We start from the raw sequence: 110,520 nt of genomic DNA on the forward strand, positions 1-110,520 counted from the left end.
GACAGAAGCTCTAACTGTTGATAATTTTAAAAATATTTTTATGCAATGTATCAAATGCAGTTTCTTGCTGTCTCCCTATACCGTGCTGAAACATACAATATCCAGTTTGTCGACAAAGCTTGTATATTTAACGCTATTGGTGATGATTTAATCGGAGTCACGACTGAAAGTCATATGTTGGCAAGCTGAATGCTAGACAATTCAACCATAGACAGTAGTACTGTCATACTGTATATGATTCAACATGCTGCAGGGAGTAGAAAACAAAAATATTGTTAAAATTATTAAAGTACATACAGCTATCGCCCTGCTACTGCCTAAAGGCAGTGTCACCGTCACTGCATAGGAGCAGTGACAGTGACAGAGATAGCTCTGACTCTGATGTGGACCTATGAAGCTCATGACAGTGAAACATACACAAGATCGGGCCGAACAGCAATATTTTGAAGACCAGGAGACTTGACAACTATCAATAAACAACGGCCAAAAGGGGAGTATATGTATCACTGTTCACAAAATAGTGTTGACTATGGTACACAAAAAGAGTGCATCTCCTTGAACGTAATAGTACGTACAGTCTACTTCTATTCCTGTATGGCTACCCGTATTTGTCATTTTACAATGAATACATTTTCCATAGAGTGGCTGAGTGCGACAAAGATATGAATGATCTGCAGGTATGTTAAACTGCAACATTTCATTGTGTATCAATATCATTGTTTTTTTTGTAGTAAATTTTCTTAAAATCATGTTGAATTACCTTAAACTTATTCACACAGCATGAGTATTAATATTCAGCAATAATTAATTAGACATTTCGATGTATATGAAATGCAACTGACAGCAATATAAATGTACATAACATCACGGTCCGTGATAGGAGGGACCGTGATAACACATGTGTAAATTGTGATGATGGCCGAACTTCATACTGAATATTTGAACATAATAAGATATAAAACAAAAGATTAGAGTTAATACAAAAAGCCAAAATACTGAAAAGTATCAAAATTTTATGTTTGTAATATTGTTTGCTTGGGGCTGTATGATCAGAAAAAGCGTGTTGCTATTGTTACAACTTTGCATCAGGGATTTTCGAAGTCTGGTATATTAGAATAATCAAAATATTAAAGAAAAAAGATGGGGTCATCATGCTCGATTTCCTACTGATGTCCGATGAAAAGTCACTGTTTTTCACGAAAATCACTTACAATCAATTTATAAAACCAAAATGATTGAATCATTTCAAGTTCATGCAGTGCATGAAAGGTTGTATACATTCTCATCATACAATAACAAAAAAGTAAATTTTGAACAGTATAAACGGTTCGAATTTAAGTGAAAAAATGAGTGACTAAATGGAATTATTATTTTTCACCAAATTTGCCATTATTGCACCCAAAATTTCAGAGAATAAGTTTTATTTGATGGAAAACCATGCACCTTCCAGTATTGCAAATTTTCAAGTGCAAACTTTTATAAGTAGCATCGGGGTCATACATGTCTTGTACTTTTTGTGAAAAACTTTAATTTCAGAAGACGACAAAATTGAAAAATCGTAAATGTTAATTGTTTGTGCTATTTTAATGATGATGTCGTGGCGAGTAAACACAAGCCTTGAGTATAGACTTAGCTAGATGTTCGTATACCTCAACAACATTTAGTATTGAGCCGCAAGTTAATGTGACTTCGTTATAAACGCATGTGGAAGTTTGACATGTATATAAAGCGAGTGTTTGTCAATGTCACTGTACCACCTTGAGGGCAATGTTCAGGAAGTAAGTCTATTGTTATGTAGTCGCAACGACAACGATATATAATTCGTATTGGAAATAACAACGACATAATAATTCGATATTATGCAATGCGAACAACATGAGAAGTTCTTAGTTCCCTGGATGGTATAAACTTTCATCGATGAAATTTTACAAATCTGCATGAAAAACACCAGAACCATAAATAAGATGAAACACTTGCAAGAACAAGAAGTGACGTACGACATAATTTACAACGTCATTTCATCAGGCAGAAAATATATTAGTAGCGCAACATAACATCTACATAAACAATCAGAGACATCGGTCAAAATTCTAGAAAATAATCCTGAAAAATACGCTATAGTTTGGCTAATATAGATACAAAAATGACGGTATTTTGTCCGCTGAAATACTAATGGCGTACAAAGGTTTATTAGCATGTGCCGCTCTAAAGGTAGCCCTGCTTACGATGTGTGTTCCCGGCGTTACACGGCCTCCCACCACATACGCCGGGAACACACAGCATCGTACGCAGGGCTACCCTAAAGAGTACGTCCCGAAAACATATGGTCGATTTTTCATCAGAAAGAAATGGGTCGATATCATAGGAAATGTCCTAAAGCTTAACGAACACCTTCTCATGCAGTATATTCATGGCAATATTCTCAGAATTCCCAACAATGGGTCATAAATGTGTGCCTCGAAAGTGAAAGACTTAAACTTTTGCTTAAACTTTACAAAATGAAACTTTCAACCATTCTCTTACCAAATCAACAATAAAAATCGAGGGTCACTGTGCAAAGTTTTGATCTAGAGAAACAAATAACCTAATATTTTGCGATATTTGAAATTCAAAATGGTCGCCATCCCTGTATTAATTCTATAGGGAACAATAAAAATTTGGAATTTAATTTTCGAAAAACTAAATCTGTGAAAATTGTTCTTTCTTCAAAAGCTTTCAAATGAACACCTCAAATGGTAGGTCAGAAAAGAAAAGAATTGTAGAAATTTGAGAGTCCGACTGTCCCCGAGACCCATTCAACCTTAAGGTTATCAACTTTAATAGGCGGTACACCTAGCCCTACGAGTATGGCGAGAGTGTCCGGCTCGTAGGGCTAGCGGTACACCCAATCAATGACATCCCTTCCCTCGGGGAGCATATACTGATTGTTCTGTTCTGAACTGTTGTTCGTCGTTAGTATTAGTGTTTACATTTTCGTAATTTACTTTTCAGCGATCAGGAATGGTATCGGATGCAAAGAGATTGCCGTCAAGAATAAAATCGCAAAAAACAACATTCCTCATGAAACTTCTTGCAAATTGCAAATTGTGAAATAGAAAGTGATCACCGGAAACGTTGGAGGCGCTGTTCATGGGAATTTTCTCGCCACTTTCGCTGATGCTGTTCATATTATGCTATTTACATTCCCATTCATTTCGCATCTATCATATACACCGAAGAGAGACATCCAGCAGAAAACAGCCGTGCACTCACAACTGATGTCAATGGAAAAGGACGTCAGGTAAAACAACAGAAGGTAAAATAACAGCATTCAACATCGTTTCCTTCTAAATATTTTCTTTCGCTGGACAGTTTGTCCGTCTGACGTTACACTGTGGATTGTTTCCGTGGTTGGTTACGGCTTATGGATGACGTTATAGTGACAAACACAGTCGGTATTGTTGCCGGTGTTTCGATCTGTTTAAAGCTGCTAGCTTTCTACTAAAGAATCTAGCGCTCTCGATTAACTCACGTTTTCGATGCGATCAGTCTTTAAAAAATACAGCCCACGCCATGGATGGACAGAACGTACCCTGTTGTCTGTCAAAATGTGAAATATTTTTATCATGGTAATTCCGTAATTTCTTCGCTTTTCGTTTCCACGTTCACTTTTTACCGTCCTATCACAGTATCACATGCAGTGCCGTGAACAGAGAGTGCGTCAATTCGTCTCAAGAGTCTAGACGACGCTATCAACCTCAGAGCATACCTCCATGCTCAGAGCTTGCCATATATGCATGTCACAGATACTGAGATAGTGATAGTGGGATGCTTCTCTGCACCGTCACAATACTGTCATTATATCGTTCATTGTGTAAATCCATATTTCTTTTCATCATAGAACCCTTGTTTTATTCGACAGTGATCGCTCAGTTAGCCCTGCTTCGATTTTTTTCGTTGGCTAGTATTATTACCAACTGTTTGATCCATCTTGTCGTAGTCTGTGAATGTCGCATAAATAGGCTGCTAGGATCGGAGTGTACTCCCAGGCTACCGACTGTACGCGTGACTCAAACGATAAAAAGAACTGAGATGTTTCTTTCCTTAACGTTTACGCAATGATGTTCCTGTCATTTTCAATAGATCTCGATTTTTCAAAAGACATCGTTCTCAGCTCAACACTTGTGGCGAAGTGCATGAACAAACTATCTAATTTACCTACCTACACTACTGTCATCGATATCGTTACCTCTCCTTGTATGATTTGTCTCAACTATCTATCCTGTGACAGTGTGTGGCTCGGAGAGTGTTTTTAATGTGTGTGACTGTGGGTTACATTATCAAGGCTATGTTGCAGAACAGTTCCTTGTCAATTTATGGTAGATTAGTTTGCTTGTGCCAGCTGTACTGCTCCTACTGTTATTACCTTGATAATGCCTCGATATGCTGAATGAAGTTTCGGTTACTCTGTTCTTTCTTTGCTGCAGGTGAGAGCTCTTTCAAGTCACCATTTAATATAAATAACAATTCCGCCCGAGACACGTCTGGTTGAGCGAGCATGGAAACACTACACTCTGCGCTAATGTGATTTGGCTGCCGTGCTTCTACCGGGGAAAATTGTGAAACAATGCTTTGTTGCTATAGGGATGCAAACAGTCTCGTCGTCACTTGAATGGAGTGTGCCTTTCAATTGGAATTAATCAGTTTCTCAGAAGTTTCAAGAACCACGACGCATTCCCGCGAAATTCTCTGATCCACAATGCTCCACGTACGGCGTTTGAGACATCGGAAGAGATTATCCGAGACCCGGATTTTGAGTTTAGTGGCTGTGATGGGAATGGGCTGGCTTTCTATTCTCTACTCCACATCACAAGTTGAAAGCAATATGGATAACTTGATTGACATCAGTGATGACCATGGCTTGCACCATGGCGATCATAACTATTGGAGTGCCAAGTCAAGACACTTACTTCAAGCTTCAAATTCAAACTCTACAGAAAACTTCTCAAGCACTGCGACACCTCTAGTTTCAACAACAAAGAGCAAGCAGTATCCCCCGGACATATTTTCACTGGAAGATCGCAAAAAAGGAGCTGTTGTACTTCACTGTATTGGACTTATTTACATGTTTGTTGCTTTGGCAATCGTCTGTGATGAATTCTTCGTGCCATCGCTAGGCGTCATCACGGACAAGCTGCTCATTTCGGATGATGTTGCCGGGGCAACTTTCATGGCTGCCGGCGGCAGCGCTCCCGAACTCTTCACCAGCATCATCGGCGTGTTTATCGCAAACAGCAATGTTGGCATCAGTACGATCGTCGGCTCGGCTGTTTTTAACATTCTCTTCGTCATCGGCATGTGCGCAGTCTTCAGTCACGGCGTGCTGCACCTGACGTGGTGGCCACTTTTCAGGGATGTTTTATTCTACAGCGTTAGTCTCATCGTTTTAATTCTGTGCTTTCGGGACTCAAACATCGAATGGTTCGAGTCGTTGAGTCTTCTGTCCGTGTACGCGCTCTATGTAATTTTCATGAAGTTTAATGCAACAATTGAAAGATTTGTGAAACAGACAATTTCCAGAAATAAAGTCAGTAAGGTGAAGAGTCAAGATGAACTCAGAACACGGGCTGAGGTAAGTCAAACACCATCTTCAGTGGAGCCATAAGAAAAGCATTACAAAGAAATCTGTCAGACTTTGCTTTTTTTGATCGAATTGGTATTGTACCAGCTTATCTCAGATCATAGAGTCCTGTCGTTTATTTATATTCCACATATGTCCAGCCTTGAGAGCCTTGAATTCATTCTGTTCTGAAGAGAGAAAGTGTGCCAGCAACATGTGGTTACCAAATTATGCAGGAATATTTGATGCAAGGCCAGGGAGAATTAAAACAATTATTCCATTGAATCCCTACTCTTTCGATTATGTTTTCCTTAAATTATGCAAAATCAGCTTCAAATGCCTTATATTCCTCAAATCAATGGGCATGTTCAAGCCATTAATTTCAGTCAATACTGAATTAATTTTTTTAAACGCCGTTTACAATGTATGATAATATATTTAAAGTCTCTTCCAGCAAGTCGGTACATTGTTTGAAAAATTTGATCCGTCTAGAAAATAATCTCCCCTCCTGCATCAGTTTTCCTGGCAAGAATTCAATGAACACTCATTATTTTGTTTTCTCTGGCCTGAAGTAATGCGATTTGTGACTGCTGCAGTGTGATGAAAATGTGTTGTGAAGGTGAAAGTGACAGAATTAATGTGTACATCTTCAAGATTTGAAACAAACATCAGTCACCAGTTGGAGCATACAGTACCACATTGAAGTTATCAGTTGTCAAGTAACTGGAAAGACACTGCACTGATTGCCATGGTGTGGAAATGTTGGATGTACTGTGTCATATCACAGGCAATAAAACATCTGACTAGATCTACAGAGTCCTTTCCTGTCACTTCAGTTGACTTCAGAATCGTCCACCACGATCTCAAATTCCTGTATCTCGCAAGTGTGTATGTGTGATGAGCATGCATGTCTGAAAGATGGGCCTGCTTCTCCATTCCTTGATGTATGCTGAGTGTCCATTAGTCTCTAGTGTAAAACTCATCATTTGAAATTAGTGATTGAATGGTAGCTCTCGCTTTCAAGTGTGTCTGGCAAGATTGTTCCTATTAGCCTAAATCTGTAGTATTGCCGATTGCAAGTCATGGTTGGCAATATGCGGAAAACAAGATATTGGTTGGCAATATGTGGGAAACAAGATACAGTCTCGTGCGATGGAGAAATTATTTTCATGAATAGTGCAGCTTTTATAATACACCACATATGGTATTGTACATTCCCAAAGAGCTAATATAAAGTAGCATCAGAAAATATGTCAATATTGAAAAGAGAAATTATACAAAAAGAGAAGTATAATGTAGATGTTCAAAAAGTGTCGCGACAGGTAGTTGTGTGGAGTGTACTTCTTGTCATTTCACTGTCATTAGCTTGGAGTGTGACAGTAAAATATTGTGTTAATTTACCAGGTATTCATTTTCATATTTGGGTTCTTGTCGTGCATGTAACATGGAAAACTACGTCTGACATATGGTCTGAGCCGCCCATTGGGCAGGAGTCAGATTATAACATGTGGTTAAAAAAATGGCATCATGGAAGAACACATCGGGGCACTTAAAAGAAAAACCAAGCAGATTATGTCTTTATATGTACGCAAGCCTTGATATATTTTTATGTTTCAAACCAAATGTCAAATGTCAATCTGCTGTTATAGATTCGGTAATCAAATTCATGAACGGCAGGTCTTGTTAACCTGAGGACAATTTTATCATCCACTTGATTTGAGGTCGGAGAAGCAGGGAAGAAACCGATTTTCTACTGAAATTTGATAAAACTTTCCCTATACAGGAATGACTATTTATATGATGTAATGAGTCCAGTTTATGGTAATCTGAGTTGTTGGGCATTGCTTTTTTAGGAGTAAGATATATTTACTGAAAATAGTTCTGTTTGGGCAGGACTGCTTGCACACATCCCTCTCATATACCTTGACTCTTGTACCATGATAAATGTGGATTTTGAATATAGCTTGAAAATTCAGCAGACTTCTTTCACACACAATGATCTTCATACTTAAACTGCATGTGTTAGATTTATATTCAAGGGCTGTGGACTTTTCCATGCCTTAGAGTCAAATGTCTTATCTTGGCGAAGTCAAGAGATCAGTTATAGTTGATAAGGAAATTGCATTGGTTTATCTTCATTGGTGTTGTAAAGTCTCATCCAAAAAAACAGTTTTGTTACAAATACAATTACCCTTTATTCCAGCATGCGCTGTTTGCCATTTCTTTTGTAATTATCATTACATTCTGTGCCTGTTAAGGTAATATAGTAGTGATGAAAAATAAGTTCAAATGCAGGTGTGCAATACAAAAGCCATCCAGGGTGACAGATATGTGAAGAATTATGAAATTCAATACATATTGATTTACATTGGGATACGATCCAACATGGCTGGGGAAAGTGGGGGGGGGGGGGGGGGGGGGGTGTTGCTTGTCCTGGCAGCAGATTGTACCCAAATTCCAAATTAATTTATTCAGATTTGGTAGAAAGACTATGTAACTGTGATGTATTGTACTGAGTGTGTGAATAAATTGTTTGTTCTATCATCCAGTACGTCCATCCATTGAATGGCCTTTTTCAGCCAAGATTCATAACTGAACACGCACTCAATGAGATCTCTCGCAAAACATTGATAAAAAATGACTGGATAAATTTCTTTCTATACTTATATAAGTACCCAGCATGAAGCTAACATGCATTTCAGTTTTTATGTAATTGTCCCATTTCATGTTGCTATTATTAATTAGCTATTATGTTTCATTACAACAATCATCTACCAGCCATTTTCAAAGTTGATACAAGTTAACATTGAACAATACTAGTGACAATCATATGCACATCAGTTCAGTGTCATAATATGATCCAATGTGTCCATTTAATTGCAATTCAAATGTCTGTGTAAACCTGCAATTCAAACATCCCTAGACTGATTTATTTGATAGGCAACTTTGATATTTGCAGTCACACTGACAAGTGTGGACTGGTGTTGTCAGCAAAGACGTGTGACATTTGTAGATTGTAAGTTTAATTTTGTTGGTTCATGGTATTTTTAGATGGTGTCAGAGGTTCATGTTTTGTGGCAAAGCGAAAGGACGGTGAAGAAAGATGGGTTTCTGTAAAAAAAATTCCCCAAAAATCATGTCCAAAAACAAACCTCAGAAAAAGAACAAAGGGGTTCATGTATTTACATTTTGAATATAATAATGCACTAGCATTATAAGTCTAGGGAGTGTGCAATCAAATGGCATTCCCTCAAAAGGAGGCCAATTTTTTGGATGTCAAGAAAGAGAAGATTCAATTCTTGCAGCAATATACTCAGCTTTGATGGTACAATATCTTACAAACAGTGAAGTTTTTTCAGGACTGTGGCTGGTCTTACTGGCAGTTTATAGGAATTTTATGTTCTATAAAACATTCCAAAGTACAAGGCATTGATCGCAAATTTCGATGTCGAGAGCATGGCATCACCGTGTTGCCAAGCAACCCATAGGAGTTTTTTACTGTTTTCTAAGGATCCACTCCATAATATAGCCATGGATGCCATAAACCAGCCGCTCTCAAAAGTTTAGAACTGCTATTGCGTGTTAAAGCACTCCGAGAAAATTTTTTTTTCCAGTTTTTGTGTATTTTTGAAAAACAGTAATGTGTAATTTGATGGTAGTTTCAGATTCAGATATTACAACAGTCAGGAGTAACTTTACAAAACTGTGAGGACGTTTGGTTTGATTTGTGGTCTGTATATTGGCAAGCAAATATAAAGAACTGTTACAGCTACCAGCAAATTTTTTCTATATACAAAAGATTTGTTGATTTATCATGGACTGGGTAATAAAATATTGTATTGACTTTCAATATAAAAAATCATCGTAAGTACACATGTATTACACGATATAATTCTAAAATTTCATTTTAATTTTAATAATTTAACATTTTTTGTTCTTGATAATGTTTTTTATTTGATCACTGAATATCGATGAAAGAAGCGCAGCTTTTCAATAACATCCCATTAGGCCAGTGCAATAAGAAACCAATGGAATTGAATGTACTTTGAAACCATTTCACCGAACGAGCCCTGGCACCATTATTACAATCAGTCTCAAAGAACAATAACTGACAAGATGGTCCTTGAGTCTGATGTATCAGTGCCCTTCCACAAAGACATGGCAACATCTGGCTAATATCTGGTATAAGCAAGCTGAAGTAACAACCCCTTTGTTTCTGGTTGGTGGCCAGGACCTGTATACTGCTTAATAGGGGTGACAGGGTTAACGATCGGCATTTTGTCGAGGGACATTAACCATAATGCGAATAATTCTTGTGACATTTTGTGATGTGTTTGCCCAAAGTAGCAATGGAAAGCTATTGTATTTGCTGAACTTTGATTAAATAGCGCAGTGTTTGAACATCGAATCAATATGATTTATATATGCACACAACGTTCATCAATATTCTGTCAAAATTCGTTTTAAATCCTGACCTAAATTCAACAGCGAACAATATCATGTAATGCATTATATATTACAAGGGTTTAGTAAATGCTTATAAAGTTGAATGGTGAGAGTTTCAACCCACGGTTAGAGAGTGAAATGGATGGCAAAATGTCTGTGAAAGAAAGGTGAATAAAAAACAATGGATTTCTTCATCTCAGCCTCAATGAAGTCATTAGTGTTGTTTCAAAACCAGCCGGTGAAGAGATTACAGTTATCAAAGCATGCATATAAATGTGAATCCTACTAAAAAAAGTGGTTAGCATATGGTGTAAAAAGAGATTTTACGGCCTTTGTTTCAGCCACCGCACCATTTCATATTAAAGCGGAAGGTTTTTTATTCATTTCTTCAACGGTGGATGTTCATCGGAACAACATTGAATAAACTGATTTTATTCATGAAAAGTGAACTTGCACAGTATTGAGCAATTCCCTGGTTGACGCAAATGATGGAATGCCCCCCGTGTTTGCTGGAGGAGACTAGCTCACATACCATTAATGGGCATCTAATTGCCTGTCATTAGGGATCTAATCAGTGCATCAGAACCACATACACACACAAATACCGTACCCAAGCAACCACATAAAAAAAAAAATCAAAACTGATAGCGCGGCTTTATAGCGGAATTCTAATGAATGAATGAATGATGACAAGTCTACCGTAGCTGTATACTACTGGAAGGAATTGTGAAAAAATCAGTTGAAATCAGTGGGCCGGGATAGGTAGTAGCTTACTTTTTGATATTTGTTAAATATTGACAAACAGAGTGTGGGTCTTGTGATGGTGCACATTGCAAATATACTTTGTTTTATAGTGTTAGACACTACATTTGAAATATGTGCACGCTATTGCTTTGCATGCATCATTTGAAATGTGTTCCGATGCTGTAAACCCTGCATAAATTGTTTTGTCTAGCTGTCATGAATAGGTAATTAATAGGTTGGTTGTTATTTCCATAATGAATTGTTACATAATTTCCTTTGTTGAGCATCTAATAATTGTTTTGGTGATGTTTGTGAAACTGCATTTATGTATTGATATCGGTGTTTTTGCTGAAGTGCGAGAATTAAAGATAGGTATAAATATTATAATATGGAAACTCAGGTACCATTTTTTATGTCCTATAATAGAGCTACACCAGTTGGTAAAACAGGGGGACCCAGGTAACATGACTGGAGAACCCTGGTAACATTTACTGGATAATGACCTTAATAACTGAAACACTCAGACATTAAACAACAGCAACAAAGTATTGATTGAAAACTCAATTATCAGGTCTCAAAATATTTTGCTAACTGTTGTTGTGGAATCATTTAATAGACAAGGCCACACAAAACCTTTTTATCTCCCTATTTAAAAATAGACTGGCTGTAATAAAATAACAAAGGAAGTCTGAGTGTGTTGATGTGTACTTTTAGCTTTTCCGAGTATCAATCAAATGAAACTTGTTCGTGAAAACTTGAATGTTTGGCTGTTCACCCGAATTAGATGCGCATCTCAGTGGAATTCCCGTGTCAGTTTCACGAAGGTAACGAGATCAAAAGTAAAATCATCTTCCGATATCCCAGAGGGATTACAGTGGGACTATAGCCCATTTGTGAGTCAGGAATACTGCCTTAGAACTGTGACATGGCAACAGAGAGATGCGGAGGACCTTTGTTCCGTGTTTTCTTTTCTGTGTAGCATGCAGCTGCCCCCTCCCCTCCTCCAGGTGATGAAGATTCTCACGATTTTGAAGAAAGCCTGAAAGAGGAATTCATAGATCGATGACGCATGCAACCATTGTAAGCTACCATCAGAAATGTATACAAGGCTGTCTTATGAATAAACAAATAATCCAAAGGTGTACAGTTTTGTTGTTTACTCTGGGGATTTCTGTACATCACATAAATTTGGATCAGATGTGAAAAAAATTTTCAGTAAAGCCTCTGTATATGCCAGCAAGATTATCTTTTTCTTCGACATGTTGTCCTCAGAGTAGAATGACATACAGCAGAGACAAATTTTTCAGTATTTTGGCGTCTCTGAATACTTCATGTTTTTTTAGTGTCTGTATAAGTGTTGCCACAAATTTATCGTACAACACTTTGTTAGCTTCTGTTTACAGGATTCTAAATTCTTTCATTTCCGACAGTATATACTCCTTTTTGTTCAAAATAATATGATATTAGGACCAGGCTTACTGTAAGTGTGGGCGTATGTGATTAATAAGATTAATTCTTCTGAATTTCAGAGCACAAGTGATAGCTAGCTTTTACTTCTAATCAGTCTGCGTGCCAGTGCTGTGCCATGATAGATAATTTGGGGTAAAATCATGTTACTTGCAGTAAAATAGTCCGAAATAGCCAAAAATGGTCGAAAACAGTTGAAGAGGTAGAACAAGTCAAAAGATGGAGCCAGGGCTATGAATTGCTGATTTGTTCCACATTCCTATCAATAAAAACAGAAAAAAATCAACGGTATTAAAATAATTAGTGTGCCATTTATTTCCATGAAAATGAAAACTAATCCCTGTTTTGACAAATGATCCTAGTTTTTCTCATAACAGAATTGAAAAAAAAAATATCAGCCAGTTTTTATGATCTTTTATATGTACAGTGGGCATTTCAAATCACAACCATCCATTGCTGAAATATCTATCAGTCTAGGATTGGGATTTCTATAAAGATTGGGTTTTCATATTTGAGACTATGTACATAGTAATCTTATATTGGGGAGTTTAAGACTGCACGTATGAAAAGTGAAGATAAAAATGAGTTGTATTATAAAGCATGGAATGATTTACGGCTATTGTACCCTGGCAAGTCAGTTCGTCTGATTCAGCTATTAGATCGTATCCCTCAGTTGCCGCTGCCAGTCTTTGGTGCATTATTCTTACTTTGGCTTTTTTTCATTTTGTTATCTTCTCCTTCAATAATGACGTCTTCATGAATGCCTTGGATTTCCACTGAAGAAATTACCCCGATTGTTCAAATCTTGATTGTGAGAACACCATTGTAAGCCAAGGATGCATGTATAGACAACTTGGCCTTCCCCCGAGAACTAGTCATCGCTAGGACATTATTATATTAATTTCACTCTCACACATTTTGTCCAATCTGTAGAGAACGGATCAAAAGACCTTCTTTGTAATTCTATTCATGATGCTGGTGTGCAAGGGTACTGAAACTGACAAAGCGAAAGTCAAAGTGAGCATCAGCCACAAGAATTTGCAGATTTTAATTTTTAAAAACCTCTCTCTGGAACATCCATTGAAATTCTTCCCAGGTTATTCCATTTGGAGAAGACACATTTTAATACTGCCTTGCATACCGGGGGTATATTAAATTTCAAATCTTTTACAAAAAATTTTTCTGATGTTCAAAATCAAATTGATATAGCTTTCACAGAAAATACGTTGTCAGTCTCATGGCTGATGAATTTATTCACCTCTATTTTTGATGGACTATTTAGTTTCAAGACAGGTGTCAGAGAGAACATGTCAATTTTTTTAATGTTTTAGATTTTTAAGATTTAGCATGCGACCTTTCCATAACTCTGCACTTTCTTCAGTTTCCAATCATGTGACTATTTTTAACAAACTGGAAAGCTGCAAATTTTTTTCTGCAACTTCCCCCCGCAAATGTTAATGTAGTTCTTTTCATTTTTTGACCATAACCCCCCCCCCCAAGTCCCTATGGTGAGTCCCTCGGGAAGGAGTAGCTGAAACTCATTCTATTGATAGGAAGTAATTGATTCACTGTTGTAATCTGGATACACGTACACATGAATCAGTCAATGCAATATTTCATAATTTGCATCGTGGAAAAGTGTTCATTTTTCACAATTTGCCATCGGCAATCTTGAAATGATTCATGTGGCAATTACAATTGTGATCATCTTTTTTGTTTCTAGAACGTGAAGGGGATGCATCTCAACGTCTGATCAATATTATGTTTTTGAAAGACTATAAACACCCCAATTTGCTTTGAAAGTGAAAGAAAAATGTCCTCACCAGATAATTGTTATTATTTTCTGCAGAACATGCCAGTCTCGTTTGCTAGTGGGTCAATACAATACCAGCGTCTGATTTGACTGCACACAGTATAAACTGGATGTCAGGGGAAAAAATCTAAAGCCCCCATCATTATTTGCAATTTACTTGGTGCACAATGCAGCAAATTTATGGCCTAAAAAATGCCATTATGTTTTTTTTCTGTTAGAATGATTAATCTCCATCAAAACCCAGACTCCCTTTGTTGTTGCGTCAACAAACAATATATGTAAATTTATTGCTTGTAGGTTTGCAAGGGTATTAAAATTTCCTTACTTGAATTTCTTGGAATTACCTATGTTTTCATGCAGATTGTTATATTGAACAGTGTTAATATTTGAAAATTTCTCAGAAGCAAGGAAATCTTCCAATCTACCAAAGGTATTGTTTAATGGCTTACAGTTTTTGCAGCCCAGTTGCCTAGACTTAGGAACAAGTTCAAGGTCATACCAGTTTTAATACTCATGTGTAGCTCACCAGGGTTAATGATGTAGTTATTTGAAATTTTATAGTTTCAAAAATATTGACATAAATTTATTTTAATGAATTCTTTTTTGACAATACATAAAATTCAGCCTCATACTGTGATGATGTGGTATTTTTTCTCAGTTTCATGCCATTCAAACAGCAAAAATGTTTTCAGTAATCTACAGTAAGCATATCAACAGTTGCTGCGTTCCATACCACTCATCTGTGAAGGAGTTGCTGCGCTCCGTTTCATGGAATCGTGGAAAAACTACTCTTCCTTTCTGATGGAGAAACAGGAAAAGCCGGCTGTTAAAGGAGCACTTCCATAAATGGCTGAGAATTCAACGTGATATTGTTACAAAACACCACAGGTTTTGTCAGCAGAATGAGCCTTCCCGGAGAACATACGGAAGGTACACCCTTTCACGCCTACATCTAGATAAACAGAAGCCATATTATGTAGATAGGTACTGAATATGAATAAAGAGAGAACAAAAATTCAAATCGAAGAAATTGGCCGTGCTATCTTTGTTGAATCATTGCACCGAAAATGAAGAATGATTAATTGATCAGTCAATTGATTATCATTTTGTAGTAGAATTTACTCTGTATCTGTGTAACTGCGGACAATCAATTTAATACAAAAATCGTTTTCTTTGAAAACAGGGGATAAATTTTCAGGGACATATGAAGGTTAAGAGTGAAATAAAAAAAACGCAGCTGTATACAGCGTGGAGTATTGGCCACAAGATGAAAGCGTAGCAGGGGTTTTATGACAAATGGCAATATGCACGTAGTATGTTTTCTTTACGAATTAAGTTGTTTCTTGTCATGGCGATGGACGTCAGACAGGAATGCAAATCGTTATCAGAATGACTGGTATGTTACGTGCAGTATGGCAGGTACACACTAGCTGCCGTCATGGTTTTGATTTTCCAAGAGAAATTTAAAAAACCACTATAAAATGAAAAATTTCAATAGGAGGGAGGTTTTATAAACTTCATTTATTGTAATATCGTACACATCAAGAAGTAACTGAGTGTAAGTAATTTCATCCCTGTAAGCTTAGGACAGTCTGGGGATTTTGAAATCAACAAGTGGATGCAATATCAGCCAGCTGTGTGGGTGGAAAGATGAAAACTACATACCTGGGGAGATTTACAGTAAAATGAATGACATTGTGTGGATTTTATTACTGTAATACAGAATATCTTTGTGTTTGTTGATTAAACTACGGGACTCAGTACATAATCATTTCATGGATGCTCTGAAGAAAATATTTGTGCTCTCGCAGGAGCAGATAGTGACTTTAAAAATAACAAGTTTGTTATCAACGTTTCCTCCACGATTAAGGACTTGACTTTTCTCCAAGGTGTAAGATCAACATGAATTAATCATTTCAGCGATCAGTTCCTGTTGTTGTTTTCTGTGAAAGTTGGATTTCTAATACACACATCCTGTAACAGGTGCTTGGCGTACACACAAAACAAGGATTCCTTTGTTAAGTCAGGCTACAATGAACGTTCCAAGTGCCTGTGATCCCGTAGTGTCCACTGTGCTGTTATCTGTACAAGCACTTGCACTGATATAAGCAAGCTTGGAGGAAGAAAGTACAATATGTTGGATGTCTATTGTAAGCATACGTACATGTGAACTTGTGAAAAATAAGTGGGCATTTAGCCTGTTGGTTTTGAAAACAAATTTGTTGGTTGTAGATTTTCGTCAGTGGACAACATATATACCATTGATTCAAAAAAGTGTTCAGAAACGTTTGTATGTTTTTGTCAGAATTTGAATGTATTTTAGAAAGGATTACATGTACAGGCTTAGCCATACCAATTTTTTTTAGGTTGCAATATTTCTGCTATGCTTCATTAGCACTTTTATGATGAGCAGCGAGAAGTAATCATGGCGTTTCCTTACAAAATTATGAATTATGATGGCTTAAATATCACTCTATCTGAAGAAGTTTCATGTTAAGGTGTCTGAAAAACTTGATATGGATAAGATATTTTCACAAACATACAATTTGGTGTAATATACTATGTGGTAGCTATTGGAATGTCACCAGTTTTCATTGATTATGTTTTCCTATTTCAAAACGGACTGTAGAATTATTTCAGTAATTTTCACATCAGCAGTCCACTTAAAAGTTGAGAGGTGTCAGTGTAACCTGGATAATTGTTGAAGTAGCACTTGCGGGGCACCTATGGTGTCTCTGAGTAGTCTCAGCCAATTACTCACATTCTTCTTCCATGATTGCGGTTTTGTCCCATGTTGTTAGCTTAACTGTGATTGGATTGTTTGCAGAGGAATGATTGTGGTATAGGGATTACAAGGTAATTGAAAATGAATGAAATCAGATAAAAATCTCATGTAGAGATTAGCTCCATCTCCTACTTTGTTTGCTACTGTAACAGTTCTTCTGGTGCTATCACTTGTCTGTATCTGACCACCGGCCATGTCACCATGTGTCCAGGGGAGGGACTTCGATCTGACCACTTACAGTTGAAGATCATGTTTGAATCGTGCCTGCATTGGCACAGCCAATCAGATTTTACTTTTAACATGTCTGTACAGCACAGGTGCTATACACAATTTGTAAGATGCTTTCTGATTGGTTGTTTTTTTTTCTGACTGAAGAGCAGGATTTGAACACAATATTCTGCAGTTGTTTGTCAGAGATTACACAGCAGCAGACAAATGCTAGACAAAACAGTGAAGAATGGTGCAGACTGAGCTATTTAATCCCCAAATCGGATTTCATTCAGATAGAGTCATGCTGATACTGGCCAATTTATTTCAGCAAAGGGGTTCACAGTTTCTTGTCTGTAGTATCCATTTCCATCTTTTGTTGATATAACTGCTCATGAATGTAGAGTGGAGATTTTCAAAATTGACAGTGCTATCTTTCCATTTTACCTGAAATTAAAGAGGTATGTGGAATTAAATCACTTCTCAATAATTGAACATCTACCATCTCTAGCCTTTTCTGGTAAATAACGATGAAAATCAGACATGATGTATTGCTCACAGAGATGTATATTGGATGTACCTATGTATGTGTTTCAACTTTATTAGTGTCATCCTTGTTGAATGAAAATATTATTGAGTCTAGTTTTAACAGCCAGGATTTTGATATCACAATTATAATCTACCTTCTATTGCTATTCTCTTACTTGTCTCTAAGATAGAGAGTTTGGTTGGTGCTGACTAAAGACTGCACTGATTCATTCAAACCTGGCATATCCGGATATCTTTAATTCCTCCAGTTCTGGCCAGAAGTAGGGAATCCATGACCCGTGAAATAAACCAAACAACAATTTCAACGCAGTATCTCTGAAACTTATCATCGCAAATGGTCCTGTTAATTAACTGTAAATTCAGTCGTAAATTACTTTTTTTGTAAGTTCCGATACAGAAGCGCGATGTGCTAATCTCTAGATTAGAGGTGTTAATTTAACTTCTTTATAAATGCATGAAGTTGATAAAAAATGTATCAAAACAACATGAAGTTGATGAATACAAGTTGATATGGAGTCATCTGATGATTTCCATGGGGAAATTTTTTAAATCCAAGTACAAGCTAATTACTATAATTATTTTCTTTCCATGTTAATTGCATGTGTTCATTCTCTTCCCATCTCCTATTTGCTCTGATCTCAGAACAATTAATATTATATCACATTAATTCTGTATTTTCATTTATATGTCCAATGCAACATCACATCACTACTGTTGCAGTGTTGTAGTGAAAATTTTTTATTTGATTTTTTGACAATCGAATGGCAACATGATTTAATGCGTTCAATTTGAGATTCAGTTTTATCTCCACCATTGATACATTTACGTCAAGATCGCCTTCCATTAAATTTTCATCGCCGCCAACTCAAAAATTAGGACAAGCAGCTTAGCAACCAATTCATTATTATTTTCCGCATGGTATTGCATTGTGTGTGTGTAACGTATGCATCGCCAAGCATGAACTTTTCAGTTATCCACAAATTAGGGATGAAATTTACCTGAATTAGAGTGAAGAACCGGGTGGAAAGACGGCAATGCCAGAAAGCAGATGCAGTATAAGCTTTGTGTACACTGTAGCAGTCGAGGGTAATATACATTAGGCTCGTGTGTGTTCCACAACGCTTTTTGTCGCAAATTGAGTCTCTTTCAACATGACTGCCTGTCATTGGTGACCTCTGACCCCAGCCAACTTCTGTGATTTGTGTGTTCACCCTATCGCATTCAGCATCTCAAGTTTCTGTTGCCATGACAATGTGTCACTAGTCATCACGCAAACACCTCGGGGGACAGCATTTTAATTTTTATGTTTCATATACAGGTAATTGTCTTGTTTTCTTATTAATTGAGTTGGGTAACATAAATATTTGAATGGAAAGTTTTCTGTTCAAAAGAGCTGGAGAAACAATCATAGTAAAAATTGTATACTGCTATTGAAATATTTGTCGACAGGTGACAATTTTGTAAATTAATTCTTTGAAAGACATGTGACATTGCTTTTGAATGCATGTGTTTGTACTAGCTTACTGTAGATGTATTGAGTCCTATAGATGTGTTACTAAGTATAGCATTTCGTGCACTAGTGTACCCTCTAACTCACCAACTCTTTGGGTCGATTTCAATATTTCTGGAAACTTCTCCACATCCAGATCAGCCCTAGACTAGTGTATGTAATATGTGAACGTTTCCCAGTCCAAAGTCTACTGTGTTGAGTCAAAGGTGTGTCAGTTTTACCTCAAAGGACACATTCAGCATGTATGACACAATATTGGCTGCACGCAACATGCATGACAGAAATTTTTAAAAATCCCAAATTATCATACAAATTGTTGTCTCTTTTGTTTGTGCCCATGTCAGTTCCTACTGATTCAGTGTAACCAGCACCCTGATTGACATGTCATTTCTAATGTTCTCATCAGAATGCTCAGGTTATTGCAAAATACCATTTGTCAACCTTGTATGCAAGTTCTCAAAAGTTCTGCCATCATTTAAGACACCTTTTTAGCATATAACCAAGTGGACATGCTGAAATGCAATGCAAACAAACAAGGAGAGCGCTCTTTAGTATTTTACAATTGGCAAGTACTAGCAGAAATGAAGGCTATTAATTTTAGCTTGTCAAGTTATGAAAATTTTCTCAATAGATTAACAAATTTCATTCATCAGTAAAAAAAATGGTACTTTCCAAAGAATTGTCTACAAAGTTTTTGTCTTTTGATAACAAGGTCTATAAAAATTGACAAATTTTCACGTTATAAGATTGTGTATATTTTCATACAACATAAATGTCATCAATTTGATGTTTTTACACTTTAATCTTAGCGTTTTAAAATCATGAGGAATTTTATCGTTGTATGGTGCACATGAGAATTTATTTAGTTTCCTCACCAACCATACGCTAGTCAAATAAGCTACAATTTTTTGCATTCTTGAACTATTATATGAGATGTACCAGTATATCTATCATTTCAAACCCTAAAAAATTTGTGCATGATTTAAGTTTGTGGATTTCCTGTGTTCTTTGATCTGATATTTCGCTGCTTTATTTTTCAATCAGTAAAAGCAGACAATATCGATGATTTACGGTAGGTACCACGTGCCTTGAAAGTGAAAGAAAACTTTTGCGCAAACTTTCCTCAACAAAATTTTCAACCATTCTTTCACCAAATCAAGAATAAAAATCAGGGTCCACTGTGCAAAGTTTGTAATTAGACTCAGAAGCAAATTACCTAACATTTACTGTTTGAAATTCAAAATACTTTATTGGGAAAAATAACATTTTCAATTTTTGAAAAGTGAAGATGGTGAAAATATTTCATACTCCAAGAGCTTTAAAATGAGCCTCACAAATGGTAGTACGGAAAAGAATTGTAAAAATTTGAAAGTCGGAATATCTGTCCCCAAGGAGCATATGGTACCTTAAAGTGTGTCCTGCTGTACTGTGTGAAGTGATGAGATTCTAGAGTTTCTGAAGATACTCTTTGTTCATATTGCTGAATAGAAAGCCATAAAAAGTGTCATTCACCACCGGAAGCACTGAGACCATTTCCATTGTATTTTAATGCATATGGCAATAAATTATTATTATTATTATTATTATTTTATTATCATCACCGGAAGCACTGAGACCATACATGTTACAGTACAAAATGTAAAGATGTTAACCTGATTGCTGTTCTAATTAAATTAAGAAATTTTTGTCTTTGGGAATCGTAGTCATTATGTCTATGAAGTTAAGGTGTATTTCTACGAAAGTCGTCTTTTCCTGGAGATTTATAAATTACTTATTTCTACACACCAAGTCATGTGACCTGTTTTATAACAGATTGTATCATTTCCATCATACAGACAAATCAGACATAGAGATATAGAGACATATCAACTCATTTGTTGGGAAAATGCATATTGCATGGCAGAGCAAGATGTTGAAAGCAGATCAGATAAGTGTTTTAAAGTGGTATGTTTTCATTTCATCATGTTGTCATGGAGATCATGCTCGTTCATGACATAATAATCTAAATGGGTGATTTTTAGGATCTTAGCACCTACGTGTATTCAAATGAGTTAAGTCTGTGTTTGCTTGTGTTCCAGGATAATGTATAGACATATGTATGTGTGTAGGTGTGTGTATACACCTGTCTTTGTATATGTGTCTCCATGGTAACATTGATGCCGTAATTCACAGCTTAGCATTGTATTGGGCAAGTAATGTGATAGAAACACATGATAAGCAATTATATGGTGAATATGATACTGTTCCTTATCTGCTATACGTTGTGGTTTTATTATTTTTGCAAGCTTTACAAACGATCAAATAACTGGATAGAAACTTTCAATGTCAACACTGAAATATCATTCAATGAAATAGGTGCTTGTGTTATAATCATGCAAGATTGTAATTACCTGCCAGATTTCGAAATGTTGTTGAGTTACCAAAGAATTATTAGTTTTAGTTCCAATTTTCATTTAGCAAATGCATAGTCAGCTAAAATGTAACGTAAATAAGCAAAACTGTTTAGACAGGCGTCCTATAAGATGCTGGGCAAATTTGAACATCGTCCTCGTTTTGGCATATCCTGCATCCAGGGTTGCACACTGGTGTATCTGTTACAGACCTCGATTAATTTCAGCCGGTGTGGTAGTGTGCCATTCCTCATAAAACATCTATTTCTTTTAGTTGCCGCATGAACTGATACAGTTAGAGGATGACAATGGGATTTCTCATTGATTATGGCATTGGCTGATGAAAACATCAGTCGCTTGAAATTACAACTCGCTGAGTTATGGTCGCTGATCACTCCCAAGTGTCATGTGGGCTCCTTTGATTGCTGTGGTTACCATGGCAATGCGAGTCTGGGATGAATTTCTGCAGGAGCCTTTCCATCATGTGTTCTTTCCAAGTTGAAGGAGACATAAAGGGAAACAACGGTTGAAATGATCGATAAAAATGATGACATACAGGTTCATTGTGTGTACCTGTTGCCTAGCTTCAAACTTGGAGACACACAAAACTGTTGAGGCATCAGACAAGACTTTTCTGATAATGAATGTAAATTCCAAGCAATGGTATAGACACGTCTTCTATCATGATAGCTGCTCAGGCATAAATTTCTCTCAAATTTGTACATTGTCTAGTCCATCTGAATTTGATATGCGGATGGATTGGCCCATGCTTATGCATGTATAAATTTAATGAAAATCCATGTTGATTGATTTGTAGTTGAAAAATGTAGACAGATCAAAAATGTGGTAAGAAATAAATTTATGTACATATGAAAATTGTGTAAAATCCTGCAAAGAATCTATAGAAATTTGCCACCACAAATTTCAACACCCATAACCACCAGAAATGTTAATTTACATGCTTTTATAGGATTAGAATTAACACCAGCCAATTCTCACTTTAATGCTAATTGCTCAGCCTCAAATACATTCCTGTATCGCGGTCCTTACTGAAATGAAGGCCAGATAATGATTCAGCATTTCAGGTAAAAAAGAATTTGCCGCGAATATATAATATGTTCTATGCAAATTTTTTGAGCACTAATAAGAATTATTGAACATACATATGTCAATATAGTCTTCCAGACATATGTTCATTTTCTAAAATACAGTGGTTTAAGTACATATTATTTGTACATTCACTCAGTAGGATTGTGAGGAATTTAAAGCTGTTCATGAAGATGTGCATGAATTGGCCCAAAGTACCATTGATTCTTAGCTTTTTTGGTAGCCATAATAACAGTGACCAAGAGGACAGTAACCCGTAATTCTTGATTTAACTGAATGCTTTATCGTCGACATCTGTCATCAGTGCTGTATAGCTTTCACCAAATTTATTCAAAGTGAATAATAAGAAGTATTAAAATTTGTGAGGGTTTGTAAGATTACCTTTTGTTTGCACAGTCGTCTCTCCTGTCTGAGATTAGTTGTGTTGCATTTTATTCCACATTTGGTGAACAACTGTTTTCCTTTTTATGCCATTTCCGTTCCATGAATTCCAAGCTGTAATGAGATGCAGCTTGAAATTCAGCATCAAGAAATGTTATGACATAGACAGGCCCAAATTGTGTACGACACTATGTAACTGCAGGCCAACCAGTATGGTACTATGCAAATGAGGACTTTACCCGTAGCAAGGGTTGTTGATGCTCGCTAGTGATATGACTTTGAAATGTTTCCATGGTTACCAGATGCAGAGATAACAGCTTTACCGGCTAAACACGTCGCTTTGATCGTATACTCCATTTTGAAGTACCATTGACATGTATTTTACATGTTTACACGAGGAAAATGAAAGTAACTGGCTAGGAATATTCTCCCTTGGGGATATAATAAAAGTGAACATATACATACAGACAGACAAATATATCTAGTATATGTGCATGCATATATATATATTTTTGTCTATATGTGCATACATAGATACATACACATATGTACACACACGCACACATTATATTTTTTTACTTTCTTTTTCTTTCTTTCTTTCTTCCTTTTTGAAAATACCAACCTTTCATAGACCTTGTCACAGACTGAATGCAAGACTGGAAGTCTGGTTGTAACATACGTACACAATCAGCAGTCGTTTAAATTATATATCAATGTAGGCTGAAGGTAATTTTTCAAACTGACAAAAAAGTTCATTCAATACGTTGTATTCTCCTCTAATGAATCACTGACTGATACCCCAGCACTAATGAAAAACTATTACATGCAACATACAAATGATAATTGGAAGTTTTCCTGCAGTTTTACAGTATTGTCTCTCGGTTTTATGTTTTTTGTCTGATTTATTTGTAAATTTATCAAAATCATTAGTTGCATTGTATATATATATCAAAATCATGTCTGAAAGCAAACAGGAAGTATAAATGTACGCCGTAAGCCAGCGTTTTGTCACAGAACGTCTGTTTATCACCCAAGTGTCTAACTATAAAATCTGTAAGTCACGGATCAACTTTATTGTCACGCTTGGTTTAGCATGCACAGATTCATTCCATAGCTCCTCTTCTGTATGTATGGCTGTTGTATGTATTGCTGATCATCACTTCATCATCGTCTTGGGAATTTTATTGTCCATTTTGTGCTGACAGATCTTTTATTTAGGATATTCTTTTTACATCCTAGCATCTTTCATGCAGGATTTATAATACTTTGTATGTCGTGGAATTCTTTTATACAGGGAGCAAGTCTTAATTCCATTCCAGTATCCTACTGGCAATCCGCATTCATCAAATCAATGTAACTGTGGTAGAATACCGTACAAGGTCAACTAATACTTTCTCCAGTTGATCATGTTTTCGTTGTGTTAGAGCAGCAAGACCATTGTGTAAAATTTGCTGGACTGAAAGGTCCAATGTGGGTCTCTGCTCCAACTTCAACTACGACTGTCAAGAAGTGGTGTATTACTTCTCCATCCAAATTTTGTTTGAACCAATCAAATTGTAGGGCTTTGTTTAATTGACACTGCACATTTGGTTAAAAAAGACCGCCCACATGGCTCCCAGATAGGAGTCGATGATAGCACGTACTCCTTGTCATCATGTAACCAGGCTTGATACCTGTTTACATGTAAATGAGACTAAAACTTCATTTTGCGTGTCTGAGAAGGTTGCTGTGGCTCTTCATTGTGGGCAGTAGTTATTTCATTCCTTTGAGTTCAACACAGCATGGAGATAGGTGACCTCTATGATCCTTCATAGTTACCTAATGTGCCTCTTCATGCAGTCCTGGTATAGGGTTGGAATTGGCGGTGATACCCTTACTACTGAATCTTTCAATCAAATGACTTATATAACAGGAGTTAAAAGCTATGGAATTATTGTCTCCGGTTGATCAGGTGTGCCTTGTTGAGACTAAAAATTCGAACTCAGAATAACGCAGATAACTTCTGATTTTAATCAAAAAAGCAATTGACACTTTGTAAACGTGGCAGTCAGACTTTAAATTCATTGTTTGTATATTTAATGTGAACTTTTGTGGCATATAAGAGAAGATTGTAATTCCCTAGCATATCTATGGTTCTGAGGGATTACAAACTATAGAGGCAGTACCCTGTACACTTTGGACTTGTCTCGAAATGAGTCATTCCAACATGTGGTGAAAATCAGTAATATATGCTCCATACATGCAGTGTATGCATTTTGACTGGAAGGGACAATCTCTTTCCTGTTATTGATAGATTTAGATTGAAGTCTGAAATAACTGCAAACTCATGGTCATTCTACTGTAGATTTAATTACATAATACTGCATAGAGTCACACATGTGATAGCAACGTGACAGTACCATCAAAAATTTTACAAGTATCATGTCATGATCGATATCTCTGATTCTTTGGCGCACATCTGTCCTGACAAAGGGTGGGAACTGCAGGTTTGAACCTAAAAAGTACACTACAGTACAGTGAAGTTGGACGTGCTGTGACCTGTCTCGATGTCTAATCGCTTGCAAGACAGTGGGGTGGTAACGTAAATCGCGTCATGTCCAATAGTAACCATGACGTTAACTGATGCAGTTGACAGCGTTAGATGACCTGATTGCAGGTACACGACATACTTTTTGCATTTGTATCTATTAGCTGCACTTTTATGTGTACGGCGTGAAAAAAATCTGAATGCTATTTTCAATTTTAAATCTTGATGTTAAATTTCAAAATTGTGAGTGTACCATTGACAAAGCTATAGTATACTGTTAAAGATCAGTCATTCTAATAGAAAATATATTGGGTATCACTTGAAAATTTTAATGATAATGAAATTAATTTGTCCACCAGACACATCTTTAATGAAAAACTCACTGTTTCTAACTTCATGCAGCTGGAACACACTATAGACTCAAAATCTAATAGCTATTAAATGTCATGCATTTTTATTTCCAAAACATGTACATCTTTATTGCTGAGTTTTCTTGTTAAAACTTGTGATAAGGAATAATATAGAAATTTAACTCATGGAAAACCATGCACTTAAAGAAAAAGATAAAAATTTCTACCTTTGGCAGATCAAGCCCGGCACGTAATCTCATCATTTTTCATGATGATGCCGTGAGGACACTGTGCTCCTAAGAACAAAATGTCCAATACCTACATAGGTTGCTTTGCTGTGGGGCATCTGTGTACCACATGTATTTCCACTCTTTCCCATTTCTAGTTCACGCGATGACACCATCATGCATGCTTCATCAGAATAGACACTGAAAGAGCAGCGTGTCTAATTGCGACATTAATCATTCCTCGCTGTAAAGGACATCCTAAAAACAAATTGCTGTGTGTACTGTACTTGACATGGCAGAGATTTCTCATTCTGTGGAAAGCAGAGACGGAGGTGGCCGGGGTAGCATTTGTGTAAGACTTTTTGAAGATCAAACTTAAATCCAAGTGTAAAAATTTGATTCCATCTCCAAATACAACCAACGGTTTCTTCATGCACAGCTGTGATTTTGTGTAGGTTCTTGATATTAGCCTGACCAGCTTGCGAGATTCAAGTTGTTTGAAAATTTAAATGAATATGTACGATTCCTGTCATGCGTAAGTATATGAGTGTAATGTACAGGCACCAAACAGTTTTTCTCTACATTATAAATTCCACAATACAGTTATAGTCATCAAGTAATTTCTCAAGAAGATGACATTTAAAAACCTGCAGATAGACAAGTCGCACATGGAAGTTCAGGTAGTCAGTATATAGATTTGCTGAACCAGAAAAAGTTTCCTTGGATAAATTCGTTTTTATACACTGCAATAAAATGCTGTTTTAATTTATATTCCTCTTATGGAATGTTGTTTTCCAGTCATTTAAGTTCCAAACTATCAAGTTATTGCCACACCTTCTGGAGCAGTGGTCGTTCAGTACTCAGTGCGTGGAATGTTGTCACAGCTATAGCCATTTATATGCATATACTTCATTTACTGTTTCTGCAATCCATATTTCAGTGCACCTCCATGACGGTTGTAACACATGCAGGACTTTTGCAGGGAGCAATCTAGATATGCAAATTGACTGTCATGTGACAATCCTTTGACCAATCAGCAAGCTGTAATAATCATTATGCATGAGATTGGTCCCAGAATGCCCACTATTCTGTGACAATTTTTAGCTGTAAACTTTTGGGCAAAATGTGCTAATTATACTCTCAAAAAACTACAGATACATCTTGTTTCAGTTACTGGCATGAAAATACGAAGGAAACTTCACTTTGTCCTGGTCTATTGAAATATAAACATCAACACAATCACATAAGGCCATGGTGTTTACTAATGGTGTGAATTATCTCGTCCAGAAAAATAAGGAACCTGGAAGACACAGTACGGTCACTTGTGATCACGCTGTTTGTGAATGTGTATATTGAGTTGACTCTGAGTGTCAGACCTACTTTGTAGACAAGTTCCAATACAGAATGTGAAAGTCAGCTTAAGAACACTTATAGAATATGCAAAACTTCCAAAGAAACAGAGGTTTCAAGTCACTAGAAATGAAATTTTTTATTTGGGTGAGTTGTACATCCTCAGTAGACTAATGATAGGCAGTACTTAGAATTGAAATTAGTCAACTCATGGATTTTTGCCTCAAGAATTGGATTGAAAGTAAATTCCCTCCAAAAATGTTGCACATTATAAACATTTAGAACTTGTGAACACCTAAATTACAGAGGAGTTGATTTTGGTTTGTAGAAATGTTTGGATGAGAATTCAATTCTCGGTACCTCAAGTACCATTGCCACCTAAGTCATAAAAGTCTAAGGCGGTCGACCATATTTTCAATATGGCGGATTTCTACTGGTAAAACACATGAGATTACAAAAGTAAAAGTAAAGTTATAGGTTACACAGGACTATAATGCCTGAAATACCTAAAAAGGTGAAAAAATGATGGAGTTTTACTAATACTAGCTAGTTTCACGATCGAACACAACTTTTTGCCATTATAGTGATTACATTTCAATGTATTCATGAGATCACAATCCAAAACTCTTGTTGTGGTGAGAAGTCGACTTTTTACCCACAATGCATTTCAATATCATGTAGTTTGCCCCTAGTATAATAAAGACAAAAGCTCTTTAACCCTTTGAGTGCTAAAGTCAATTTTTGTCACCAATTTTTGTCACCTTTAGAAAATACACTCCAGTCAATTTTTTTCAGAATTTTGTAAAACTTTTGATAACAAACTGTAGCCAATGAAATGTGATGTCCATTCAGTCCAAAATTATCTAACAATTACAGAAAAATTCATAAAAACTGGTAAAATTTTGCACTAAAATTTTGGTGAGAGAAAATTACAACACTCAAAGGGTTAAAGTAGTAGAGAACTGTGTGGATTCGCCACCTTTGACCTCCTGGTACATGTACAAGTATGCGGATACACTGGCACAAACACAGTAATTACAAAATGGTTTCAATATGAAAAGATTATAGTTTAATGGGAGTGTTAAGTGTTGTTAATTGATGTATGCACTCTCAGCTGCACTTTGGATTTGCTTCACATAAGGAGTGTGCAGCAGCCGTACATAGTATAATTACCATAGGGCTTGATTCTAAAAGTAACCATATCAATACTGTCTGTTGACTTTATGTTTTCTTACTTAATTGAGCAAATGGAGTCACCTACAGAAGAAAAACTTTTTGAAAATAAAGTCATCTGGATGAAGGTACGTACATAGATGCGAATCTGGTTTTCCGGAGATGTCGTCTTCACAGACATTGCAGTCTGACTCGTTCGTTCAACTTGATTCGGAGTCTGTTTACTCAGCAATACGTTCCTTCATCATGGCGGAAATTTTCTGCGCAATGGTGGATTACCGATGGTTTGTGCCGGCCAATGCCCTTTATACCGGTAGTAGAGCCAGCTGGCTATATAATGTCATGGAATAATGTCAACATCTCTACTTGTCCTTACATCTGACATTTGCTGAGTACATCTAATGCCAGATGAAGACTTCGGTCCTAGTAAGAGTGCAGCTGAATGGTAACGATGAACCCATTCTTGGCGCCCTGCAGCATCCAATTTCTCCGAGACTGATTTCTTTCCTGTCTGTATTCAATCCAAACAAAGAACATGAGTTAAATTATGATACTTTACGTTGCTGGAAAAATGATTCAGTGTTGTTTTGTCTATAAAGTCAAATCCAACAGGTAGTTGAAGAATTAGAAAAGGATTATGTAGTCCAGGGATTTTCTTCACTCATGGAGCTTTTCACTCCCTGAAGAGTGATATAGTCTAGCATTTTTAACTTGCGATTATATAGTTCATCATAATGCTTGACTTGTTTTACAAATGTGTAGTCGACTCACAGCGGCAAAAAAGTAAAGTGTCTTCCTCTCTGTGGAATAAGTATGTCTGTGCCACCACCTGTGCTGCCTGAGAAGACACTGTGGAATCTCAAAAAGGCTAAAGAATTTGATAATTTGGTAAAATGCATATGATGTGCCAGGTAGCTTGTGCAGAGAACCTAAAGTAGCTTTGCATTCACAACTCTGCTTTTTTGAATAATTTTTCCAACCAGATATCTTCACAACAATTGAAATGATTTACAAATTTGATACATATTGATGGCAGTGATGGTGCAGAATATAATAATTGTGATCTGGGAAATATTGAAATGCAACAAGCTGGAAATAAAATGGATGATAATGTAATGCTGCAGTACCAAAGTACGATTATAACAGTGTGATGTCTTCAAGGAGTTAGCATACAGGTGGGCGGATATTGTGCATGTTGCCACTTAGAACAATGATTGACAACATTATATTGATTGCTTTTGATATGATAATAGTGGAAAGATTATGGTAAAAAAAAATGATTGTAATTGTATGGTAATATATTGTGGCCGATACTCTATGTATGGTAATACCTATCACAGTGGCACTATGTACATTGAGTTCCTTGCACCAACAATTATATGCTGGATGCTCCATACAGTTCTTAACCTCTCCCCCCCACAATTCCTTGTAAACAGGTCCATATCACCATTGATAACACTGGGTTTGGGCCAAACCATTGTAGTGAAAAGGTATAAATGATCATCATGAAATCTAACAATGATACGAACTTGATAATCAATGATTTTCTTGAAAATATTCAACGGGTAGACACTTTCCAAAATAAGCACTGAACTTTGCAGAGAGTATGAAGCTGCTATTTATCCCCAATTCTCTGTAATCAGGTTTAGGTTCACTATTTGTGGGCTTGGGTCAAACCATGGTGGTGAAAGAGTTGATATTTTTTTAGGGGGAAATTTATGTTAGTTTGTTAAAGTGAAAGACAGGTAGTATTTAGCATAAATTGAACAATGTTTTTCCCATTTTTTGTAAAAAGCGCACATAGTTGGAGTCAGATAGTATTTCATAGTACCGGTATGTAACAGAGCAACTGTAATGCAAAAAAAATGGCAGCTGTCCGTTTCATGTTCTGACTATTAGAAGATGTTTTATCTTGCACACAAAATGTGCATTGGAGCGATGGCTGTACAGGGCAGAATACAGTAATTACTTACTGATGGCTGTCCGTTATTGAGTCATTATCAACGATTGCAAAAGAAATGCTGACCTGTAATGTATTCCACATGAATAAGCCGTCTTAATTTAAGTGAGATGTAATTTTAAAAGTAGGCCTAGCATACACTGTACTATTCACACAGGCATTGTTTTTCTCCATGGTGTTTATCAAGATGTATTAAGGTAGTATGTGCCTCAAAAGTGAAAGACTTAAACTTTTGCTCAAACTTTCCCCAGTGAAACTTTCAACCATTGTCTTACTAAATCGAGAATGTAGAATGTCACCGTGCAAAGTCTGATACTCTTAAAATAAATTACCCAACATTTACCCATGTTTGAAATTCAAAATGGCCGCCATCGCTGTGTTAACTCTATGGGAAAAAATGCAATTAATTTTCGAAAAACTAAGACGGTGAACATTTTTCTTACACCAAGAGCTTTAAAATGAGCCTCCTCCACATTCTACCTGTAAAACATTTTGCAAATCCATTCATTTCGGAAACAAACCAGATCTATGCAATTTGGTTTTCTACCAGCATAAAAACTAACATAAATACTTTTATCAGAATGGTTAAAGGAGGTATGACCTTGATTTTGTGCTGTCTGCAAATGAAATCTCTAAAATTTTGTTTATCAGAGCGAGAAAGACAAGTTATATTTCACGGGAGGAGCAATAGCGCGTTGATCAAAAAGTCTACCAAGCTACCAATTTTTGTAAATAAGAGAAAATTCATCCCTGTAAAAATCAATTCCAAATCAAATTGTCAATTCCTGTCACAGTTCTCGGAATGATTGAGGAAATTATTCCGTCCGTGGACCAATTAAGCGATCAATTCTTTCAGTGAATCACCAATATCAGTCACCGGGACTTGCATAACAGGGCCCATTGTGTGTGATTGATTCCATGCACGGCCGATAAAATCAGCAACTCATGATGATCGATGGTACTTTTCTTTGGTGTTAACAGTGGCAGAAAAGAACACGATCAAAGTGTTTGCATTATCTGCCATGTTCTGAATGGGGGTCGAACAGAGGTGTCAGATACTGGGAAAGGAACAGCTTGTGTGGGCATCACTCATCGTATCACTGACTTACGCTCCATTGATAATCGCGAGCTGTTGAATATATCGACACGTTCTGAAGAGTTGCAGTCCATTCAGAAGCTGTTTTTATCTGATGATTTAAAGAAACCGCTGATAGAAACAAACTCATTGTTTGATGAAAATGTCTTTCCAAAGGTATAAAGAAGAATGAAAAAACACGTCTGGAAAATGAAATGATTTTATCATTGACAATTTTATCATTGACAATTCCCATGCAACATTCATATTGTTAGTGAATGCAAACTCTGTTTGCTTTTTTTCCTTTGCTAAGTCCTGGGTTCATTTTAATCAGTGAATCGACCTTGCCAGGCTGTAGTTTTAAATAGTCTTGGTGCCGTGCAGATCTAAATGCTCACGCAAAATTACATTGACAGCACGACTTCAGCTTGTACTGAATATATTTCATCAACAGCTCTCTGAGAGATCGGCATCAAATCAGGCTTGTCCTCTTTCTGATTGAATTCGGTCATTTTCTGTTGCCATAGACTTAAGGTAGTATGGTGCCTTGAAATTGAAGACTTGAATTTTTGCTGAAAACTCTCTTTCATAAATCAGTATAAAAATCAGGGGTCACCTTGCAAAATTTGTTACCGGGGAAACAATTAAATTACTGTAGATTTATTTGAAATTCAAAATGGCTGCCATCCCTTTGTTAACTGTGTGGGGGAAAATAAAATTTTAAATTTTTGAAAAAAATTTTCCTTACTCCAAAAGCTTTAAAATGAACCCTGATCAACAAGTGGTAGATCAGAAAAGAATTGAAAAATTTTGAGAGTCTGAATATGTGTGCCCGAGGCGTCTTCTACCTTAATACGATATGTACAGAAAGTAATTTCAAACATGCACCTCAATGATTAGACTACTGGCTCTTGATCAGGCCCAAGAAAACATCAACATCCGAGAGTAACCTTTTGCCTGGTATGCCGCAATCATGCCAAAGGATAGTCAAGGAGTGTAGTTGTAAGACGACAGACTGTCTGATCATCTCTGCATATCAGTGTACGCATCACAGATGGAACACATAATTCGGATTTTTAAATTCAAAAAAGGACTAGGGTGTACATAGTTACTTGTATCATTGTCTTCATAGCCTTCAAGTATACACAATCATGGTTTCTTGAGCATTTACATATATGTGACTCCAAGCTTTTTATTTTAAAGTGAACAAAAAACCCTTTACATAAACAAACTTCTCCCACTGAGGAAGGGAAACTACAATCAAGCTGACATCCTCTGAGATAAAAAGGCGGCCATTTTGTGAGAAAATTAAGAGAGAAGGACAACCCCGCTAAGATTTCACATGGCGCCCACCAATTTCAAGAGAAAAAAGACTTTACCGTAGCTCTACCTGAACAGAAAATTAAATTTCATGTTACTTATAGCCAAGGTGTAGGTATGTTGTAATTTATTTCTTGAATTTTATGATCATTTGCAATACCGTTTATGAGTGATATTATTTAACAAGTATATTTCAATTGAAGGCTTTTTTAATTACTTTTTTAACGTCAAAATAAGAACTGAGCTGCACTTTCAGCATTGTAAAGGTGAAATGGACCATCCCAAATTTGTCAATAGCAACCATGTTGAAGGACTCTGATCAGAAAATATGCCATATGGAAAAATTACAGAAAGCAATCGAGGAAGAATAGTTTGGTTATAGTCGTTTTCAGTATATTTACTAAAGCAGTATGGAGGCAATAAGACTATACCTTTATTTTTAGCATATAAATAATAACTTTATTACAACACAACTATATGGTTTGTGGATACAGTATGGTAAAGTTCACTTTGTTGTCTCGATTAAAATTTAAATAAATCACGCTTTTTTACTTCCACACGCCCTAATTTTAATTTCTCCAGTTCTAGCATTTCTGTTCGCCATGAAGAAACTGTGATGGGGAAGTAGTTACCATGGATACCATGTAAATATCAGTGACCTTACCAAGAACAGATACATTGTTGACCTCACGTATTTTGAAAGAAAGCCCTCGTTGTGTGAATGCTAATATTATTTGTCAGGCAAGGAGGGTCAAACATCAAAGTAATGATTCTAAAATGAGTATTGTAAATACCTTGGTAATAGTTATTTTCTAATGTCACCTTGAAAAGCGGGAATCCAATATCTTTCAAATTTGTGTCTGACCCTGCATGACCTTTCATGGAGAAAGAGAAGGACTGTAGGTAGCTAGTATTTTATAAGAATTGTCAAAGATGAATGTCCATATTTATTTGTTTTCAAAACTGATAGAAAGATTACGTGATATGAAACGTGTGTGTTGGGCATATTATTATTGTCAATTTATATTTTATTGTACAGCAGGTTTTCTATAATAAACTGTCTGCAGACTGTAAATTTGCAAAGCCTGCTGACAAGCAGCGCAGAATGTAAAAGCAAGAAAGTGTTCTCAATATGTTGACACATCGTATTCCTTTGAAATATTCAAACCGAAATGTCTAACGCCAGGAAGTATAACAGAGCAAATGGGCTATTGAGGAGGATCTGGATAATGGAAAGTGATTGCAGTTAAGGTTTTCATCATTTCTTTCACCGTCAGACGCATTTTACAGAGTTTCATAACCAGCCACTGTAACAGAAATTGTCACAATTACTCAAGCTATTGTGTGCAAGCATGTAAAAAAGCGGCAGCCATATTGGTTGCCATAGGAACAGTAAAACATGGTGTCCTTTTGTGAGGTTGTGGGTGTTTCATGTTTTTGACGCACATGTTCTCTTTGGAGGAAGAAAGGTAGCTAATATTTTTGTCCATGCTGTAAAGATAATTATTTTTTAAAGTCATGCCACATTTCTTGCACGATAATGGCTGTTTATTCATTTTCCAATCCACAATTCATAAAAATAGTGTCTTGAACTGTAATAAAAAATGTCTATAAAAGTATTTTAATCATTCACACTACATCCTTTCACATTATTATATTGCTGTTGTATTATCTTATTTCTGAAAACAATTATAAGCTCTGATTACTGTAAGCTTTCACTTCGATGACAATTTTCATTTGTGAAGGAAATCATGATTTTAGTTGTTTTTTGATTTCAAATATGGCCACTCATTGTTGTTCACCATGTGCATAACAATTCTGACCATGGTAACAATCATCTACCTTGAACTTGAAGGCATTGTAATTATTCTCTAATTTTTATTCCATTTGTGATCCTGCTGATTTTTGTTCACCTCGCGTGCTCAGAGGCGTCGACTTATAAGCCCACATTTCTTATGTTTCAGAATTGCGTGGGGATATTTCAGAAGTAGTTGTTAAAAGACAGATACAGCAATATTGTCAAATGCTTCTCTATAATTCACACATTTATGCCTGTAGTTTTTTCAGGCTATACTGCTCAACAGGAGAAGTATGAGATACAACTCAGTCTGTAAATCTAAATATTTTATATATCAACTAATCATGATTTTAATGTTGCATGACACTGACATGTATTTTCAAAATTAATTATACCGATCAAAGTGTGATGTTATCGGTACTTAATCTGTGGCACTCAATATTCTTGTCTGATGACTTTTTGATGTGAGCGAAGTTGTTTTGTATTTGTCAGCCTTTCCACCCCCATTTTATCGTTCATCAACCCAACTGTGAGTTCATGAATAAAGGTTTAAGAAAATAGCGATGATGACCAGATGCTTACAATCCAAGGCTCAGCTCCACTTAACAGTCTGAAATCCTTAAAATGCCAAGAACGGCTGCAAGAGATTTCTCTTGTACTTGCAGATAGGTGTGTGAGAATTTGATAATGTAGCATCAGAGTGCAAATTATTCAAACACTTTCCACTTGAATTGAAAGTGACCTTTCAATTTAGCACTTTTCTGAAGCGTGCCAAAGAACTGCATGGAAGCGCAGTGCAGCGTGACGCACTTCACAATGTATTATTTGAAACTGAGACGTGATACGGTGATATTTTTCATGCACCTCGTCAGATCACTCTATATCTGCAATGGTGTTGCGGTGCTGACTTCATTTGAAAGTGTCATATGGCACCTCAAACGGGCAGACTACAAAATGTAATCAATTCTGAGACTATGCAAAATATTACATATCACGCATGAATACATCTTTTGTCTTTATTAATAAGAATGGAAGAATTTCATAATCAGATGTTTAATGAAATATTAAATTTCGTCATTGTTTATTTGAGGTAATTTTTCAAATTTGAGATCAGTTGTCTTAAAGCTGTTGGTGTCTTGCAATTCCAGTCCTGGGCATCATGTTTGGTTTCAATATTCTTTTTCATATCCATTGCAAGCATTCATGTGAATTTTGCAATATACACGCAAGTCCCTGCATAAAGCGATCTTTCACAATCATAATCCAGCCACCATATATTTTAAAATCCAAAATCGGACATAAAATTCTGAAAAACTTATATGCTTAAAATTTGAAAGAGGACAGCGAAAAGTATATTGACTATACCTTGTTTGTAAATATGACTGAAAAGATATATTTTTTGATGATTGGATTTGAGTGATATTCTTCTCCAAAACTTAGGTTTTGTAACATACCAGCCACTGTGAATTTTCAATATTCTTTTTCATATCCAAGCATTCATGTGAATTTTGCAATATACACGCAAGTCCCTGCATAAAGCGATCTTTCACAATATCATAATCCAGCCACCATGTATTTTAAAATCCAAAATCGGACATAAAATTCTGAAAAACTTATATGCTTAAAATTTGAAAGAGGACAGCGAAAAGTATATTGACTATACCTTGTTTGTAAATATGACTGAAAAGATTATTTTTTGATGATTGGATTTGAGTGATATTCTTCTCCAAAACTTAGGTTTTGTAAAATACCGCCATCTATCATGCAGATTTTCTATTGACGCGCCATCAATGTTAAATTTTGTGTCGCTGTCATAGGCTTGTCCTGATGGACTCTGAGATTAAATTCCAAGTGTTTTTTCCAAGTGAACTAATTCTTTCCATTTCTAATTTACTAGTTGCATGTATTCTTGTAAGCTTCTTAGACAAGAGAAAGTGCCACAGGGGTAAGGAATCGGTTTTTTAGATTCACCAACTAGATAAAGGTCTTTGCCCAGATAAGAGGAACAATGTGGCATGGGCAGTGATGCTTTGCAATCACAGTGCTGATACCAGCATGACAAGAAGTACTCAGAGAGATTGCAGTCCAACTGGGCTATCTTGAACGTTGTTGAACGTACGATTTGTCTTGATATCATCCTGTGACCCCTGCTACAACAGGGCCAGCCCTCTATGGGCGCATTTTATATTGAAGTTGATTATCGCTCCGTGATATGGCTTTGATTGGCTGTGTAATGACACTTCCCATTACAGCCTTACAAGGTCATTCATGTGACATCTCACAGTCATTGCCATCAGCTAAACTTGACAGTTAATCCCAGAAGAGGCAGTGTATCTGTCTTCAGGATTACCACAATTCAACTGCAGCTTTAACCCTTTTCCTGCCAAGTCCATATTTCACCACCTGGTCAAGATGGTTAAAATTAATGAAACACAATGTATTCCATGTGATGTATTTTAACATAATACTGTACATTTGAAGGCTGTTGAAAACATATACTGTAAAGTTGATTTTTTTGGACAAAAGATGCTATAACATACCAAGCCAAGTGGGTGAAAATACATCATGTTTTGGCTGAATACCGCTTTTTACTGACTTGGCTGATGGGGAAGTGATACAGTCATTACTGTCTGGCAGGAAAAGGGATAAATGTGTCCAATAATCCTCTGCAGCCAAGATGATACAGAGTTTTGAGTTTAAGATTGCAGAATTTTATGAATACTTTAATGACGTTTTTTTTGTATATCACATGGTTAACTGATTTTCTATCATCTACTTATATCCATCTTCTGTTTTTCGCAGCTGAGCCAGACCGATTAGCAAAGAATACTTTATAACCAGACAACCAAATTTTAAAACCAACCAAAAGCCAGTAGATTAGATAATAATGGGCCTTTTGATTTTTATCAGTGGCTATTTTAAAGTAAAGCATTTTCTCAATGTAGCATTAGAGCTGACTAAAAATAGCAAATAAAATTCTTATAAACACTGCAGAGTTTACAAATGTAATAGAGATGGGAGAAAATGGACCAATGCAATATTCGACTCATCCCGGTCCAATTTCCCTATAAATCCAGGAGTTTGATTTTACCATTATCATTGTTGAGAACCATGCTATTAATGCCCAATTCCATGGATTTCTGCGCCAGGGAGCTTGTTTGCACTTTGGAGCAGTTTGGCTGCGCACATCCTCAAGGAAGAGAGAGAACTGCCTGTCAAGTCATCCTTACCATTATGGCATCATTGAGAGCGATGGACGCTCTTAAAGTAATTAGATGAGTGTTGCATTTCCTTGGGGTGGGAATTTGACTGTGAATTCTGTTGTATGCATCTGATAGTCTACTGTAGGGCTGTGGGATATGAATGAGTTTTTATCACAGTGTCTAAAATTTTAATTTAGACAAATTAAGTTCCGAATGTAACAAATATAATGATGAAGGCAGTAATTGCATAACTGAAGAGGAAAAAACCCTTCCAAATTTATAGAGATCCATATGATGAAGGTTCATGTATATACAGCATTGTGAAGCTGTTCACCCCATAGCACAGTGCATAGGTCCATGCTCACAACCAAAACAGTGGGCTTAGACCAAACCATGTTGTTGACAGGGTTTATAGATTATAAAGCTACAGAAGTCGGGGAGGGTCCTGGCTTTCAGGGCTACATCATATTATGGTCAGCCTAATACTGGAAAAAATTACTCCATTTTTACCATATTAAAGAATTTGAAATTTTAATACCAAATCTAACAAAATTTGAAATTTTAATACCAATCTAACAAAATATTTGAAACTTTAATACCAATCTAACAAATTTCCATCACGTCATTTAATGTCTGTTTGGTCCATTCGTGCAAATGACTTCAAATTTACCTCTCAAATAAATAAAGATCTGTCAAGACTTTTTCAAATTTCAACCCTTTCGCCGCCATGGTTTGGCCCAAACCCATTGTTGTCAATTGTGATTGTGGACCTGCTTACAGGGAATCGGGGGTGCACATTGATTCATAGTAAAGCACAAAACACATGTAAATAGTTTGATCCGGTGCGTATAGTTCTACACAATAGTTTATCAGTCCTGTGGAATTTTCCACATTTTTCAAATTTACAATGAAGATATAAAGCTGACAAGGAAAACATTTTAACAGCCATAGATGCCTGCAATATTGCTGCTGATGAGAAATGTACTCTGATAAAATGTCTGAAAAAGCAAAAAGTAGGAGGTAGTTTGTTTCAAACATTGCTGCTCAAAGTAAATCATAAGTACGAGTCTATTCTATTTTTTCTTTTGTGTATTTGTCAAGCTTTTTACAATTTTGTTTCAAGATCATTGAAGTTTGTTGTCACATGTTTCCTTAGAATTAACTACAGTGAGACCAGAAATGTGAAAAAAGTCATTTATACCTCTTTTAATGTAGAATGCGACAAGTTCTGATCATTATTTTTTTAATAATGGTTTGACGTAATATACTGATATTAATTTCATCTTCAGGCTTGTCATTTAATTCCATTTTTAATAGACACATTCCAAATACATGACATTTTTTAAAATTTTGCTTTTTGGTACATTTTGCATATATCCACACACTCAAGATCTTTGAAACTCAGAAGCTGTTGAATTGAGATGAACTGCTATTAAAAAAAGATGATACTTTTTTTACACTGATGCAAGTCAGCATTCCTGATACATCAACAAAAAAAAGAACACCCTAGTTCTCTTGAGAAAGGAAAACAGAACACCTTAGCTCTCTGCTAAAGTGTCTTCCACATTGGTGCAGTGCCGTTATGTTTTGAATATTTTTGTTAATATTTGTTTTTAATCATCACTCTTAGATATGAACTTAGTTGTGTGCTGCGAAGCGTAATTATATTTGAACAGCAATATATTTGTGAATGGTGAATTGACCCTTTTTGTATTTACTTTTGGTGATCAGGCAGGATAAGTAGATTCTTTCATAGTTCATAGGAAATTTATCAGCCTTTTCTTAAAAGATGCTTTCCCGGGTACATAATTTTAAAGAATTTCTGGTGGTCTTATAATGTTGTAAGAAATATGTTTGGCTTTAATGCGTAAAGAAATTTTACATGTATATGTACGGTAGTATAATTTATCCTTTGCAGTTTTATCATTTTTGCTTTCCCACAAGTGTATTTTCTTTCCTTTGATGTAAGGTTTTATACCGCAGTTTGCCATGTGTTGCCATCTCCCCAAACACTCACCTTGGAAACGTAACTGGTCTATCTGGTGTGAATACCGAGCTAGGCTGTATCATTGCACTGACGTGGAAGGTCAATAGCCAGTCACAGAGAAGTGGAAATGAATCACCGTGACAACCATGATGCTTGTTTCATGCCCTCAGCTCCGTTGCCATGACAGCAATTAAGGCCGAGCGGCGGTTGTAGTGAACACAAGTGTTGTTAATGGTGTGTAAGACATCTAGCCATATTCACCACGAATGGAAGCCGACAGGATCTATTTTCTGCCTGCTTTGGCGAGAGTCATTGCCTTTATTGTTTTGCGACAATATCTTTTGTGGGAGCTTTGAATTTGTTACAGAGGACTAATAAATTAAACTACTACGTCTTTCGTGAAAATACACTTTTAAGTAAAACTCTCCTGGCTGGCTAGCTGTGACCTAAATTGCAAACCGTCACAATAGGAGCAAATTAATTGATAATCATTGTTAATGTTGAACTTGTCATAGAATTTAGGATGACCTGTATCAGGCCTTTTATTTTCCATAGGATCTTCAGTAAGCTGTGTAATGTATTTTCAGGTTATTAGTTAGATGAGGATGAAAGTTCGCTGGTAATGTTATGCAAAGCTGTTAGCATACAGAGGAGTAAATGTGGACGTCTGCCATATTTGATATTGGTGAAAAAATTTAAGGCAGTATCTATACATTTGTACCAAATTAGATGAGAGAGAGAGATTTAGAGATTGAGAGGAGTGACTTGATGTCAAACATTTTATAAATTTCTATCCACCACCTTATAAAAAATAGTGATAATATTCAGGGAAGACTGAGATTGCCTTGGATTTTCTTTGCCATCGGGCTTTACCTTTCTGACTGTGTCCTTTCTTGTATAAACTGTACTGTGGTCATGAAACTACTGCTGATCATCATCAGGATAATTTTGCACTGAAATTGGCCTTTTCCTTAACACTAGATGGGTGGGTTTCCTCTCTTTGCTGACACCTACACAGAAACATTTCTTTTCCAGCCTCTGGAGTGTATAACCTTGGTGATAAGCAACCCCGGCTTTCAGAGAAGAGGGTTAGCCTGTTAATTAACACTTCCTATGACATAGCATAATGAACAATACATACCACCGTCATATTGGAAATTTACAATGTTATAAAAAAAATAGCATTTCTCCGCATTTTCGTCAGGCTGTTTGGCTTGAGTTTTGAAAAAGTCAAAATCATATCTTGTATTTCTCTCTGAAATCAAAGCAAGTAAAGAGAACAGGCAAAGACAGCTGTCAGGGTCACCTTGACTACAATGCATGGCGCTGTGTGGCATAGGCTATGCCTTTGATGAAGGTCATATGGAACGGAACACACTAATGCATCCTGCTGCATCTTCTAAAGTGACGTCAGGGCAGATTGCGAGAACCACAGTGATCTTCTTAAAATCTACAGAACAATTATCTGCTTTGATTTTTTTTATTCTAAGAATTTCTATGTTATACCTGTATCCCATGTAGATCAATATGGTCACAGTAGAGGAATAGGCGTCCTGCACAATGATTTTCTTAGAAAATGTACTTAAACATAATAAAAGACTTGGACTCAATTTTTTTCCATTTTTGTTTCATTCGAGGATAATAAAACAATACTATGTCTTGAATTGTAAAACTGCACAAACACTGAGAGGTATTGTATAATTGCTTTCATGGAGCGACTTTTTTGATCGCCACGTAGGTTGTCAGATTTTCATTTTATAGCAGTCTGGTTAAATTTTGGTGTTGGTGATCTATACATCTTCATATCAAGTATGATGTTAGGTATTTTATTCTTACTCACACCACAGTGTAACCTTATGTTTGAACAGAATGTTTGTCAGGGCTGGTTTGTCCTGCATGTCTACGCAAAAGAGAAAATGGAGATCTGCAATTGATCTATTTAAGGTAGTACGTCCGTGCCTCGAAAGTGAAAGACTTAAACTTTTGCTCAAACTTTCCTCAAGGAATATTTCAATCATTCTCTTTCAAAATCAAAAATATAAATAGGGGTTCATCAAGCACATTTTGGAACTAGAGAAACAAATTACTCAAGATTTACCAATATTTGAAATTCAAAATGGCCCTCATCCTTGTGTTAACTCTATGGAGAAAAATGAAAATTTTCTTATTTCTAAAAACTAAGCCACTGAAAAATTATCTTATATCAAGAGCTTTAAAATGAACCCCCACAAGTGGTAGATCAGAAAAGAAATGAAAAAGTTTGAGAGTCTGAATATCTGTCCCCAAGGCGCGTTCTACCTTAACTTGCCAGATGATGAAACCTTGTTGCTGCATGTCAAATAGTGAATAAATCAGAGTGGAATACATTTTCACCAAAACTGGGAAAGATACTGTATCTGTCTTTCCCTTTTGTACAACTTCAGCATTCAGTGACCTCGTCTTGTATATGTTCCTGGACGGAGTCATCGATAGAAAAAACCTTGGTAACTTTGATATTAAAAGTAATTGCTGTATTTGAAGCATATTGAGTTTACTGAGATCACATTTCACACAAAAAGTCTCAATAACCGAATTTATTCATTAGTAGTCAGCACTGCCATGGCGACACAATATGAAAATTCATGCCGAACTACTCAGATTAACAAGGGTACAGGGTAAAAAAGTGGTTTCCATCCCTGTTCGTCCACTGATTGACTCTAATCAAATTCACCTTACGCTGATGAAAATGTTGCAAAATGTCGCCAACCAGAAATTAACTGGTTGTCTGGTGGTTTCCCTGGCAACAGACAACAATGGTGTTAATACACAGAAAACTTTGATGGTGCAATACTTTCAATAATTATTTCCAGTGTATGAGTATTAGATAAATGGAATGGTGCAATTATTCACAATTTTTTTGAAGTTTTTGTTCTTTCATAGAGTGGTTATGTAGAACAAGGAGAGTTATTCAATAGATCCAAAAAGAAATGACAGCATGTTGGCTTAAATTGACGTCCAGCAGAGATATAATAAATCATTTTATACTGTATTCCTAATGACAAACATCCTTCTAAATTGTTCTGTTTGCCTTGAGAATAGCTATATGCATCACTTCCAGTCAGGCAAAGCACTCCAATAATTATTTTAATTGCTCAAAAATTTGCTGACTGCCTAGATGTTTGCCCTGTGTACATAAGTATGCTAGCTCTCTTTCCCATAGAATTTGTTGTTACGTTACTAATTGGCTTCACTTGCAGGATTCTGATTGGCTTTAAGTGGTCACATGACAAGGGGCTCTCTGATTGGGTCAAAGTTTAAAAGATTTTAAACAGGACATCCAAGCAAATGCCTCCAGTAATGATTGCATAAGGAAATGTTGCACACTGAACTACAAAGCACAGGGCCTGGAGAGAGCGTTTGTAAAATGGAAGATAAGTCTTTTTTTTGGGGTCTTAAAATCTTGGTAAAAACCAGAGGAAATATTATTTTATTTTTTATTTCAAATGGCCTGGCCAGACAGTTAGAGAGCAAAGAATTTATCACTGAGCTGAAAAAAAATTGTGTAAGTTATACCAACAAATTAATGAGTTAATATTTACATAAAATTCTCAGAGCCATTAAGAAAAAATGTTATCTTACAGCAATACAATGAACAAACTTCGTGGAGTCTGACTCCAATGATGAAAATGAAAGGTTTCAATTTGTTATCATGCCAAGATTCATAACATGTCCCACATTTGTATTTTAACAAAGACTGAAACATTTGAAGGCCTTTGAAATTATAGACACTGTAAACGTGATTTTCACAGACTTAACCTGCTATAAACATACCTAGTAGGTGAAAATGCATGTAGGTGTTGGTTCAATAACATTTTCTTCTGATGGGGATATGTAAGGCCTGGCGGGATGAGGATTAACCAGCAAATGGAAATGACCTTGCAACAGATGCTACAGCTATCCTGTAGAGCCTAAAGGGAACCCAGGTCATGTAAATGAACTCCAATACTCTAAAACAGCTTAAGTTTTGTCATCATATACAATTTTCAGTTGGGGCAATTTTCAAACAAGTATGGTATCTTGTCATCTCCTTTTATTGTGCACTTGTCTAGGTAAAACAGATAATGAAACACAAAACAAGAGATGATCGGAATAAGAATAACCTTCTACAGATGTGAATAAACTTGTGGTAATGTTAAGGTAGAGGTGTGGGAGAAAAAGAGGCGTTTGAACTTTTGACGACCTCTGCGGCTCGAGAAAAAAAACACTGAATACTGAACAGAACGACTGAAGAAGGGAAAATTACCGTTTCCGTTTGGAACTCAAGGTCTTTCAGGAGTGCAGAGATGTCGTCATAGAAACACTTAGCGTGATTGTGATGCCGGTGACTTTTGTTCATTAGAGTGGAGAAAAAAGGCAATACTCTGAAAGCATCAGCAGCTTCCTTCTTTGTCATGATCAAACTTTGCTTTCGTTATTTTTATGGGGAATACAGTAAAGACGGATATTTGGAGTGTACAGCTGAAACAACCACAATAAATACCAGGGAAATTTCTCTTTGTGTTCAGAAAGTGAGAAATTTGAAAGGACAGAAAGGGGAAGCTTTTAGCAAAAGCTTTAGGGGTCTTCGATCATGATAACTACACTGCACTCAAAATAGAATGACTTTTATTAAGCAGAGTTCTTCAAAAATGAAATATTTTTCATTGTTGCATCTTTTATGAAGTGAATTTTCTGTACAGATAGTAAATGGAGGTCTGACCTCATCATCGAGATAGAATTACATGTCAGTATGTCAGTTTTTATGATCGACAGCCCCTTAATGGTTCTGTGATTCGTTATACTAGTGGTCTGTTTCAATTAATCGTGCGCAGGAGTGGAGGAGGACACATTTCTTTCATCAATCTTTTTCCAATGAAGCATTCTTCCCAAATGAGAAATCAGTGTACATCTCGATGAACTTGTTTTTTTTCCTCTTCATCATATTGAAACACCTGCTTTCACTAGTGCTATTGTGGAAACATCTGATCATTGACAAGATCTTTGCATTAGATTGTTTGCTAAATCTTTCACGCTCTATAGCTGGATGCTGGTAGAATTCCAAAGAACTGTTTACTCAGCACTTTAAATCCCATCAAATATCAATTTGACGGAAAAATGGGTTGCGTTTGAAAATCTTCCATGACATAGGTCATATTGGTGAGATTTTCAGATTTCTTAAAAATCACATTGTAATGATGCAGACTAAAGCTGTTATTTGCACTACGGTAACTGTCACTGTATAAGGTATCTGCATTCTGTATTTGATCAAAAACATGAAAACATAGGCATGTCTTCGTTAGTAGAATGGCAATAAAAGATGACGCTGGTTTCACCTCCCTTTATTTGTAAAGAGTTCCAACTTATACGGAAAAGAACTGTAAGGCCATCCTGAAACGTCATTGTGTATTAGGTTGGATATTTGCCAGTTGAAGTACTGGTTTTCAAATCTGAAAACGATTTTGCACCATGGTCTTTAATTTGAAGATTCCATCACACAAAAATGTTTAAGAACCTGTGCACCCGACGTCTGTTGTCAAAAGGATTACACTCCCAATCCAGTGTAGTATCTATATTTTGGAAGTTGACCATAGTGATATAAACAGTGTCAAGGGGTTTCAACTGACTCTTACAGCTCTCACAGGCAGACCAATTTATCAGTGATACATACCAAAAATATGATAGTCAATCACATATTTTGATTAGTAAAATCATTATAAACTTGTCAGTCTACAAAGTAAAACTTCACCAAATTTCCCTGAAAAATGATGGTAAATGAAAATCTCCACAGGAAAACCATCCACCATGTTTGAAAAAAAAAATCAGTGCTAGAAATGGATGTCACCTGTTGCTATGGATTCTTTGGTGATGTAAAGATGAATTAGCTGTCAGAAAGCAAAGGTTACCCTGAGGGCAAAATACATTATCTAATGCCATCATGAAAGAAACTTAAAATGTTTGAAAACAAATTTGTGGATGTTATGAAGAAAATGGCGTACACTCAGTATGAAGCAAAGGATTTTAATAACAGTATCGTTAAATAAATATATCATCTGTTTGCTTTTGTATAAAGGTTAAAGACTCCTTTCTGTTTGATACCTCTTGGCAAGCTTTATTTTCAAAAACACCGCAAGACTAGCTATTAATTCCCTTCTTCTTACACTGTACGTGACTGATCATGCTGCTGTGTGCTTTCCAGCCCCAAGGAACTGATGTAATTGCAACATCACAGCTCCGTAATACTTCATAGTTTTGATGATTTGACAGTCTTAGTTTGGAATCCATATTTTAAGTACTTGAACAGATCAAATATTCCAAAGACAGAAATGATTGGATGCCCACAGGCTAGTCAACCCAGATTTTGTGTGAAACTTTGGTGTTTCAACGTATAAGACTAAATAAAACATCAACAGTATACAGAGCTCAGCATATAACAAGCTGTTAGTAATATCAAGAGCCCGGAATTGTTGAATGTCAATGATGATTTGTTACAGGGTTTTATCCTGTACATATCATATCCAGTAGTAATGCTTTTGGAACATCAAAATCCTTTTCTTGGTATTGGAAATTCCAAGAAAAGAATTCCAATAACAATGATGGGATGTTGATACATGTTGTGGCTTTGTGTCTTGATAATTAGCCATTTACAGCTTGGAGGTGAATTTAATATCAGAGACAAACACTATTTGTATGTATGTATCTGGAGCTGTTTCACAGAAAGGTCTTTTATTGAGCTTTTCCTTACAAAAGTATAACAATACCATGATAGTAGACCTGTGTGTATCATCTTCTTTCAGAACACAATTCATTCTAGCCGTGTAGATCATCATTTCATGATTATTTCATGTAAGCTGTAATTCAGACAAGCATTTGCTTGAAGTTCCTTTTGAATTTAAATATATAATAAGTTAAATTTGCCCTTTGGAGCTGAGACTTTGGGCACATGTCTTTTTTGTTCTGCTATACGTATCAGTATGACTGCCAATTCGTGGCCATTTTGTAATTTTTATGCAAATTTAGCTGCTACTCAGAGAGTGCCCCGTTTCCAATGATATGGAAAGAAATAGATGTTGAATTTTAGTTTTACTTGACGTAATTTTGTCTTCATTCGGTCTTAAAAAATCATCAACAGGTTTGCAAAACACAAAGCAGGAAAACAGGGCATGTGATATGTGCATTTTGCCATGGTGACTATACCTGTGACCTGGAAGACTCTTAGACTAAGACCTTGCAGTAAAGAGACCAGAGAAAAGTAATCAATTGTCTCACATTCAACAGTTTATAATTATAGTTGATTTAGGGAAAAACATCCATATATTTTGCCTGTGACATTCAGTGTCAGTTTGATGTAAAAAAGGGAATATAGCTAGTACATTAATGTTGTTGATGATGTTATAGCAAAGTGTGAGGCCAGGCATCATTATGGAACAATTGGAAAATGGAGCACGTACCTTGAATCATTTCAACATGTGTCCATGCTGCTTTGCCGGCAAATCGACACCCTGATCGTGAGAATTCATAAATATTGTCATGCTTGATGAGAAGGCAGATTGATGGAGTGTCTAGAGCATATTGCTGTATTTGGTCAGAATTGATGGGAACCTCAAGTAGTTCAACAGTGTGCACTGGCAGCGTGTGTACATGATCATGTTGTGGAAAACAGTCACACGATAAGAATACAGTCACTCAACAATCATGCTGAGAACAGTGTTATTGATATGGCATAATCGCTCATTGGTTCTTGTGTCTAAAAAGTGAAGAGAAATCAACTGATGAAATGTAAAATGATTAGTAGCTTTTATTGTTTAAATCATGTATAACTGTCAGTCTAGTGTTTGTGTGGGGTAATTTTTCTCTGATATTACATTATTTTAGATTATTTTGATTGTTTAGGAAAAGAAAATTCTTATTGTCTGCGATGAGTTAATAATGTCCAATATTTATAAGATGTCTTTGTGTGTCCCTCTGTTTTATAGTTTTTTGTTTGCAAGTATTAAAAGTAAAAGATCTATAATCATTATTTCGGTGAAGTTTCTCATGCTGCTCCATTTTGATCATAGTGTAAATGACTCTCAATGTTTTCTTATTCTACACCTGTGGATGAATGAAAGTTATGAGCGTGTCGCCAACAGCTTCCCAAGAACAAACTGACACTCTGAAAATCCTATTGGCCAAAGAAGCCAAGAACCTATTTACCGTACATTGCTTTTTATAATGCAAACTGAATTGAATATTTATAGGATGTCTTTGTTTGTCCCATTGTACATTCTGTCTGTTTTATCAAGTGTTTGCATATAATGACCGCCTTTTTAAAGAGACACTGTTCTGCCATGTTTAATATAGACCTGTTGGTATGTGGGACCAGCATAGAGCTATATACAGATGGACATCAACGAGTGGTTGCTTGTAATAAGTCTTTCCTTAAGTAACATGCCAGGCTCATGCAGGACTGTATTAAAAATTTGGGATTTTGGGAAGTCATCAAATTTTAATTTAAATATAGTGCAAAATCCATGGTGTATCCGTTATTGATTGTGAATCATTACTAGGTAGATAAGATTTGCTCACCAACAATTTGCAGTGATATATTACTTTTCAAAAATGAATATCATAAAATCATATTTCAAGAGTTGTGAACAGGAAAAATCAACAGGTACCAATATCAGTATGTATCTGTTTCTAAAATTTGTTATACATTGCAGGTACGACATAAGGTGTTTTTTCATTCACTGCTGCGTCAGTTTAGCCTTCTGAAGTTGACTTAGGACCATCAGAACACTAGCTTGTGTTGGGGACGTTCAAATCTGACCGTATGATTTATACTATAGTCACACATTAGGCTGTCAGGCAACATTTTTGTTTGATAATTAACTTTCAAAGTTCATCCTACCACCAATTTTTTTATTCTGTAAGTAGCCTTGCTTTCTGAGCTGCTGGAAGTCTGGTTAGAATCCGCTAGGTCTCAACAAACACGGCACACACGCTTAGCTTAGTTCTCAAATAATATATATAGGGATGTGTTCTAGTTTCAACGTAACTCACTTCTTCCTGCTCAGATGACATTTTACCATGGAAACGTCCTTGTGGAAATGAAGAGGCTTTTGCATGTTGAGAAAGATAAGATTTGATACCAAGATTTCTGTAATTGTTTCTGTCCTTCTTCCCATCCTGCTTAAATCTATATATAGTGGTAGAGAATTTCTCAGAATTTTCTCTGGCTGCCAACGTTGACATTGAATTCAAATTTCACTGGTGATTGCTACAGAGACAAAAATTGATGTCAAGCATCGATCATTACTACCTGGGGACTTCACTGGTCTTTCCTATGAACTTGAGCAGTGATACATTTTCAGTTGTATGGAAGAATGTAAAAGTTCTATTTTTAAAAACAACTAATAATTTCATAGCTTCCATTTCTTGATTATACACAAAGCCTCTAATATCGACTGGAATTGGCCGGGCACTTTAATTCCTAATAATTGCTTTCCTGCAATATTGACATAATTATGTCACACAGTTGATTGGATATATGTTGACGCATGCTTGATTAATGTACAAGAAAATTGATGTTGCTAAATTAGGCTGTTTTCTCCCTGATAATTATCTTGTGAATATTCTCAATTGCATTTTATGCTCCGTCCATCAAGTTAGTCAATCAATCAATATCAAACTGTGTCAAGTGGTGCTGAAATGGAGATCTACCAACATCTAGAAATTATTGACAAAGTCTTTTCAAGTGCTAGCTTACCCAGCTGCTGTCTAATTAGATGGTCTGTCTACATCAATCTTGGTCACCTTGATGTAACGTACTGTCTGTCCATAATCCTGTCCATCCATGTTTGCATCTATCATGGTGCATTCTGTTCGTGAATTCAAGCCTATCCGGCAGTGTTTATAGAGCACAAATAAGAGGACGTTTCATATATTTTTGGTTCATTGGTCCCCAGTAATTTTACTCTGAAGACATAATATTGCTTGCCCATGCATGCACTTGTCCGTCATTTCAATGATGAAGTGGTCTGTCTATCTATCCAACAATCTTGTCAGTCCTATTTATCATTAGATATGAATGCAATCATCTGTACAGCTCCAACTAATCAACTCATCTCTATTGTCATCCATCTACGTAAAGCAGTATGCGCCTCGAAAGTGAAAGACTGCAACTTTTGCTCCAAATTTCATCAAGGAATCTTTTAACCATTCTCTTTCAAATACGGCTGGTTTTCAATCAGCTAGTTTTCAAAATCAAGAATAAAAAAAGGGTCACCACATAAATTTTGGTACCAGAGAAATAAGTTACCCTTAGGCAAGATTTAGCAATATGTGAAATTCAAAATGGTGCCCATCCTTATATTAACTCTATGGAGAAAAATAAAATTTTCACTTTTCAAGAAACTAAGATGGTTAAAATTTTCTAACACTAATCATGATGTGGAAAATCATGATGTGGAAATAAGCATGCACGTCTATTTCCGAAAGCTGACATTGTAGTGACTGAAATGTCTATATGAGTTTTAATTTGTAATTTCTGTATTTTTTATGTAATGCAAATTTTCTCTCAAATATCTCTATGAATACTCGATTTTATCGATTATTCTCAAATTATTTCATGAAAAGTGTAGAACAGGAAAGGATAATGGTGAATTTTGATGGATGTAAGTTATTGTTGAATTTGACCATGGTAATCACCGGCTCTATTTATGCTGATAAGATAAACTAGCCAAGCACAAGCAATAAAGCTTGTGACAGCATTGTGTTAGATAGTAACTTGATCTGGAAAAATCCAGGCGAGAAAAAAGGGACGATACTACTGTGCCTTTTGTCACGTGTGCCATCAGCATTTCCACAAATGGACAGGAGAGTTTGTTTTTAGACTGGATAAAAATCCAATCAAGGTGTTGATACAACCAACCAACCAACCAAACAACATACTTTGTACAAACAGTGACAGTATTAGTTCACAACATGCACAGTCTGTTTTGATTGATCACAATTGTTTTTCGTGATCTTTCACAATCAGTTCAAATCTGATTTTGTAAGCAAACTCAATTTTCTTGAGGAATTTATCTGCCATTGAGTCGATTATTTTGCAAAAACAAGGATTTACGTGGACGATCAGGCAATCAAAATACCCATAGAGATGACGCTAACTGATATGGATGGAGTCAGATGTGAGAAAACTTGTACATTGTTTTGTCACAAATTCCCTGTGTGTAATTGTCCCTAAATTCTCCAACCATCGAACAGACTATGTGGTAGAGTTGAATTTTAAGAGCCTCGGATCTCAGATCTCTCTAAGCTCGATCAGATTTCAGAGGGGCTCTGAGACTGACTTCCTCAAAACTCACAGCAAGCAGCCTTAGACAGCCTCTGTTATAAACCCCAAAGTACTGGTATGGTGAACCCTAAACATCAGTGCATATACGTGACTCATAATATTAAACATTTTGAGCAAAAGAAAGAGATTGTTACATCTGGTACATGCTGGTCTTGTGAGTGACCTGTGAAATTTTCACTACGTTGATCAACAATTTAACAGGTAGCCAAAGGAATCTCTAATGAGAAAACTTTATTCTGACAGATAATTAATGTGTTATCGGACGTGGATTCAGAATGCATTTTGTTGAGCTTTCTGTTTCGACAATATCCCAAAAAAATTTTCAAATCAAACACAGTGTGAAAATTATATTTTACGGTTGTGTTAAGAAATATTGCAAATATATGTTAGATCAAGTCTTATTTCTGGGAGTTAAACTCTGAACAAGTCTTTGAAGGTGCAAGCTGGGCTCTAAGCGACTCCAGATCTGCTCAAAGTTCTCAAAGATCTGTCTCAGAGCTCTGTTTCTGAACCCCTCAGAGCTCAGACGGCTCTGAGATCTGCATCTGAAGCTCCTAAAATCAACTCTTCCCAGACTACTTGATGTACTTTTTCTGAAAGCAGTTACCTTATACCTGCACTCTTGCAATTAAAGAATTGAGTACAGCTCAGCCAGTTTTCAGTCACATGATGTCATTATGCCTAGTTCATTAAAAGTACAATTACTACACAGCCGGGAGCTGGTACAATATTTTTTCCCCCATTTTATTCATCTGGGTTGCAACTACCCTAAGGAGTTTGCAGGATTTTTGGTGTAATGTGATTTATAACCGTGTCTGAGGTGAAATTATGATGCGTGGTCATTGTACTTGTTTGCGTGAAAGCCAAATGAGATTTCAAAGCTCATTGAAGCTGCCATCCTCTTGTATCAGACAAAAGTTAAGGAAGCTGTGGAGAAATTTTGTTTGTATCCCGTATTTCAAATGGTAAATTCATGCATGTCTGTTTTTCAAAGTTTTTACAGTTTAATGCCCCATATGAGTTTCTCTCAGGAGATACCGGTAAATAAGTCTTGGATGTGATACTGAATTTTAGAGAATTTTATGAAAATTTTTACTTAGTTTAATATTTGAAGGGGATTCAAACTCACAACTAATAATATGATTTTCTCTGAATTATTAAAACTTAATTGCTAATGGTGCTGTTTTTAAATTGGAGCACACCCTTGGGGCTTGGTGTAATCAGCTGATGTATGATTGTTCACTTTATTTATTCATTTTCTGTTGTCCATGAAATATCAATGTTGAACCAATACCAGCTGAAGAAGTTTATGATTGACAATAATGGCACAATTTCACATTTTCTTCCTAAAAATTTGATCTCCGGAAAATATTGTATCCAAGTTGATCAGCTGGTACCAATGCTCATTATTTGTCCGAGGTAGATCTTCTTTACTTTCAAAATGATGTTTTCTTTGTGTGGACAGGCCTGGTCTTTTCACGACAGAGTATGATTAGAATATTTTAGTGTCAGATCATTGTGTATAGTTCTCAGATAACAAGAATTGTGTTTCTTGAAAGGTGCTGTAAAAATTTTTACAGAACGCAAAATTTCCTTTTAGGTGGTGTGTTCAGGTGTGCATGCCATTTTGAATAATGGACCATATAAGTACTAACGTATACAGATCAATTTTATGGAAAACTCTGTAATGGTCAATAAACAGTGGTCATCTTGGTGTGCATACAAATTTGGAGAGATATTTCAAAATCTGTGTCAGCATGACCGTCTGGCATCTGTGCAAATATAATAAAACGTGACCAAATATGGTAATATTTAGGGTCAATTTCTCCTTTACACAGAGTCATATCAGACGTTACCCAGAAGCTGTGTGTGACTGAGTGTGGTGGCAGATGGTGTAACAATTTCACTTCCATCCCTTTGCCATAGTAGAGGTCAAATAGGGATATGGGAACACAAAAAATTAATAACCAAATTGTTCCAGGCATATTGTCCTTCCACATCATGATTATCGTATTGAGGTCATCATTTGGGGGATTATTGATGCAATATTGTCCTTATGTCTATTTTATACAGTAATCACACACATCTAAAAAGCCCTTCCATCATTTGTATTAGATGTATTTCAAGTCTCTCTCAATGCAGTCGACAGTCATAAGCCCACTTCAATAATATCGCAATTGTCAACAATGATGCCAGTTGCCATGGAAAGAGGTGAATGAAATCGCACAGTGTGTGTTTTGTGTTTTATACACCAGCTACAAAACAAAGACACCATAGCCCCTTTCAGTGGAAGAAATACTATACTCTGGTATCAGCCTTCCCCAGATTTTAATATTCAAACAACTATGATATCTCTCATATATCTCACCTTTAAATCTACCACAAGCCCGCAAGGATTATGCTTATACTGTTTGCTTTCTAGTATTACAAGATGTAAAACTGGTCTCTCTGGATTCTGGGTTTTAATATCTAGGGAAAACAAATTATTGCCTATATAAGCGCATTATTCAAAGAGACCCCACACAAGTGTCAAAGGATTCCAATTTCTGTTAACATTGGAGCAAGCATACATCAGTTTTGAATACTCAGTTCTGTTTGCAAAAGCTGCAATGGGTGATATCACATGCCTTCAAAATGCTAGTCCAGAATATGAAAGATGAATAACTGAAGTGAAAGAATATTTTTTCCAATGTACTTCATGCTCCTTTGAGCTCTGCTAAGATGCTGTTCTTCTCTTTGAGACCAACAACAAGAAACCTTTCTAGAAAGTTCTTGTTTGTTGCCCGATGAAACCAGGATAGCCTTGAATCAAACAAAGAATATTGAACGTAGAACTGTAGAATCATATCCTTGACACCAAAAACTGAACTGATCCATTCCATCTGGATCACTTTAGTGGTATCTCTCAAAGGAAAAACTGAAATGTCATTTTTTTTTCGGTAAGAAAAATGACGGAATATTTACGTATGACTAATAGTCATGCACATATCCTTTGACTGTAAGAAAAGCTTTCCAATATGCCGCTGATACCATCTACTGCAACAGTAATTTTTGATATTTTATATCGAATAGGTATTTGTACTACAGTTTTGTAAAAAGGTTCTGATCTTACAAAAGAAAATTTGCTGATATTGTCAGAGGACAGTGATAAGACTCAGTCAGTGTCAGTTTGGAAGCAGTGTGCACTGTGCAACGAAAGAACCTGGCGACTATTAATTTTATGACAGTGTTTCTCTAGAGCAGGCAGAGGTGTGCCAAATTGACCATTTTTGTCGTAAAATTTACTTGGACACGGTGATCATAATATGGCAAGATACTGCAGCTGTATCTTCGTGAAGAAAACAGTTCACTTTTCTGAATCACAAGATGCAATTAACTTAGCCTAGAGTGTTTTGTGTTCGTTTATCTGGACATTTTATCCCTGTGAGAAAAAAATCTTCGAGAAAAAATTGTCACAGAGGGAAATTATGACATAATGTATATCCTGTAAATAAACGTCATGCTGCTTTCTGTTTTTATGCTGCCAGATGGCATTGTCAGATCTGTCCTCCTCTTCATTTTATCTCATGAAATATAAGAACTGGAAGATATCCTTGTGTTGCCACAGGTCCTAATGGTTTGTCACATGTATAGATCAACCACAGGGCGGATGTGTTGTGAAAGCAAAGTTTGGCCTAACATTTAACTTTAATTTCAAGTATGGTGAATTTCTATAAGATGGCATTCTACCTGTCCATATTTGCGTCATGAGTTCATCAAATGTTATTACCAAATTACAGCAAAAATTTACCCAGAGGGCTGCTTTTTTATTCACTTTTATCCAATATGTCAGACTGGTTATGGTTTTTCTTCTTCCCAATGGTAGCACACCTCATTGCACTTTACGCTAACTTCAATATTGTACTGAGCTTTGGTAAATGTGTGACGGTATTTGTTTGTCAATGGTTTATTCATGTTATTCAGTGCTGGTTGAAAAAGTCAGTGTTTTGTTGGTCCGTTATCATGATCATCATCAGGCAGACCAAATGCATTGCATGATGGGATGGACAAGCAATGTTAAATTTCAAACATGTTAACTGTGGTGGTAAAACAACTTTGTTTCATTGACAAGTCAGGGGCAGCCAACCAGCCTATTTCAAGAAATTATAAGCAAAGCTGTCTTTAAGTGTTTTTATGTGTTAAGATTCCCTCTTCTCCACCATTTAGTAGGATTAAATGACTGTCTTCCCACCACTGAACAATTTGTGAACACCTATTTACACAAACCTTCATTGGCTGCCCAAAACAAGTCAATACAGAAATTATGAATGGTGTGAATTGTGATCACTGAGGCCTTATGGATCTTCTACATAGGGACCATTCATACACCTCTCATGAGAAAGTTTTTAGTCCACTTGCCTCTCTCAAAAGTTTGTTTAAATTTGTTTTTGTGACAGATTTTACATGTTAAAATCTTGAGAAAGCCTTTAAAGTATGGTTGTATTCAAGTTTCTTATCTCAATCGACTTGCTTTTAAAAATATTTCCAAGCTTTGTTGACTCTGCAACCACCGTCAATCGATATTTGCCAGCTTCCAGGCAGATTCAAACATATTTTTTACCAAATTTTTAGAGAGCAAATGTTCATATAATGTTTTGTTCTCATTTTATTGAAAAAAAATTATGAATTTGAATAACATATGGAGCCAAATTGGAGTATGTTTAAATATGTACTTACAGAAAGCTTATGTTTTGCTCTCATTTTATTGAAAAAATTTTGTGAATTTGAATAACATATGGAGCCAAATTGGAGTATGTTTAAATATGTACTTACAGAAAGCAACATCTAATACAACAAAAGAAGATAGCAGTCATCCTATCATAAAATTTAACTACTTCCTTTGCGCAATCAAGTTGTGATTATTTTATCAGGTTATGAAATGATTTATGTCATCCTGCCCACATCACTCCATAATATTATGGAGTGATGTGGGCAGGATGACATAATTATAATAATTATGCAAAGTTGAATACAATCAGGTTCAATACCGTACGGTAGTGAGAGTTTTAGACAACGTACAGGACCTTTACTTTTCTTTGATACAGAAATGAAAATTCATTACAAATAAAACAGGAAGGACGTCGCTCGATGGAGTTTTCATCCAGACTTCCTCCCGACACAAAAAATCTAGAGCGATATTTCCCTGCCATCCTTCCACTCTGTTTATCAACCCCTGTCAAAGCAATGTACCCTGCCTATCGGAACAGCTTTTGTGACGTTTTGAATCTTCTGCGACCGACGTGTATAGAGTCATTGTCAATTTTTCTCACAAGAAATGTTGTTTGTCTTGACTGAAGGCGTGCATTTTTTGAGGAAGCAAAGTCTAAATGAAATTCAATGCTGTATGGAGTACAAGGCTTAATGGAAACTGTACATAATAGATTAATTCTTTGTCTGTGGTAATATTTTCAGTATTCCCCTTCCTCCAAGTTTCGCAAGTTTCTTCTGTCATTGCACTGAGTAAAACGAATATTGATGAATGCCACCAAATTTTAATAATGGTACTCGTGTCGAGTAATCAACCAGCTTCAGGTGAAACATCTATTCTACTCAACTTGCCAAATTCAATATATTAGAGGTCCAGGCATAATAGAATTAAAGAACATTTATGGCAGTTTTGGCCTTGGGTGCCACTCTTTTTCCTTCAGCAACAAGACCATTATGAACCATAGCATCAAGAGAATATGTATAAAAGCTTACCAGTACTCTTTGAGGCATGCTTGAAGCAATGTTAAGAGTGCCAGTGTTGTGAACACTGCAAATTAATAATTAATTTCCAATTCAGGACATATTCTGATGTAGTTCTTAGCCAATTTCTTCTCCGCAGGTTGATTTTATTTAATAATGGTAAGTTTCATTTTTGAGGAGTGTCGCTGCTTGCTGGTTAATTTCCATGGTTGAGTTCACTATTCCGAGACCAAATCAAGTGTGGAAATGCTTTCAACTTCCAAGTGGATACTTTTACCTCCCTGCGTTGCCTTTTTCCCATCATTGTATTCGTTGTAAATTAAGGCAGATGAACCAAATGAAGTAATTTGTCCACCTTCAACCGTTAATTATCACCGACAATATTTAGCGAATTTGCCGAGTTGTAAGATTGACACGGGCATGGCAGTGTCACATTAATTCCCCCTTTGCTGTAACCATCATTAAGAGGTTGCTATACACTCTCATTGTGTACCTATTACCATGACAATACAGGTAATCTAGGATGCAATATGGTAAGCTGTGAAAGTTATTTTCAATTTCATTCCATGTTACTGCCTATCATTTTTCACCGAAGGAGGTCTCGGCATGATTGATTTGTCCCTTCCAATGTTGGGTTTTATGCAATTACATTTTTGACTGCGTCAACAGAAACTTTATTACGATCATAAATTTTAAAGTGAATGGAAAAGAAAATAAATAAAATATTCATTTCATTTTCATACAAAAGATTGTCTTCTCTTCTGCCGTTTGCGAAGACGATCAAGTTTTTGTCAAGCCGTTATTATTATCAAAATAGCCGCCATTGCCATGCTATTTCTGGGAGGAAAATAAAATTCCTGATTTTTACAAAACTAAGTAGGTGTAAAGTTTATTTACTCCATAAGCTTAATATTAAAATTATTATACTCTAGAGTGGAGATCAATTTAGACAAATATAGATATTTTACATTCTGAGCAAATCATTCAACCCCTTTTACCACCATGGTTTGGCCCAAACCTATTGTTATCAATAATGAGAATGGACATGTTTACATGGAATTGGGAGTAGACAGGTTCCAAAAAGGAAAGTATTGTAAAAGCCAAAACTTTGGAGTTGCCAAGAGAAAATGCTTGATTTGTGACTTTTTCAAACTGATCTTAAGATGTGCTCCAGTTTCTTTTTCAAGGAAAAATATTTTTCTGGTGTCTCAGCAATTTTATCTCTAGTTAATCACCTTTTGAGTTCAGAAAAACATGTTAAACCTTTTGAACGCTGTAATTTTTCCCATCAAAATTGTAGTGCAACATTTTACCAATTTTTATGAATTTTTCAGTGATTGTTTCGATAATTTTGGACCAGATTGACATAACTTTTTGTGGGACACAATTTTTGATCAAAAGTTTTGGAAAAATCTAAAAAAACTGTCTGGATCTGAAAAACTGATTTGCCTGGATTATATTTTATAAAGGCAACAAAAATTGACTTTGGCATTTAAAGGGTTAAGTTCTTATGTCAACCACGGACGTTCCCTCCACAAAACCATGTGTCAACTTACTGTAACTGTATGAACTCTTGAGGGCATCAACTGAGACTCTCTTCATTTCACTATGAAGCTGTGCTAAGGTGTTTACCCTACCATGTGAGGTTCAACAGATGCGGGAAGAAAAGTTGAACATGGAAAGGCCTCCTGTTTATCCAGGGTTATGTGAAGATAGGTCATTCCTTCTCCTTGCTGTAGATTGAATCTTGTAACCAACAGTTCATTATTCCCATGCCCTTGAACAGTGAAAAGGATAAATAATCAGTTAGAAAAGATAATGTGCTCTCTCTTCTATGACCATTTGTCATTATGAAAATTTGAAATAACAAAACAAACCATACACTGTGTCCTTTGTTCTTGGAAATGCATTTATGCCAACAATTTATCCATTTAATCAGCAAAATTTTGAATTGATAGTACTATATACAGATCAACTGTTGAACACATTAATGGCTTAATTTGAACGGGAGCCATTGATAAAACATTTAATTAAACATATGTTTGTTACAACTCATACAGGAAAGTATTTGAAAGGGAACAATGGACTGTAAACTACATCCTGTGACTCCGATCTAAGAAGAAACAGCATTAAAGTTTAGATATCTTTTTTTGCCAAGGGACTTTCTCCTTTGCAAAGAATTTATCCTTCGCAAAGCAGTTACTTTCCTGCCAGAAGCCTTAGATTCGGTCAAATACCGCATCATAATGGTAAAGTTGTTTTACTGGTCAAAATAAATTACTGCAGTAAATTTGCATGTAACAGCTAGTCTTCTTGATGGACTATCTATTTGTTCATGTCAGTGTGTACACCTATTACTTTTGAGGCTGAACTGTTTCATTGTGGTGTTCTATTAAAGCCGCCAAATGGTGTGATTAACTGCCAGGGCACCAGTATAGTGTAGATAAACATAGCATCTATTCACATGATGAGTGTGGTTTAAACATGCACAGAGGGAGTGCGTATCCTTGGGCTGGTCAGTGACTTCAATGTCACCCAACCTTCACTGGCTTGCGTGTGGCTGTTTGTGACTATAAAACCCTTATTAGTGCTCTCATCAGGTTGCCAGCTCAAGTCCCTATCCATTGAGCACATACTACGTGTATCACAACCACTTCCAGGACACCCATGCTCATCCAATCCGTCAAATGTGTAATTTATCATTGCTGGGACAACACGGATCTGCTCTTAAGCATGTTCATCCAGCCCATCAAACACATATCATTGAATTGATAATGCTTTCTTTTTATGCAGTTCAGCCGCACTGTCAATATTTTATCACTTTCAGTTTAACAAAGAGGCAGGTTCTGCATGCATCACTGGTCTGCCTTTGTCCCGAATCTGCCAAAAACATTTGCCAGCAAGAAGTTGCATCCTATTCAGCACTTACACCAATTTTAACAGCAGCATCAAATACACAGATGATTTTAATATTCATGCATATCAACAATTACAAAGGATACAGACAGAAAGAATTGTTTGGATATCTTTGCCAGATATTATTGATCATCAGTGTGTGCAATATGAACGCGTCCTCATTTATTCAATGTTGCCAAGTGATTGGCTCATTCCAGCATGATTGATAACTTTCATAAAACTCTGTTTGACTGTTATAATGCTTTTGTACCTGAGCAATTTTATCTTCTCAATTCATCAAATTGTATTTCTTTATTAATGCTGTCTGTCTTTTGTTGTTGTTGTGTCACAATTGTTGAATTTACAAGACATTGCTTACCTAATTTCATGGTCTTGAAATATGCACAATAGTATAAAGGTTTATTAGGATCCATATTTTAGTCCTTGCCAGACGAAATCCAGAACAGGAACTTACTGGTTTGGTTGCTCCATCTGGAGCCATTTGTTGGACATGACTGGACTGGCTTATCTCAAACTTGGTATAAGAACAACATATACTCATCAATTAATTTTGTCATCCAATTCAAAATGGCTACCAGGCGGCCATTTTGTGTGAAAAGCCATAATTTACACACACCTTTACTTATTTCATTTAAAGTTGACACAAAAGATATTACTATGACCTTATATATAGATATGCATTTTAATTTGTGTTGTGATATGGTCCAGTATGGGCAATTGGAAGCCATTTCAATTTTTTCAGTCTAGAGCCAATATTCTGACATGACGGGACCCATTTAAATCAAACTTAGTACAGTGATGTTCAGATGCGTTTCAATTTACTCACAATGCAATTCAATACAACAGCCTAGGGGGCCAAATTGTTTTTAATAGTTGTCCTTCCAAAGTCATTACCCAGACATGACTGGACTGATATCATTTAAACTTGGCACATGGACTAGTACAATGACATACAGCTACATGTCAACATGTTTTGCAATTCAGTAGAATATGTATGCCTGGTGGCAATTATGCTGTTTTAATCTTTGTTGGGCTCAAGCCAGCACCCAGACATCCCTAGACAGATTTTATCATTTGTTACACTTGTACCTTCGGGGAATGTGAGTTGTAGTATCAGTTTGGATCATTATGCTTTCACTATCTGAAGCTGACTCGCAAGTTGTAAGCACAACTTCCATGTCTTCACTCCCCTTCACTCTCTACCCATGGGGCAGAAAGTTAGATAAAGAATATTTTTGCCTTTTCTGCAAATTTTTTGCAATCTCAAAACCTTCTTTGAATTTCGGAATTTTCCATAATCATATCCATAGATGATAAGTTTGTCTGCCTTCAAACATTATCTTGTTGCATTTAGCCTGTCAACTGCTTCACAAATGCTTATTTGCTGATGTCCTATGTACACGTACATCTACAACTTTTAGAACATTTTAACTAGCTAAGCACTGCAGTCTTTCAAAGTTATATATTTATATTTATAGTATTGAAATTTATTTCAGATAATATGTCAATAACAATATTGCAAGACAAATTGAAATTTAATATTGAAATGATAAAAAAGGGAAGTAAAGATAACCGAAGTAAATAAACACTTCTTAAAAAAGAGTTAATTTGTGTACCGCTGTTTCTTCAAAAAAAGGGTATCTTCCTGTAGCAATTCCAGTCTGATTTACATATGGCATATGTCAATACATTTGTAGATTTATCAATTCTACATTTATAGTAACTGTTGTAAATACTACGTTGGATAACTTCTCCGTTGAGACATTATTTTGTTAACCACAAATATATTTGAAGCACTGCCGCAAGCAGATACACTCAGAAGTCTCCTCCAAACATTGTTTTACATAACCTTATACATGTATTTGTGAAGAAAACGGATGCAAGTTTCGTTTGGGTAATTTTCCAGTGATAATTTTCCCTCTACAATTGCTTTTGTACACGCCCTTCCCTATCCAGGTCAAAATATAAACTGTGCACATAGCCATGTGTTTGCCTCCCACAAGTTTGACTGAGCTTGTTCCCACCGCCATAAATACTTGAAGCTCTCCAACTTCAGCTGGGGGAGGGAGGGTTATTTAATGGAAATATAAAAGTAAGCAAATCACTTTAACTACAGGGTCGGGACAATATGTCATTTACAATGACTCCTCGTAAATGGAAAAATGTGACAACAAGAGGAAAAGAATGTTTTTTTTTATTTATAGTAATTCTACAGATACAATTGTGGAAACCATTTTACATTTGATGGGCGTGATGAAGTTCACTTGCACTGTTTAGGGTAATTTCATTGGCAATACAATACAGAGTATGTGCTCTGTGAGAGCATTTCTCTGATAACACAATAATGTCAAATTGCAGAGTTTTACAGGGAAGTTAAGCAAAGTGCTTGTTTTTTTCAAGTGGTTTTGAGTGGCAAGTCACATATTGTAGCCTGTCAGATGGTGAAAGGGAGAATTTTAGACATTGAAGAATGTGGAATAGTGATGGGCTATAGCACAGTGTCCTGTGGATTATGTTTCTATTGATTTATTGATTTTACAGACACCATGAGACAGGTAGATTTCTACTGTACTGAAGTTTGGGCCCACTTTTCTTCAGTCTGGTGAAACTCCTGGTTCCCATTGAGATCTCATGTACGTTTTGTTGACTTGTAAATGTGTGTAGGCATTTCGTCAAAGTGAATTTTTGGGTCAACTACAATAAGATGATCACAATCCAACACTGTCAACTTGCACAGCCTAGCAATGTACTGACTCATTGTACAGTATGAAATTGTGGTTAAAAATCTGTAGAGGAATAATATATACATGTCAACAAAATCCTCAGAAGTCTATGTGTTATTGTCTGTTTCAATCTCTCAGATCGTAGATGAGATCTGAATCGGTTGTTTCCAGCTCATGTCATAATATTACATTATAAACCAAACAAGCTGTATTTAATATTTTGATACAAGTGGTTCTGGTACTAAGAAAATTTGGAATTTTTGCATTTGGCTTACCATTTGTTATTTGAAGTCTGAGATATATGTGTTCAAGGTTTACAAGGTTCAATGTATGTTATCAGATAGTTATGCCTCCGGGTTATTTACAGCTTTCTCACCGATAGGTGTCCATGATACCTTAGGTCAGGAAGCCAGGCTGTCCTGTGATTCCCAGTCAGGAAATGTCCTTATTTCCCTTCCACATTAATGCCATTCCTCTTCTTTCTCTAGAAAATTCCTTTCCCTTGAAGAGGGAGAGTGCTTAGTCATATTAATTCTATTTTCTGTCTTGTTTGTTGCAAATTTTTTCTCCTCTTACAAAATGAATATATTTCACAATGACCTGATATTAATGAACTTGATGTATCATTATCAGTATTTTCTTCAAGTTTCTCTTACAAGGCAAGGGGATTGTTCCCTCTGCCTGGAAATTGGGAGGGGGGGATTTGATTGAAGGGGACCACAATAATTCATACAAATTTAAGTTATTGAAATTGAGATTTTTTCAAGGTACAGTAAATTAAGATTGAAGTGTGGAACAAATATCACATTAATTAAAGACAGTCTCCCTATTTCTTGCTATATTCATGCTGCCAGTGTTAAATACATTAGAAGCTTACTCAAATCATTCACACTTCGTTCATATGATTCAAACACAGTTTTGTAATCTGGGATCAAAGTTTAGATGATAGTACTTCAGCTTCTGCAGATAGGAAGCTAGCAGGGCAGAGATGGGTTTAATCCATCATAGACAGTAATCATGGCGTGGTGTGCCACTATCAATATTCTGTCAATGTCAATATCTCAAGATCTTATTGTAGAGGACAACATGCATGTTCCATGTTCATGTTTTTAAAAGGGAGATTTAGAATAAGTAGGTGGGGGTTCATACAATCATGTGCTTTGGAGAAAAGACTGCAATTTTTTTTACTTTTGTTTTCTGTAATATTTACTTCATGTGATCATGCAGATGGAGATAAAAACGTTTCTTTTTTCAAATTTTAGCAAATCAGATCTGCAACTACTTACCACGTTGAATTTGCACATTTTTCTATTAAGTACCTGAAGCACTTCGTGCCCATTTTCAAATTTGCTTTAATGCTTGCCACTTGCAGTAACATAGAGGCTCTCAATATTGATACTCGGGTTTTAGTTTTTTCATCTGCATCATATTTGAAGTGAATTTAGTCCTTAGTACTGAAAAATTTCCTATTTGTTACCAAACACACGTTGCAGAAATTTTGAAATTGACAGATGAATGGCAATGACATCTATGCTTATCAGCCAAAAACTTTCAAGTTGACATTGTCATATGCATGTAGTGGTACATACTGTCTCAGAGTCGAACCAGCAAGCTATCCAGGTCTCCTTCCAGTCTCACCTTTCAGAAGTTATACACAGATGTGGCCTTCCCTAGAATATTATCATCAAAATTTTGTTGTTGTTTTAACTAAAACTTGAATCGTTGATGGTACATTTTCTCTGTCCAGAATGTCTATAGTTTGAATTGTCCTGCTTTTTAATGTTCCAAGTGGTGGCCAGGATAGTTCAACAGTTACTTGGTTCTACAATACAGCTATTGGTATCCTGAGATTGTTTTCAAAGTTTGAATTATCTCCATATGCCAAGAAGGGAAAGGGTTGAGATGCGTGTTCTTGAGTCTAGATGTTTCTGATTGGTCAGAGCTTCATCACATGCAAAGCAAATAATCGCTTTCCTAATTTCCATATTGACTCAGACAAAATGAAGTGCATCGATTTTACATGCAAGCTTTTCTAGGTATGTTTTCTTTGTCACCCAGCTCCAGTGAAAGGGAATTTCAAATGAAAGAAGGTGCAATTCTGTTCTCTTCAGTTCTGAAGAAGCCACGGTGATTTGGCTTCCACCATGACTTTGAAATGAAGTTTATTATTCTTTGGTGATAGGTAGAAAAAACTTAATACTGGATTCAGAAATGACTGACAGGATCAAACATTAATGTGGCAGATTTAGGCACATTCAGTATTTTCTTCATCAACAGGTATTCACTGTGTGCGTCAGGCTTTGATTCAGTAATATCGAGGATTCTGATATTGATTATTTTAAATTCCCAGGGCAGAATATCTTTTATGCATCCGGCCGCCAGTGTTCATCCAAACACAATGTTAATTTCAATAGCATTTGCTGTTGTCAGTTAGCTCCCTATACCACGTCTGATTAGCTTGGAAATATGTTTTCTCACTGGAAGTCCACATTGTGTTCTGAAATTCCCTCCATCAAAAAATCAAGATAGTTTGAATTCAGAGTGGAGATCTCAAATGGTCGACATTGTGAAGCAACACCTTCTGTTGAAATTAGATTGGATTAAAATTCAATGGAGTTTCTCAGGGCTTAGCTTTGATTGAGTCAGTGGATTACTGAATATGTGCGCTGGATTCAAGAGTGATTATTGGAACAATATATTCATATTAAGAAAAAAAACTGTATCAACGGGGAGTATAATGGTAGAGCATTCAGATGGTGTTTCCTGCATACATGTACTTGGCCATGTGGACATACTTATATATTTACCATTGATATTTACCATTGATGCAAACTGTTGCAACTTTTGCACGCAATCATTCTGGCTATGGTAATGCAGTTTTTCAACATTTTATTGCTTAAAGTAGCATGCGCCTTGCACGTGAAAGACTTCAACTTTTGCTTAAACTTTTTTCAATGAAACTAAATTGAATCATTCTCTTTAATATACCAAATCAAAAAATAAAAATCAGGGGTCACTGTGCAAAGTTTGGCACTAGAGAACAAATTACTCAGTACATTTACCACTATTTGAGCTTTAAAATGAACTGCCATAGGTGGTACTAGGCAAGAAAAGTATTGAAAAAAATTTGAGGATCTTGAAATCCATCTCCAAGGCTCATTCACTCACTCTTAAGTATGACCCAAGTATCTGTATGCAGTTGGCAAATTTGGTTGAAAAGTGTTGTGTATCCATGCAAATTGTTTCTCTACCGGAAGTCCATATATTTTTCTTCTACGGATTTGACTTTGTTGTGTGTACTGGACCTTTTTTGTCGTCTATCTGTGCTAAGTTGTTTGTGTTTGTTATATCGAGTTGCACTATGGAACTTATGCCTATGATGTATATTATGGCTTGGTACTATTGTTCTGATAAAAAATCAAGTCTCTTTTGGTAAAGTAGAGGTGATAAAGTACGGGATGGTTGCCAAATGACAAAAGGCAAACTGGAGATATTCTGTTCTAACTTTTGTGGGTCAAGGGCATGGTGATGCAGATGTTTCATTTGTCATGAAGATTAAGACTAATGCAGATTTTGAGTACAAGAAAGTACAGTATTTGTGTTTTATGAATATTGATTTGACACTCTAAATACGGAGCTTACTGAAATCATGTTGTGTGATGCTAAGTAAAGGCGCCTTATTCAAACTCTGTAAAGTTTTTCCATGTAGGGTATTACTGTTGTCAAAATCATTAACCCTTTGAGCACTGTAATTTCCCTCCCCAAAATATAAGGGCAACATTTTACCAACTTTTATGAATTTTTCTGTAATTTTTTTCAAGATTTTGGACTTAATGGACGTAAATTTTCAAGGGCTACACTTCTTGACCAAAATTTTGGGAAAAATCAGAAAAAATTTGTCTACATCTGAAAGAAATTGTTGGCTTTATATTGTATAAAGGCAACAGAAATCGACTTTGGCACTCAAAGGGTTAAAATCATACATGCCACTATTTTGATTGGTGTATTTTGTTATCCTAGTACAATGGCTTTGGCAAGCTGCTGTAGTATACCCTGAGAAGTGTTTTAAGAATTATTGTAATTTTTCAAATTTGCTAAATCTGGGTTTCCGAGTTCAGTTTGTCTTACATAGTCCCACTGCTCGCAGCGATGACAGAGTTCTGTTCACCATCTGGTGCGCTGCCTCCCATCAGCCTGTGTTACTGCCTCAAGAATTGTATTAAATCTTTAGGTTCCTTTTCGTTAGCCTGATAGGGATACAATATTAGCTGTTTCTTGTCAGCTCGCTAATGAAATATTGATCACAATTTGATCGCACTGTGTCAGTTTGTGGTGGACAACTCCTGGAGATCTTGATATTAAACACGGCACAGCAAAGACTTTCCTTACCAATAAAATATTAAGCTATCTTTGTTTATCCCGTAAGGGTTCTCTCTCAAGGAAGGTCGGGTTTCATAATACTTTCCCTCCCACTGGTTTGTTATATCATTTTAATGGACGTTATGTCCACACATCAATACATGTAATGATTGTGTTGGCATGTTTCAGAGTTGCAACTCTCACTGCAAGCTGACAACTGGGTAATCTTGCCTACATCACCTGGGGAATTTTTTCCTGATAAAGGATTTTGTTTCTGATAGAGATATGGGACATGTGAAGCACTGAGAAATACTGATTCACAGTCTTTTGCCAGCCTGAGAAGAGAATCATGATCATTAAAATTGAAGTAAAAAAAATGTTACTGAGTAGAATACAGAAAATTGTTTAATACAGACAGAGAGAACACAATCATAGAAACACCTCCAAACTTTAATATTAAAGAAAATAATAAGATTTTCAAATATTTTGGGTAACTTTCCTGTGTTTTGCTGTTCAGATAATTACAAGAAAATAATATGTCAGACTTTCAGTTTTCAGTCAACATATTTTTACTGACATGGTCACACAACACACTATTATTGTGATTTTTTTTTTTCAGGGATGTCCCAGTAATGACTTACTTACCGGAGGTGCCAATTAAATCATTTTATTTGTGTCTGTCCTATCTGCTTTCAAAAGAATGCAGGGGAGAAATACTGTGTGGAAATTTTGTGTGAACAGAGATTGCTCATTAAAATGTGCACACGTGTAGTGAATTTGATGTTATCCTGTAATATGGAGGTTAATTGCTCCGACAGGTATTGATTCACAATGAAAGATTCAGATCAGATTGCTGTTTGTAATCATGATGGCACATTCTCCTCTTGCTTCAATTGCTTTCTGTACAGCAAGCCTCATAATACAGTCATTTGTTCATTGGTGCATAGTGTTGGCCGTAACAAAGTTTGATCAATCTCAAAGAAAGGATACCTTGACATCTGTTTTCATCTTTTAGCAATGCTCTACTTTGATGACCTGATTTTCTCTAACCTCTCTCTCTCAAATAGGGGATCAACTCACAACCTCTTTGCACCCATTCACTCATGAGATTATGGCGTATACGTGACAATCGTTCACAATCGACACCCAAGACACTTCCTTAATTCCTGTCAGTCTCACATTCAACCTTGCTTCACTGAGTACTAGAATACGGGCTCATACCACGTCCGAAGGACAGTTAAGTGTGTCTAAATGTTACCACCGTGACTGAATACTTAAAGATTATGAATTATCTCTAGTGGGCTGATTGCCTTTAACTATAGTGCATGGCCATGCACACATAATGACGTCAGACAGTGTAAAAATACAGTTTAATATCAAGGACGTAATATTCACATCCGTCTTTCAGGCAATGGATGATTTGGGTATAATATAATGCATTAGTTACTCTAATATGAAGAAATGGCCTCCTTCGAGAATGATGTGTGATTTACCGAGAAGTGCAATTACTCTTCAGATGATCGTGTTGGGAGAAAATCCATACATGATTTTCCATGATTTGTGTGTGTTATTTAGGTGCCTTGCATTGAAGTAGTTGTCCAAATGCTTTCACTTCAAACCATTTAAACCAAATAAACTGAATCTCAATAATAATGCCACATAATTAGCTTTTTTGGCTCCGCAAGGTAGAATGCAACTCGGGGATAGGTATTCAGACTCGCATACTTTTTCAGTTCTTTTCTTTACAGCTCTTGGTGTAAGAAAACTTTTCACTGTCTTAGTCTTTTGAAAATCAGAATTTTATTTTTCCCCATAGAGCAACATTCATGTAACACAAGGATGGTGGTCATTTTGAATTCAAATATCGGTAAATCTTTGGTAATTTTTTTCTCAAGTACCAAACACTCCTACATCAACAGTGCTAAATCTGTGAGGCTTTACAAAAGTTATCAACTGAGAACAAGAAAATTACTCGGTGGATGTCAAATGTACATGAAAATGTTGATTGAAGTGTCAATGAATACAAGACCTTTTTAAGGAAGCTCAGATCTTCCTTTTATTTGTGACCTTTGACGCTTCTGTCTTCATAAGGATCAGCCCAACAGAGATAGGAAGAGTCTTATCTCCTTCTGTGTGATAAGAAAGACAACAGAAAGGTTAATTTATTACCGTGATTGTCTTCAGGAAACAAAATACTCAGTGATTATATGTACTCCACTTTATCTTGTGGGTATGTTAAACCAGGATAAAAAATGATAAGAACTTTGTAAAATGGAAACCACAGTTTCCGATGATATGCCCCGAACAAAGCTGCTCATGCAAAAAGGTATTCCTGCACAGTTTGTCAGTGGGCGGGCAAAAGCTAATCAGCAGGATGGGAGAAAAAAGTCAATATTTACAGTGGGCAGGGAATAAAGTGGGTGGGGAGAAATTCTTTGTGTAGTGGGTATCGGAAAATAGGTAGAGGGAGGGGAATGCTGTGGTTGATAATACTTCAAGGGAGATTCAACAACTAACTCAGAGGGGAGCAATTTAAGGTAATTGAAATGATAAGTAGTATAACAATCTGAGAACTTTAGACTGAACGTGTACGTGTAGGCATTATTGCATCCATGCACCAAATGAATGCACAATGGGTAACAAAACAAATAGTTGGATATATGAAACGCACATGTTAGAACGTACATCTAGTGGGCAATTGGGAACTTTCTGTGGCAGGGAAGGCTCAAGGGAGCTTGAACATGTGGGGAGTGGGGAGCAGGTAAACTATAGATACTGTAGGGCAGTGTGCATCAAAATTCACAGGGAGGGCCTATTTTCTGCATATGCCAGTGAGAAGGCAGTTACGAACAGCTCTACTTTCCTCTCCAAATTTTTAGGTCAAAGTCAAAGATATGTAAAAAATCAGTATATACGTTTATGATGATTTTGTAAAATTGACAAAATTTACCAGTTTGCGGGACAAGTAAGACATTTAGGATAGATGGTCTGTCGATGGCTTGCATATTGTAACCGACTTTCTGACTTTTCTTAGGCCGAGTGTAACCTCAGTATATAAAGATATGTAAAAAATCAGTATATACGTTTATGATGATTTTGTAAAATTGACGAAATTTACCAGTTTGCGGGACAAGTAAGACATTTAGGATAGATGGTCTGTCGATGGCTTGCATATTGTAACCGACTTTCTGACTTTTCTTAGGCCGAGTGTAACCTCAGTATATAAAGATATGTAAAAAATCAGTATATACGTTTATGATGATTTTGTAAAATTGACGAAATTTACCAGTTTGCGGGACAAGTAAGACATTTAGGATAGATGGTCTGTCGATGGCTTGCATATTGTAACCGACTTTCTGACTTTTCTTAGGCCGAGTGTAACCTCAGTATATAAAGTTCAGTAAGAAGCACAATATAGGCTTTGCAAACATTGTTGGAGTAACTTAAGTACTGTGTTCCTTCAAGGTTAGAATAATGCGCCGTCACAGTTGTTCTAATTCTGTCACTAGAAATAAAGTCAAACGGTAATTATTTACGCCATTATCGAAATCTGCATAACCACCGGATATGAAACGCAGAACAGCGTAATTGACAGTATTGTCATGAAGCGAGCGTGAAAGCTGTTCAGAAAATCATGAACCAACTCTTTTTAAAGCTGTTCAGCAGCTGGAAAAGATCAATGACCAACTTGATGAAAATATAATCTCATGTCATATTTACCATGAACTACATGGTTTTCATGTTTAGATTAGGAGCTTTAATGTTGTATGATAGATGACACAAGATTCGAGCATGTCAGCTATATTCAGTATCTTTATTTTTAAGGAAAAAACTTTTTAAAGAAATTTAAATATTAATTCAGAAATTGAGTATCTAAATAAATCTTGTAAAATTGTACACCTGAATACCAGGTATATGAAATCCAACTCAACCAATCGTATCGATTTCATTCTGTGCATCCTATTAGGATGTATTAATCTCCATGGACCTGGTACCAGGTATTCAGGTTTCAAGGGGTTAATACGATATGAAGTGATTCAATTATTTAAAGGCGTGATAAGTTCTCATATTTGCACATTAGCAGTAAAATATTTAAGAGCAAAATATAAAGCTCTCAAGTTTGTGTATATTCACCAAGTTACAGTGATTTTGAAAAGATCATTAATATGCCAGACATTGTTACAGGACTTCATGACATTACATGAAGGACGGTATAAACCTAAGCTTGTATGCAAGAAGCAATCAGATGATTTGTCATAATATACAATTTTAATGATGTTGTTTTATCTTTGCTCTTTTGTCAGTGTGTCGGGTGTCACAAGGTAGTCACTGTGACATTTTGTAAGAAACAGGTAGCTCTTCTTGATATTTGTCATATTTCCATGGTGTGTGGACAGGACTTGCAGAAACCAGGAATAGGAATAGAGTGGCAACAAAGATACTTTCTAAACTATGCATATATGACATACATGCATATTTGTTTTATGTGTCACCGCGGGTGTGGACATACAGAATTCAAAGAGTCCATTTGCAGAGAGCCATTAATGATTCGTAAAAGTTTAACTTTTTCTGTGCAATCTATATGGGAAATTTTTGCTGTTAACGCAACAAATACGACATATGAGACACAAGAAAAATATGAAACAATGCGAACATATTCTCACAACTTGAATTGTAAAACTTTGCAGATCTACCAGTTTGTATCAGAAAGTGAATGGTCTCTTTCAACATTGCTTAAATTGTACCAATATTTACCAAGACTGTGCAGTGGCTCAGTGGCTCAGCCCTTGTATGTTATTGATATTATGAAAACTATGCAAAGTTCTACATTACTGCAATAAGCAAATATGATATTTATTGATAAATTGCCAATTCATGACTTCTGAGAGGGGTGCATGCAAGTAGGTAATCAGTGTACTGGGAAAATGGATAAAATATTCGTATCAGAACTTGCTTTCAGTGATTTTATTCTCATAAATTAACAAACTAGGCAGTGACATTTCAGATAATGGGTGAATTATTCTGAGAAACTGATTTTCAGTATGCAATTAAAATATCAAAAGACCATTCTCAGAAAGTTGTGCCCACACATATTTCTGTCCATATGGATGGCCCCTTATCCATGGCAACAGTATTCCCACTGATTCAGTTACCTCATATACAGGGTTCTGAGGGTTAAATTCCATAAGGCTCATCCATTCCTGGAGCCCTATGCCAATAATCAGCATATTTATTTTTATAAACTCCTTATCACGTTGTAATGCATTATATAGACAGTGTTCCCCTTGCCCCAGGATTGCTCCGTACCACAAATGACATTTTCAATCGTATCTGCAGCCGTTTGTGACCATTTTTCACAACAGCTCTTGTTATTTCACTGCTCTTTAACAGTAATTATGATCGATGGCCCGGGCTGCCCTGTCTCCTGTTGCTAGGAGACCCACACAGCCCAAGGGGAGGGAGGTTTAAATGACGGACTAGCGTCGGGGGAGATGAAAATTGAGAGTTTCTGAGATCAGACTGTGTTGATGAGGGTATCAATCAGTGGTTAGTGGTAAGGCAATTATGGTGGTCAGTTTCCTGTCAACTTTTTTCTGCCCTTCAGACTCCTGTGTGGTGTAATTTCCTGTCTTTGATGAGAAATGTGTTTGGTTCCCGTTTGGGCCCAGATCAGGGAGCCTCAGCGTTGTATAGTGGCTGCTTAGTGTAGTGGAACATGTTTTGAAAACAAGAATTGTACTCAAATGATGCGATGTGCCACACATAAGAGCAAAGTGCAATTTAATTATGATGCAATGTGCACATTTTGAAATGACGTCATCACCATTCCTACACGCTCAGTGTCAAGATTGCTTAGCTACTCTTGTTTATAACATGGCCCAGAACAAGTAACAAGTACCTTTCTCATATTGAAAACAAAAGTACCCGAGTGTTGCATCATCAGTAAGAGTAATCGTTTTTCACCCAAGGGGTTAAAAGCTACCGTACAAGACTGATATTGGTTGAAAGTGTGTTTCCATAAACTTGCAAATATGCTATCTTCCACAAGATTCAATCAAGGTACCCTGTTCTGTGCCTATCAATATGTAGCTTGAGTGTGGATTCCATGATTTGAAATATTAAAATTACCCTCACTAGTGGGAATTATATGAAAGTGAAATTCTGACATTTTAGAAGTTGTCATGAGCATGTCAGATGCACTAAATAAAATTCAATTCTATTAAAAAAATAGATCAGGTTACACATGCTGACTAAAATCACATCATTTAAATTTCTGATGTGTTGTACCTAACATAGCTTCCATGGCTTTCAGAAACTTAATGAAAACACTGCAGCCAGGTGTGGCTATTTTCAAGAAACCGGAGTATGAGTAAAAAAGAATGAAAGAATGAAATCACGTACCCGCAGAAGATAATATGATGCGATCATATCCTACCGGTATTCATTCAACACGGTGACAAGAAAGAGTCATGATAAGGAATTTATAAACTGCCTTGTTCAATAGTTGTTGCTAGGAAACAAGATGTACATTTATATCTGTTTATGTATCTTTTCATCATTTTATTGAATTGTTTTCACCATTGCACTGCATATTGATCCTCAAGATGCTAATCAGCTGTAGTATACAGAGTGGCAGAATAGGATGTTAATGAACTTCCTGAAGATCATCAACAGATACAATATGTCTTGAATTGATTCACATATTTCTATCGTGACGCTGAAGGTCACCTTAATCCCTCCATATGTCATGTTAATTTAGGCCATGGTCAATCAAGCTCTTTATATTACCCTTCAGGTTAGTGCTGTCTCCAATTAACCCTTTCACCCCAGTTCCCTGTATACAGGTCCAACTTTACCATAGAAAACAATGGATTTGGGACAAACCATGGTGGTGAAAGGGTTAAACTCAGTTATAGCTACGCAGTCTTGAATTATTCTTTTCTTGTAGGGATCAATTTCTTTACCTCTGTCACTATGGTGCTGAACTTCATCGTCTTGTATTGAAGTATGAGTATTGTAAACAGTTCTCATGTTAAAAGTTGCTTTTTAGCATAAATATGTCAGCATGGAGGAAATTTCCAAGCCGTGTCAACAAAAAATTGGCATTGTCGGTAAATTTTAAAGAAAAGGAGAAAAGCTGGCAATGATTTAGACACCTGCTTTACTTTTGCTGCAGTTCATAAGAATCACATCAGATTACAATGATGATGGGGGTTTATAATGTAAACCGATGTGTTTACTCAATAAAACATTACAGCTCCAGACATTAGAGCTCTTGAATTGCGCACTTTTAACCGAACAGGAAGCGAACGTGAATGGCAACATTACAAAAGAAACGGCAGAAGTCAATTAGTTTGTAACCAGTCTTTATGGCGTTCCCAGACGTTGTTCGCTTCGGAGTCCATCATTGTCCAATCGAAACAAATTATTTTTTCCTCTCAAAAAAATACTCTCATTGATATGATATTGTAATGCTTCTTTTTGCAGAAATAAACACATATGACAACTACCACGTCAGACGTGAGCATAAGTGAACAACCCTTGTGAGAATTTTATTCTTAAATTATTGCATGAAAGTACTTCAGATGGTTCTTTGAGTTCAGCTTCACAACTTAAATTATTCATGAAAATTATTGGCATAACTGAGTAGTCTGCGAGGACCCAAAGGGTCTCCATTACCAAAGTTGTATGTGTTTAAGTAAACAGTTTGTTTCCATAACGACTGCTTTCACGTTTGGGATAATTTCATTCTTTGTGAATGCCTTAATTTATAAAAGTCAAGATATTTTGAATAGAAATTTTGGGTAATTTGAATTTTGTGCCCATCTTGGAGCTTTTCTGAGAAAAATCTGGAACTTGAATGAAACACTTGTCATTTTACGTACGTGTAGGGGTTATGAGAGTGCTTTTTTTTAGTTGTCCAACCTTCTTGAAACCAGCTAATGATGGATAGTGGTGGACAGGATCTCATTTAGGAATAAAAGACAAAATATTTAAATTTTTGTTGCAGTTTGCTTTTTTTACGTTCCCACCGGTATCATATTGTACGTTTTTTTTCAAAATTTGAATTGTTGTGAGGTTGTCTTGAAGTGTTTACTTCACAAAGTGCAGTCTCATTGCCTGCATTCCATATCGTGCCTGCTGCCACTGTAACGTTGTTCAGCATTGTGTCGTCTACATGCAAGTATCTACTTCATACAATTTTCCTCTCTTCAAAATCTACCTTTCTAGGAATGTAGATCCTATATTCTTATGATTCTTATGAATAATAGGAGATTTCAGTATTTGACCTTGGAATTTTCTGGCAATCAAAACCAATATTTCATCTTCATGGGAAGGAAAAAGTGAAAAGCAACAAATATTAGACTGATGTGAGATCAAGTTTTCAAGAAAATTGATATCGGTGAAAAAATAACTCCAACTCAACGATCACCAAATGAATATGATTTCTCTTTGGAGTACATTGTTCAAAAAGGTGAAGGCTTGTTTGATGACGACATTGGTAACGGCAAGGCCACATCAGTCCATTAACCCTTTCACCCCCCCTTCCCAGTAGAATGGTCCAGTTTCACCATCCATAAATGATGGGATTAAACCACAATATGGTAATGAAAGGTTGCAAAAAAGGTGCCAGCACTTCAGAACAACTACCTGTTTTATCATTTTAGTTCAACTGCTGTCTTCTCAGAGATGTGTTTTTTCCCATCGAAGCATGAGAGGAATACTGTATGAGCATCCTCATCACGTTCTCATAATGGAAGAAATTCTCTTTGTGTGTACATTGTTACCGTGGCAGCCGCATGTTTCTCATTTGCATGCACTGTTGCTCGGCGACAAGGTGTTAATATTTGTAATGATTTGTAGCAGAAATCAATGCAGGTTGATTACTGGGTTTTGTCAGGAAGAAATGAGTTGTCGAATTTAATTTCCCGGATAGAAATGATATTTGGGAAAGTTCTGTAACTTTGTCAACACTGCATGTATATCATCAAGGAGATATGGCACAGTGAATTTCATTTTCAATCAAATTGGGAACCTTAATTCAAGATTGTCAAACAAGCTAGATAAATTTGGTCTATGGAACATTTCATTTTCTTCTGCTTATCTATATATCAGACCGTTTTGAAAACATTTGCTTACCATATGTTGTATCTGTATGCTAAAAAGCTACTCCCTGGATCAATCTCATAAAATTATATTTTATTTTTGTGGTTTTGTTGATTCCATTAACATGTATATGATAGCCTTGGCTGACATTCTGGTATACGTTTCTCTCACATGTTGATCAATCATTATGAACAATTGACTTGTTCAAAGTTTGTGAATTATCTCTGTTGAGTATGTTGAGAGACACAGTATTCACTTTGTCAACTCAGCCTGTATGTACATAGATCTGAATTGTTATTGTTGACAAGTGAATTTTAGTCAGGAGTAAAATTCAAATGTAAACAATAACAATGCACTTTTCACATACAAATGATGCATTGACAAACTTGACAGTTTATTTCAACATGCTTCAGGTAGCAGAACAAGAACTTGCACTTGACCGGAATATACAAAAAAAGACTGAAATAGGGAAAAATCGTCAAAAGTTACAGCTACTGTCCCTATAGTACAGTCTCTAATGCCCTGTTGTGTAAAGAAACACTAAGTAGTATTTAACATACGGTCAAGCTGTGACAATTTTGTCTAATAATTTGTATCTTTCTTTCATTTTCAGAGGAGAATATTACGGCGTCAGTGTACGTTACCGATTCTTCGATCAGCAAATACATATCGTCATGGTGCCCTCCAGCTTATGATTCACACCATAGACCCAATCAGTGAAAGTAAGTTTTGTCAATTTCTGCACTGTGACCTTTGACATTGACAGTAATAGAGATGAATCCTGTTTTGGGGGCCTGAAAGTTTCACACACTGTCAATTAGAAAAATCATAGGACCATGTATAAGTGTTGTAGTGGCTTGTAAAACGATAAGAAACTTGGAAATTAAGTCAGAGATTTCGCCAGCAGTGCAGCCTCAATTTGCAAATGTTCAGTCATTCAGTAATCTACACTTAGTGAATTATCCACTGACTGGATTGAATCAATGGATTGAATCAATGAAAGTTAATGTACAGTTAGTGGGATCAATAAATTGTTTATAACAAATCATTGAAGGGTCAAACACTCCCATCATTGCATGGGTCTAATGAATCAGTGGAATCGATGAAGTTGATCTGGCTGGTTAATGTAATCAATGTGCCCTGAAACCGATCAATGAAAAGTACAGAATGCTAACCATGTCAATAAGGCTTAATATGCAGATTAGCAGTTTCAACAATTCAGAAGTTTGTTTTTTTAATCAATGTACGAAATACCTCATATGCAAAATCATGAACGTATTAAAAACTTATTCAATGTATGGAATACTTCATTTGCAAAATCAATGAACATAAAACAGTTGATGAAAGCAGTGAGCAATATATTGGACTTTTGTATATAAACATAGGGAAATGCAGGATATGTCCAGTTTTTTTGGACATGATAACCAGCGTGCATTTCCCTGGCATCTTTGACAGAAATACAGTAACAACTGCTTGTGAACAGATTACACGACATAAGTGAAAACTTACAGGTACAATTTGATGGTTTGGACAAATTAGATACTAGATGAAATAGTTGGCATACGTGTTAAGATTCCGTTTGGAATCTGACATGGTGTAAGATGGAGTATATAATGATACAGATTCAGTCTGGAATGTATCGGTTGCTAAGCCATCAATAATGAGAACTAGGGCGGCCTTTGATGTTCGTATAGATTGATCACACTGCACAGCTAGTGTACATTAAAGTTGATCATGATCAGCATAATAAATAAAACACTACTGTTGAATAATTTTCTTTCTTTCATTGTAAAAAGTTTATTAGATTGTTCAATTTTCCTTCTATGCTATATTTTGAAATTCTTAGATTGTTGAGTATTTAGGACTGATGCATTCCTCTGATCAAAAATGAGTAACCTACCTGCAGAACAGTGGGCCCAGTCATTATCATGAAAACAAGTGGGTTTCCTTTTGGAGGCTTCCTATAGATTTATAAAGCAGCCAGACCTATGATTATGTTATTTTGGAGTGTTGTCCAGTGTGGTACCAGTATTCCTGAATCTTTCCAAATACTGATTGATATCTTACAAAGTGATTACTTATAAAGATAAATTGCTATGTTCATTTAGACGGATACCAGTCACAGCAAACTTAAAAAAAAACTGCGGACTGCCATCTTTTTCATATACTTGTTGATATCTAGTATTTAATCTACCATATCTGCCATACTAAGTGGAGAATTACGTGGTATGATCTACCTAGCTGTGCTAAGTGGAGAATTATGCAGCTACTACTGAAATACACAAGACCACGGTCCCTCCTTTTGTGGAGGGACCGTGACAAGACTATTACATGCGCATGATTTATTGTAAAGTGTAATTTATTATAACTTTGTGTTTTTCCTTTCCTGGTCTTATAACAGGAGATCTTAATGATAAAGCAGTCAAGTTACAAGCCTTAGCCAACAAACACAAACAAGATGAACAAACTTGTGACAGCAAAAAAGATGGGGTCCGACCCGAGGGCGACAACCAGCCGGTCAGAAACGGAGTCAACATTGGATCTGGCCACCCTGATAACTATGCATCCACCATGTCAATCATCAACTCCGAACACCTGCCAGATCACAGCTCACCGGCCAGCCATCAAATCCAGCAGAGCGATCAGTCCACGGACAACAGCATGGAGGGACAGCACATACAGCGGCACCGATCACAGGACGCATCCTCAAATGCCACCCAGGTCACAACCGTGGACACGCCCTTGGACACACCCCAAGACACTCCCCCTGCCTCCCAGACTCATGGGAGGGCGCCCATGGGTAGCTCCAGTCAGTTCGACAGAGTGAATGCCACTACACTGAATCTACCAGCACAGGTACAGTACAGTCATGCATACCAAAATGAGATTCCCGCAACTATCAAATATTTCAAGTCAATGAAACATTATTTATTACGTGATCTATCACCAATAAACTATACAAACTTACATGTAACATGATGCTGCCCCTAAGTCTTGATATTCTGCGGTTTCAAGTCTTGAAAATTTCCATTTATCTTGTAAGATAAATTGTGATGAGGCTAGTATTAGAGATGAACATTGCTCTGTACCAAATCATTCTTAAGAATCGTCACTTTGATGCTGTGTATCCATGGTCAAATTAGATCCAGGTTGGTGGAAGCATGCGCTGTAGTCTGTAACATTCATTACCGAATTTTAGTATCAATAGCAAAGTTAAACATAAGTGCTATGAGTTTTGTTTATGACTTGAAAATATGGGAATTTGCACAAAATGGCCTGTAGGTAATTTGCATATAGTACAGAATGTTTAGTTGGGAGGGCTGATTTTATTTCATTTTGATCGATCATTTAATGATCTATCCAGTCCCATATCTTGCGATGATCATGGATACACCCCAAGTCACGTACCCCCAGTGCCTTCCAATAAATTGTCATTAAAGTTTTAGCAAGTAGCTGGCTAATTAATGATCTCCATGGCAACAAAGGAGTCACAAGAGAATGGCTGTGAGGTATTTACAAAATGTGTGTGACTGTCGCTGTCCTTGATGCAATCTGAAATGGAAAGTCGGGATTTGTAAAGATGTTCACATATAAATAGAAGTGAATGTATTGATGTTGGCAATTTTTTTCCATTTATTGCCAATACAAATAATCACTGCGGTATTTGTGCACCTGGGTACCTATTTTTTCTATTGGTAATGGATCCGTATGATCATGCCCAGCTGAAAGTAGGAACTAAGTGGAGTATAATTTTTTTCCCCATTAGTAACTGGGAAAATGTTATTGCAGAGATTAGCCAGTAATTGCCTCGAATAGTCTAGATTACGTTTCTAATCTCTTGAGTTCTTCCATCCAAGCTTTCGTGCAGAGTGGGAAATGTATTTGTGAGACATGCCTTGCTTAATTCTTTCCGAAGTGTGCACATGCTTGATGCATGGTTAATTTCATGTGTAGCGTATCAGCATGTCACGAGAAATTACATCATACATCCATTAATTCACTTTCAGCATTTTGTATTTTAATATAGATTTAGTTCTTACTATCATAAAAGGTCGGTCCAGGAGGAGTGACTGTGTCTTCATGCATGTGTCGTGGTAATTTGCATAATCCAATATGGCCGACTGGTGGCCTCTCTGTTTTGTGGTTCTAAACTTTTTTCAAATTGTGCTCAGATAAGGTATCCACACTGTCAGTAACTGACCTAAACACCATGGATGAAAGTGTCCTGAATGTCTGGTACACTTTAAGACCAATGAATGTTAATTATGGGTATTTTCCTTTCAAAATTCTCTTATCTTGAAGATATGTGAATACAGCATGTACAAACCTGAGTGAAGTACAGTGTCTGTCATCAACAATATGGCAAACTATATGAAGAATGTGGAGTACTATATTCAGAAAAATGAAAAATGGAATTCATCTTTTACAATACAATTGTTGTAGTGTCTAAGATTATATGTTGTAAAAACAATACAAAAAAGGCAAACAGGTTTTACTAGTCAAAATTTTTTAGATGTTTTAAGAATAGTTTGATCTTTGAATATCAAGTAATTATGAATTCTATCAAGCAAAGCTTGATAAAACTCGAAATTCCTTGATTTGCAATTCCTGTATCTACCATGAATGATTTAGAATAGATCTGATAAGATCAAATTACATGGATACAACTTAAACTTATCAGATTAGAATTGATAAATATTAAATTGATTCGACCAAAATGATATTGTTACAAGCCCCATTAAGATTTGACTCCATGAAACAGAGAACAGTTGCAGCTTTATCATCACAGTAAATTCTCCATACCTTTACCACAACTTTGCATTCATCAAATGTCCAATGTGGATCTGGTTTTATATATATCGTCATATATCACTGCCAGACATTTTCAAACTGCCACTTTACACTCTGTCTGACCTACAAATAATTTTTAAGCGCAGATAAAACTGCTTAAGTTTCAACATTCAAAACATTTCAATATCTTGTTGCATCCATTTTAGTAGTTATACTGAGATCTGATCCATCATCAATGAAAATTTCTTGCATCCGACAATTCTCCTTTAAACAGTCAAGAGATGAGTGTTTAATGCTGTATTTCTTTCACTTATTAAAGGGACAACAGCCAGAAGTTTTGAAAAATGTTTTTCGCTATTTTTGTTCTGCCATACATATTCCTATTGTTCTACATAAAAATGTTGAAGTACAAATGAATAGCCTTGCTAATATATGCACTGTGAATAATTACCAAAAGAAAATGAAGAATTGTAATTGTTACTTTAGCAAGCATCACAGAAAAACTGTGGCTCATGAAAATTCAACTTAACCCTTTGAGTGCTGTAATTTTTCCCACCAAAATTTTACTGCCACATTTTGCCAATTTTTATGAATTTTTCTGAAATTTTTGTAACAATTTTGGACCAAACAGACATCATATTTTATTAGCTACAGTTTTTTATCAAAACTTTGGCAAAAATCTGAGAAAAATTGACTAAGGTATATTTTGTAACGGGTAGAAAAATTGACGTTGGCGTTCAAAGGGTTAAAGTTTCTAGCCCAATGATTTTTTGGGATGATACAAAGTTCAGTAGTTTTTGTCCTTCTTCCAACTGTTTTAAGGTAGTATGTGCCTCAAATGTGAAAGAGAAATGTTTGCTCAAACTTTCCTCAATGAAACTTTCAACCTCCCTCTTACCAAATCAAGAATGCATCAAGGATCACAGTGCATAGTTTGGTACTAGACAAACAAATAACCTATAGCATTGCTGATATTTGAAATTCAAAATGGCCACCATGCCTGTATTTCTCTATGAAAAAAAAAAATTTAAGTTTCGAAAAACTAAGACGGTGAAAATTTTTCTCACTCCAAAAGCATTAAAATAAACCGGAAAAGTGATAGATCAGAAAAGTATAATTTTAAAAATTTAAGAGTTTGAATATTTGTGCCCTCGGCACGTTCTGTCTTAAGAAAGAGTGTTGCATGTTTGGGTTTACTTTCAAGCAAATTCTTCTAATTCATTGATTGATAGTAATATTATGAACCCCATTTATAGAGTTGTTCTTTCTGTGATATTGTTTTTCATTTCTGAACATTTTGGTCAACAGCAAGCCACTCAAGAGGAGGACGACATCGAAGAACCCCTTGATTTGAGCTGGCCAAAGTCCTGGAAGAAAAGGCTGACCTATGTGGTTGTTATGCCGATTGTTTTTCCATTGTGGGTTACTTTGCCAGATGTCAGACGACCAGTAAGTGATCATATCTATCATCATTAAACCAAGTCAAACCTGTGCCATACAGACATTATGCTCTAGTAAACAATTGATGATATAGGACACGTCACAAATACATGACACATGATGTAGTCAGATTACCGTCTGACAATTTTGATGCGACTTTTGGAAATTTATCTGTCAGAAATTGTGAAAATTGTACTTCGATACTAAAGATAAAAATTGGTGCAAAAAGGATGCAGACCACACGAAGTGGTTATAATGAAAATGTGAACACGCTGTACCAGTGATTTTTAGCTCACATTTGGTTATACCAATGTGAGTTTATCGTATAAGCTGAAGTCAATGGCATCTGTATGTATGTATGTATGTATGTACGGACGTACAGTATGTCCGTCAACATCAAAAACACGCAAATCGCTGCAACATTTCAGCTTGGTATTTGGTGTGTGGATGCATCCTGGGCTATAGATGGGATTTTGTTCAAATGAAGTCTGCATTGCCAAAATTATGCAAATGAGCTTACAAAATGTGAAAATGGTCAAGAATTAATAACTCAAGAACCGCTGTTTTGATTGCTTTAAAAATTTGTGTGCAAGTACCTTAGGTGAACCTTATACAGTTTTATGAATATTGTGAAGATATCCTTAATTTTGTATTTTTGCTGAATTTTTTGGTGATTTTTCTCATTTTCAGTAAAAATTCTTCGACTCTGAAACCGCCTGCCCAATTGCTCTCAAATTTGGGTGGGATCTTTGCGAGGGTGTTACTCTTCTAATTTGTTGAAATTATGACAAAATTGGGAAAATTACTATTTTGGAGCAATTTTGTCATTTTTTGTCAAAAAATCTTAAACAGTACGGTATTTTCTTTTTAAACCCCTGGACAGACAGCTTTTATATTTGGTACACAGACGTACAGAGATGACAATAATTAGAAATGTGGAAATTGTCCTGAAATATACAAATTTGTATTTTTAAGACAATATTGTCATTTTTGGTCAAGAAAACTTGTTCTCAAAATTACTTGTTTGATAGCTTTGTAATTTGTTTTAAGTCCCGAGGGATGTTGTTAGATAAATTTTCTGCTCAAAGTGTTGGGAAACCCCCAAATTTGTATATTTTAGGTAATTTTCTCAGTTTGTGACCTTAAATGACCTACACCAACCCAGCATATGTTGTGAGACAGTTTTGAAGGCTGTGAACATAATTTTGTCATATTTGGTATCAATTTGTAGGAAAATTTGATCCAGAAAACAAAGCTGAGGTGAATTTTTTCATTGCGGACCAATTTTTGCAACTTTTCTATGTAAGACATACAAGAACTGATGAGAAATTTGGATCCAGGATAATTCCAGATGTTGTAATCACCGCCCACAGTGGAAGGCATTTCACTATCTGTAACTAACTTAAGTGCTGTTTCCACACTCATCTGCATTAATTTAAAACTTCCCAAGGTTGTAAATACATTTCCTGTCATCTGGCGTTATGTAATACCAAGGGATGGAACATTTGATATTCAGGAGGGAGTAGGGTCTAGAAGATTGATGAGGTAGCATTACTTTTTACCAGATCCCTTGTACTTTTTTTTACCCACTGTCACCTTTTCTTTTTATCAAGCCTTCTCTGTCTATTTTTTTGTTGACATTTGCTTATGTATTTAGGATCTGCTTGTCCCATTGCTACAGAAGTTGATATGCATGTTCCTAAAGATGATCTCCAGTACCTAAGTTGGAGACCCTATTTGCTTTTGTCATTCTTGTTTTTTTCCTGGTTTAAATATTTCTCAAATGGACCAATTCAAACAAAATTTGAGCACACTGTCCTTGACGATATTTTTCAAGTTTTCCTTTACAAGGGGTAATGTCCCCCTATCCTTGAAAAATGGAGGGATTTGGTTTCTTATTGAAGGGAACTAAAATAAATTATGCAAATTAAAGTTTATCAAGGTATTAAAACATCAGGTCCAAAGAAATTGTTTCTGGTCTTTGACATTCAGCAAAAGTGATGCGGCGACGTGGTTTTCTTTTTACGCTCCCATATATGCATATGTATATATGCAAATGGGAGGTATTCGTATAAGGTGGAAAAATGGCGTCTGTGTGTATGTATGTAAGTATGTATGTATGTCTGTTAGTCCGTCCGTATCAAAAACTCCTAAACCGTAGCACCTACTGTCCTAGTATTTGATGTACAGGTGCACCTAGGGGTGGAGATGTGAATTTGTTCAAATGAACATGTCAGTGCCAAAAATATGCAAATGAGGGGAAAAAAGGAAAAATCCTGCAAATCAGTGGCTAAAACTCAGTAAGCATTGGTCAGATTTGGTTGAAACTTGGTATGCAGATTTCTTTAGGTATTCTTAATTATGTGTGCAAAAATTGGGATGAAATTTGCATGTTTGTATTTTTAGGGTATTTTTTCCGTTTTTAGTCAAAAAATCTTGTTCTCTGAAATCGCTTGTCTGAATGCTATGAAACTTAATATTCATGTTCCTCAGAATGACCTCAGTCATGCTTGTACAAATTGTATTGATATTGTCATATTTGTAATTTTGGGGCAATTTTCCCAATTTTGATAAAAATTTTTTAATCCAAAAACTGCTGATTTGATAGCTTTGATACATGTATTTGGTATACAGGTATCTAAGATTAATCTCAATATAATGTATTGAAGGTATGTTGAAACTGGCAATTTTTTTATTTATTTTGGGGCAATTTTATCACAACTGGAAGTTGTGATATAGAGGTGGTTTCAACCGGTGTTTGATGTCGTCCATTTCCGTAAACGACAAAAAGTCAAAAACTGCTGAACAGACTGCGTTGATATTTGATACCGATACATAGACTGGTTCCAAGGTTCCAATTCCGAAAAATGGAGCCAAACGGAGCGGCGGTTAGATAGTTTTGGGAAATTTGTAACCCCCCTTTTTAACTAATTGATTTTAGGGGTCTTTCATATACCGTACTCGTCCGAGTATAAGCCCCTGCTCGTGTATAAGCCCCCCTACTGATTTTAGAGGATTTTAGAAAATGCATTACATCCGTGTATAAGCCCCTACCCTAGTGTAACTCAAATACAGAAAGGTTAGGAGAGTATATTTGGTCATTTAACTTGGTAAAATTAATTTTAGATAATAAAGAAACCATTAAAAGATGTTTAAAGAATGGGAAACTGGAGTTCCCTTGACAATATCGTAAGGAAAATGACACGTTTTTCCAGTACTATCTTGATTCTTTGACCCTACTCACCCCCATCGCCTAAATAGAATAGTCTCACTCACCGCCATTGTTTATTTTCATTCACGGCCACGATGTTTTCACGCTTGAAACATGCAGTTTCTTTTGTTTGAAGCAATTATCCTTTCATTTGTGAAGACTTTTCCTGGTGACTATTACAATTTTCACTGCTATGTTGTTGTTTTCACAAGATGAAGACAGTTTGATATTGGAATATTGAGTTGCCTTTCCTCGTGGGCAATGCATGCCTGTTCACATTACTGTTGATCAGCAGCATACATGACGTCTTTGTTTCAAGTTTTGGTTATTTTTCGACGCTGAAATTTCACCAAAATGTCACTTCTGTAATCAGAGATTGTACAGTCAATTTCTTTGGATGTGTAAGTCGATTTTGAAAGCGATAGAAAGATCGAGTGGTGTTGAAAAAAATCGTGCATAAAATTAGCATAAATTAAGCGTCCATGCCAGATAACATGGGGTTGCTCGAGTATAAGCCCCTCCCCTAGTTTTACCGCTGTTTAGTGTTGCCGAACCGGGGGCTTATACTCGGACGAGTACGGTATGTAGTTTTGGAATGTACACCAATCCTGCATTGTGGACTGTTTTATGAGTTGTGGAACAGAAATGAGGTTTTGATGAATGTTAGAAATATGCAGGATGACTGATTCGAAGTATAAGAGATTTCTATGCTCTTTTGGGCATCAAAAGCATTAAAAAAAACATATTTCATAGTTTAGATTCTCACTTTTGAGATGACCCTAGGCATATTTGTTAAGTAAACATCCTTGAGTCAATATACAGACTTTGACATTCCAGAGATTAAGTATCCACAACCTAACATGTTACAGTCTTTCACTACAATGGTATGGCCCAAACCCATTGTTATCAATGGAGAGTGTGGACCTGTCTACAGGAAATTGGGGTGAACAGGTTAGACAATGACGTTACAAGTTGTAGGTTAGTTATCAAGGTAGCACCAGCATAGAGTCCTGAGCATCTGTCCATGTGTTCTCACAGGAAATTACAGGAAAAAAATTATTTGAGAAGTTTCTCTCCTTTAAATAGAAGTATATTACAATTTAAAGCTGTCATGGATGGATTGCTCGCAAATGATCTGAAACACAGTTATTGCCCATTAGCAACAAATCTTCAGCATGATTTATGTAAAGTTCATGAACTTACACAAGGTATTAGACAAAAGATGACCATGAATTTGCTACTTTTCAACATTTATTTCAATCAGATTTCCCCTGCTTAGTGTATAATTTGTAATCTTAATTACTGTCAACTTAGCTTTACTAACTTATTCTAACCTCATTATTCTTACACTACTGTTATACCTTATAACCACAAAATTTCAAGAGATGCATATATGATTGTCACTTAACAAACAATTTACAAATATGTCTTCTGCTATTTCTCCATATACATATACATGTCTCTTTTCTCATAAAAATGAGCTTAAAATCGCAATGTGAAAAATAGTCTTTCAGCTATATGTTGCTCATTGACTTCGTGGTCTGTCTAATTCACAGTGAGTGTGGTTGTTGATAAATGCCGATAATACTAGGCGGTCATAATATGTCCAAGCGCCATTGGCGGTATTTTTTAACATAATGACATAGGTCATTATCACATCTGGAAGTTGTGATATAGGGTTAGCTTCAACCGGTGTCAGACAGACTCAGTGTCCATTTTCCGTAAACGACAAAAAGTCAAAAACCGCTGAACAGACTGCATTGATATTTGGTACAGATATTCAGACTGGTTCCAAGGTTCTGATTCTGAAAAATGGAGCCAAACGGAGCAGGGGTTAGATAGTTTTGGGAAATTTCTAACCCCCCTTTAACTAATTGATTTTAGGGGTCTTTCATATATGTAGTTTTGGAATGTACACCAATCCTGCATTATGGACTATTTAATGAGTTGTGGAACAGAAATGAGGTTTTGATGATGTTAGAAATATGCAGGATGGCTGATTCAAAGTATCAGAGATTTCATGCACTTTTGGTAATAAAATTGATAAAAACAACATATTTAATGTTTTAGATTTCTCACGTTTGTTATGACCCTTAACATTACAGACTTGATGACATAACTAGCTGCTGGACCAGTTTACTGGCGCATTGATTTAAAGACAAAGATTGTTTTATTTTGTGATAAGGACGTGTGATTTCGTAAAACATAGTCTATGAGCCTGGAAATGTGATTTTTGCGAATATTGCTTACCCCACTGACAAACAGTGTGGTTTGAAAATGGCTGGAATTCGCTACTTCGGGACTTTGTTTCGTGTGTGCATTTACTAACAAACTCCAAACCCGCAGCACCTACCCATTCAGTATTTCATGTACAGGTGTACCCAGAGATAGCCTAGTTTCACAATGTGCCAGTTGTGATCAAGTGCCATTGGCGCTATTTTGCCTTTTTGGTCAAAAAATTTTTCTCCTGAAACTTCTGATCTGGTAGCTTTGATATCTAGTGTACAGGTTCCTAGGGTTTATGTTAATTAGATATATTTAAAATTAGGATGAAATCTGCAATTTTGTATTTTGGGGGGCAATTTTTCTCATTTTTGGTCAAAAAATTTGTTTCTCAAAATTTACCAGTCTGATTGCTTTGATATTTAGTAAACCGGTCCTTAGGGTTTCTGTTAATAACTTAAAGATATATTGAAATTAAGTTGAAATCCGGAATTTTGAATTTTTGGGGCAACTTTGCGAAACTTTCAGTTTACTGGGATATCTTTCATTTTGTATTTTTAAGATTTTTTTTGCAATTTTATATCTACTGGAACTAAGAGTATATAATGTGGTGATTTAGTAAGCATTTGATATGGTAAACTGTATTTGGTGTTGAAATGCGGTAAAAAAATCCTGGCAGATTTTGAAAAAATTCCAAACAAATGCCAATAAAAAATTCAGCCAGAGAAGGTTTGACAAAAACAAAAGGTGAGAGAGTGGGGAAAAAGAATGTACAATGGATCAGATAAAAAAGATAATGTACCTCATCGATCTTCCAGACACCATCCCTTATCAAATGGTCCACCCCGTATTTTTGTGCACAATTAACCATGCAGTGTATTTTAGTTTAAGATGTCAAGTTAGGTAAGGATTTGAAAGGAATAGTCAAGTTCACCACAGTTTAAATTTATCTCTTGTGTCATCATCCTTGTGTAATTGGTTAAGTTTGTAAGTTGTTCCAGATGTGGATGTACAAGCTGTTCTGGAAGAAAACAATGTTTACTTTTTCCTGTAGGGTTTCTGAGTTGATGATTGTATGTTGAAATTTCTCCATGTATCTGGTGTAGGGCAAAGTGTAAACATTGGTTGCATGTTATGTATTTCAGTCTTATGTCAAATATTGTAAATGAAAAATCAAGAACAGTTTACTGTGTGCTTGTAAAAGATAAACATATTTGTCAATACATAAACTGCCTTGCAGATTGATTGTCTTAAAGATTATCACAGAAGTAGAAAAGGAAAAGAAACTAATCAAATTGCTGTAACATATTCACCTTCAGTGCCTGTATAGGCCTATACTTAACTATTTTATCATTACATTCAGCTGTTTGTTATATCTTTATCACTCTCCATGGGCCAAGGCACACTTGGGGTCAATGTCATCACTCTGTGCCAGTCTGTGTATGTCAGTCTGTCTGTATATGTATGTCCATGTTTCATACTATTGTTGACTTGTTTTGATAACTATATGGGAGCGAACAGTGATGTTGTCACTATTTTTTTCTTTTTTTTCCTTTCTTTTCCTTTCTTTCTTTTTATTCCTAACAATGCTTGTTTGGCATTATTGATGCAACAGTTATTGTCTTATCACTGTCTGCATAGTACTTCCATTTTCTTTTTAGCATTTTTAGACATGTAAACAGGGATATCAAGGATACGTGTACTGATGAGTATGTAACCCCCCCCCTTCCGAAAAAAAAAACATGACACGCAGGTCTGAAATGATGTGCGCGGTGACCAGAAACAATCTTTTTTTTGGCCTGAAGGTTGAAGTGTTGTGTTAAATATTATATTAAAAAAAGTCTTCTATCCTTTTTTTTGTCGCGTCTGTGTATGAAATGTTTGTATCCTCGTAGACCAATATGTATCCTCGTAGACCAATATATTAGAAGCTTACACTGATCATTCATACTTTATTCATATAAGTTCACACACAGTTTTGTAATCTGGAAGCAAAGTCTGTGACGTGGGGAATTGCACAATTGCATGTTCTGGAGAAAACACTTGCGTTAGACAAACTTTGTCCAAATTTACGCAACAACTGTCGCATATGCGGTGCTATATTTAGTAACTATAAACAGACAATTTCAATCAGTATCATATTGCCCCTCCTTTGGAATGCAGCTGGTATCATCAAAACTTTATGGTGTTTTCAGAAAAAGTTGCAGCCCTTGACACACTATATCAAATACCAGATTTTCAAGTTAATAATGATCTCGGACAATAAAAGTGTGTACAAGTACTTTCTGGAAATTGAAGCCTTTATTGGTAAATGTCAGAAGTGAAATCAGTTTCCAGTATGATAGCAAATTTGAAATTAGTAGTTCCAAGTCAATATTTTAGAAGGCTACCTGATAAAATTCTTTATCATCGGCTATCCAAAAGAATTAATATCTCAGTGTGCTCTTTCACATGTTAGACTGTGACTCATCCCAGCTTTTCATGTGTTTCTGTTCTGATATTGAACCGACAATCAACAGTGTGTGGATGCTGAAGGTACAGACTGAACAATGTTATACCTGAACATCCAGACTCCTCACAAGTTTACCTAAAAGGAATTGAACAGGGGATACAGTTCATTTTCCCCAAATTTAGCATGTTTCATTGGCACTGCTCATTTGGAATAATAATTGCTTAAAATTGTTCACTGTTTCACATTCATCCAAAGCCACACCAAACCTGTTGTGATACTGAAGTTCCGTGACAGTCGCTGTTGTCTAGAAATAGCTAACATGTCACTTTTACCTCTCGATGATACCTGCACATTTGCAGTGACGAAATACCTCCAATATTATACTGCTGTACAGAGCAAAATGAATTGAATTGATAATGTAAAAGTTATGCTAATTTATCCATTTTTAACTCTTGCCTTTTTGTAAATTTTTTCTCAGGAAAAGAGGAAGTGGTTCCCGTGTACGTTCCTTGGCAGTATTTTTTACATTGCAATATATTCATACTTGATGGTGTGGTGGGCCAATCAGATTTGTGAAACAATGGATATGCCAGATGAGGTGAGATTTCTTGACCTATCAAGAGTTACCAAGTTGGCAGAGACCCATGATTAATGGCATATGTGTACCAGATTTCTCTTCTCCAAGACCATGGAGAGATTGTGGTTTTTTGCAATTTTAAAAGAAAATTATAGAACAATACAATGAAGTTGACGGACTTTGGTCACTTTTTATATACTTTTATTTTCAGTTAGCAGGGCCAGCCATGCAGAAAACATGTGCCCTAAAACTTTTTGTACTGAAGTTCAATAAGTAAACACAGTTGACATGACATGACACAACATGGTTTACCATATATGGATGTATGTAACTTTGAAGTGACTGGTCACCTTAAATATTGCTTTATACTATGCGCAGTACAATATGTGGATGTATGCAAATTTTCTGTCAGTGAGGACTTTTTCAATACTATATATTGCTTTTTATCCGTATATGATGCGAAATGAACAAAATTAATTCAGGCATGGCTCCTGACATAAACATCTGCTTCCCAAAAGATACAGTTAAGTTTAGTCACTTCGAAAAATGGATTCAGGTGTCTTTCGTTCAGCTTCTTTCAATCCTGTTACCTTGCTCGCTGTTTTCTCTTTGATTATAAGAGAGCATACCTTCAATGAGCGTAGTAAAAGTCTTCCATAAACAAAATAAACCATGGGGACAACAACATAGCTTGTATTCTGAAACGTTTTTGTACCTGATATTAAATTAAACTCTATGTTAAAACTATATAGTTCTGTGTTGCAACGTAAGGCATGTCTAGTCTTGTCACTGACACTGTATAAGAGAATTATTTGCAACCACTGTTTAATCAAAAACACTGTAATTGTAAATAGTGTGGAAATGCGACAGCAATTTTGAAAAAGATAATGTCTAAAAACTGTAATATTTTTTGAATTGGGTAGATACTATGTAAATCATTAATACCATATCGTCAGTTTGGTAGACAACTCTGCTATCAATTAATTGCCTTCTGATACAAATTGCCCAATTCTTGACTGCGGAGTAACTTCAGTAGGAGAAACGCACATGAGCGAGGTGAATGAGAGATCAGACGATACAGAAGAGCGAATGATACAGAAATTGTGTGAAAAAAAGCAGAACTAAAAGTTATGTCATTTATGTATGCTGAAACGTTGAATATGGGTTTGATGGTTGAAAAATCCAAACTTCAATTATTTGTTTTCACCACGTTGTGGTGCAAAAATGATGTAAGAACCTGCAAGTACCCGGATGGCCTGCAGTCGAGAATTCTGGTTTTGCCAATAGTAGTACCTACATAATTGCATATTAGGCATAAATAGCTTCATCTTTAATAGTGTACAGGTAAATTACACCAGAACAAGTGCCCAGAATCTGTCTGTGTATTCCAATATTAATCATCAGGAGTGTGTCAACAAGAGTGTGTACATTAAGGAGCGTGTTTTCAAGGAGAACTTATTTCTAATATTGAAAGATATTTTCTGTATAATTGCGTGTGTTGTAGGTAGCAGTAAGGGCCAGGACACATGATGAGAAAATGCAGTATTTCTATTACTTCATGCGTCATATGTGACATGGAAATACATATTTGTCCTTTGATTTTATGCAGCTCATAATTGCTCTATAACAAATTTTAGCCCTCAAGGAAGATAGCTAGGGACCTGATTAAGGCTGAAGCTTTATCATTTCTTTTTGATTTAGATTTCTGAAATTTTCCTTGATCGTAAATTGATGACTTAAAAGCGGGCTGCTGACCAAGTAAAGAGGAGAAATAATGATATCTGCATCAAAAGTGATAAAATAACTGCTGAGTCAGCATAATTGCCTCGTTTTTTTCGTAAAAAAGGAATGCTGTTTTATCAGAAATTTCACGTGTTGACACCAATTTTGAATACTTTTAGCAAACCAGCCTCTTTTTTTGAGTCTTGTTTGAAAGTCTAAACAACTACATACAACATGTGTTTTGTGTATGCACTTTGACACACAAGTCAATTGAACTTGGTGACTCAATCTCCCTTATCAATAGTAGTCCCCAACCTTAATTATCAATTGGTGCTACTTTCCTTTCTCCACTCCCAGGCTGTCCTTCCCCCTCCCTCTTCCACCTATAAACCCTTTCACCGCCATGGTTTGACCCGATTCCATTGTTTTCTGTGTAAAATTTAGACTTTCACAAAAAGTAAAAAGGGGTCAATGGGTTGAAACAGATTCAGTAACAATTAGACTTCTACGTTAATTCCTGCACAGTCGTATGCACAGCAGTGAACTATTCTCAGAATTCGATGCCATGCTTTCCTCATTTTACTGTCTCATCAGACAGCTTCCACCATCGCCTGTCATTTTTTTCCCTTGAAAAAATGCTTTATTATTCCAGTCACACGCACCACTTACACGCAGATATTGCCACTGTAACATAATCACATTATAAGTCGGTCTGTGACATTTATACAAAACCGAGACTTGCCCACTCGTCTTTCAGAGGAATGTTTTGAATTCGTTTTTTCCCCGACTTGTTTTATTCAGCCGTGATTGGCAGTTGCTCCACCACAATCGATGTTAGCCATATTTGTATTTAATAACTGGAGAATACAAACAGTTAGATGAATAGCCTAACACACTGATTGATCAGCTAGGAAAAATACAGGGCCTACAGCGCCGCTTTAATGTGTACCTATCACCCATGGCAACCGACTCAAATGTTTCAATCTAATACAATACAGGTTTCGTGCCAGCTGTGTATAGTGTGCATGCACAGAATATGGAAATAATCTGGATGTTAGTCCAAACTATAATAACTGTTACAATAATTGCTTACTGTACAGTCAGACTGCTTGCCTTGTAGGGTTCTCTCAGTGCTTAAAATAACCACACCTAAAATCTTATCATAACTGCCATTGCTAAACAATGAGCATCCTTTTTGCCAAGACAGTTTCAGGAAAAACTCTGGCATTTGATTTGGTGTCACAATTTTGCAACAGGGAACACGTAATCCATGGTTCAAGTTAACGTAGAAGATTTCATTTCTTTGAGAGAAATTTTATTTTGATTTTGATCGCTACCAATGTCCATCAGAGTTAATTGTCTTTGATCAATGTACAAGGCAGCTTCCAGACACTGCGTTAAATTTGTAGTGTATTTGCTGAATTGAGGTTCTCGTTAGGAGTTTCAGATTTTCCAATTTTTGTTACAAAAGTTCATGAAATATTAGCCTTTGCTTGGAGAGTTCAGAGAAAAACTCCTGAGTATTTGGTGTGTGTGTTCAGTCACAGTATTCATTATTAAAAGTAAAGGCTTCTAAAACTATCTTCAAATTATATTGAGTGGACCTAAAATGTTATTAAATAATGCACATTCAATGTGATACTGTATGTACAAACACGGAAAATACAATATTGTCACATATGCATGCATACACAGTGATGGGTTTAAAGCTTATCATACCCATTAACGAATGCATTTTAATCATTTCCAGTTTGATCCTGACAAACGATTCCACTGATCGGAAGCACTGGTTGCTAATTACATGCACCTTAAAGACATTGATTTATTTATTCAAGAAGAAGATTGTTGCCATTATGCTGCTTTTCAACTTGACATTCAATCATTCCTCGCTGTCGATGTCACTAATCAATATAGGATCCATCATTACATCGCTGACAGCTAAATGTGTGCATTTCTTTTGTTGCCCAGGTGATGGGACTGACTGTCCTCGCTGCTGGTACCAGCATACCAGATCTGATCACCAGTGTGATCGTGGCCAGAAAGGGTCTCGGTGACATGGCGGTTTCTAGCTCAGTTGGAAGCAACATTTTTGACATAACCGTGGGGTAAGTGTGTGCGCGCAAAATAATAAGTGGCATTATCAACAGTTTAATGATGATGCCAGCAGTCCACATTTGGGCAGATATCATGACATTGAGAACAAATGAATGGTTTAAAGGCGATATCTTCGCAATCTCTTGTTTCAAATTTTGAGCAGATGCACTCCAAAGGTACTGTCGTACACATTTATACTAGACCAGGGAGTCCACAAGAAGCAATGATGATACATAACTCATTGTCTTTCAAATGCATCTGTTCTCCTTAGCTTAGTCAAGATTATAAGAGTACCACTGACAAATGTTCAGGCTTCAGAACTTCAGGTTCAGCAGGCCATCAAAATGCAAACTTTAAAAAAAAAATATAATATTAGTTCTTTTATTGATTTTCTAAAGTCCCCAAATCAGTACAAGGTCAAATACAGGCCATTGGCGATAAATGACATGTTTAACCCTCTGAGTGCCAAAGTAAATTTTGGTCACCCTTATAAAATGTACCCTGGTCAAATTTTTTCAAGTTTTTGCCCAAGTTTTGATAAAAGAATGTAGTAAATGAAGTGTGATGTTTATTTCGTCCAAAATTATGCAACAAATTTCTCAAAATTTCATAAAAATTGGCAAAATGTTGCATTTAAATTTTGGTGGGAAAAAATACAGCATTCAAAGGGTTAAAAGATAATGATTTCATATCATCAGTTGTATTGCCAGGCTTTAGCAATGTTGATAGAATTTACTCTAACTTTCCAGAAAACATGAAATTTATGCACGTCCTCAGTTGTTGTTGCCATCTCAGAATTTATCACCTGGCAACAATTGTGCTAGGCTTTATCACCAAATCAGCAGAAAATGTTTGACTTGTCAGGTTGAAAATCATTTTATTACTGTGAAAAGGTCAAATGTGTGCATGCATATTTATTTGAAATTGCCCAGAGAAAGGAGACCGCCCGAGGCATGGCTCTGAACAGAGCAGGCGTGAAATTTGATTTGACAGGAGCCATTCCATGAAATCACTGAAACCAGTGCACAGGGAATTCATTTTGATTGTTGTCAGGAAAATGCGCTATTAAAGAAAAGTTATTAGAAGGTTCTGTCTGTTGCTTGGCTAATGGAGCTGTGTGTCCCTACCTTGCCCGTTGACATAGAATTCTAGGTTTCTGTGCACAGTGCAGGGTGCAAGAGCTATCGCACAAACCAGGGGGTGCCAGTCCAGAACAACATGCATAGTTAGAATCTACTTTTCCTGCTCATTCTAGAACACAGACAGATTTTGTCACATTAAAAGTAGTCTGTGTTGCAGAGCCATAACTGTTCCACTGAAATTGCTTGGTTATCTTCTCAATTACAACAGCTACACGTTGCATGACAGAAGGTGAAATGTACCTTTGGGACAGATATTCCAAATCTCAAACTTACAACATTCTTTTGGCCTACCACTGTATTGGGCTCATGTTGAAGCTTGTGGAGCAAATAAACTTTTCACTGGCTTAGTTTTGTGACAATCATAAATTTTATTTTCCCTATAGAGATAACATGGGGTGGTGGCCTTTTGAATTTTGAATATCTGTAAATATTGGGTAATTTGTTTCTCTAGTACCCAAAAATGCACAGTGAACCCCCATTTCTGTACTTAATTTTGACAGAGAATGGTTGAAAGCTTGCTTGAAGAAAGTTTTAGCAAAATGTGAAGTTGAACTACCTTAACTTGGTCTTGCTTTTTTAATTTTTTCCTTTAGGTTACCGTTTCCATGGATATTGTATGCTGCAATTTACAGTGGTAGCGCAGTGGATGTGAACAGCGAAGGTCTTTTCTGTTCGATCCTCTTGCTCTTTGGCATGCTGATGGTTGTCATCATCACCATTGCGGCCAACCGCTGGAAGATGACGAAAATTCTCGGGATGACGATGTTCTTCATGTATATCGTGTTCCTAACAATCAGCGTTCTGCTTGAGTGCAAGGTGATTCGGTGTTCTGTTTAGATAGAGGCTGACTCACCAAATCTGTAAATATAAACTAATATGTACTAAAAGCATTCTGAGCAAACTTATGTAATGAACTTCAGTATCCATCGATACTTTACATATGCCAAATAATTTGAAAGGATGACCACTAGATGGCGCTCTTCACATGGATGTGAGGTGAAGCTGAATAGCCATCTTTTTTCTGTTTTACATGTAATTACACACACACGCACACTGCAGCAGGAGATTTGAGCTGCTGTCTGGTTACTTTGACTTCACTTTTTGAACATTATTATTCTCATTTTAAATTTTATTTGTTGGTGATTAATACGTTTTTTGACCGACAGCCCAGTCAATATGTATCGCTGTATTTTGCCATATCAGTTTATTTGCTCAAAACAGGTGCTTTGAGATAATGTGCTTGTTCATCGCAATTCTCAAACATTTACTGGGACTGCTGAGTCTTATGGCATGTCACTATAAGATGTAGAAGAAATTCTTTTCAAAATAGTGTAAAATCTTTCATGCTATGACAGAAGATAACAAAGTTGTAGCCTTGAACCTGGCCATTTTTAGGCAAAGAACTTCAAATATACATAATGTGTATTTTTAGGCAAAGAACTTCAAATATACATTATGTGTATGTAAAAAATGTAAGAATCTTTAATAGCTGCTTTTAAATTAATTTAGCTTTTGCAATTTCAAAAGTTTTTTGGCCCTCAACTATTTGAATTTCCATTCATTTATTATTTATCTATTGAAGTCTGAAATAATCTTTCATTTGTATTCAGTTCAATGTGCCATCAGCTCTTATTGGATAATTTTTTTCTGCAACAAGTCAACCACATGTACCTTCTACCACTACAAACTTACAGAGTCAAAAAACTTCATTTTAAACCATATTTATTTGATAATGTTCTATAGCCAAAGATAAATTATACATGATTTTAATCTCCTGTTCAGGAACTCTATCTGAAGAAAATATACTGTACAGAGTTTTGTAAATAATACTAAGAGTTTTAAAATCCATGTGCATTGCCCTTTTTCTACTTTTCCTGCCTGTTTATATTTATACTCTATAGAGAGCTTATATCTGTAAATATTATGCACACTTAGAGAGGGGAATCACACCTCTTGGTACCCCAACTTGGATTGAAGTGGAACATGTCTATATGCTCAGACGCCACTTGATTATCAGAAATGATGAACGTATAGCACAGGTTATGAGGGATTTTTTTGGAAAAAGTGTACTTTCATAGAAAATTATTTTACTTGTTGCAATGGTATATTTATCTTTGGTAATATCAGTGTATTGTTGTTTTACAGTGTCAATAATGATTTTACCAAATGGAAAAAGCAAAAAAAAAAGCAAAATTTAAGCAGATCTATTTATTGATGTTGTTTTTAGTCCAAACAATGATATTTATGACAATACCTTCTATTTGAAAACATCACCCTTAAGAATTAAGCTTAGGTTATAAGTCACCTTGATAGTACTTTTTTGCATATTCATCCAAATTCTTCCTCGACCATTCTTTTCAAAAATAACAAAAATAGAAAGGGGGTTTCATCATCTGAATTGACTTACAACCAGAATTATGTCCCTTTTTGAAGACGTATTTTGATGGACAAAACTTAAAAAATAAATTGCATGATCAATACTAATATAAGTTGCCTGTTAAAACAAGAAGGTTAACTTGTTCCTTGTTGCTGTTATGCCATAGACATAGGCCTTTTTTCTCGAGGGTCTATGGTTATGCACAGGGGTACTTAACTCAGTGAACTCGACAAAGTTTGAACATATTTGAAAAAGAAAACTCAGCATTATTAATTAAGATTTCTGTTATGTTTCCTTTTCTCTAGACATGCAGATTTGTAGTCACAGGGATGATCCAATACAGTTTAAAAACGTCCAAAATCTTTTTGTTCTTTGATATTTTTATTTTTCTGAAATGGTGTGCCTCCATGCACTATTCATATCCTCTTCGAAACTCATGTTCATTTACAAGATGTGAATATAAATGTCACAACTGCACTCACTTTGAAATGTGTGAGGAACTCATTCTACAAAAACCTGGTTTTACCAAGGTATGGTGAATACCGTCCATTTATGAATTGAATCGCTGAAAAGTGACAAAAACTGTGAAAATGGTATCATATTTGAAGAGAGTGTAAGGAGAACATCATTTTAATTTGAATAGCAGACTACCCATTTCCTGTACACATTTGTCTAACCACACATGACCGTGTCATTCGGGAAGACAGAAACGATGATGAGCTCGGCATAAATCCACTTTTGAATTTGGTATCACAGAGTGTCTCACAGGCATGTAAGAAGCAGGTTTGTTAAAGAAGCCAACAATGGTTAGAGAAGAATCTAATTGTACAGGTCTCTGCTTCAATGTCATTTTTGCAACAGGGCAAATCAGTGCTTAAAAAAAAACTGTCTCAAGGTACATTTTTTGTGTCACTATCAAAGTTTTGTTATATTTGCAGCGACAGAATATCAAGTCCCCCTTCCCTTTTTTTGACCACACCTTTGCTTTCCATCATGAGGTTTTTTGAGATAAAGAACTAGACAGTTCAGATGTAGAGCAGTAACTGACATATATAGAGCAAAAAGTGGTTCTCAAAATAGAAGAAATGTTGAGGAGATGGCAGAGAAGCAAATTGGCCAGATGCCTACTGTATCATTAATCAGTCTTGTTCATCAGCTGATCTTGAACCTGCCTGTTATGTAAGGATGGTCACATATTGATAACATCCTGGGGGGGGGGGGGTGTTCCAGTTGGTCACCTGAAAGTTGTGTCTTTGCAGTCTACTAGCATATGATATTCTGTATCAACGTGCCTTCTGTACAGCGACATTTTCTTATCCATTTATGTTTAGTTGTCTTGAATGGACAGATATGAGGCTGATCTGTTTTTATTGTTTCATAATCAACACACGACCCCAAAAGTTGTATCATCACACAGTATACCAGCTGTCACAATTTACAGAATTTATGTGGACAGGCCACTCCATAACAAAACCATACAAGCAAAAGACAGAATGCATCCCAAAATGTTTACATTTGCATGAATTTACATATCTGACAGAGAGTAGATGAAATGTTTGGTCGGTAAATTCCTACCAATAAATACATCTTTCTTTTAGAAATGCTGCCATATAACTGTGGGTGTTTGCAAGCCTACATGGGAATATTGTACAATACATAGTGTAAAAATGAATTCAGTGTGCTGGGTGCAAGCATAGACCCTCCTGTGCAAGACACCAAATATTGCCAATGAGAATATATGTAATCGTTGTTAGATGCAGATTTTTTTTTCTGAAAGAGACAAGATGTGTACTTTGGGAAGAATAAATCATCAACCCAAGTAGTTTTTTTTTCATTTAACAGGTTATAGTTGTGATTCAAAACAAATTTTAACAGATGAGCAATATTGACCTTGACCTTGTTTCCAAAGGTTGTTAATAAGATTAGTTTTCTTCCGCTTTCACCAATGAACAACTTAAAACCCACAGTGACGGTTGGCATGTTCATTGATCAAGACATTCATGCAATGGAAAAAGAAAACGTGTCAATTTTTATAGATTGTGAGGCTGATCATCAGGTTTTTAATTTTTGTTGTCATAACAGTAGAAATTAAGTGGTGTGGTATAGATTTATCATTAAGTCATTAAAAGTGTACATGTTAATAACTTTTCAATTAAAAGAATTACCTATTACATACAACTTGTCATTTACTAAATTTACTTTCAGACAGGCCTCTGTATAATGTAGCTATTTTTCATGAATTCAAGTGAATCAAATGCTGCTACATAATCTATTGAAAAATCGTGCGACTCTGATTTCAGAATTTATTATTATATGATGCCAAATTACTGAGGAATATTTGCGTCTGTTGTATGAATGGTCCAAATGATTCTTGTTTCTGTGTAATACACAAATGTAATGTAGGCAGACTAGTCAAGACTTGGTTGTTGGTAAATATGAGCCACAGGGAAATGTATGCAACTTTACTTTCTAGGACAGTTTCACCTCAGACACCTAACCTGACTCTATCCCTAGCTTTATCCTCAATACTGAGTCGTTACACTGTGCCGGAAATGTCAGGCTGGTAAACATCCAGTGGGCATCTGTTCTCAAAGTCACAGACTTACTTCCTGTTGAAAAACCTGTTTTTCAAGTTAGCAGCATTGAGCTTTCTCAATGTGTTGATTCAGAAGCATGCTGCTCTTCAGTTGGATTTATACATCTACAAGCTCAAAAAAGTTGGAAGTACCTTCGCTTTAAGTGGTATTACAGATGATTGTAAATATATGTAAGTGCAATACAGGAGTATTTTCAGAGCCGTTCTCTGAATGAAATGACAATGTCAAAATTCTGTTATAGTAGGTTACAACACATAATATCATGATATGTCAACAAAAATTCATGATATTGTTCATTCTTTTCATTTTTTTCTGTGCTTTTTTCAAGCTTAACTTTCAGGTTCAACTCATAGCAACTGTATGACTTTACAACAACCAAGGTGTAAGAACTTTTCAAACAATGTAGCATTTCTTCATGATCGTTCCATTTAACAAAAGCTCTGCTCAGTCTTGTAAATTTTGGAATCTGCAAAGAATAAACTTTTTTCTGCACACAAACTTCACAATTTGTAAATATATCTTTCTTTCACTGTCCAATACACGTCCTTTTACGTTTTTCTGTCCTTTTTTCATCGGAGTGATAAGTAAAAATGAATTTACAAGATATCTAAAATTTAAATAGTGTATAAAATATCCCCTATATCAAGCAGGCTATTTTGTGGAAATAGTAACATGACAGGCTTCCCTAATTCACTATAACTGTATATTTTGGTTCCAATTTGTGACTGGAAGAGTCAACTAGTTGATTGGCATTTGCAAGCTAAGCAATGTTTCTCATCTAAGATGAAAAGGAAACCCCCTCATACTATATATTTTCAAAAAGGAGAGACTCTATAAAGTTTAGCACGGTAGCAATAGTTTACTTAAAGAATGAAGTGGGTGTATAGTTGGGGTAAAAAAACCCTCAAATTTGGGTATTGATAAAAATGAATTCAGTCCAAAACTTGACGCTATTTTCTGAAATGTAATATTTCTCATGAAAGAAGAGTATATGTAGAAAAAAGCGACTATTTTATTTTGCATTACCTATCCTTATTCTAAAATGACAAGGGTTGAAAAGACTGACACTCAAAAAAAGTGGAAAAATCATGATTAGCAAAATTAAAATGCCTCTCATTCAAAATGTAAGAACTTTATTGCCAAACAAAATTGTGGTTTTGTTATATGAAGCATTTAAAAGAACATTATGTGAAAATTTCACAAAATTTGACCAAGCCAGAGTGAAGTTAAATTCTTTGGAAAGTTTGAAATTGAGAGGGAAAAGGAGCCAGGAAAGTGGGTGCTTTGCATGCATTTGAATAAATTAATACTTCTCTATCACACAACTTACAACTTCTTGACAAGCTAAAAGGTGAACCCAACCAATATTTCAATCTTGGGTTCACAAATTAATTAAAATTCAATGAATATTTGCAAAAAAGTGATTTATGAGCAAAATGCAAGTGTTTTTCTCATACTCTTTCAATTTCTTCTATTTAGACATTAATAAGTCTTCTATTTTGCCACTATTTTTGGAACTCTATGAGTAAGGCATGCTCCCTGGTTTTCAAAGCACACTTTCTACTTCCCATCGCAGACTGCAAGTATTCTGAGATTGAATATTAAAGGCTTTTTATAAAGCTTTGCCATCGTTTTCTCTTGATTTCATTTGAACTGTAGCAGTTGGAATTAAAATGTTCAAAAAATGTACAATCTTATATCTAGCTTTATTCACAGCCTGGGCTCTCACCATACACAACACACCAACTCCATCCCAGACGATCGTAAAGAAGTCAATTTTCACCATAGAGGGTGCTGTGTACAAGGGTATTTGTCATTGCACATTACAGGAAGAGGGAGTACTTTTCCAGCTTAATGCTGATTTTTTTGGGTCAATATTATGAAAGTCTGTTATAAAAACAATGCTATCAAAATTCAAAATTTTACGATATGAAAAGTGTCATCTTCCTAGCTACTAGCTGGACATACAATTACACACATGTACAAAGTCATTCCAGTTTTATTATTAAATTTTAGTGTTGTAAAATACAATAATATTATTCACTTTTAAATAAATATTATACAGGACTTATAATACTCTAACCTTCATAAAAGATTACACAAGTAAAAAGTAAGAATATCTTGAATAATTTTGAAACCAGCCAAGTTTCAATGATTGCACGTCTTCTAATGAAAACTAAACGCACTCTTTTCCTTATTTTAAAGGATACAGTTTTATCTCAAGGAGACCTAAGCCCATTCTGGGTATAGCGCCCTCTACAGTTGTCTTTGAATACCTGAGAGCTTGCACTTATAAGTAGCTGTGTGTTTATAGACATAGAAAAAAGAGCTGTAATTCTGATCATTTTTACAGAATTCTTGTCACATTTAGTAACCATAAAACTGTAGGTTTACTTGTAAAAGGGTAATTAAACTTCAAGCGTTTGCACGTAAATCTCTTTGTCAATATGAACACTGAAGTCAAGACCTGGAGCTCAAAGTGCCTGAGCCAAATCACAAGAATTCATTCTGATCAACAAGAATGTCCTGACAGTTTAACATCCACAAAAACTTTCAAAAACAATTCATTGGCTGACTCAGGACCTCCGTTCAGAATTCATTTTCCTGAGTTTGTGGACACCTTGGCCAAAACTTGATGACAACTTATTGACTGTCCTGATAAAAGTGGATATTGGACATCAATGCATGCTTCAACAAACATAACAATAAAATGCTGTTGGCATGCATGATATGGTGGAAAAAAGACATTACTGTACGCTTTAACAAACATAACAAGAAAATGCTATTGACATACATGATATGGTGGAAAACTCAAAACTTAGAAATTCTTTTACCTATAGATCTTTGAAACTTTACAAACTTCAAAGATATTTTTGTAGCAGAATTTCACAACTTTATAGTGATATTACTGAATACTGGTTTATTATAGTGAGCACACAAATCTGCTCATGATCAGAGTCAAATGTAGATGTTTCCTTACAGGCATTGCTTGTACTTAAGATAATGCCATGCAAATTATCATGTTCAGATTTCAATTTTCATTTCAGTGACTGTCCATTCTGTATCATACACCAGTACAGTCACTAATTTCTTCCTAATTTGATGAAAACCAAAAACCTGGAGGTGTTTTCTCAACAGTGTCTAACAACACTGTACGTCACCTGCAATCCATGACCAATGTGCGATATGGCACGCCCTCCTTTTTTTCCTGTTTTTTATTTTCGTCATATTTCATTGCTGTTCTCAAGACTATCAGCATTCTGATTCCTCAGTGCAGGTCAGTAGTTGAGAACCTTTTGTTTCTTGTTTTCTATCTTTCAGGACAAGTTCTTGGTGGTGAAATTACTGCCGTCGGTTTAAAGAGCCTTTCATTGGCATCATCAGCTATTATTCTTAATGCAAGTCCGATGAACTTCGCTCGCTCAAACACTTGACTTCCTTCAGTGTTGCCTTGGTAACCGTTCGAAGGGACAACTCTCCTGAAGTTCAAGTTTCCTTGTGTGTTTGAGTCTGTAACAAAGTTGGGGTTACTTGTGGCAGCCTCTACATTTTCCATTGGATTAGATCTGTTATAAAGCATAACTTTCACTCAGCTACCTTGTGAATTGCTTCTTCTTTTTAAGTTCGATGCCAGATCTGCAAATTAATAAAAACAACCCATTAGTTAAGAATTCAGTCTTGCCCTTTACTGTCTGTATTGTAATTGTAAGACAACAATTCCGGTTTCCAAGATGACCTTTGAAGGCATGGGGTCACCAGTGTTTTGGGTGGGGTACCGGTGTCACGATGACATCATAGTTGATCACACTGCCTCAAACTTTACTGTCATGTAGAAGTAACTGAGCAAGAAACCACTTAAAGTGTCATGAACTCACAACATTTATGTAAAAAAGGACGGCAACATCGTAAATGTACGATCTTGGGTATGCTTGTAAGATTTGTACCTCTACGTCGATGTAGTAATTTGTGAACCACCAAAAGGACGACAACTCGGTTGTTCAATGGTCAGCATGGAGTCGCCGGAGCGAACGGCCATGTCGATCTCAGCATAGACCCTAAAAACGTTTTTAGGGTCTATGATCTCAGATATGATTTGAGAAGAATATACCGATAGAACATCCATGATTTTGGGGTAGGCACATGTACTTCACAACGCACCAGGGCTCGGAGAAATTTTACGGTTTCTACGTCCAAATGTGGCACAACCCAACTTGTCATCCTGACCATGGATGTAAAAAAACATTTTTACATCCATGTCCTGCCTATTCAAAAGGATTTGCTAGAGAATTAGAAAGCTCAGTGGAAATTCACCAGTATTTTCAAGGCTGATCTGAGATACCATACAATCAATGGACTCTTGGTAAAACCTTGACAGTGGCAAAATCTAAACTGTATAAGTAAAAATACGTACGTGAAAATTTGCCCAAGTCAGTGATCGATCCGTGTTTTCCAATACCTTATTTTCTTACTTCCTTATCCTCACGGTCTGGACGCTTTTCTGACGTCTCTCACCCGAACAAGCTCTCTTGTACACTAAATGATCTAATGGGAAATACGCTTTTGTGAATTAAGGAAATACTACCGAAAATTCAGACGAATTCTCGGGTTGAGCGACGACAGTCTTTAGGTCACGCGGCACACACGTAACAACTTGTGTGGAGTTCAACCAATCAATGACGATATTTCATTGACGTCAAAACAGAAAGCGTATGACGTTTAAGCTATATTTAGATTCGGTTTTAGCCAATGAAATTTCAAATTTTCCGGATGCTATTTACATGATTTACATTTACGATAAGGTACGATCTTTGCCGAAGGTAGGATTATTACCGAGTGTTCGATCGTTATAAGAGTCGGTCACGCTGAATCGGGCAAGACTGAATCATCACGAATTCGCTGACTTGTAGCCAAGAGAAACGATTACTTCGACCAACCGCCAGATTGTGAGAACACGTACAACCATGGCTGCGGCTATACCAGGATCAGGCATTTTCTCATCGCAGCAAAAGGCGGCCGTCTTCTCACAACTTTACAGCGGTTGTTCTCCCGGAAAAGATTCGACGTCGAAGCCACTGTCTCAGCCTGGTGAAACAGAATTTTCGACTTCAAACCCGGACCGAGCAGGTCAACTGGGAGAAGAATCTATCATGTCAACCGCAAAACTGTTAGCAGACGACTATATTAGTTACAAAACCAAAAGTTGTGCAACAAAACCTCTTTGTACGCATGCCGAAACGCTCAGACGAGTTGGAGACGAGATAGATGAAAAGTATAGTATCACATTGAAGGGCATCACCGAGAGATTGCAGTTTTCGCCGGAAAAAGATGGCTACGAAGGCTATAGGGCGTGCTTAGACAGTATGTTTGACGAAGGACAAGTTAACTGGGGGAGGATTGCAACAGTGTACGTTTTTAGTGCCAGACTTGCCAAACATTGCCAAGATAGAGACTTAATCGAATATGTCGATGTTGTGAAGGAATACACAGCGCAGTATGTACGTGCGAAATTATCAAAATGGATACAGGCACAAGGTGGATGGGTAAGTTACCGCATATCACCATAGCTCAGACAGTGGATCGGTAAAACTAGCGAACGCTGTTCTGGTTCCGGTAGAAAATTTCTTCCCCTGCCACATCATGAATTCGTTATTAAACCCATGGTGGCAATCTTTTTACCCCTTTTAAGTCACAATACTATCAAAAATATCAATTATGTTTGCTGTATGAACGTGCCCACTGTTTTCAACGTTATCGTACGTTGGCGACAGCTACACGTCCACCATGACGGGGGGAACCGACAATGCATGTGACGCCTATACGGGAATAGATCACTGACTCTGACCCTATCTGCACAGGCGATTCGCGAACCGTCCAGAACCGGACGCATGCTCGTGCAGTAAATACCGCATCCGAGCTATGTCCTGAACGCATGTTTTCTAGTACGAATTTTCATCCGAAAATCATTTTCAGACGAAAATTTGGAAAATAAGAAGCGGGCGGCTGAAAATAAAAACGGGAAACGATTTCCCACCAGGCCACCGCCAAGAAGGGAACCACTGTGGAAATTTTTAGTGTCATACCAGGAAACAAAACTGAACAGTCGAAACTAATTTTAATGCAGCCTGACACGAATCTACCGTTCTCCATTCATGTATTCATGCAAATGACCCCGTCTTTTCCTTCCCTTTATCCAGGATGCGATGAATGATGCCTTCAAAGAGAAAGACTGGAGGGAAAAAGTGGCATTCAACAGCCTTGTCGTTACTGGAGCAGTGCTAACTGGTTTAGCAGCACTTCGACTATTAATGGGAAAGTGAATGGCACAGCATAGAGCTTGCAAAGACAAAGTGGGAAAGCAGAACATAAAATCGAATTCCAAAGAGGCTGGCGAGAAAATAACTGGACTTTTTCATACTAAAAACTTTCTTCTGTACATAGATACCATCCAATGCAAGAGATAGCATTTGCTGGGACAGACCATTTTGTTAGGGGAAGGAGCAGTTGAAATGTGTTTTCAGTTTTGTATATAAATGTTTGAAAAAAAGGAAAAAGATATGTGCAATATTCAAGTCATTTTGCCTTTCAAAGTATCAGTTCAACACGTTCAATTTACTAATTTGAAGTCTCTTTTTGACAAAGCGAAGCACCATCTCCTGACAAAATCGTCTGTCCCAGTTTCTGAATTTAATAATTGGACTGCTTGATACTCACTTTAGTCTTAGTTTATAGCTTTTCAGATTTTTGATCAGAAATACAAGTATATGCACAGTCCTTCCAGAAACTGATAAAAAAGATTAAATAATACTTCTATCCTCTTTTGGCAAATGGTTAGTTAAAATTTAAACTGATGTCTTACATGAGCTTGCAAGCAGTTTGCCCCCACCTGAAATGATCACACAATACGCAATAAAAGAAAAATCAGCATTATTAGTTTGGTTTGATCTGAAATATATGGAAGGGTTGCACTGTAAACTCGCGACATTTTGTTGCCTGGTAAATTTGAAACAATGAGAGTTATCAATGTTTGAAGTTCACAGTACAGAAGTTAGGACTCTGGCAAGTACATGTAAGATATGCAGATCATCAGTCCAAAGTTCAAGAATTGGTGGGACTGCACCTTGTACAGATAAAGCTACTTTATCATTAACATTTAAACTAGATTACCAATCGTATGATTAGTCAATCACCCAGTAACTTTGCCAAGATGTCACAATTTTTTGTTTGAAAATATAAAAAACTTTGCAGATAGTCTCCATTATCTTTGAAATCTACATCTACCATGAAAGTCCAATATTGTAATATCTAACTGCTTGAGAACAGGTCAATCAAATGGGAACATTTTTTTTCCAATCTTAGAGGGAAATCACTTCTGTAATACCAGATAAAACACAATATTTTAGTAGAGCAGATAAAATTCGTAATGGTTGCTAGCAGACTACCGCAAAAACAAACTCTGACATACTGCCATCATTCGTTCATCGACATGTTTTCATTTACCGTTTTGTAGTGTGGTTGGTGTAATTTCATTTACGATGAGACTTATTTTCAGGGATGTAAGATAGTGTAATCTGGGGGATATCGTTTCAGAAATTGTATGGTTGCAGAGCAAGAAGGAAACGTGAAAATGTGTATATTCATTCTTATGAAGATGAAATGAACAGATGTTTGGTTAGGCGAATATCGATTGTATATTTTTTGTGAGTTATGGTTTTGTTCAGCAGCTGAATTTTTAACTTTCTTTCAGAGTATTTTTATATAAAATGTTATCTTTGACAAAGCAGAATATTCTGTATTTGAATGTAAAAACCTTCAAAATAAATTGAACGAAAATTTAAGCAGCCACTAGTACTTCTTCGTCACATTTTGCATGAGATCTGATTGAATGTTTTGAGCAGTTTGACGTAAATGAGTGCAATTTCCCAAAGCTTTCGCAAATTTCAGTACATTCAGGAGTTGTAAATGCCAACTCATTGCATGTTGTACTGTTGACTGGCTCCTTGCCAACTTGTCAAATACAAACTTTTGTTTCTAGGGCCTTACAAGGAATGCTATTTATACGTAGCCCAACCCAGACAATGGTCCATTGATTTGTCATTGTTGCTTCAATAGAAAGAAATATGCGGCGCCTATTTCATCCTGTGCTGTAAATCCACAAAAATGTTCGAAGTGCATTGTGGGAGTGTTCTAGATTGTTGAACGCGAGTCTCTGAGTGTAGAAATGTATTGATTTCTTGAATTTTCAATCAGTGTGTGGCTGAATCATGCTAGCAACCACTTAAAAAGACCTCTGAGTGGGAATGAAGAAACTGTTTTGTAAGTTACACCCTCATATCAGCCCAGTGAAAAGCTCCTGCCATAGAACAGGAAGTGAATGATCCAACAGCTATTGACTGACTCTTTCTGGGAATTTCCTCGTAATCTCCGTGTGAAGGCATTGTTGTACCCGTGCAGAGAGCTGCCATTGTGATTTGAACTTGATCAAAGGACAGTTACTAAGCAGCCACAGGCCCTACAGCATATGAGTCACAGATCAGTACAAACTGTACCAATCTCCAAAATGAACCATCTGCCTGTCCAGATCAATTTTAATACTGGGAAGAAAACTATTTCATAAAAAATGCCAAGCTCAACTGGGAGGGTATGCGATACTTTGAATATCAGAATACTCGTTTCAGTTGAAGGGACAAAAAACAATATGATATCTCCATGTGGAATTTGATAACATTCGAAGGGGGTCTGCCATTGACATTCATTTCATTCTGTTTTAGTGTTTATCATTCCACTGCTCTCACCCAGTCTCCGATGTTTGAGAGGTCAGGAAAGGGACATTGACTGAAAGTGGTGATTAATTACGTTGACACAGCACTGTCCTGTGACGATGAGTAGCTGAGTAGCTGGTTCAAGAGAATTCAAGCCAATTTTTAGGAGCTGATGAAATCTCAATTCCCTGAATTGCTTTAATTGTTTACCACCAAGAGGTCATGTGACAGGTCACTGACCAGGGCAATGCACTTGTCACCTTGTGTGCCTAGACTTAATTTTTAACACAACCCACCACTTTCAGTTCATATTAAAATTTTATTAATAAAACATGACCTTGATAACATAGACTACCACAGATAGTTTTTCAGGATCTATTATCATGCAAATAATGTAATTGCAAAACTTTCCCACCCACTATGCATTGTTCAGCCAGCACTGTGAGTGACGTAGCAAAAACGAATCTATAACAATATCACATACCTGTGTTGAGATATCACAATCGTATAGGGCACCAGTGTTAAATCGAAAATATTCAATCCAATTGACCTTTTCACAAAAATGTTTAATATCGCATACATTTTCACAGGACAGTGACCCTTATTTTATGAGTCAGAATTTTAGGGTGTTACGCAACCAGAATGAATTTTCCACAATAATCTGAATGTCCTCAGTCCATTACACAACAGACAATCATCTTAATTGAATTTTATAGAAAAGCAAAATTGTACATGAAGATAATGTGCCTAACATTTTTCATTTTAAAAATGAAGCATGATGTGTATTAATTTATCAGTTAAACTATTTAAAACCTACAATAAATCCCCTCTTTTATCATCACAAATATTTCTATATCAAAAGTTGCAATTCACTTTAATGTGACTGACAGTCAAAATCATGTCAATGTGCACAAATAGTGAATGAAATGCATCTATACTGATGTTGTTATAAGTGTGTGAAGAATATGAAATATGGATTGA

The 110,520-nt window shown here is 36.1% G+C and overlaps 2 protein-coding genes and 1 long non-coding RNA gene across 3 annotated transcripts; 2 read left to right on the forward strand and 1 right to left on the reverse strand.

Annotated features, from left to right (window-relative positions):
* The first annotated feature begins 3,126 nt into the window (after positions 1-3,126).
* On the forward strand, positions 3,127-98,432 carry LOC139121502 (sodium/potassium/calcium exchanger 2-like). The gene is made up of 9 exons (XM_070686404.1): positions 3,127-3,295; positions 4,467-5,611; positions 76,768-76,876; positions 78,556-79,010; positions 82,254-82,394; positions 90,750-90,869; positions 94,539-94,675; positions 96,400-97,201; positions 97,239-98,432. The coding sequence occupies exons 2-8, from the start codon at positions 4,739-4,741 to the stop codon at positions 96,641-96,643; spliced, it is 2,079 nt and encodes a 692-aa protein (XP_070542505.1). The 5' UTR covers positions 3,127-3,295; positions 4,467-4,738; the 3' UTR covers positions 96,644-97,201; positions 97,239-98,432.
* A 4,329-nt stretch (positions 98,433-102,761) lies between these two features.
* On the reverse strand, positions 102,762-105,378 carry LOC139121504 (uncharacterized). The gene is made up of 2 exons (XR_011549291.1): positions 105,192-105,378; positions 102,762-104,416 (listed from the first exon to the last, which is right to left on the reverse strand). It is a non-coding gene; the product is annotated as an uncharacterized lncRNA (long non-coding RNA).
* Positions 104,546-108,618, forward strand: LOC139121503 (apoptosis regulator BAX-like). The gene is made up of 2 exons (XM_070686405.1): positions 104,546-106,320; positions 106,975-108,618. Exons 1-2 carry the CDS (start codon positions 105,742-105,744, stop codon positions 107,095-107,097), a joined length of 702 nt encoding a protein of 233 aa, XP_070542506.1. The 5' UTR covers positions 104,546-105,741; the 3' UTR covers positions 107,098-108,618.
* The last annotated feature ends 1,902 nt before the right edge of the window (positions 108,619-110,520 follow it).

This window comes from Ptychodera flava, chromosome 21, assembly GCF_041260155.1.
Source record: "Ptychodera flava strain L36383 chromosome 21, AS_Pfla_20210202, whole genome shotgun sequence".
Classification (NCBI taxonomy): Eukaryota; Metazoa; Hemichordata; class Enteropneusta; family Ptychoderidae; genus Ptychodera; species Ptychodera flava.

What these genes read in the sequence shown, in the direction of transcription:
- LOC139121502 (XM_070686404.1), top strand. Translation starts at nt 4,739, where the DNA reads ATGCTCCACGTACGGCGTTTGAGACATCGGAAGAGATTATCCGAGACC. An exon ending in AACTCAGAACACGGGCTGAG is followed by an intron (nt 5,612 to 76,767) that starts GTAAGTCAAACA and finishes TTTCATTTTCAG; the next exon opens with AGGAGAATATTACGGCGTCA. An exon ending in CACTGAATCTACCAGCACAG is followed by an intron (nt 79,011 to 82,253) that starts GTACAGTACAGT and finishes TTTGGTCAACAG; the next exon opens with CAAGCCACTCAAGAGGAGGA.
- LOC139121503 (XM_070686405.1), top strand. Translation starts at nt 105,742, where the DNA reads ATGGCTGCGGCTATACCAGGATCAGGCATTTTCTCATCGCAGCAAAAG. An exon ending in TACAGGCACAAGGTGGATGG is followed by an intron (nt 106,321 to 106,974) that starts GTAAGTTACCGC and finishes CCCTTTATCCAG; the next exon opens with GATGCGATGAATGATGCCTT.